The sequence below is a fragment of the Theropithecus gelada genome, chromosome 2 (assembly GCF_003255815.1).
Source record: "Theropithecus gelada isolate Dixy chromosome 2, Tgel_1.0, whole genome shotgun sequence".
Lineage (NCBI taxonomy): Eukaryota > Metazoa > Chordata > Mammalia > Primates > Cercopithecidae > Theropithecus > Theropithecus gelada.
The window spans coordinates 42,000,423-42,139,673 of record NC_037669.1 but is presented as its reverse complement, the minus strand read 5'-3'; the positions used below and the strand labels follow the sequence as shown (position 1 = coordinate 42,139,673).

At 40.5% G+C, this 139,251-nt stretch overlaps 1 protein-coding gene across 2 annotated transcripts; it reads right to left on the bottom strand.

Annotated features, from left to right (window-relative positions):
- Positions 1-19,263: 19,263 nt before the first annotated feature.
- CASR (calcium sensing receptor) lies at positions 19,264-118,641 on the bottom strand. Of its 2 annotated transcripts, none has more exons than XM_025376251.1 (7): positions 118,526-118,641; positions 53,048-53,475; positions 49,692-49,998; positions 45,011-45,895; positions 31,360-31,590; positions 23,524-23,647; positions 19,264-22,067 (listed from the first exon to the last, which is right to left on the bottom strand). In XM_025376251.1, exons 2-7 carry the CDS (start codon positions 53,230-53,232, stop codon positions 20,563-20,565), a joined length of 3,237 nt encoding a protein of 1,078 aa, XP_025232036.1. In that variant the 5' UTR covers positions 53,233-53,475; positions 118,526-118,641; the 3' UTR covers positions 19,264-20,562. The 2 variants fall into 2 exon arrangements, with proteins under 2 accessions (XP_025232036.1, XP_025232035.1); XM_025376250.1 differs by lacking the exon at positions 118,526-118,641 and adding an exon at positions 117,797-117,993 and having other exon boundaries at positions 23,524-23,677.
- Positions 118,642-139,251: the final 20,610 nt, after the last annotated feature.

Genomic DNA, 139,251 nt, shown 5'->3' with positions numbered 1-139,251 from the left:
TCTTCTTCTTCTTCTTCTTCCTCCTCCTCCTCCTCCTCCTCTCCTCCTTCTTCTTCTTTTTCTTCTTCTTCTTCTTCCTCCTCCTCCTCCTCCTTCTTCTTCTTCCTCTTCCTCCTTCTTTTTTGAGATGGGGTCTCTCTCTGTTGTCCAGGCTGGAGTGCAGTGGAGCAATGTCAGCTCACTGCAACCTCCGTCTCCCAGGCTCAAGCAATCCTCCCACTTCAGCCTCCCGAATAACTGGGAGTACAAGGTGTGTGCTATCACACCTGAGTAATTTTTGTATTTTTGTAGAGAGCGGGGGTCTCACTATGTTGCCCAGGCTGGTCTGGAACTCCCGAGCTAAAGAGATCAGTCCACCTTGGCCTCCCAAAGTGCTGGGATTACAGGCGTGAGCGACCAAGCCCAGCAGAATTTATTCTTATGTATAGTTTGAGGTGTGGATTCAATTTTATCTTTCTCAAAATGGCTGTCACGTTGTCTTCCCACCATGCATTAAATAGTCATATTTGCCCCAGTGATTTTTTTAGATGCCATGTGATTTTTTTCTACCATATTTTAAATTTCTATTTATACTTAGGTTTAATTCTGGACTTTGAATTCATTTACACAGATCTGTCTATGTGTGTGCCAATATCAAACTTTCATTATGGAGCTTTTCATTTTATTTTTAATTTAATTTAATTAATTAATTTATTTTTGAGACAGTCTTGCTCTGTTGCCCAGACTGGAGTGCAATGGCACTCACTGCAACCTCCACCTCCTAGGTTCAAGCAATTCTCCTGCTTCAGCCTCCTGAGTAGCTGGGACTACAGGTGCCCCCCACTATGCCCAGCTAGTTTTTTGTATTTTTAGTGGAGACAGGGTTTCACCATATTGGCTAGGCTGGTCTCGAACTCCTGACCTCAGGTGATCCACCCGCCTCGGCCTCCCAAAGTGCTGGGATTATAGGTGTGAGCCCTCGCACCTGGCTGTAGATTTTAAAATGTGTTTTAATGTCTGGTAGTGCTACCTTTCCTTTATAGTTCTTCTTCTTCTTCTTTTTTTTTTCCTACCCACCCGAACACTGTCCTTCTAGTTCTTTTTCAGTTTTTCTTTTTTTAAAGCTGTTCTTGCACTTATTTTTTCACATGAACTTTAGTATCAACTTATCTAGTTTCAAAAAATCTTCTGGGTATATTTAGTTGTGAATTGACTTGGGAAGAACAGACATCTTTTGGATGTGATCCTATTCAAGAACATCTTTCCATTCATTCAAGTCTAGTTTTTGGTATTTTAGGAGTGTTTCAAAATTTTCTTCATACTGATTTTGCACATTTCTTGTTAAATTTATCCCTTAGAGTTCATTTTTGTTGTTGTTATTGTCAATAGGACTTTCTCCTCTATTTTATTTTCTGACTGGTTACTGTTAGTGTATCTAAAGGCTGTTGATTTCTGTTATGTTAGTTTTATATCTTGCTAACTTTAGAATTTTTTAATTGCTTGGTTAGTTTTACTTTGTTTCTGTAAGATTTTACAGATACATTATTATGTCATCTGTAAATTTCTAGCTTTAGGACTGAGGTGTATATATTTTATTACATTAATACAAAAATACATTAATTCCTACATTCCTGAGTGCTTTTTTGACAGCAGAAATAGGCTTTGAGTTGTGTCAAAATTTTTTCAGCATTTATGGTGATCATCATATGGGTTTTCTACTTAGATCTATTAATATGGCGAATTACAGTAACTGATTTTCTAATAATGGACCATTTTTGTGTTCCTGGACTACGTCCCATTGGACATGGTGTATTATTTTCTGAATGTGGCATTGGATCCTGTTTATTAATATTTTACTTTAGGATTTTTACCTAAGGTACATACGTGATATTGTTCTGTCATTTTCTTTGTGTCACATTTGTCAGATTTAGGAATCAGTGTTATGAATTTGGATGTTTTCTCTTCTCTAGAACAATTTATATTGGATTGAGATGATCTGGTCTTGGAAGATATGATAGAATTTTCCTTTGCAACTGATTGTGGTGCTTTTTTGTGAGTAGCTCATTGATTATTTCTTACATGGATATTGCTCTGTTTAAGATCTTTAAGTAAATTTTGATAAACTGTATTTTAGTAGGAATTTGTCCATTTAATCTAACTTTTCAAATATATTTGCATAAACATGTATGAAGTAGTCAGTTAAGATTTTAAAAAATATCTTCTCTGTTTCAACGGTTATTTTCCTTTTGTCATTTATTATTTTGTTTGATTTGTTGCTTTGTTGATTTTTCGGAGACCAAGGATTTTGATTAATTAGTTCTTTTTTGTTCTTTTTAAAAATGTTCTACCTCATTAATTTTGGCTTTTAGATTTATTAGTTCCTTTCTTATCTTTTCTTTTGGTTACTTTCATTCCCCCTAACTTTCTGAGTTGTGACTTCAATTCACCTATTTTCATTCTTTAACTTTTAGTTGCTATAAGTGTTTAAGACTATGAATTCTCCTTAGATCACTTTTAAATGGATCCCGTGTATTCAAATATTTAGGTTTATAGTCTCAACATTTTCTGCAAATTCTCTCAAAATTTTTTGCAAATTCAATAATCTCAGGGAAAATGATATATATTTTTCCTTTCATCCAAAAGTTGTTTAATAAAACGTTTCTTACTTTCAAGGTGGAATGGCCTTTTGGTTTTTTGATTTGGCCATTAATGACTAATTTTTATTGTTTTATGATTATCTTAAATCTCTTATAATACCTACACCCTCCTGCCTTTGTTTCCCATATTGATTTTTTGCAGAAACCAAGTTGCTTATTTTATATGATATTCCATATCCTGAATTTGGCAGGAATGAATGATGTCATTTAACTTTTTAAATAAAATAATCCATGTTTCTGTAAATTGCTATTTATACTTCCAGGCTTGATTAAATTTAGGTTTATTGTTTTAGGCAATAATACTTCATGGGCATGCTATATACTTCCCACTGCAATATATATTAAAACATGTAATGTTGCACTTGAGTGATGTAGATATTATTCAGGGCTTTAGGTGGGTTGGCCTGATCCTCCCTTATAAAGTTCACCTTCACCCTTTATGAAATGGTTTTGGCATCAGTGTTGTAACCTTAACCCATTGCTTTATTAGGTGTAGTGGAATGGTGATTTTTCTAGTCCTGTCATTACTTTTGCTATTTGTGTTTGTTGTTATATTTATTTTTTGACAGTTTTATTGTGGTATAATTGATGTACAATAAACATATTTAAAACATACAATTTAATTAGTTTTGACATACTTATATAGCCAGATAGGTTATTATGTAGTCTGTTACTAAATTCTGTATGTTAATAACTGAATTCTTATATAAAGAAGAATTTTCCATCATCAATGATTTGATTACCCTGAAATACAGTTCAAATAGCGAAAGGAAGGCTAAATGCTTACTTTTTTCTCTTAATTTATCAATGAACAAATAATAAGTTATTGTCCTGAAACTTCCAATGGTGAGAATTAAGGTTTTTTTAAATTTCTTTTTTTCGGAGGGTGGGGTTTAGGAGAGTTCATTAGTATTATGAACTAATGAATTTTTATATATTTAAAATGTTTCAGGCAACCTACAGAACGGGAGAAAATTTTTGCAAACTATACATCTGACAAAGGTCTTATATCTAGCATCTATAAGGAACTTAAACAAATCTATGAGAAAAAACAAATAACCTCATTAAGAAGTGGGCAAAGGACATGAACAGGCACTTTTCAAGAGACATACCTGTGGTCAACAAGCATATGAAAAAAAAAGCTCAACATCACTGATCATTAGAGAAACGCAAATCAAAACCACAATGAGATACCATCTCACACCAGTAAGAATGGCTATTACTAAAAAGTCAAACAATAACAGGTACAGTCATGGTTGTGGAGAAAAAGGAATGCTTATACACTGTTGATGGGAGTGTAAATTAGTTCAGCCGTTGTGGGAAACAGTGTGGTAATTCCTCAAAGACCTAAAAACAGAACTACCATTTGACCCAGAAATTCCATTTCTGGGAATATCCTGAAAGGAATAGAAATCATGCTGTCATAAAGACACTTGCATGTGTATGTTTGTTGCAGCACTCTTCACAACAGCAGACACATGGAATCAACCTAAATGCTCATCAATGGTAGACTGGATAAAGAAAATATGGCACATATACCCTATGGAATACTGTGCAGCCATAAAAAGAACAAGATCATGTCCTTTGCAGGAACATGGATGGAGCCGGAGGCCATTATCTTTAGCAAAGTCATGCAGGAACAGAAAACCAAATACCACATGTTCTTACTTATCAGTGGGAGCTAAATAATGAGAACACATGGATACATAGAGGGGAATAATAGAAACTGAGGCCTATTAAAGGGTGGAGGGTGGAAGGAGGAAGAGGATCAGGAAAAATAACTAATGGGTACTAGGCTTAGTACCTGGGCGATGAAATAAACGGAACAACAAACCCCTGTGACATGAGTTTACCTACATAACAAACCTGCACATGTACTCCTGAACTTAAAAGTTAGAAAAGTTTTCAATCAATTATAATCATGGTCTTTTACTGATGCTTATATTGTTCCATCTTAGGCTTATAGAAGCCCCTCAAGTTGGCTCTTATGTCTTTTTGATATAATTACAGTGGACTTTGATAGCTTCTTTGTTTGTTGGCACAATAACATATCATAGATTCAGCTTGTATATTTCCTACCACAGCCATGCAATCAATCATTTCTTGAGGAAGTCCTGGTTCCTTTTAATAGGGAATGGCATACAGAACTATGGGCTATTTTTATATTCTCAAAAAAAACTTTCTAAAATTTTGTTGGTTCAGTTACTAATGATGTACATTAATGACATACATTATTGGGATAATGCTTTTAAAATAAATTGTCTAAGTTAATAGTGTTTAGTTTTGTCTTTTTTATATCAGAGCCAAATAATTGATTTCAAGTAACATTATTCTATTTTGCCTATTATCTTTACTCATATGATCTATATTTACTTACCACAAAAACTGTTAAGAAAGGGAGCTGGAACCAACTAACAAGGAGGCCTGAGGACTCGGGCTCACTCTTTAGATGGCCAGAAACTTGAGCAAACAACCAGGTCTTTCTTTGTTTCTGACTCTTTGTGTACATAGGCAGGGGTAAAGCCAATGACCTGTCTTTGTGAACAGTTGGCTGCTGTGTATGTTACTTGGTCATTTGATGTTAGCAACCTGTCAGTCTTAGCCAGAGAAGCAAAGGCAGCCAAGAGAGGACTATAAAAGGGGCCAGACAAATTAGAGACACATCCATCTTTCAGACCCAGAAAAAGGAAGTGAGTATGAGTGAAAAAACAGACCCTGGCCATTTCTCACTTAAGTCTCTTAAGACAAAGTTTTCTTGATGGGGTGCTGGGGAGGATAAAATGTGAGCCTTAAATTGGATTAGAAACTCAAGTTTTGGTTGGGCATCGTGGCTCACACCTTGTAATCCCAGCACATTGGGAGGCCAAGGCAGACGGGGGGTGGGGAGGATTGCTTGAGTCCAGGAGTTTGAGACCAACCTAGGAAATATGGCAAAAACTCATCTCTACTAAAAAAAAAAAAAGAAAAAGAAAAAGAAAAATTAGCAGGTAGTGGGGTGTCGTGGCACACCCCTGTAATCCCAGCTATTTGGGAGGTTGAATTACTTGAACTCAGGAGGCAGAGGTTGCTGTGAGCCAAGATCATGCAACTGCACTGCAGCCTAGGTGACAGAGCGAGACTCAGTCTCAAAAGCTCAAGTTTTAAACTAGACAAGACTTTTTAATAAGTGAAAATTACTAGAAAGATGTAGAGTCTACCCAAAATTCTGGTAAGGGATGGGAAGAAAGATTTGGCAAAGCCTGGTCAAAGGCAGTAACTGGAGGAAAGTAAAACTATTTGAGTTTGTAGCCCACAGTGTTCAATAAACTGGATATATTTGGTAACCATAATGGAAGAAGTCAAATTTTGTGCATCAATATAAGAAATAGAGGTTCTGGAATGAAGACTTAGGTGGGATTTTTATTTATTTATTTTTGAGATGGAATCTCACTCTGTCGCCCAGGCTAGAGTGCAGTGGTGCAATCTCGGCTCACTGCAACCTCCGCCTCCCAGGTTCAAGCAATTCTCCTGCCTCAGCTTCCTGAGTAGTTGGGATTACAAGCACCTGTCACCACGTGCGGCTAATTATTTTGATTTTTTTTTTTTTTTTTTTTAGTAGAAACGGGGTTTCACCATGTTGGCCAGGTGGGTCTCGAACTCCTGGTGATCTGCCCAAGTCAGCCTCCCAAAGTGTTGAGATTGCAGGCATGAGCCACTGCACCTGGCCTAGGTGGGATTTATTTTATTTATTTATTTTTTGAGAGGGAGTCTCGCTTTGTAGTCCAGGCTGGAGTGCAGTGGCCGGATCTCAGCTCACTGCAAGCTCCGCCTACCGGGTTTAAACCATTCTCCTGCCTCAGCGTCCTGAGTAGCTGGAACTACAGGCAAGCTCCGCCTCCCGGATTTACGCCATTCTTCTGCCTCAGGCGCCTGAGTAGCTGGGACTGCAGGCGCCTGCCACCTCGCCCGGCCAGTTTTTTGTATTTTTTAGTAGCGACGGCGTAGCCAGGATGGTCTTGATGTCCTGACCTTGTGATCCGCTCGTCTCGGCCTCCCAAACTGGGATTACAGGCTTGAGCCACCGCGCCCGGCGCGCCCGGCCGGTGGGAGTTCTTTAAACTAGATGTTGACAATCTCTCCTACCCTCTCACCTCAGGCTTTTACTGCAATTCAGTTATATTCCACCAGGTGGTAGCAGATATCTTGGCTCTGTCATCCACAATATGATCAAATTATAATTTTCTGTATGAATTCCATTGTAGATTTAAACTATATATTTTCAAATAAAAATTAAAAACTAACTATTTTAATAAAAACTTTTAATTATTAAGTATTATTTTAATACTTAATATCTAATGTATTTATATTACTTATTTTAATACTTAATATCTAATATATTAATATTAAGTATTATTTTAATATAAATAGAAATCAGTATTGACTAGTCATATTTTCCAAAGTCAAAAAGGCAAAGTATATAAAAGTAGTTTTCATTCTATCTCTAGCTAATCCTGTTCTTTTCTCTGGGTTTACTAGAATGATACTGTTTAATTTTTTCTCTGATGTTCTCTTGTATGTCAGTAGGAAATGACTGGCACAGCTCTGGGACCTTAGTCAGACTTAGAAGCACAAATTTGTTGCAGTCTCCTTCTGCTACTGGTTGTAGGATGTTGGTGTTTAGGGAATAATTTTTGTGCCTGCCTTCTTTTACTTGGCAATAATTTTCTATTTATAATATTCAGAGTTTCACTTTTATCCCTTCTGTTGGCAAAATCAAGAAATGAAAATCTCTGACCTGCTCAGACTAAAAATCCCCATTCCACTAAGTGAGTCTTTCTTCAATGAGAGGGCAGTAATTTCCCACTGATTCATAGAAGAACATCACTTTTTTTCCCATGAGCTTTTTGACTGGAAACTTATCTAAACTATTTTACATAAGGTGGTAGTTATCTTGCCACAAATCTGAGTTGCTACAAATAGTTTTAGAAAGTTCTGTACAAAGGGAGCATCTTGAAGCCAAAATGTAAAGTTTCTGAGCAAAAGTTTAACAAACATTCGTAAACAGTTTTTAAAAACAAATCCCCCAACTTTTTATTACAAAATTTCTAAACATTCAGAAACAGTGTAGCAAACACCTCTGTATCACCACTCAGATTAAATAACTATGAGCATCTTGCCATATATTTTAACATATATCTGTGTCTATTTTTTTGTATAAAACATTTAAAATTGAGTTGCAGATATTGTGACCAGTTACCTCAAAACTGTTTGGCATTCATCCCCTAAATATAAGGACATTTTGTTACATAACCACATTATCACCCCTAGGAAAACTAACAATACTTCCTCAACTTTATCTAAAAATCTGTTCAAATTCACATTTCCCAAATTTGTCTTTAATTCAAATGTTATAATTACATTTGGTTGCTATATCTCTTTAGACTTGTATATTAGAAATGCCATATATATGTATATGTGTGTGTGTGTATATATATGTATAGACATAGATATAGATACTGACCTTTTGATGAGACCAGAACAGTTGCCCTATAGAATTTCAGTATTTTGGATTTGTCTGATTTTTCTCTGTAGTGTCATTTAATCCTAAAATCATATTGTCAAATTAATTTTATGACAACCAATTCCTATTACCATGTGAAAGTTTTCAGAAGTTGCAGTGGTTTGAACCCACAAAATCTTTGTGGTCTAAGAAAGAACTGATTCTTTCATGGTTCAGCAAGACTCGCAATCATAGAATGTCAGAGCGGAACCACCCCTGCCTCCCCCAGTGGACACATTAGAAAACTGAGGCCCAGAAAGGGCAAGTGTGATGGTGTTTATTCTGTTGCTGTTGTAACAGATTACTGCCAATTAGTGGCTTAAAACAACACAACTTTGTTACCTTATAGTTCTGGAGGTTGGAAGTCCAGAACAGATCTCACTGGGTTAAAGGTACTGGCTTTCTTTCTGGAAAGTCTAAGGGAAAATCTGCTCCTTGCTTTTTCTAGCTTTCAGAGGCCACCTGTGTTCCTTGGCTTCTCGTCACTTCCACCATCTTCAAATCTCTCTCTGACTCTGACCGTGACTCTCCTGCCTCCCTCTTCCACTTATAAGGACCCTTGTGATCCAGCCCACCTGAATACTTTTCCTATCTCAAGGTCATCTGATTAGTGATCATAATTCCATGTGCAACCTAATTCCCCTTTGCCACAGAACATATTTACAGATTCCAGGCATTAGGACATAGACATATTTGGGGGCCATTATTCTGCCTACCACAGTAAGCGACCTGAAAAAGATTTTACTGTGAGTTAATAGCAAGAATCCTTTAGTACACTGCCACCTGAGATGTTTGTTTGTTATGCACTGGAATTTGGTAAAAGGTGATCCTATATTGAATCCTGTTCAAGAGAGTTTAATAAAAGAGGCATTAACAGGATTTTATTATAAAATGGCATTCCTTTTTTTTTGAGATGGAGTCTTGCTCTGTCGCCCAGACTGGAGTGCAGTGGCGCAATCTCGGCTCACTGCAAGCTCCGCCTTCCAGGTTCACGCTATTCTCCTGCCTCAGCCTCTCAAGTAGCTGGGACTACGGGTACCCGCCACCACGCCCGGCTAACTTTTTTTTAAAGTGGAGATGGGGCTTCACATTGTTAGCCAGGATGGTCTTGATCTCCTGACCTCGTGATCTGCCCACCTCAGCCTCCCAAAGTGCTGGGATTTAGAATGAGATTCTTATAATCAGGTGGATGCACAGTTTGGTTCTGGAGGATGGTGCTAATTTGTGTATCTGATATATCAGAAGTCAGATCGTTTTACTTGCTACTTTTATTAAGGAAACTGAGTGTTTTCTTTGACTATAATTAGAGAATCCAAATCACTTGAATCTTACTATTAACTTCAGCTTGATATCCTAAATTCTACTTGCCTTCTTTTATCACTTCAAGGTACAGTGAAAGAATCCAAAAACTTAGGAGAGGCATACACACCTTTTGTGGATTATCTGCTCAAATCAAATCCAGGAGGATCATGCATCAATGTCCAAACTCATGTGGTGTCAAGACTTAATGCTTTACTAAAAGGTGAGTCTCTGCTGTGGTCTTAGATCCTTTCAAAGTCCACAAGGCTCTGTGGGGTTGACTCTTGTTATGATAATTTCTATAACTGCCAATGTTGCAAAGAAATTTTTGTTTCTGGCTCAAATAAATATTTTCTCCAGATCAAAATTTTTGTTTCTGGCTTAAATAAGTATTTTCTCCAGATCACACTCATTGATGTCTCATTAAATGCAATAGAATGTGTCTCATTAATGTTGGTGGGGTTTTTCTGAAGTGGCAGATGAAAATCATTGACTATTGTTGATCAAGCAGGAAAGTCTAGTTTATTGGGAAAGGTGAACTATGAGGTTTTAGTTAACAGAAGTGAAATGTTTTAAGTTAGTGGTTTTAGACGACTTACTGGGGGGAGTCAGATAAGATAGGAAGGAAGAAACTACAGAATCTTGAATATATAACAGAACAGGGAGTTGAGCCAAGAAAATAGCTAAAGTCAAAACCAAATGTGTCGAGGGATTCAGTTGAACTTTGAAATCTCTACTCTTGGGTGTCCTGATTACGTGGCCAACTCCTTAAGGATATTATAATGAAAAAAGCCACAGCTCCCACCTTAGGAGAATGTCTGGAAGGACTTTGGGAGGGGGCTTGGGAGCAAGGAAGTGATCTTGAGGGCATGATTTTGAATTTGAAATAACAGTTGTTAAAAAAAAATACTACCCAAGCACTAGTTAAGATGGTCAGGCAGGTTTTACTGGGGATCAGGCAATAGGTGTAGGGACCACTGCAACAGGTCTTGCCAATCAGACTTAACTCTGACCCCCACCAGGACAAGTGGGGGTTTGTAGCCGAGGAGCAGGGTGGTGACAGTGGGTGAAAAATGACTAAGAGGAAACATCAGGGATAAGGGGTGTCTGGCTAAACTAACTTGATAGGATTCTTGCTGCAGGCAGGCCAGGGTGGTAAGATATTGAGGGTGGTCAGATACCTAGAGTAGGGGATTTCCTAACCTGACTTAACAGGATTCTTGCTCACATTAGATTCAATAAGGACAGAAAGGGAAGCCCAAGGTTGGGCCTCATTAAGAGGAACACTCAGAGGAGCTTGACTAAAGTTTTAGTCAAAGGAAAGGGTCTTTGAACCTGTTATTATTCACACCTGTGAACTCAAGAACATTTTTGGGCATTTCAGCTGTGTTGAATCTTCCATGGAAGTGGCTGTTGGGGGAAGTAAATGGAGTATTTCTGTGTATCTGCATTGCGTCATTTATTCTATCTGGTGGCCCTTGCTTCCTGGAAAAGAACCCCAGGGCAATAGGATTTTAGAGTTTATTCTTCTACATGTTCTTAGGTCCCGGTCAAGAGGGATGCCTGGAGGGGCAAACAGAAACTAGACATATCAGAGGATGCTTCCGGGTGTGGAGAGTGTATCACCTCCATTAAGGAACCTGGAGGAGACAGGTCTCCAGCAATGGAAGAAGGCTCCGAAGAACACATGAGAGTACCCACAAGCAAAAAAGTCAGCTGTAACTTACTTTCCTTCCTCCCTGTGCCCCGGTTTCAGAGGGGTTAACCATGTGTGCACAGAGGAAAGGGCACGGCACAAATGGGGTGAAGGGGGAAATGGCTAACGACACCCTCTTCTCTGACTACAGGTTTGTTCATCTGCAGGAGGCCTGAGCTGAGGAAGGGGAGGAGGCCCAAATGAAACTGTGTTCGGAGTTTTGACTATCACATGAAATTGTACAAAAATGAAGTTACTTTAGGATTCTATCCCAAGAGCTTTGCTTGCTCAATAAGATTGTGACAGTTGTGATGGTCCAGGCTGGAGATGTCTGGGGCCTTCATTAGCATGGCAGGAGGTGGAGGAGGATGATGAGGCACAGAAAGAGGAGACACTGAGCAATGCTAATAATGTTTTGTCTGTTTTGTATTTGGTTGCAAAACAAAGTGATGTTAAAAAATTATTCTTTGAATGTTTTGTCTTCTACCTTATCACAGGTCACCTAATATTGACCATAGTGTAGGAAATGAATTAGCACTCTCCATAGCCTATCCAATCAAATAATTCTGGATTTACCTCAAGAGCCCAAAACTGACTTCCTCTAATCTCCTGTCTCCTAGAATCTTGGCTTTATTAGCCCTTAAATCACAGTTAAAATATATATCTCAGATCTCAGATAAGGCTTTCTTCCATCCTCCCTTCTTTTCTTCCCTCCTTCCCTCTCTCCTTCTTTTTTACAGTAAAGTTATGTAACTTTACAAAAGAAAAGCAAATGAACAATAAACTCAATTTCCTCCATCCTATTCCCTCATTTTGCTTTCCAGTGAAATTGTATTCATGTTATCCCATGTGGACATCCTATTCTGTGTCCTGTTCTTCCCTAAGCATTATTTCTAGAACTTGATTGTGTTTTGACATAGTCCACATGTTTGCATAGCTAATGTCTATGGGCTCCCTGACATGGAATTATAGCATAATTTCCTTAGCCTGGGTGTTGGGGGCTGGATCCTCTCCTATTTTTCTCACAGGACCTCAGCACTTGCCAGTGCTCCTCTCAAAGCAGGCCTCCCCTCAATACGGCCCAGACAGGTTCTCTTTTAGCCTGAACATGTTGGTAACTAATTAATTTTGCTACCTGTTGGATTATTTACTTGGGACTGTACATAAAAGAGAAATTTCTGGCACAAAGGCTAAGAAGGATCTGTTAAGAAATTTTTAACATTTTGCCAGAAGACAATAAAAAATGTGAACCAGTCAAGAGTTCGTTCATCTAAGGACAAGATCATAAATGGATGAAATGTTAGAAGATCCAGGGGACTTGTTTTTCATCAAGCTCCAGGAAGGCCTTTCTGATATAGTCCTAAAAATTACTTTTTAACCTTGTTGTGAAAGTCTTAATTTGATTTTAAATTTTTTGCTTTTCAATGACAATTTTAGCTGCCTGGCAGACTTTCAGGTTCTCTTTTTTGTGAGTGTTTGACAAACTTTTCTTGCAACTAATTGAACCAGTCAAATCAGTGAAATTCTTTTGTGTCATTTTTTTTTTTTGACTAATAGTATTTTTTATCCTTCCACTGCTTTTTAACATTTTTTATCATGGAAAAAAATTAAAACTAAAAAAAAAAAAAAAAAAAAAAAGAGCATTCCCTTACCTGTCACCCAGCTTCAATGACCATAATTTTCTGCTCTTCCTGTCTTATCTTTCTCCCTTATTCCTTTTTTCCTCCCCATTCCAGTATTTTAAGGTAAATCCCAGACATCATATGATTTCATCCATAAATACTTCATGTGCATCATATTTTATTAAATGACCATGGCACAAAGGACAAAGCAAATGGGTTAAAATGTAAACGGTAAGTGAATCTGGGTAGTGGGGATTCAAGTGTTCTTTGTACTACTTTTACTTTGGCAAATTTTCTGTAAATTTGAAATTATGTCCAAATAAAAACTTAAACAAATGAACAAACCAAAAACATATCCATAATATTGTCCTATCTGAGAACCCAAGTGACAGATTTTTCTTGTTTTATGATACATTATGCTAATGGAAGGAAATTAAGGAAAAAAAGCCCAGAAAAATATTACAAAGAAAATACAAATCACTAATAATTCTAACACCTGACATAATCACTTTTAAATGATTATGCATTTTCTCCAGGCTATTAAATAGACACTTCTTGTACTGGACCCGTATTAACTGCAGTAGGGATGGCACCAGGTTCAAGAGGCTGAAGAAGAGACTTGGAGTCAGCAAAGGAGGCATAGGGTTTACTGAAGGGGACTTAAATACAGGGCAGTCCAGTGGTGGTGGACTGGATGGGAGAACCTCAACCTCTTGTAAAAAGCATGCCGTTCACATAGCATTTTCACTTAGCACTCTGCCCCCAGCAACCTCCATCTGGGAACCCTCATTTCTTATTAACTTATTGCTATCAGGTGAGGTTACCATACAACACACACACAAAGACACACATACAAACATATGCATGTTATTTAAAAAGACAAGTAGTACTAATCCCCTGCAGTGCATGTTCCTGCTGTCTCTCCATCTCCTCTGCCAGCAGGTTCTCCCTCATGGTAAAATGCCAGGTGTAGTTCAGTCTCCAGCACAGCATCTTGTGGATCTACCACAGCTGTGGAGATGAAAATAAATCATATTTTGCTTATATTTTTCTTAAGAGAGTGTGTTTTTCATGTTGTGTTTGATCTTAAAAATCTTTGTTTTGGGGTGGTAGACACTGTGGACGGGCTTGTTCAGTAGCCACTCTGACCTTCTTCTAGCAGGTCTTCCTCCACTATAGAGGCTGGGAAGCAAATGCTACATTTCCAGACTCCCTGACAGCCAGGGCTCTGCATGTGGCTGATGTGAGACTTGGAAAGTTCTTATGAGTGGGGCCAAGCACAGGCAGAGGGATTTGGTTCCTCCAGCTGCAGTGAAGGTTCCAGTGTCTAGTTCTGTGTGTCTTGGTGCTAAGTGGAAGGCAGGGGAGGTTATGAAGCTTTTTCCAGAACACCCTCATAGAGGGATTAGGCATTTCTTCTAGGTGAATTGATCCTGATTGTATAGCAACTAAATTTGGATCACTGAGCCTCCCAAAATGTTATAAGCTTCCTAATACCATATAACAAGTACCTTTCTGCTTGAACTAGTTAGAGTGAATTCTATTGCCTCCAACTAAGAAAAGCTGACAGAAGAAATCATTACATTCCATGGTACTTCCCGAGATTTCAAAAGCAAACCGGCTAAACTTCAGTCACCCATGGTTTTAATAATTATTTATATTTTGCCTATATTCCTGAAGTCCCTTTCAAATCACTTGTTTTATTTGGCAAACAACCGTAGTTGGTAATTATGGCAGGTAATAGTCTATCTACTTTTCTTTTTTTGAGACAAGGTCTGACTCTGTTGCCCAGGCTGGAGTGCAGTGGCTCTATCTTGCTTCATTGCAGCCTCTGCCTCCTGGACTCAAGGAAGCCTTCCACCTCAGCCTCCCAAGTAGCTGGGATTACAGGTGCACGCCACCATGCCCAGCTAATTTTTTTGTATTTTTTGTAGAGATGAGGTTTCACCATGTTGCCCAGGCTTGTCTCAAACTCTTGACCTCAAATGATCCACCCGCCTTGGCCTCCTAAAGTGCTGGGATTAGAGGCGTGAGCTACCATGCCTGGCCTATGTACTTTTCATAGTGGAAACTGAGACAAAGAAAGCTTAACTGCCTCATCTAAAGACGTGTAACTTATCTGTCGTACTGCCTAGAATCCCACTCCTTTCCACTATTCTATGTCCTCAGCCTGTTCAGAAATTTAAAAGTCCCATGAAAGTCTTGGGAGCTAATTAGAGCTCTAGAAAAATTTGTAGGAGGGGTGACTAACCCAATATGGTGATTCCTATCTAATATGATATGCTTATTTGTTTAAAATTTGGTTACATGTTTATTTTAAATTCTTTTCTTTATTTTCCTTTTATAATTTTGTGCTTAATGTACAAAACTTGGGAAAAATTTAGAAAATCCTAAAGAAGCAGAAACAATAATCCATTAGTCCACTACCAAGCAATCTTCATCTATAATGAGTGTATGTTTATAATTCATACGTTTCTCATTTATAATGAGAGGTCAGATAGAAACAAAACATTTAAAGAAAATCAGGATATTTTGAACAATAACCACATCTTTGGGTTGATATCAAGGAAGACAATCACATTCTTCCAAAAACATTTCCTGACGCCTTTGTGAGGGATCAAATCCTGTAATGACTCCAGGGGTTATTCTTGGCCTTTGATCTCTTACCTATTTTCACTAAACTTGAAAATATTTGCCATCCATGTGCTGAAACTTCAGTCACAGGGTTTGCTGCTTTTATTTGCTCTAACTTCCTGTGCTATCTAGTTACCCAGGTGCCCACATTTTAGAGGCAGGGAGCTGGTGCTGTATCTCTATTATTCCCCCACCTCACCTCTCTCTTCCAATAAAGCTCTTTTTCTTTTCTTTTCTTTTTTTCCTTTTTTTTTTTTTTGACAGGGTCTTACTCTGTCACCCAGGCTGGAGTGCAGTGGTGCAATCACAGCTCTCTGCAGCCTTCACCTCCTGGGCTCAAGCAGATCCTCCCACCTCAGGCTCCTGAGTATCTGCCACTATAGGCGCATGCCACCATGTCCAGCTGTTTTTTTTTTTTTTTTAATTGTTTGTAGAGATGGGGTTTTGCTGTGTTGCCCAGGCTGGTCTTCAACTCTTGGGGCTCAAGTGATCCTCCCACCTCAGGCTCCCAAAATGCTGGGATTGCAGGCATGAGCCTCTGCATCTGGCCTCAGCTGTTGATTTAAACGGGTACCCTTGCTTGTGTCCACTCCAAGTGTCCTCCACTCTTGTCCGGGGGTCAGGGGAGGGGACGGATGTGGTGGTTATTCCCAACAGAGGAGAAGGTTCCCCTAGCCCCACTTGGTGCTAGAGTCACAGTTGTCCCTCCAGTTCCCAGATGCACCTTCGTGCTGGTTCTGCCCAGCTTCCTGCCCTGTTGGCCTTCACCTAGCGGTTCTCCATTTCTCATACCACTTGCTGAGTTTTTCCTCTCAAGGCTAAGACTCTTCTTTGGATCCTTGGAATGCACCTTTATTCCTGTGACAGGTTCTACTCTGTGCTTGTTGTTTCCCTGACCCCTGCCTCACTCTTTGCATAATAGCAAAGTGACTCAAAGTTGTCATCCAAGTCTCGATATTTTTTCCATGATCTTGGCCAGGAAAACCAGCATCTCCCAGAGGCTGTGATCTCACTATGGCAACTTCCTCCCACCTACCCCAATTCCACCCACCTTTGGGAGGGTTCTTGTCTCCAGTGGACTCCTAAAATGACCACTCGGCCTCAGACAAATGAGGACCACCTCCTCTGGTGATTAGCCAGCAACCCTTATTGATGTTCCATTGTTTTTCTAGCAATAATTATTTCAAATGCAGCAGATGAGCAAAGGGAAGCTCCGGCTGGGCAGAGGCAGCCCATAGCTATGCGATTTCAACCAGAGCAAAACGACAGACAACATTGCCTGGAAATGTGACTTCTGGAGACAGAGGTAGGGTAGCCCCAACTTCCCCCAAATCAAAATTAATGCAATTAGACAATGTGTGACGATCATAGGGACTTTCAGGGTATTGAAGTTATATGTTGATCGTCACCTCTAAAGTTCCAACCTTGATTCTTAAAATCTTCTAGGACACTTTCATTTGAGTGAAAATCTTTTTATAATTCATTTTAATTTTCAAAAGAAATGTAATCAGTTTCCCACTGTTAACAAAAGCTAAGAAATATTTTTAAAAGTAATTAAAAGGTGAGCATATATTTACCTCCTGACTTTCCTTATTCAAGAGAAAAGCAAACACTAGTTTGTTGAAGCTACCATTTTCAGGTTTCTGCTACTTACAGATAATACAATGAGACAACATGGCTATGTATTTTCTATAGCCAAAGCCAGGAAAGACTTAGAATATGAGGTTTATACTTTCCCAAGCAGATGTGGAGGAATAGAATATTAGAGGAGAACGAGTGAGCTAGGTGGAGGGAAGAGGACCACAGTGAAAACAGGAATAGATCCTTGGCTGCTAAAACTCAGGGAAGGAGAAGACGATACAAATGTATTTGTTTTCTGTTGCTGCTGAAACAAATTACTGCAAACTTCATGGCTTAAAACAACACAAATGTATTATCTTACAGATCTGGAGGTCAAAAGTCCTACAAGGGTGTCACTGGGCTAAAATCAAGGTGTTGGCAGGGCTGCATTCCTTTCTGGACGTTTTAGGGGAGAATCGGTTTTCTGGCATTTGCCAGCTTCTAGAAGCAGCCTGCTTTCCTCAGCTCATGCCCACTTCCCTACGCAAAGGCAGCACTGGCCGGTGGTGTTTTTCTCATACTGTGTCGCTCGCACACTGACTCTTCTGCTTCATCCACATTTAAGAGCCCCTGGGATTCCACTGGGCCCACCTGGATAATTTGGGACCCTCTTCCTATCTCAAGGTCAGCTGACTAGCAATCTTAATTCCACTGTACTTTAATTCACCCTTGCTATGTAACAACACAGGCATCGGTTCTAGAGATTAGGACGTGGGCATCTTCAGGTGACCATTATTCTGCCCACTACGAAATCTATTCAGGTTTGGAGACATGTACCCTGTTTCTTCTCTGGTACCCTAGCCTCCATAATCTCTGTCTACTGTCATGGGGAGACAGCAGTCAAGTAGATGTGGAAGTGAGGCTGCCAGTGATTTCTGGACCCCAGGGATGAGCATGGAGGTAGCTGCAAGAGCTGGCAGGCCCCACAAGGACCGACTGGTTAGGACAGTGAGGCATGCGTGAAAACCACCACGAATCCCGTGATGGGACCAGATGAGGATACGATGCCTCAGAGCACGCCAGCGAAGGCCACATAAGATTACTCTCAGCAATGTCATGAGGGAGCTGCCGATGACTGAGGAGGCCCACCCAACATTACAAAAACCCTCCTGGAAGGGAGAAGGAACAACCTCCGAATTGATCCCCAAACATCTAAATTGACTCAGAAAACACTGAAGTTACTGTGAAAACCCCGATTTGACTAAGATGAAGTTTCTGTCACTAGGCTGGATGGGAATTTGAGATAGAAATTAAGTTGTTTTAGAAAAATAATGAAAGTTCGTATTTCACACCTCACACCCCTGATTTTGGCTGAGTTGCACCTGCTGCGTATAAATGGGCACAGTGTTGCTGTATCTGCCTTTCTGACAATACTATTGGGAGAGACTCCTTTATTTACAAGCACTTGGTGAAATGAAAGCTCACTGTAAACCTATGTTTTCCTCCTTAAGCTCCTTAAGTGAGGTGGACATTGAAGTCAAACCCCGGAGGGAGAAGTATGTGACATTCTGTTGAGGCTGTTCCTTCATAGCTATTCTGAAACCATCATATTTTCAGCATTTTTTTTAAGACCAAGTAAAATGTTAAATATAAAACCCCACTCAGCTCTGTGAGAGGCATGACTGCAGGGGGGGCGCAGGCTGGATGGGGGGCGGTGCCTTTCCTGGGTAGGGAGCAGGTATCTCACTCGGGTCGTCCTGAGTCACCACCTTCTGCTCACAGTTGTGCTCCCACATGGTGCCCTCTAATGGTTTCTCATCATAATCTTAACAAATATCAAGTCAACTAATTTGCCCTACAAATCACTAAAAGGAGCCCCTTTGGAAGGAAGTGGTTAGGGGAAGAAGTCACCAAGAGCTGTACAATTTGAGGCTTCAGGTGATTTAATTGCAATGGTTTGACTTCAGCTTAAGAGTAGCATTGAGAGTGATCTGAGAACTTCCTCCTAGACAGGTGATGGTCTTCCCTGGATGCTGGATGTCCAGGCCCTGACACTCAGAGACAGGGCATCAGGCCGCCTGAGGGGCTGACCAGCTTTCTGGCTTCCTCACCATGAGCCAGTGTTACTAGGGCTGACCCCATGTGTTGGGCCCCAGAGCTCTTGGGCTTATTGTAGAGAGAGTGATTGTGATCAGTGGGCTAGCTGGTACAATCTGAATGGTTAATATGTATGTTTCGTTTTGTATTTGAAGGGAAAATAATTATTATAGTATCTAATAATAATATTAACTAATATTTATTGAATGCTTATTGTGTGCTAGGCACCAGGCTAAAGTACTTTACATACATTATCTCATTTAATCCACATCAGAGCTCTGAGGGGAAAGAATGATTACTGTCCTCATTTTAGAGACAAAGAAGCTGGGGCTTAGAGACGTTAAGGTTCCCTGCCTACAGTCACCCAGCTTGCAAATAACCAAGACAGAGCTTTAACCCTGGTCTGTCTCTCTGGCTCCAGAGCCTGGGTGACCAGCAGTATTAACACCACTGCTGGAGGGAACATAGCTCTGACATTTGAGGGTGGATCTTTCTTGGAACCATGCTTTCCTACCCTTGCAGCTATTAGCAGGCCAATAGTTGGGAGCTTACTCTGCACAGGGACAGGGTGAATCTGGCTTCATGAATTCTTTGGGGTAGGGATGGGAGGGACTTCTGGACCCTTGAGTCCCTGAAGGGGCTCACATAAGGCTCAGCTTATGGGAGTAAGGATGGTGGGGTGGGGAAATAGAGCTCAATAATACTGCCTTATAGAAACCAGACTGACATTTTCCAGTTTATATTGTCCATGGACTATTACAACAGAAGCATTTTCCTAAGGATAAAACTACATACAGGAATATTAATTACAGATACAGCTCATTGGTTTATGCAGTCCCTTCCTAACAATTTGAGGTGATTCTTGTGATCCTGGAATCTAAACATGGCATCACTGTCATGGCCTGGACAGAACCAGACATATGGTATAGGAGGGGTGCAAACCTTCCGGATGTTACACAATAGCAGCAGCAGGTAGGAGAGCAAATATCATATGGTTTTCATAAATAGGAGGAGATACATTCTCCTTATGTTGTGAACATTTAAAGTTCAGTCGGTTGTCAAGGCATTGGGCAGGATGTGTCATGCTGTCTTTCAGACTCTCAGCTCTGGTGGTGGCAGAAATTTGATGTCCCATCAGTCTGCACACTCTGGAGGGTAGTTTAAAGCCGTAGTTTCATCTCTGAGCTGTTGGGTAGGACAGAACGGAGGAAGAGACATTAGATGTGGGCGAACAGCAAATCTGACCGTGGAGATCTCAATGATTTGAAATGCAACCACAGAAACACAAGGTTCTTCTTTCTTTAATTTTAAAGGGAACATTGGTCAATTCACTGTCATTTAAAATGGTGTGACTAAATTTGGGGCATCTGATGTGTCTATTATCCCTTCTTCCTCAGAGGAAAGGGGTCTGGGGCAATTCCTCATCCCTGGGACCCCAGGAAACCTCTCTGCATTCTCCCTAGACCAGTCTTCTCCATTTTATGAATGCAGTACGTTTTCTGTAACAGTGCTTCCTCCACCACTGATGACAAAGCTCTGTGAACTGGACACTACAAGTGCTGGGGACAACTCTTCAGGGACCTCCACCTCTGGCCGGTGGTCTCCACCCACTGGTCCTTGCAGACCTGTTTCCTGGACGCTCAGATCTGAGTCCGCTTCCCCGCACTGCAGCGGGAGTAATGCCTGGTGTCGGGCCAGCGTATCACTGCTTTTCTGGGCCTCCAGGGAGTTCTGGTGTGTAGAATTCCTGTGGGCCATGGCGTTCTTCTGAGGCTCATCGAAGCTCAGTGAGAAGGTGACCGTGCCGCTGCCGAAGATGACCTTCTGCTTGCATCTTGGCTGCTGCTGCGATTGTTGCTGCTGTGGGAGGGTCAGGGGCTGCTGCTGCTGCTCTTGTTGGGTTAGGGCCAGCGGCTGCTGCTGCTTCTGCCTCTCGGGCTGTGGGAATGGGTCTTCGCTGTTGCTCTTGCTGCTGATGGAGGAGGAGGGGGTGGATCCAGTGGAGCCCCCAAGGCTGCTGGACCGCTTGCGGGAGACGTTGCTGCGGCGCAGCGTGGCCCGGGCAGCCACCTTGAAAGCGTGAGCTGCCGTGCTGCAACGCACCTCCTCGATGGTGTTGCGGGATGGCTTGAAGAGAATGATGTAGATCTTGTTGAAGAAGATGCACGCCAGCAAGCCAAAGCTGGCTGCCAGGATGGCAATCACCTCCACGGCAGAGACAAACTTGCCGTAGGTGCTGGCATAGGCTGGAATGAAGGAGATCCAGACAATGAAGAAGATGAGCATGCTGAAGGTGATGAACTTGGCTTCATTGAAGTTCTCTGGCAGCTTCCGGGACTTGAAGGCAAAGAAGAAGCAGATGGCAGCCAGCAGGCAGGTGTAGCCGATCAGGAAGCCCAGGGCCATGAGTGAGCCCTCGTGGCACGTGATGAAGATGATCTCATCCTCCAGCTCGTGGTTGCGGTAGCTTGAGGGGGGCGCGGTGTAGAGCCAGATCACACAGATGACAATCTGCATGAAGGTGCAGAGGAAAACCAGCAGAAACTGCAGGTTGAGCCCCCACCACTTGCGGTGGAAGCTGGTGGGGATCTTGGCCTCAAACACCAGGAGGACACGGTTGGTTTTCACCAGGATGCACGAGATGCAGAGCACGAAGCTGATGCCAAAGGCCGGTTGGCGCAGGCGGCAAGTCCAGTCCTGGGGCTCCCCAATGAAGAACAGGGAGCTGGAGAAGCAGCAGAGCAGGGAGAAGAGGAGAAGGTAGGAGAGCTCTCGGTTGGTGGCCTTGACGATGGGCGTGTTGCGGAACTTGATAAACACACCCAGCACAAAGGCTGTCAGGAAAATGCCCAGCACGGCAAAGAGGGTGAGTGCAATCCCAAAGGGCTCCGTCCACGACAGAAACTCGATCTCCTTGGCAATGCAGGAGGTGTGGTTCTCATTGGACCAGAAGTCATCTGGGCACTTGTTACAGGCACTGGCATCTGTAAAATGTCCCAGTGAAGAGTGAGTTATTGTGTGGCACAGACTAAAACGTGTGAGTGTACATGTGGTGGTGGGAATACATAGTTTTTTGAATGTGGTCACTACATATTTTCTTCATTTTGATGAAAACATTCTGATTTTTACATTATCAAAAATATGCTGAACCCCAACATGTTTAATAACATGGTTAATTTCATGTAACTCTGATGGTTCTATTGTTAGTTTGTTTTCCCTTTGCACATGACATGGGTGGGGCCCTTGCTTCATTTAACACTACCTGCTGATGGTTTATAGCAGGGAATGATCAACCTTGCTGGACAGGTGGCTGCCCTGCACACCAGAGGTCTAGCATGGTCCATCAATGCTTCACAGAATGATTCAAGCTTAACCTGATTTATTTATTTAAATATTATTGGATAATATTTGAGGTTTACAACATGATGTTGTGGGATACATATGGGCAGTAAACTGGCTATTCTAGTGAAGTAAATGAACATATCTGACATCTCATATGGAGACTGATTTATTTTGGATATATGGATGGGCTTTGTAGACACACCAGAGCAGACTTCCTTTAGATCAAGGCAGAGTATCCCACGCACATAACCTATGCTTTCCTCACTCCATATCCACAGCTTGTCGATGAGGGAGGCTGCAGACTCATTCAATTGACAACTGTTTACTAAGTCTCTGCTAACTCCCAGGCAGTGTACAGTTTTGGGCAGTGAAAGGAGCAGGGTGTTTGGAGTTAGAGATCTGGATGGAATCCTGGCCGTACTACTTACTGGTGATGTGACTTTGGTCAAGTTTCTTAACCTCTCAGAGCCTTAGTTTCCTAATTTGTAAAATGGGAGCAGCAATAATGCCATTATTGGGGTGAGGATAACATGAGATAATATCAACTATAGTTAATATTTATAGAGTACTTCTAAAATGCCAAAGTTTTGTTTAACAAATATTTATCTAGAGCTTACCATGTGCATTACCAATATTAATCGTTTAATTCTCAAAACTCTATAGGATAGGTTTAATTATTATTCCCACCTAAAAGTAACCTGAGAAACAGGAAAAGCACAAGTAAGATAGCAAATTCAGTGCCAGGCACCCAGCAGGCAATTCTATCATGGCCTATTAACTCTGGAGTCTGGAGCAGACAGAACTTTGTCCATTCAGGGCCACTAAACTCTAACAAAAAGGAAATATATTGGCCAGCAGTATAAAGTAAGAGAAAGATGTGTAATAGGTGTTGTTAGCTTTCATGGTATTAAAATAACATTTAACTTTCTTTTTCTGTTCCACCTCCATGACCAACATTTTGTGATGCTCAGACATACCCTTGTTAAATGAGAAACTGTGCAAAGCACCATCTCAACCCAGCCCTTCCATGGGCTTCACTGACCCCAGGCCTCCGAAGTGGACCAAGCCCTGCACAGTGCCCAAGAGGGGTTCCCTTACCTGTCTCATCGCTGTACTCCCCATCAGGACACTCTACACACTCAAAACAGCAGGTGGGCTCCCCCTCAATGATCCCTTTCCTGGTCCCTGCCAGACAGTCTCGGCTGCAGTTGGAGAAGGGCACCTGGAGGACGGACAGCACAAAGGTGAGTGTCTGTAGCTGTAGGATCCGGGGCCAACCCTACAGTCTCTTCAAAACATGTAAGAGGGAGGAGTTTGGGCACAAGAATCAGGGTGACAGATGCTGGGCCCATTCCAGGCAAAAGGAGGTCCAGAGGTCCTTGGTTCTGATATCTGTGAAAGGGACAGATGCCTGTGGGCAAGTGGGTATGCATGCACACACACACATGTGCATGCACACATACACACACACACACGCATGGGATTCTATGATGATCTGGGAAAAGCGCCACTACTTTCTACTACTTGAAAACAGATGAAAAATACGAAAACACTAGACAACATACTCAAAGGACCTAAGAAAGAAAATGTATCATGACCATGTTGGGTTTATGCTCAGGAGTGCAAAAAAGTCTAATGTTAGACAAATCTATAAGTATTATTCACTGTATTAACAAATTAATGGAGAAAAAATCATATGATCACCAACAGATAAATAAAAAGCATTTGATGAAATTCAACACAAACCATTGATAAAAGCTTAGTAAAAAAGGAGTGGGAAGAAATATCTTTAGCTTGGAAAAGGGTACCAAAAAACCTCTCTTAGAGTAAACATCATTCATATAGAGAAAATATTAAAAGTATTTCCATTTAAAACAAGGATGTCCACTATCACCACTACTCTTTAACTTTGCACTGGAGGTCCTAGCTAATGGATCAGACAAGAAAAATAAGTGCATACATTTTGAAAAGGATGGGGAGGGGAGGGAGGGGAGGGGAGGGAATAGGACAACTCACATAATCATCTTCAACTATGGTGACAAGGTATCCTCAGAGATGTGCTCTCAGTCCTTAAGTTGCCAACCCATTCGATCACTGAATGAAAGCTAAAGGCCCTGTTTTCCAAACCCACACTAGGAATGCTTCTAAATTTTCCCCATTAAAGAATGATGGTTGCGTCGTCTCTTCCTATTTGAATATGATTTGCTTCTTTTTCTTGCCTGATTGCCCTGGCCAGAACTTCCAATACTACGTTGAATAAGAGTGGTGAGAGAGGGCATCCTTGCCTTGTGCCAGTTTTCAAGGGGAATGCTTTCAGCTTTTGCCTATTCCATATAATATTGTCTGTAGGTTTGTCATAAATGGCTCTTATTATTTTGAGATATGTTCCTTCAACACCTAGTTTATTTAGTTCTTAACATGAAGGGAGGTTGAATTTTATCGAAGGCCTTTTCTGTGTCTATTGAGATAATCATGTGCTTTTTGTCTTTAGTTCTGTTTATGTGATGAATTACGTTTTGCAGGAACAGAAAACCAAACACCCCATGTTCCCACTTATAAGTGTGAGCTGAAAAACGGGAACACTGGACACAGGGTGGAGAACAACACTGGGGCCTGTCCGGAAAGGGTGGGGGGAGTGGAGAGCATTAGGGAAAAGAGCTCGTGCATGCTAGGCTTAATACCCAGGCGATAGGTTGACAGGTACAGCAAACCACCATGGCACACATTTGCCTATGTAATAAACCTGCACATCCTGCACATGTACTCTAGAACTTAAAAGAAATAAAATGAAAAAAGAATGATGGTTGCTGTATCTTTTACCAAGGTAAAGTGAGGTTCTCTTCTATTCCTAGATTAGTGAAATTTTTGTTTTTAACCTGAGAGGGTATTGAATGTTAATGGATACTTTTTCTGTGTCTACTGACATTGTAGAACTTTTATCTTTTATTCTGCTAATGTAATAAGCTACATTTATGAACTTTGTAAGTTTGGCTATCATTACATTCCCGTACATTCACTGCTAACTCTACTAGGAGATGATGTTTATTTTATACATTGCTGGTCTATGTTTGGTGATATTTTATTTAGGATTTGAGCATCTACATATATAAAGAATATTGTCCTATAATTGTCTTTGCTTGTATTGTTCTATCTGTTTTTGGTATCAAGATTATATTATCATCACAAAATAAATTTAGTAGCTTTCCTTCTTGGTTTCTGCTAGGCTGTGAGTGCCAACAATTTCAAAATAATAACTCCAACAAGACTGAACTGTATTTCTGTCTCATATAAATGTCTAGGGATGTGGTCTAGAGTGATATAGCACTCCACAATGTTGGACACCTAGACTCTTTCTACCTGGTGGTTCTGACATGTTTGTCTTTGCCTCATAGTCCTTGATAGTGGCATTTGGTTTCCAGGAGGCAAGATAGAGGAAGGGATGAAGAAGAGAGCAAAGGATACCTGCAAGCACTTTCTTAAAGAAGGTTCCTAGAATCATCCCACAACACTGCCACTTACATCCCATTCTCCAGGATTTAGTCACGTGGCCACACTTAGTAGAAATGAAGGCTGAAAAATGTCATCTTGAATCTGGGTAGTCATATGTCCAGCTAAAATAGAGTTCTATTTTTAAAGAAAAAGAGGAGTATAAATAATGAGGGCTGATAGCAATGTCTGCCATGCCTCTTTTTCTCTTCTTGTTAATGGTTAAGGAACAAGCTGAAGGTCACACAATGGCTTGAGACTGGAGAGCTGAGATTCGCGATGAGGTCGGTCTTCAAAGTCTACACTTTTCACTACACCAGACTCTGCTTTGTACCAGTCAAGGCTTAGAAGAATGTCTCCATCTGGGTCCTCTTACTGCATCCTTCAGCAACCATCAGCTAAAGAGAAATCCTATCACCACAGGAGTGGGCTGAGGTAGCCATCAGAAAGATCCATTTTTCCAAAAAGCAGTCAAGTATCTCCAAGGCTCCTCAACAGTCTTGTTAAAGATGCCTGTCCAATTCTGGCCAAGGAAGCTCATCTGAATTCCAAGCCCCTAATTAAGGTGTCTCTTTTACTTCTTATTTGTTGCAGCAAAACAAGGAAATAATTATTGGTAGTGTAGTGTAGGGAATGGAGCACTGAGGTCTAAGTTAGGGTCCTTGGAGTCTAGTCTCAGCTTTTTTTTTTTTTTTCATTTATTTTTTATTTTTTATTTTTTTATTATTATTATACTTTAAGTTCTAGGGTACATGTGCATAATGTGCAGGTTTGTTACATATGTATACTTGTGCCATGTTGGTGTGCTGCACCTGTCAACTCATCAGCACCCATCAACTCGTCATTTACATCAGGTATAACTCCCAATGCAATCCCTTCCCCCTCCCCCCTCCCCATGATAGGCCCCAGTGTGTGATGTTCCCCTTCCCGAGTCCAAGTGATCTCATTGGCTCTCATTGTTCAGTTCCCACCTATGAGTGAGAACATGCGGTGTTTGGTTTTCTGTTCTTGCGATAGTTTGCTGAGAATGATGGTTTCCAGCTGCATCCATGTCCCTACAAAGGACACAAACTCATCCTTTTTTATGGCTGCATATATATTCCATGGTGTATATGTGCCACATTTTCTTAATCCAGTCTGTCACTGATGGACATTTGGGTTGATTCCAAGTCTTTGCTATTGTGAATAGTGCCGCAATAAATATACGTGTGCATGTGTCTTTATAGCAGCATGATTTATAATCCTTTGGGTATATCCCCAGTAATGGGATGGCTGGGTCATATGGTACTTCTAGTTCTAGATCCTTGAGGAATCGCCATACTGTTTTCCATAATGGTTGAACTAGTTTACAATCCCACCAACAGTGTAAAAGTTCGTATTTCTCCACATCCTCTCCAGCACCTGTTGTTTCCTGACTTTTTAATGATTGCCATTCTAACTGGTGTGAGATGGTATCTCATTGTGGTTTTGATTTGCATTTCTCTGATGGCCAGTGATGATGAGCATTTTTTCATGTGTCTGTTGGCTGTATGAATGTCTTCTTTTGAGAAATGTCTGTTCATATCCTTTGTTCACTTTTTGATGGGGTTGTTTTTTTCTTGTAAATTTGTTTGAGTTCTTTGTAGGTTCTGGATATTAGCCCTTTGTCAGATGAGTAGATTGCAAAAATTTTCTCCCATTCTGTAGGTTGCCTGTTCACTCTGATGGTAGTTTCTTTTGCTGTGCAGAAGCTCTTTAGTTTAATTAGATCCCATTTGTCAATTTTGGCTTTTGTTGCCGTTACTTTTGGTGTTTTAGACATGAAGTCCTTGGCCATGCCTATGTCCTGAATGGTATTACCTAGGTTTTCTTCCAGGGTTTTTATGGTATTAGGTCTAACATTTAAGTCTCTAATCCATCTTGAATTAATTTTCATATAAGGAGTAAGGAAAGGATCCAGTTTCAGCTTTCTACCTATGGCTATCCAATTTTCCCAGCACCATTTATTAAATAGGGAATCCTTTCCCCATTTCTTGTTTTTCTCAGGTTTGTCAAAGATCAGATGGCTGTAGATGTGTGGTATTATTTCTGAGGACTCTGTTCTGTTCCATTGGTCTGTATCTCTGTTTCGGTACCAGTACCATGCTGTTTTGGTTACTGTAGCCTTGTAGTATAGTTTGAAGTCAGGTAGCGTGATGCCTCCAGCTTTGTTCTTTTGACTTAGGATTGTCTTGGCAATGCGGCTCTTTTTTGGTTCCATATGGACTTTAAAGCAGTTTTTTCCAATTCTGTGAAGAAACTCATTGGTAGCTTGATGGGGATGGCATTGAATCTATAAATTACCTTGGGCAGTATGGCCATTTTCATGATACTGATTCTTCCTATCCATGAGCATGGGCTTCATCCCTGGGATGCAAATCTGGTTCAACATATGCAAATCAATAAACGTAATCCAGCATATAAACAGAACCAAAGACAAAAACCACATGATTATCTCAATAGATGCAGAAAAGGCCTTTGACAAAATTCAACAGCCCTTCATGCTAAAAACGCTCAATACATTTGGTATTGATGGAACATATCTCAAAATAATAAGAGCTATTTATGACAAACCCACAGCCAATATCATACTGAATGGGGAAAAACTGGAAAAATTCCCTTTGGAAACTGGCACAAGACAGGGATGCCCTCTCTCACCACTCCTATTCAACATAGTGTTGGAAGTTCTGGCTAGGGCAATCAGGCAAGAGAAGGAAATAAAGGGTATTCAGTTAGGAAAAGAAGAAGTCAAATTGTCCCTGTTTGCAGATGACATGATTGTATATTTAGAAAACCCCATTGTCTCAGCCCAAAATCTCCTTAAGCTGATAAGAAACTTCAGCAAAGTCTCAGGATACAAAATAAATGTGCAAAAATCACAAGCATTCTTATACACCAGTAACAGACAAACAGAGAGCCAAATCATGAATGAACTTCCATTCACAATTGCTTCAAAAAGAATAAAATACCTAGGAATCCAACTTACAAGGCATGTAAAGGACCTCTTCAAGGAGAACTACAAACCACTGCTCAGTGAAATCAAAGAGGACACAAACAAATGGAAGAACATAGTCTCAGCTTTTATATTGACCATCTGTTTGGCCTGACAAGTCACCTTTGCATCCCAAAACCTCAGTGGCATCAACTTCAAATTGGGAGCTTGAATATAAGGATCTTTAAAGATCTATCTAGCTCTAAATTTAGTGCTACATTTGTAAGAAAATTGAGAACATCAGTTAAGTATAATGCCATATTAATAATACTTTGTATTTATATATTAATAGTATGATTCAGTTTATCATATGCTTTTCATCCTTGATCTCATTTGATCTCAATAACAACTTTGTGAAACATGTAGGGAAGTCATTAATATATAATTTATAGTTAAATATAGATGATATTTTTGTGGTCATTTCCACAAAAAGTACAGAAAATAATAGAGTAGATCCTAAGATTTGTTGAGTATCCACTGTGTGCTAGGTTTGAGGTAATGTTTCTATGGAAAAATTAGATTTAACTTGTAACTGTGTCAACTATTCCAAGAACATAAGTGACTGAATTTATGAGAGTTCCCTGTTATTCATTTATCAATGTTTAAGCCAATGATGTACATAGCCTGGGAGAGGACATTAGGGCTATGGAGAACTGTACAGGAGATAGTTCCCTGCTGCAGTGGAGAGGAGACATGTGCCATTAGATAATTCAATTCTATGCATTAATGGGGGTGAAAGATAACCTGGATGATCCAACAGGGATAAACAGGTGGCAGTATAGCTGATCAATTTAGACTCCAGTCAGTGAAAATGCGTGATAAATTAGACAATGGTACAATTAGTGGACAGAGGAATACAACATCTGGAACCCCCAAATCTCCATCTGGAAAAGGTCATGACATGCTTATAATTGAGAACCCACCCTCTGAGGTGGAAGCTATTAAAAATGGCACACTATGGATGAGATTCACTGTCTATAGGAGACCTTCCCAGGGGTAACCCATCTACATACTGGGTAACAGTGAAATTGTAGCATCTCATCAGGAACCTGTCCAACCTAAGAAGCATTTGATAAGAAGATGAAGTGAGTCTTTGGTTATGTTATAAAAAGTGGTCCAAGATGGTTAGGCGTGGTGGCTCACATCTGTCACCAGAGCACTTTGGGAGGCTAAAGAGAGTGGATCACCTGAGGTCAGGAGTTCGAGACCAGCCTGGCCAACATGGTGAAACCCCGTCTCTACTAAAAATACAAAAATTAGCTGGGCGTGGTGGTGTGCCTGTAATCCCAGCTACTCAGGAGGATGAGGTGGGAAAATTGCTTGAACCTTGGAGGCAGAGGCTGCAGTGAGCCGAGATTGTGCCACTGCACTCCAGCCTAGGCAAGAGAGCCTGACCTCATCTTAAAAAAAATAAATAAATAAAAAAGAAGTGGTCAAGATGCTCAAAGGTGATAATAAAAAGTCAAATGCAAATAGAAATGTGGTGGGTCTTATCCAGGCTTCCTGGGAGAGTTAAGAGGATGCCCTGTCTAGGATCTGTGTTCTTACAGAGGACCTGGGTTCTCAGCAGCCTGCTATATTCTAGGACACAAACATCACAGAATGGTCATCATTCCAGTGTATCACGTTTCTCTCCCTTAAGTGCAAATTGACTAAGGGGTGGGCTTCTGGTTATTAACAGGCTTCCAGATGCAGTGATACTCAGGAACACAAGCATCCTCCTCTTTGTTACAGGTCTCCTGGAGAAGGAGAATAAATTGTCCTTTTGATTTACAGTTCAGCAGCCCCAGGCTGTCTGGATGACAGTGAACTACCTCTGTGTGAACTGTCCAGGCTGTGAGGGTGATGACAACACCGAATGACTCAGTTGAAAACATCCAGCTCCATTTTGGACTCCAGTGTCTTTCAATGGCTGTTACTGGTCATTGAGGTGGGGACAATTCTTTGTCATGTAAGATTGTCCAACGCAGGCTGGACACTTAGTATCCCTGGACCCCAAGCGCTGAAGGCCATTAATACTTCCTGGTCATTGTGACAACCCCAAAGCAGTCCCCTCCACTCTAAAACTTGTCTCCCCTGCCCTCGGCCCAGCTGAGAGCCACTGACTTGACCGATGTTTACATTTGCTTAAATAGTTTGCTCTGGTTAGGGAAAGTTTTAGCCAAGGAAACTTTATGACTAGCTAGGGAGTCATATTTGTGAAAAATGAAACTGTTTCAATACAGTAGGAAGGCACTGGGCTCAGGTTCTGGAGATTCTTCTCTTTACACTAAACACTACGGATTTCACAGGGAGCCCCAAGATTGCAGTGGCCAGAGAGTTCAGGGAAGTGGACTCTTTATTTTGGAAGTCCAGTGGTGAAACCAAAGGCCCTCCCAAAGCCCAGCACAGTTTCCTGCCCCTGGTGGAGACATGGTTTTCTGATGGACAGCACCTACCTCCCTGGAGAACCCACTCCACAGGATTTTCTCCTCGTTGATGAAGAGTCTTTCTCCCTTCTTGGCATAGACATTGTAATACCCGACTTCCTTAAACACGATGGAGCCATCCTCTGGGGAGAGGTGCCAGTTGATGATGGAATAGTTCCCCACCAGATCACCACACTCATCAAAGGTCACCTGCTCCCCCATATTGTTGGTAAAGTTTAGGTGCCGTAGGTGCTTCAGGACCTAAAGAGGAGCAGAGAATGAGTACAAGCCACATGGCTGCCACATAGAACCAATTAGGTAGGCTGTGCCCTGTACAACGACGGTAAACTATCTTGTTCCAACAAAGTGGGAGGAATGTGACTTAAGGAAGAGGCAGCTTTTTCTAATTCACACCAAAGTACTTGCCTGTGTTAGCAGCAGCCCTGGTAAGCCATGGGCTTTAGTTATTATTCAAATTATAATTAGGGTAGGAAACACTTTTTTGAAGATGGGGAAAGGAAAGGGAGACATCTCACCTGGCAACTGGCCAGGTCAAAGGTCCTGCAGGTGTGCCATCACCTGGCGGTGCCCCAGGAGGGGCAGGATTTATAAGCCAGAGCCCATCCCTGGCATCTTCTGAGCTGGGCATTGGGGAAGGAGAGGAGAAATTGCTGAGTGCACTTATTCTCCGCACTTTCTTTCCCTGTGATCCTGCTGCTGTGGAAGTGCTTTGCTGCCAAAATTCACAGAGTAGGGTAGAAGGAAGAAATAGATGAGGCTGTGGGTGAAGCCCTGGCCATTATTGCTGTCAGTCATGGCAAATCCTTGAATTTTTATAAGGTTTTCTATGTCACAAAGTCTTTGCACAAAAAAGTCATCATAATAATTACTAACACATATACATGTTAGTCATGTGAACATTTTAAATATCAGTCATTTTTACTACCCTTGAGGCACGACCCTAAGTACTTTATATTCATTATCTAATCGAATCCTCACAACAAATAGTATTAAACTGATCTTATTGCTGGGGAAACTGAGGCACTGAAAACTTTAAGTATCTCATCCAGGGTCACAAGCCTGCACTCTTAATTGCTATACTCTACTGCAGCATCGCTGGACTCCTGGCTCTGCTTCCTCACATGTTCCTGACATCAGTCAAGAGGAGGCAGTGGGCACTCAGCCTCTTATCTTTCACGTGAGGCCAGCCTTGTGTCACTGTGACACCACATGAGAGTAAGGCAGGGTCCAGCCTGTGAGTGTAGGGCACAGCTTCCAGTGCACCTCCTGAGTCTCCAGCAGTCTTCCATTCTGAGCTGGTTTTTTTTTTTGGTTTTGTAGAGACAGGGTCTCACTATGTTGCCTGCACTGGTCTCGAACTCTTGGGCTCAAGTGACCATCCTGCCTCAGCCTCCCAAAGTGCTGGAGTTACAGGCATGAGCCACTGCGCCCGGCCATTTATCATTGTTTTTAAGGTACCTAAAATCCGATGTCTAATCTCACGCTGAGACAACGTTTGGGCTGGGCCCATCTAGTGAATGGCCTTAATAGGCCTTTCTGAGGCGTACATTATTCTGATATGCGTGACAAACACGCGGAATGAGCCAGCACTTCTGTCCCACTCCACTCCAGAGATGGCACTGCTTCTTAACAATTGATATCTGTATTGACTTTATTTATAAACAAACATTGATTTATAGTAAGGAAGATTAAATACAGAAGAGGAGTCACTTGGATTTATCCATAAGTAGCTCCAAGATATGCCTGGGGAAAGAGTCCATGATAGACTGTGTGTGCTCACAGGCATAGCACCCTGGGCACCTCCCCTAACCTGCAGTCTGTGACCACTGCTCCACTGGCAGGCCCTGGCTGCCCTGACTTTCCACTCAGGTCTATGAAGGAGAGGGACCCCTCACTCCCTGCTAGCTGGCTCTGCAACCAACTGCTGAGCCATCCTCAAAAAAGATGGAGAATGCCTCTTACTAAGGGTTTGTGTCTTCTCCTGTGACTTCTCACCTTCTCTGATGGTTGACAACCTTGTTTGCCTTCATTTTTACTGAGGCCTTAAGGCAGTCAGTGGAGAGGAGGTGTTCTAGACATGCTCCTTTCTTTTACCTCCACCTCCACTTCCTATCCCTCCTCACTGTTGGGGTGACCTGACTTCCTCCTACCCAGAGTGGTGTACATCCTTTTGTCTCTACCCCAACACATCCCTGTCCTGACACATCCTTCTTGCCTTCAGAGGAACATGCAGTTCTTCTGCTCTTTAATACTGCCCCTCCTCCTGCATTGCTCGAAACCTTGCTCTTAGCAGCTCGGGGGCCTTTCTGACATGGCCAGCTCATCCTTCTCCATGCCGTAATCATGCCCCTCCCACTTCCTGCTGGGGACCTACCATGACTCAGATAAAATGTGCTTCAAACTTCTCCAGGTAGCTTCCAAAGCCCTCTATACTTTGAGCCCATGTACCTACCATGACTTGTCAGTGCAAATGTTTCATCCTAATCATAGAGTTTCCACTATCTTGTCCACATGCCATGTGTCTGTACATGTGGAAAAGGAGATGAGAAAAGTGAAGACGTAGGAAACTACCTCTTATTTGTACTTCCTATGTGCCAGTCACTCTTCTAATACTTAATACGCACTATGTCATTTAATCCTCACAACACCTCTATGGATTAGAATTATTAGTATCTTCATTTTCTAGATGATGAAACGGAGGCAGAGAAAGGTCAAGACACTTGCAAAAGTCATACAGCCACTAAGTGCTGGAGCTGGGGGTTGAATATGGCTTATCTACAACACCATCCTACACCTCTAATATAAATTGCTTACAGTGTCCGTGGCAAATATTTGTCAGAGGTCAGTAACACATCCTTATTGAAATGCATATATAGTGGTAAAGCTGTAGTAGTTAGCATACATTTCTTCCTCCTATTTAGGTTTCAGTTCCTTGGTTCTTAACATGCCAGGCAACAAGCTGCTTCTCTCCTTTGTCCACTAGTTCTCTGCAGTGGAACTCTCCTGGTATCAAGGTAGAAGTGGGGAGGGGAACTGAACAAGATCCTTTCATAATTAGCTGGTCATCTTTCACACTGGTCAGACTGGACAGACAAGTGACTTAAAGCTCATCCCTGGCTACAAGTCTTCTGCATTATTGGTGGCATGGGCTGGAGATTTCCACCATAATCCTAACTTCAAAGGAGAAACAATCAAAAATCACTTTCTTAAAGTTTCTAAGTATTCATTAAAAAACTCACAATACAAGACTGGATTTTTATACTATTGGAATGAATCAACTAGGAAATATTTACAAAATATTCACTGTGTGTTCTGAACTGGGCTGCAGAACTACAAGACATGGTTATCCCATCCTCATAGAGTTTTCATATGGATTAGGGGATAAAATACAAGACATAAATATTCAATGAAGCAGTAAACAGTACAAGATAAAATACAGGTAACTGCTAACTGATGGGGTATCATCTCTAAGTACAGAGAAACTCAGAGGAGATAGAAATTAAAAAGGGCTGAAATGATCAATGCAGGCTTGAGGCATAGTAAATATTTTGGCTGGGAAAGGACAGAGGGAGGGAAGGTGTTAAAAACCGTGGAACAGCATGGGCAAAGATACCACATTAGGAATAAACATGATGTGTTATGGGGCCAGTAAAGAGATCAATTTCTCAAGAATCATGTATGTCTAGAGAACAAGGGGAAATGCAGAAGATAAGTAAAGAGGAGCCAAGGCAAAAAAAGAGGCTAGATTGCATATCAAAAAGGTATGGGATTAGATAAGAAACAGGGCTGATCAAAATGTAGAGAACTTGGGATCCTCCATAGACTGCTGGTGGGGATGTAAACTGGTGCAGCCACACTGGAAAAAATGTTTGGCAGTTCCTTAAAAAGTTAAACATAGAGTTATCATTTGACCCAACAAATCTACTTGTGTGTGTATGTGTGTGTGTGTGTGTGTGTGTGTGTGTGTACATACCTAGGAGAAATAAAAATATATGTCCACACAAACATTTGTACATAAATGTTCATAGCAACATTACTCATAACAACCAAAGGTGAGAACAACCCAAATGTTCATCAGTTGGGTAAATGTATAAATAAAATGTGGTATATCCACACAGTGGGATACTATTTTGCTGTAAAAAGGAATGAAGTACTGATACATGTTATAATATGGAAGAAGCAGCCAGTCACAAAAGATCATATGTTTTATGATTTTATTTATGTGAAACATCCAGGAAAGTCCAAATGTACAGAAGCAGAAAGTAGATCAGTGTTTGTCTAAGACTGGGGCTTTGGGGGCCTAGGGAGTGACAGTTAAAGGGTATGCAGTTGCTTTTTGATGTGGTGAAAATGTTCTAAAATTGATTGTGGTTATGGTTGCATAACTGTGAATATATTAAAAACCACTTAATTGTATACTTTAAATGACTGAATTGTGTGACATGTGAATTACATCTTATAAAGCTGTTACAAAAAGGAAGGCATGGAAAAAGACTTTAAAAATCCAAATATGACTTAATTATTGAAACTGACATTTGTAATTGGCAGGAACCTTGATAACAAGGTAGCCTCTAGGATACTTGGTGTAGCGAGTTGAGTAATGAGACATGGCAAGTCCAACTTTGGATGTGGCAGGGAGATAAAGGGTAGGCAGGAGGGAAGACATGGCAATGTAAACATCTTATCTGGAGAAGGAAGCACCCCAGAATCTTTGTGGCTAGGAATTTTGTACCTACACTTCATTAGACCAAACTTCTCTAAAGCAGGAACTGTGTTATTTCTTTCTGTATCTCCAGTGGTTTGTAGAGGGCCTAGATTTTAGTGGATACTCAAACTATGTCTTTTGAGTGCATGATTAATAGAATAGATATTAAACCTGTAGGTATCTAGCATGACTATGTGGACAAGTGGTGCCCATGAGGAGGTTTTTATCAGTCTGAGGATAAGTGAGAAAAATAAGGTCAATAAGGCATCTGTATTAGCTGAAAGAAGTAGGCAGAAAATCAATAAAAATATGAGACTTAAAAGACTTGGACAGTACTATCAACCAACTTGATCTAATTGATAATTACAGAACAGTCATCCCAACAACAGAATATACATTCTTTTCAAGAACACAAAATATTTATCAAGATAAATCATATTCGGGATTATAAAGCGAGTTTTAATAAATTTAAAAATATTAATATTAAACAGAGTATGTTGACTCCAATGGAATTAAATTAAAAACAAATCACAGAAAAATGTTTGGAAAAATCACCGGAAACTTGGAAACCAAATAACACACTTCTAAACCTGAGGGCCAAAGAAGAAATCAAAAGGAAAGTTGGAAGGTATTTTAAACTGAATTAAAATGAAAACACAGCATATCAAAATTTGAGGGATGCAGCTAATACAATATTTACCGTGAAATTTATAGCACTAAATGTCTATATTATAAGAAAGGTTTTTAAATCAATGACTTCAGTTTCCAAATGAGTAACTAGAAAAAGGAGAGCAAATTAAACTAGAATAAATCAGAAGAAAGGAAATGACAGAGATCAGAGTAGAAATAAATGAAATAGACAACAAAAATATAGAGAAAAATCACTAAAGTCAAAAGCTGATTCTTTGAGAAGATTAATAAAGTTGATGAATCTCTAGTCAGACTGATCTGAAAAAAGAGAGAAGATGCATATTTACAGTATGATAAATTAGAGAAGTGACATCACTATAGATGCTGCAGGCATTATAATGATAGTCTGAGAATATCATAAACAATATTACAAATAAAGTTACGCCAATAAATTTGACGATGTGGACAAAGTCTTTGAAAGACAAACTATCAAAGCTGACTCATATATACATAAATAGCATTCTATCCATTAAATAAATTGAATTTGCAGTTCAAAATTTTCCCACAGGCCATGCACAGTGGCTCATGCCTGTAATCCCAGCACTTTGGGAGGCCGAGGTGTGTGGATCACTTGAGGCCAGGAGTTAGAGACCAGCCTGGTCAACATGGTGAAACGTCATCTCTACTAAACATGCAAAAATTAGCTGGTGGTGGTGGCTCATGCCTGTAATCCCAGCTACTCGGGAGGCTGAGGCAGAAGCATCTCTTGAACCTGGGAGGCAGAGGTTGCAGTGAGCCAAGATCACGCCACTTTACTCCATCCTGGGTGACAGAGCGAGACTCCATCTCAAAACAAAACAAAACAAAAAAATCCCACAAAGAAAACCAACTAAAGGTGGCTTCACTGATGAGTTCTGCCAAAGATTTAAGGAAGAATTCATACAAATTCTACAAAAGTCTTATAGAATATCAAAAAAGGAGTCAATATTGCCAAACTCATTCTGAGGTCATCATTACTCAGACACCAAAACCAGGCAAAGATATTACAAGAAAATAAAACTATAGACCAATAGTCCTCATGAATACAGAAGCAAAATTTCTTAACCAAATTTTAGTAAATTAAACACACAAATACATGTACAAAAAGGAATATACATTATGACCAAGTAGGATTAATCCCAGGAACGAAAGATTGGTTTGACATTCAACTACATTAATATACTACAAAAGAAAAACCACATGTTTTTCTGAATAGATACAGAAAAAGTACTGATAACATCCAACCTCCATTCCTGATAAAAGCTCTCGGCAATATAGGAATAAAAGGGAACTTCCTCAACTCTGTAAAGGGCATCTATGAATGTTAGCATCATACTTAGTGGTGAAAGACTGAACGCTTTCCCCCTGAGATCAGATGCAGACGGCAATGTCTGTTTTCACTGTATCTATACAAGATTATACTGGAAGTTCTAGCCAGTTCAGTTGGACTGAATCAGGCTAAGTAAGACTGAAAATATGATCTAAATTCTAAACCCAAACAAACAAAAACAAGCAACCAAATAAAAAGGCCAAAATAATTTTTTTGAAGTTGCTTCTTTTCTTCTTTTAGGCATATTTATTAGTACAAATTAGGCTAATAAATTGTTCCTGATAAAGATTCTTAGGGGGCCTACATCAGTTAAAAATATAAGAATAATTTAAAATTTAATGGTTTCTGGATCTTTGTACCTCAAAAACCCTGTTTATAGTCTTAAAATCCTTACCAAAACATGTTTTCTTTCATATAATTTACTTTGTTGATAATGCAGAGCTAAGTTTCAGCCCCAGTTTATGAAGTCAGCATTACTGTGGTTTGTTGTGTAAGAGTTTTCTGACCACTTCTCTGAGATCACTGATCTCCCTTATCTATGCCTATATGTAGGTACTGTGTCACTGTCCTCTCAGGAGTTATTTTTGTCCCATTTTCTTTCTTTATTCATTTGTTTATTCAACAAGTATTTATTGAGGAACCACTACTGGCCAAGCAGGCACTGTTTTAGAAAGAAGAAATGCAATAATATTCAAGATGGACAAAGAGATGTTTAATAGACTCCAACCTGATTGGTTGTATCCACTCTCAATTATTTGCACACTATACTTTCTCTTTGTGTAAGGACCGAGGTGTCAGGACAATTGGTGAACACCCAGGGTTCAAGGTAGTGGACCAGTGTCTTCACTTGGAGACCACTGGCTGATCTGGCAGCCTCTCAGGAGCTAGAAGGCATGTGGTGCTCAGAAGGCAAAACTGGTTCTTTTAGCAACTCCTGTGGCCTCTTTGGGGAACAGATCACCTGGAGCAGATGTGGCTTTCTTACTAGCTAGATATATTACTTTAGGAAAATCATTCCGACTTCTCTGGGTCTTACCTTCCTCACCTATGAAAGAATAATACTCAAGAATATTTACTGAACATAGTATATAGGCACTACCCTAAGCACTCTGTGCATATTAACTAACATTATCCTCATAATAAACTTATAAGTTTCATGATCTCTATTTCTCAGGTGAGAGAGAAAAGTGAGGCACAAGGACACTAAGTGACTGCCTGAGGTCATAAAGCAATTAGGTGGCCATTAAAATTTAAACCAACTCAGTCTGGCTTGAGATTCCAAACAGTTAACCATTACACTATGCTACCTACTCACATGCAGGAGTGAAATTAGACATTTATTAAGTTGTCTATCTCTAGTTACAACAGGTTAACTGGTACAAATGTAGGTTGAGAAAACGGACATATTTTAAAAATGAAATGGTAGAGATGTGTAACGCTTATGGCAACATGAGCGGCCATAATTGGGAAAATGGTCTAACCTGAATGACATCCTGATCTCCATGCATAGCCAGGATTTCCCTATCCGGGGACTTTCCATTATTTTTTCATCAACTTTTTTGAGGTATAATTTATATACACTCATTTTAAGTGTATAGTTCTGAGTTTGGGCAAATGTATATGCTTGGTAACTACCACTGCCACCATCCCAAAAGGTTCTGTGGTGTCCCTTAAAGTCAGCCTCTACCCACTTGCAGCCTTAGGCCACCAATGATCTGCTTTCTTTCTGTCAGTAGAGACAGAATGTCGCATAAATGAAATCATACACTATGTACTATTTTTTTAAGTCTGTATTCTTTTGCTTAGCAGGACATTTTGTGACTCTTCCTCCAAGGAGTACAGTAGATCCTTCTCCATATCCACAAATCCTATCTACTCTTCAAGACTCATCTCCAATGATTTTTTTTTTCCTTACTTCAAATCCTAACCTGAATTGTACTGTAGTATGTCCTCACAGCAGGTATATAAATAAAATCACATAAGTGTGGAATATTTTCTACTCAAAATTTGTATGTTATCCACTTATAATCAATCAATTATTATGCTTACCAAGTCATATCTCTAAGTCACCTCTTTAAACATCTTTAATATTTCTTTTGGCAGGTTGACTTGCAATTTTTGCATTTGGGCATTTTATTTTCTGCATAGTATCTTGCCTTTAATTCACATAACAGGGAAGATGGAGATGAAAACCATTTCACTCTTAAGAGCAATGACAGGGAATCTTTAAATTGATAATCATTGATCCACAAAAAAGCAACATAAGTTAAAAGATAATTTAGATATCTGCCCGAGAGAGAACACTCTTTTTCTTATTTAATTAATTAATTAATTAATATATTTATTTTGAGACGGAGTCTTGCTCTGTTGCTCAGGCTGGAGTGCAGTGGTGTGATCTTGGCTCACTGCAACCTCTGCCTCCTAGGTTCAAGTGATTCTCCTGCTTCAGCTTCCCAAGCAGCTGGGACTACAGGTGCATGCCACCACACTCAGCTAATTTTTTGTAGTTTTAGTAGAGACGGGGTTTTACCATGTTACCCAGGCTGGTCTTGAACTCCTGACCTTGTGATCCAACCACCTTGGCCTCCCAAAGTGTTGAGACTGTAGGTGTGAGCCACCGCGCCTGGCCTCTTTTGCTTTTAAAAATGTTTTAAAAAGGAACTGACAGTTCCTTTTAAAATGAAATATAAAATTTTACTTGAGATTATTATCCAATATAATATGTTTCCAAATTATTTATTTTATTTGGGGAGTAATATGAGGGAAAAGAATAAATGAAGGGGAAGAGAAATTAAAAAAGCTAGTAGAAAGATCTGAACTAGTAGAAAGAACTGCTAGTAGAAAGAACTGCTTGTAGAAAGAACTGCTTGAACCTGGGAGATAGAGGTTGCAGTGAGCCGAGATCTTGCCACTTCACTCCAGCCTGGGCGACAGAGCAAGACTCTGCCTCAAAAAAGCAAACAACCAAAGAAAAAGATCTGAACATAGAACATAGCATACAGACACAAAGAGACTTACAGGTTCACAAAGAAAACACCACCAAGAAAGACACATAGATCTCACAGAGGGGCAAATACAGTACACGCATGCACTTCGAAGCTAACATATTTTTTATGCCATAATATTCCCATCTTGTGGTATTTTAGGGTATTTCCCCTAAAAGATTTTAAAGTCAAATGGTTGCTCATTATCAGCATAAATGGGAATCACCTCTTGGCACACATTCTTAGTTGCGTCAATTGAATTAAGCTGAACGCTAGAGATTAGAAACCCCCCGCCGGTTTAGGACTTCCAGCTCTTACACAGATAATGAGGGCCAGGTCACACAGATAATGAACTTGATGCTTCTTGCCCAATTCCTGTGGTAAGAGTATGGGGGAAGATGCAGGCCCAATTCCCTTCTCTAATCCCAGCCATGTTTTTTTATCTCCCTTCCATCTTCTCTGGCTGTCCCCACAATTTATCCCCCATTCCCCAACTTCCAGCAGTACCAGCAGTTCCTAGAAAGATCAGCTCCATCTGACTTCCATCCTCACCATGGCTGCATGCCTGCTTTTTGACTAGTGAGTATTGGTGTGAGGTGTAGGAGAGTATGAAGCACACCTTGTGCACGATCATCCTGAGAGAAGAAAGAAGGTGATTTCATACTTACATGATGTTCCATTCAAACTCGATGGCGGGGATGTGACCAAAGCTTGTCCAAACAGAGCCTAGAATACCTTGGCCACAGTGATTGATTCAAGAACGGGTTGTTGGCTCAAACAGTTCCCTTCAAAGGCCTCTAGGTAGTGCTGACAGGTCAAATCAACTAGACTGCTATTCACTCCCTCATTCATTCTATGAATATTCCAGCATCAGGCATTCTGCACATACAGATGAACAATACAGGCATGGTTCCTGATCTTATGAAGCTTAGAGTACAGCAAAGGAGTAGTGAAGAGAGAGCTGAGAAGGGATGTGAGGAGGGCTTGAGGGTCTCCAAGAAGAGGTCAGAAGGCAAGTGTGGGTTGTATGCTCATAAATCACCTACTAGTGCTACTTTGGAGGCATATGAGTTGATTGATATTATATTTTTTGAGGAGAGAGAAAGGAAAAAAAATTGTGATTGACCCTTATAACCAGAATTTTAACTAATAAGTGTCTACTTCAGTCAACTGAAGAGATGTGGAAGCTTAAGCTGGGTATATAAACATCAAAAATGAGGAAGCAAGAATGATCAGAAAGTGTGTTGTGGGAATATGATTTGAAAAGACTTCCAGGGGAAAGTAGATTTGGAAAACAATTTAAATGTTCATGGTGGAAAATGACAGGAGAGATAAAAATTGATGGCCCTTCTGGTGTGGGCTATGACCTATGCAAAGATGCTGTGCCAAAAACTAATGAGTGATTTGTGAAGAGGTGTCACACAGGTTGGCTTACAGGGGAAGAACTGAGAGAAGCCAGACATGGAGTTCTAGCTGGAGACTTGGATTAGATTATAGGTGATAAATTTCCATATAGGCCTTAATATTGAGAATGAATAATTGCTAGTTGATTTCCTGATGAAGATATAGGTCTTAATAATGAGAATTAATAATTGCTAGTTCATCCCCTGGCCAAGATCTCAAATTCTGGAATGCCCGCCCAACAACCTAGGTTCCTGAGGCTCAAAGGAGATCCACACCAAGCACTCAGGACATTTTGGCCAATATCCCATGTTATTTCTCCCTAGAGTTCTGATCCCATTTTCCCATCTGTGCTCTCTCCTGGGGGGATTTTGCCAGACCATGTAAGAGTCAGGAGAACATATCTTTACCTGGGCCATGGTTGGGTGAAGTGTCTGTGTAGCGGACATTTTGAATGTTGGCTGCTTTGCTTCTATTTCTTCCTCCTTTTGATAATGGCATCCTGACTTCTCACTGGGGATTCACTCCCCCCTTACTCTAAGTCTATGTAGTCTGGAGGACTGCTAGCATTAGGGATGGATCCATTACCTAGGAATGCTCAATAAATGTGGTTTCTGGAACTTTTACAGGATATCTTGGGAAGTAAGGAGATCCTAGCTTCAAGCTGCTACAGAGGCTGAAAATTGCTAACCCTGGGGAATGAAGAACAGAAAGATGAGATGAAAATACCTAGCTGTACCTGGAACACTTCTGAGATTTTTAGTAACATGACCCACTACATTTCCTCTTTTTTTGTTTATGCCAATTTGGTTAGGGCTTTCTATTACACAACTAAAAGTCCCAGTTGTGACTGTTGCCTGTCATGGCTTTTTTTTTCCTCTCACAGGTCCAAGCTCTGGTCTTGACCATCTGGATTTTATTTCCTTATCTGGAAGAGGAGCCATTGAAGGGTAGAACTGCCAAGTTTCCCCCTTGAAACCTGTTTTTCCTTCAACCCTACCCTTGTCTTGAAGTTTTTTCGAGTTGGGGTCCTCCTTGCACTGGACATGAAAGGTAAGAAAGAAAAGACGATAGTATCAACCACCTAAAAGATTGTCCCCTTACTCCTCCTACTTAAAACCCTACACCTTAGCATCATCACTCCTGAAGACTTTAGAGTTTCTGACCTTTATTACAGCACCTCTATCTTGACAGGGTAGGGGTTCCATGTGAAGAAGGAAGCTCTGAGTACCCCACAGAAGTTAGAAATTTTAGCCAACAGTGATGGTTGGGTGAGAGGTTCCCATAAAAGAAGGGCTGAGAACTTGTAGATTCTGACTCATTCGACCAACTTAAGACAGTCACTCCTTGTCTTTCATGAGAATCTCTACAGTGACTGATACAAGTTGTATGCTTTTTGCTTCTTGGTATCCTTCCCAAAGGGTTTGTGGTGGTTGGGTTCTGTATACAAAGCTGTTCTAGTTATTATTTTTATCTAAATGATGGATAAATTAGAAGTGTACTGAAATTCTACTATAATAATCATACATCTGTTTAGAGTTTGAAAGTTTACAAATTGCTTTTACATATATCATGTCATTTAATGTCACAAACCTAAGTCAAAAGAACCTTGAGTGGAAAGTAAGCTAGACATTAAGTCTGTGTCACAGATGGAGACACTGTGACTTACAGCCGTGGTTTGCCTAAGATCACACAGCTAGGAAATGGGGGCACTGGAGGCTGGGACATTCCATTCAAATTCAGGAGTCCCTGCCCTCTCCACTGTCATGCAGTCTCTCTGATAGGTCAGTTTGGAACTAAGGAAAATACAAAAAGAGTGTAAAACATGGTCTGATTGAAAAAATAAGGCACATATGCAAGACCCAAACAGCTATTTAGGATATAAGCTCTTGAAATGAAAAAGATTATGATGTCTGTCCTGTGTGTAATTCAAAAATACAAAACAAGGCTAAACAAGTGTGGGAACTCCTCTGAAGTTCTGATTTTTCCTACGATAACGACTTCAGTACTTCTTTTTGAAACATTCAATATCAAATCTTTTTACAAAGAGTTTTTGTTTTCTGTGCCTTTGATTTGCTTTTGTCCTAAGTCGCACTTAGCTGACCTGCTGGGTGGCTTGGTATAGCCTGTCGTAATGTAATGGCAAAAGTGGTGACTGAACACAATAATACTAGCTTTATGCCACTTAGTATATGGAACGTAATAGGTACTCAAAAGATACTTTACTCACAAGGGAACAATATTGATAATTTAGACATTAGAAAAATACCCCACTCATTACTAAATCTGTTCTGGGATATTTGAAAACTTTTGGGGACCATACTTTAGTTATTCTGAACCACTGGACTAAAGAACAGTTGACTCAAGGCTTTAAATAGATAATCAAATTACTATCAATTTTGCTCAAATCAGTTGCTCAAGATTTAAAAAGAGTACTTTGAATCCAACACTCCATTTAGTGGCCTCATTTAAATATTGCCCTTTTCAAGTAACCACTATTTTTCTTGCCTGGAGTAGAAGCCCAACTCTGCTTTATTATACAGCAAATTGCTATGTAAGTGAAGGACGCACCTGCCACGCCTCAACTTTCTTGATATCTGCACAGGAGCCGTTGGTGAAGAGCCCTCTCCCAGGTAAGCAGGTATATATATCTTGCAAGGCATGGGCAATGGAGTAGACTGCTAAGTACACATTGTAGGATATCCGTAAATGCGTGTAATCTATGTAAGGGGTCTCAACACTGCTGATGTTCTCATCCCCTGTACAGAGGGGTCGGAAGGCTGTCGAACTGTTGCTAAACCTGCCTCCACTTTCTTCGTGACCTCTCAGAAAGGTGTCCACAGGTAAAGGTCCTTTGGCACCTTCTTGGAGGTGGCAGTTAAACGTTTCTTCCCAAAACTCCTTGGCAAAACCATTGTGGACAGACTTCCTGGGATGGACCTTCTTCAGGAATTCCCGAAAGCCTGGGATCTGCCCAGCCTTCAGAGCAAATCCAATGGTGCCTCCAACCACGTGGAAGTACTCGGGCATGGCGATCAGGGAGGAGCTGGCCCAGGCCTCACTGGCCAGCCAGATCTTGCCTGTGATATTGCGCCGGACAATCTCCTTGATGAGGGGCTCAAGGTCTGGGCCACTGGAGAAAACCACGATTACTTTGGCCGTGGAATTTTGAATCACCTCCACCACATGCTGGATCTCTTCCTCATCAGAGTACTGGGAGATGAGTTCACTGAAGTCAATGCAGATGTCCCTTTCCTCAGCTTCCTCTCGGAACTTCTCAATCCCCGGCCGCCCATAGTCATCATCAGCTGCAATTGTGCCCACCCAGTTCCAGCGGAAATACTCAATGATGTCTGCCATGGCAGTGGCCTGGTGCTCATCATTGGGGATGGTTCGGAGGAAGGACTTGAATTGATTCTTGTTGCTAAGGAGTCTGCTGGAGGAGGCGTAACTGACCTGGAGAGAACCAAGAACATGGTGAATGAGTGAGTGAGTGAGTGAGGAGGTGCTGAGTGAGCCTCCAGGCTGTTGTGGAGGTGGCTTTCTGAGCATGCCTTGGTCTCATTTATCAACTATGCTGTTCACTGTGTACAGGATGAAAGAAAGCGTAAGGAAAAGCAGCATCTGTTCCACTCCAGCGTGAGCACTTAAGCACCTTTCAGTCTATGAGGGAGCATCCCAGTTCCCAATGGATGGTTCTTCACAATGCTACCTTCAAAACTGGATCTGGCCATAAAATCAACCCAACAATAGTGGGATGTGCTTAGCCTTTCAAGAAGAGTCTTTATGTACCATTTCATGTTTCCTCTAACCTCCTCTGTGCTGCCTCATTGGTTATAGTATATCCACGTACACAACTTTGGCCTGTTGCGCTCAGCTTCTGATCTGAACAGTTTAACTTCCCTTTACTGCAATAAACACTTTGTCCATAATCTGCCTCTGGAAGGAATCAGGTTCCCCATGGATTATAAACTTAAGGCTCTTCAGAGGAGTCCCCGGGAATTCCCTTTTCTTATTCTACCTAATTTCTCTCTTCCCATCCTCTGGTTATTCCTCCTCCTCCCTCTCCTCCCTGCACCCCAGTACTTTAGAAAAAAGTAACCTTAATTGCAGTCATTTCTGAGAACTGTTTCTTTTAGGCTCAATTAGACCATTAGGCTCAATCCCCCTGCATCACAATAACAATGACGTGTGTAATTAAATATCATCAGAAAAACTTCCCTTCCTCTCCATCCCTCTATTGTTGGATTGATTTTATGACCAGACCCACTTTTGAAGGTAGCATTGTGAAGAATCTTCCATTGGGAAGCACCTTCCAGAGCCCTTTCCTTTATTCATTTATAGGTGATGGCCGAGCCTGCTTGACAGGCTTTTGATGTGGGTCTTGAAAATCTTAGAGGCTAAACAGGAACCCTGGAGAAGCTGTCTTGACATGTTTGCACTCTCTAAGACATAGCCACTTCTGCATCTGAGCAAGGGTGTGGACTACCAGGGGAAGAAAGTCTTGCCCTTGACGTTAAGAGATCGTTGCTTGAAGAAGTAGCCAAATACCATGTAAAGCATTAGTTAGTGCAGAGCTTTCCCACTCCTTTTCACATTATGGCAACACAAGGAGCAAATGGAAGAAGCTGATCAACCCTGGTGGGAGTGCTCTGACCACTCAGGCCCCACCTGGCCACCCCAAAGCTTGAGGGGATCCACATCTTTGATGAGGCTGGCTTCAGCTCATTTGCAGCACTCTGTGTCATCAAGGCTCACCACTTAGGAAGTTCCAAGTTATGGGAACATTTTTTCTGAAGAACGAAACATTTTAACACAAATAGAATTTCTTCTAGGAAATGAAGTAGCTTAATACCTTGTGTTCTCTAGTTTTTCCAGAGAGATTTTGAACTTCTTAAGAAAACAAGTCAAAGGTATTTGGGTGAATGCCTTTTTAATATCTCTCACCAATTAAAACAATTAATTTTCCATGTCCAATATTTTTAAATAAAATTTTCCAAAGCGTTTCTTCTTATCAATGGATAGTTTCTACATTAGAAACATAAAAGGTGTTGGTCTGTGAAAAAATGAGGCCAACTTGACTAAAAAGCAAGTATGATTGTTTTCTGACAAGTGCTTTTATTTTAGAAGGTATAGTATAAAATTGATTATTTTTTCCTTTATCAGAATAAGGTATTCTCAAAATACAACAGAACTTCATGAGGCAGGTGGTTAAATTAAATAATTTGTTTAGATGTTACTGTTTTCAGAGAATTCTGTTAGCAGACCCAAACGATAGGCCTCTGAATCAGATTTTTGCAAACACAAAACCTACCGTTTAAAAAAATCCATCCATTATTGCTTGCTTCTTGAGTTTTTGAAAAACAGGTCAAAAGGGCTTTAATGGAATAAAAAAATTAAAAACAGTAATATTCCTCATGGATATGTTCTCTTAAGGGATATATTTATAATGTTTCCCAAGTTTTTAAAAGCAACTCTAAAGTGGGGTAAATACCATTTTGTGTCCCAACCCCCCAAAAAAACCCTCAGAAACACACAAAACTTTTTTTTATTGTAAGAGGGGAGAATTTCATGAATGATTCAGAAAACTGTTCCAACCGCAATTTGTCTAGCTGGTCTGCCTGTTCCATCCACTTGGTGGCGTGGCTGGCATACAAAATACCCCTGGGTTCATGACCCCACCCGGCAGGGCAGTGGCTCCCAGCCCAGCTGCACATTAGAATCACTTCTGGAGTGTTAAAACCTCCTGACACCCAGGCTGCATCTCAGCTCAATTAAAGCTTGTTCTTTGGGGACTGGGACTTAGGCACCAGTATCTTTAAAGCTCCCTAAGTAATTCCAATAGGTAGCCATGGCAGACATGGCAGAGAACCCCTACTGTAGATAGACTTATGTTGGTTTGATTGATAATCAAAGCACTTTTATAATTCAAATTCAACTTAACCTTATCTTTCATCCAAACCACAAAGAATTAACATCCCCCCGCCCCCTGCCACCTTTCATGTTCTTTCTTTATCTTAGCCTGTTGGCTATGGGGTAACAATAACTTACTTTAACTGTGTATCTAAATTTGAATATACGCAGCACGTTTACTGATACAGGCTTTGTCAGATCACTTTGGCACAAAAGTTACAAAGCCAGGGCTTCCCCATGGGAAATACCTTTAATTCCCTGAAGTAAGGATTCCGTAAATAATGACAAAACTATCTCTTGTCTCATGTATATAAAGAGATAATGGCAATCACCAAAAAAACACCAAAAAACAAAAAAAACCATGGAGCCCTCCCAACATAGAAATGTAAATTTATCAAAGGTACTCTTACAAATTTTAAATATTAAGCATTCAAAAAAATAAATTTAAGGTGTAGTTTGTAATTTAATTTCAAACTTAATGTAAGGATGCATCACAATTGAGCTAATTCTCCCACCCACAGACATTTAGGTTGTTTCCATTTTTTCACTATTATAAAATGATGTCATAGATTCATAAATGTTAAACTGAAAAATGCTTTGCTCTATAGTGTTAAGAAGGAAAATGCCAGGTTATAAAATGGCATTTCACATTCGTTATCTTTTTTTGGTGAAAAAATATACCATTGAATGTTTATTAAAGCACTTGCTTCAATAAACTGTTAGTATATGAAAATGCAACCATCTCTTCACCTAGGCTGAGTTCCTGCTAAGTGGAGACTGCTTATATATATATATACTGAATAAATATTTGTTGAATGAAATAGAATTTTCTCCATTTCTGGAATATGCAACACAATGATTAAGTTCCTGTATTGTGAGAAAATATGCTCTGCTTCCCTCTGAGCTAAAGTTTCAACCAGACAGTAGAGAAGCAGAGACTTTTCAGGAAATGGAATTAGGGACAGATATTTTGAATTTGAGAGGTGGGATTTACCTCATACGCTCTGATTCCTTTTAGTAAAAGCAGAAGGAAAAAAAGCATTTACTAAAGGAATAGAGTGGGAAATAAATAATTGAATGCCTCTTTTTTAAAAAAGACACAGTTTTATGCAAGATACATTTAAAAGAATTTTGGAAGAGTAGTGAAGGAATCATTGACACTGTGGACACTGGAGTTTCAGAAATCCCAAATGGTCATGATACAGCATATCAACTAAATCATAGGTCTTTTGTGCCAGAGATAAGAAAATAGCAAACTGTATGGATATTGGGCATGGCACCCCCAAGCCTGCTTCTTCTGATCCTGCTCCCAGTGCCCCATCTGAGAAGGCGTGAGTACCTGGGGAATGTAGAAGAGCCCCAGCAGATTTGCCACTGCTGTGGAGACGCCTGAGCCAGTTGCTCCCACCACAGCAATCGTAGAGGGAATGTGCTCTGAGCAGTTGCAGAACTCATCAAGGTTCAAAGAATCAATTTTGTTTTGAGCAACAAAACTCAGGGTGGCTTCCAAGGCCTTAGAAACGGTGTTGCAAGTGTCAAATATCCTGTATCCCAGCGTCAAGTTGGGAAGAAGGGCTGGGCTGCTGTTTATCTCCTCTATGGCAAATATCATAGCCTGTAACCAGCGAAACCCACGGAAATTATACCTGGAAGAAAGAAGAAGTGGAAGAAAATGGGAAGCTTTCTAGTCAACGACTTAAAGACCGGGCAAAGCTGGGTTTGAATCATGGAACTGTTACTACTCTCTGGCTTCATGGCATGCTCTGTACAGAGCCCTCTCTGTTAAAATGGGGATGACATGGCCGGGCGTGGTGGCTCACGCCTGTAATTCCGGCACTTCGGGAGGCCGAGGCAGGTGGATCACTTGAGGTCAGGAGTTCAAAACCAGCCTGGCCAACATGGCAAAACCCTGTCTCCATTAAAAATACAAAAATTAGCCAGGCGTGGTGGTGGGTGCCTGTAATTCCAGCTACATGGGAGGCTGAGGCAGGAGAATCACTTGAATCTGGGAGATGGAGGTTGCAGTGAGCTGAGACTATGCCACTGCACTCCAGCCTGGGTGACAGCATGAGACTCCACCTCAAAAATAAATAAATAAATAAATAAATAAATAGATAAATAAATAAAAATAAAAGGAGGATGACACTTGCCTCACAGGGTGACTGTGAAGATGATGACATAAGATAATTATGCAAAATCTTCAGCACGGTGCCTCACACAGAGACAGAGAGCAATAATGACAATAATAAAAAGAAAAAGAAAAATAAAAGATTGCTATTTGTAGTTCATTGAATAATTTATATCTGTCTTCTCCAGTAATGAATTTGAAGTAGCTAATGTGAGACACTTAAATAAAAGCAGTATGTAGATGTACAAGAAAAAGACGAGGGTAAACATGAATAGATTAGGATATTAATATGTGGGTGCCTAAAAATAACCTCAGATCAGATTTGCAGAGTCGTAAGTTTAGACTGTGACATTCCTGAAGGTCAAGGGGAAAGGGACATGAATGATCTCATTTTTGTAAACAAATAACCTATGAAAGCCATACACAGACAGTGGTTACTCTGGGGTGTACAACAGTGGTCATGTCTGGGTGGTGGAATGCTTAGCTTTAAAATTATGTGCTTTTGGCTTATTTATACTTTATGTCTAAAAAAATGAACATGCATTGCTTTTCAAAGAAGAACATTTTAAACAAAAATCAAATAAGTTAACAAGAGAAATAGGGTCAGAGACATAGTTTTCACTTCCCCAGCACTTTGCTCAGCGTGAGGGCTCAGTAAATGTGCTGAATCAGTGTATTTGTGTCTAGAGGAAAAAACTCGCCAGGTTCTTTCTTTATATTGTGAGTTTCACTACTTGAACTCAGTGACAGTGACAGGAGGTGAGATATACGATCTTTTGTACTCCATTGTATTGTTAGGTTCCCTAAGCTCTTGGTCTAACTTTTAATGTGATGTTTTCTGTTTACCATTTTCTTTATGTTTCCTTCATGTATTTCTTTTTTTTTTTTTTTTTTTGAGACGGAGTCTCGCTCTGTCACCCAAGCTGGAGTGCAGTGGCCGGATCTCAGCTCACTGGAAGCTCCGCCTCCTGGGTTTGCGCCATTCTCCTGCCTCAGCCTCCCGAGTAGCTGGGACTACAGGCGCCCACCACCTCGCCCGGCTAGTTTTTTGTATTTTTTTTAGTAGAGACGGGGTTTCACTGGTTAGCCAGGATGGTCTCGATCTCCTGACCTCGTGATCCACCCGTCTTGGCCTCCCAAAGTGCTGGGATTACAGGCTTGAGCCACTGCGCCCAGCCCATGTATTTCTTTAACTATTTGTTTTAAACCTACAAAGTTATTATGAAATATTACAGATTTTTTTACATTAAACAACTATGCTGCTAAGCTAATTTTATTATCTTTAACATAATTTGAAAATATATATTATTTTAGGGCAAGCCTTTTGCTTGATCTTAGGTCTGTATACACACAGCACATGTACAGCTCTGTGCAGCGGGGTGCAACAGAATATTTGTCCACATGGGTTATGTGAAGGATGCCATCAGCATCAGTGCAATTCTGCACTTAGATTTCCTGCATTCATAAGAAAAATATGAAAATATTATCAATGTACTAGCTCTCATTAGAACATGAACAGAAATCTAGTTTTCTTGGAACAATTCTAGTTTTCATTTTCATTTTCCAGCTATTGGGAAGAGCAAGGAAAAGTGTTGGATCCCTTCGGGAAGTTGCAAGTCTCTCTAGAAGGTGGGTCCAGATTTGGAGCACAGTCATAGTCTCCAGTGTAGATCAGGGGAGGTGATATACAGTCCACTGTATTCTGCAGAAGTCAGATCCTATTTTAAAGAGATGTGCTTCACCCTGGAGACTATATTCTAAAAGGGTCACAGTAAATTAGGGGGCATCAGATGGAGGACAAGCAGGATGATGATGGATCTGGAAAGCATATCATGGAGAAAATGACCATAAAACAGACTGTGGCTTGGAGAAGAAAATATTTGATGAGACATTAGCTCTCTTCAAGCAGCTGCAGAGAGAATCCATTGAGAGAGTTAGATGCATTCTGTCTTGGTGCGGTGGGATGAGGGGTGGGGAGGGTGGCAACCTTCCTATGCAAAAGACTTTCTAATGGCCGTAGTTCCAAAATGCTATGGACTACATTTTACAGTTTGAAGATGCCTGGGTCATGCTGACTACTGTGGTTTCTTTCCATTTAAATGCCTAAAAAAAAAAAAAAAAAAAGAAAGAAAAAGAAAGAAAGGAAAAGAGTGAGGCAGCCAGCACTCAGGTATTATTATCCACTGGAGCATGTAAGGTCAATGGGGGATTTTACTACTCAGGTTTGCAAGACCTGCAATAAATTTCCTTCTAGGTACTTAGTCTTCCATTAAGCAACACTGCTGTCAGGTGAATGATGATAATTTGGTCACCAAATGACCACCAGGTGCTTTAACAGGCCATGCATGGATTTTCTACTTAACATAATTAACATTTTATTTAAAAAGAAGTCTTCAAGAAAAAAAAAAAGGCAGGTTGTGGGGGCAATAAGCTTCAGCATGATTACCAATCAATCACTATCCTTGAAAAGATAGGACAAAGTTTGAAAAAATTATTTTGGGTTTGGTGCAGCTTTTCTCCAACCACTCAGAAGAGAAGAGACTGGCAGATTAGGCCCCTCTTCTTACCTGATGCATTCCACAGACTCCGGCCTTGATTTGAGATCTTGATCTTTAGCTGCTACTCCAAAATGAATAGGAAAGAGCCCGCCAAGTATAATGTCCCCTTTCTTTTGGGCTCGCTGGTCGGGCCCATAGGCAGAGGTGTGCCAGGTGAGTGCCAAGAGGACCCAGAAGCAGCAATAAAATGCCATGGTTCTGCCTTCTCTCCAGGGCGAGGGACAAGACAGCTAGGAGTTTGGAGGCTCCCAGAAGTTTTCTCCCTTGGAGCAGTTCACTCCCTGCAGTGGGGACACATGTCTACAGAGTGATTACTAAAAGAATAGAAGAAGTGGTGTTTGAATCTCCATTTCTGCCTTCTTCATTGCAGACTTGTAAGGTGGGTGGTCCTTGAGTCTTTGGAAGCCACATCATGTAGAGGCCTCCTGTGATGCCTTCTAAAAGAAAAGAAAGACAAAATGGATTCAGCTAAACCTAAATCCCATCTTGTTACGACTACTGCAACCGAGGTGGCTCAGAATTTCCATTTAGAGGGGTCTAGGGGTGGCAGATTGAAAAGGCCTGGCTTGGAGTCACATTTTTATAGCACTTATGTAAAATACAGGAAACTTCAATTGCCCATATTGGGGAAGAACTGTGTTCGGTTATGAAAGGTCAAATTTTAAAGAGGCCGTTGATAACCTAAGACCTCCGCTGGTGCTGATGCTGGATTTTAATCCATTCATTTTCCTGTGTGAATGAGGCATACATTTGGCCTATTAGTAGCAGCAGCCCCTTTTGTTATAATAACATTAGCGATATTTTATTCAGCATGTAAGTTCTTTTAGAAAATATAGGATGAAGTCGAGTGCAATGGCTCATGCTTATAATCCCAGCACTTTGGGAAGCTGAGGCAGGTGGATAACCTGAGGTCAGGAGTTCAAGACCAGCTTAACCAACACCCTATCTCACTCACCCTGTGAGTCAATTACCAATTACACGTTGATGGGGCTAAATATCCAGCCTGCCTTGAGGTTCAGGGCCAAGCACTGGACTGCCAACTGGACACTGCCACATGAATGTTCCACAGATTCTTTGAATTTAACAGGTCCTAAACTCACCTCCCTACCGAACTTGTTTCTCCTTCACTGTTTTCTATTTTAGAAGATTACACGCCATCCACAGAGACACAAAATAAGGAGCCATCTTTTCTTCTTTCTGTTCTCATAATTGTCCTTCATATTTAAACAACCCCCAAGCCCTATAGATTCTACTTCCTAAACCTCTCTGGAATCCATTTACTCCTCACCATTTCCAAGACTATTTTCAGTCTACCATCATTTTTTTTTTCTTTTTCTTTTTCCCGCTCCTCTCCTCTCCTCTCCTCCCTTCCCTCCTTCCCTCCCTTCCTCCCTCCCTCGCTTGCTCCCTTCCTTCCTCCCTCCCTCCTTCCTTCCTTCCTTCCTTCCTTCCTTCCTTCCTTCCTTCCTTCCTTCCTTCCTTCCTTCCTTCCCTCCCCTTCTGTCTTTCAGAATCTGGCTCTGTCACCCATGCTGGAATGCAGTGGCGCCATCACAGCTCACTACAACCTCAACCTCCCTGACTCAAGCAGTCCTCTCACCTCTGCCTCTTAAGTGGCTGGGACTACAAACACATGCTACCCACACCTGGCTGATTTTTAATTTTTTCTTTTGTAGAGATGGGGTCTCACTCTGTTGCCCACAGCTGGCCTTGAACTCTTGGGCTCAAGTGATCCTCCCACCTTGGCCTCTCAAAATGCTAGGGTTGCAGGTGTGAACCACCATGCCTAGCCCTACTATCATTTTTAACCAGATTTCTGCAACTCTTTCTTAACTGGCATTCCCATCTCCAGTTTTGCTCTTTTGCAATTTGCAAATCTTTGGATGCCACAGGACAAGTGCTTTGGAGCACAGGCTCTGGAGTTAAACCTGGCTTTGAATCATAGTTCCACTACTTTCTAATATGACTTTGGGCAAGTCACTTAATGTCTGTGATCTAAACAAAATAATGCATGGAGAGCCAGCCATTAGCACAATGTAACTAGTAAACTCATAGAAAATACTGGCTTTAATGAATACCCTTCCACTCTTGTCAGTTTTCTCTTTGAATGTCACACTTCAACCTTGCTGAACTTCTTTCAGTTCCTCAAGGACATCAGGCTTTTAAAATGCTCAGACCTCACACTTGCTGTTCCCCTCCTTGGTCCCTCTGGCCTAAACTTGGCCTGGAAAACATCTACTTATCTTTCAGCTTTCAGATGTCCATAATTGTGGGGTGTGTCTGGGTGAACTGTAGGCCTTCAGGTGAATGAGGAAAAGAGCTCCTTCTGGGGCGCACACAGCTTTGAGTCAAGGTGCACAGCTTTAGTGGAACACAGGTTGGATTTCAGCCCACATTAACCCCTCAGTTGTGCAGTGAGCAATTTGCAAGGCTCTTGAAGGAGGCCTTCCCTGAACCCTTAGGTGAGGGAGGTCCACCTATAAGAACATAGTCTCTTATATAAATCTTGGATCTTGAGCTTCCCTCTTGGAAGGTTCATCACACTTTATTATAGTTATGTTCATAAATGTCTGATTCCAGAGCCCAATCTCTTAATCGTTGTCATATGGTGCCTCTTGGTCCTTAGGAATTCCACCTTCTCCTCCAACAGCATTCCTAGCAGAGTGTGCTGGGCCTCAGGTGGAAGGACCACCCCAGCAGACACTCAGTTTTCATGGAATCTCCTCCTGTAATGTCTGAACATCCATGACCACCCCAGTTTTCTGACCCTAGTCCTGCTTTTAGATTTTTGGCTTCATTACTTGGACCCTGGACATATGTTCACTCATACATTTAATAAGTACCTGTACTGGGAATATAAAGGTGACAAACACATGCATGTTTACATTGTTAGGAGCTCCCAGTCCAGGGGGTAGGCATGCTGGTCTAAATGATCAGAATTTACCTTAACACTCAGAAGTGAAAAAAAGTAACTTTTTTTCTAAATTTAACTTTGCCCTCCAGCACTTAGTACAATGTCTAAAATAGGAAATGCTGAATGAATGTTTGTCAAATAAAAGCATTAAAAAAGAAAGTACTTTGGAAAGAGAAACTAGCATTTATTGATCCAGGCATTGTACCAGGTCCCTTAAACATTCTAGGTATTTTAAACTTCACAACAATTTTGTAATGAGGGTAATACCAAGTCCACCTTCTAGATGGGGAAATAGATTCTTTGTATATTCAGCTTACTCAAGTGAGCAGTTTTGGCACTTGACTTAAGAATGCCTTAAGAACTCAGAATTTTAAGGAGTCCCGTGGACTGAATTAGGTAGGAGAGGGAACATTATAACTGGCTAGGGTTAGTCACTGAGACCTGTTAAATTTTTCCTGTGAAATATTAACTACTTGGAGAAGTTTATTAACTTAATTAGTTCATTCAACAGAAAATTCATTGCAAGAAGGAATAAAGGAAGGAGAGATTTGGGGTCAATTTGCAGCAGTTAACTCTCTCAGTCTAATGTATTCTTCAAACCACCCTTTTGAGTCCAGTTGCCAGGGTTGAATTTACTTTCAAAGCTAAGGGTCGTTCTAGATCCACCATCTCCCTCTCCTCCAACATCCAGTCTCCTGGTCCTGTGATTCTGCCATTGCTTCCCTCTCTGCCTTCTCCTACACACTCCTGTGGCCAGTGCCTTTGTTCAGGCTCCCACCACCTTCCACCTTCCATGTTGTAAAAGCTTTATCTTCTTTGTACTTGACTCCTGGTTGCCCCTCATCCCTTCTCCCCACTTCCTCTGTTCTGCTGCACGGAGGTGGATATGACAGCTGGAGACCATCTTGAACAAGGAGCTACCACCTAGGGAATGATGGTGCCATGAACTAAGCATTTCATAGCGCAGAACCTTAGTATTGAACTATTCCTGGACTTTTGCCTGACAGAGAAAAAAGGCTTCTGACTGGTTTAAACCACTGTTATTATATACATATTTTTTCTTACTGTAGTTATCTCCAACAGTATCTAGCAAAGAATCACAAATAAACTCATTTGTTCTCCTTACTATACATTTATTCCATTTAAATCATATATAATCATGCTTGCTTTCCTGCAAATGAGTATTGCAAAGCTGAAGCTAATATTTGTTCTTTCTCTCAATGGCAGATACATCTTGGAAGAAGAAATGACCCGTGCACCAGGTGGTTTTATGTTTAAAAGGTTCTTGACATCAGGAGGAGTGTTTCAGTACGGACAGATAATGGCTTACTAGGCTCTTCAGCCAAGGATCGGAGATGGAAGATGAGGGCAGACTGGTCAATGTGTTCCATGGGTTCATGAAGTTACAAATTCATGCAATGATTTACTCATTCAAAAACCATTTATTGAGCTCTCCATGTGCTAGATACTAGGGAGTGCAAGACACTAGGGAAAGAAAGTTGAAATTTTTGCCTTCAAGGTGCTCATGGTTTAAAAAGAGACAGAAAGGTGCATTATAAGGACAGTGATCTAAATGCTATAAAGAGGCATGGATTAAGTATTGAGGGAGCACAGAGCAAAGAGTGATATTCTTTGTCTGGTGATTGCTGGGAAAGAGAATTAAGTCAAGACAGGGACCAGAAACTTCATGAGGCCAAGGCCTGTCTCTTTTCTTCACCATTGCTGCCTAGCACCCAGCACAGCACCTGGCACAAATGATTCACAAATATTTGTTGAATAAATGTATGAAGTGTGCCCAGTAAAGAAGAGAGGCTGGTTGGGCAATTCCTGGACAGGACAGGGAAGGGGTCACCCCACAAGACTGACGGTTCCTGTAGGCAGAGGCTTCTCCATGATCACAGCTGCATCCTCAGCATCAAACAAAGAACCTGGTACTAAATGGATGCTCTAAAAATGTCTGTTGAACTTGCTGTTCCAAGAGTAGGTATGTGGCTAATCCAAGTTCCGCAGTCAAGACAAGTTAACAGAGGATAGCAAAACAACGTTAGGAGTGAACACTACCACATTTCAATTTTCTTCCAAATAAAAACCACCCCTACTCTCACCTCTTGGCCTCAACATTTCTGGAAATTGTGAATCTCTAGAGCAGAATGATTTTGCTCACATTTCAAATAGAGAAAATGCAGGTGCAGACCTTCTGAACATAAAATCACTCAGTAAATTAAAGGCACAGTAAGCTCAAAGGCTACTACTTCTGAATTCCTAGATTGCAGGAAAAAAATTCTAGGTTGCCTAGGAAAAAGATAGTTATAAGACCAAATTTGATTTCCAAAAGAATTTATCTTCGTAAGGTGAGTACACTGCTGTCTCTGGTTTATTGTACTGTAATCTTTGCCATCTTTCATCACAATGATCATAAAGATACTAACAGTAAGGTTTGAAGTCACTATTGCAGAAAGGTGAAATGTATATGTTTTAATGAGGGTGAACAGGAAAAATAAACCTGAAAAAGTTTAATCAATAATCACCAAACTCATGTGCCTGGCTGTGGTTGCAGCTTCCTTTACCTCTTGCCGAAGAGACATCCACAAGATGGGTTTCTATACATAGCTGGTGCACATTTGCCAAAGAATTAGGGACATCTTACCTGCCATCACTAATACGGCCATCCCTAGTTCTATATCAGACTTCACTCCTTCTGTACCAAAGCAAGGCACATCTTGTTTTAAAATGAGGGCCCTCTTTTGGCGCTGGGGGAAACACAAATTGCCCGGTCACCCTTGGCTGCCTCCCGCAAGCCCAAGCCCGGCTTCTGCTGTCTGCCTGCCAGCTGTACACAGTCTTGCCCTCCATCTCCCTGACAACAGGTGTGACTTTTGGGGAGTCCATGCCTCATTTAGTTCTGGTAATGGCTTAATTGAGTTGGAAAAATGCAAAGACAGGAGCATAATGAACAGCAGCTGAGCTGGGTTCTTGTGAGTCATTGGAAAAAGCTATCAGGGAAGGGAGGGAAAAGGATGAACAAGAGTGGTGAGGAGCAGCACAGGGCACAGAGCAAAGTGGGGAGGCAGAAGCCTAGACAAAGCAAAGAAAGGCTGTAAATAGAGGAAGCTGACATTCATTAATGCTGCATCCTGAGCTCCTTGAAGACAGGGCCAGGTCTGTCCCATCCACGGCCTGGAACATGAAGGGGCTCCATGATAATGGTTGAGTGGATGTATACTTGTGTGTACTGCGTGCAACATAACAAACTCTGTGTCCGTCATAGGACTGAGTGAGTTGCTGAGGACACAGCCCACAGGAAATTAAGAAACTTCTTGTCCTGAATTGTTTCCTTCATGCCTTCAGTCAGCTCTGCTGATGGATGTATGAACACCAACAGAGTTAATGAAGTGGTTCATTTGAAAAGCGAAGATATGCAACTCATGTTTTTATAAACAAAAATGCCAGAGCCTCAAGTCCTACATAAAAGAAACATTTCTGTGGAATAACGTCCTGGGATTGCCTCTCCAAATCATAAGGAACCCTGACTACCCAGTCTGATGTCCCAAGATGTGTCACTAGGAAGTGTTCTGGGGTAAAACAAGTTTGGGAACTAACGTACACTCTGCCACAGGGGCACATATGCTTCCTTAAAGGCTCTGAGAAGTCCCACAATAAAGATTATTGCTTATTTTGGTATGGGACATTTTTTTTCTTCCCTGAAGGATACTTTTCATGATGCTGTGAAACACGGGCTTGGAAGTGCTGACTGAGTGGAAAGCATAAAGTTTGTAACCTGAGATTCTCCCATTTGTTTAGGTGTATCTTTGAATGGGGAGATATGTCTGCCCCTCAATGGGCATAGCAATTTTTGTAATCCCAGGTATGAAATTCCAAAGGGTATTATTGGAAAGAAGGACTCAGGTGGGGTGGGTGACTGCTGATGTAACTTTGAAATCATTCTCTGGTCTCGGGCATATGTTTCTGTTCTCTTCTACTCCGGAGGGATGGGTTTCTATCGTACATAGAAAGTTGTACACTGAGCCTTTCCCCAACCACTTGCAACTCTCCTGACCTCATACAGTGTCTCTGTCTGAGGACCACCGGGGACATGTGGTGGTGTGCTGGCAAACTGGCTTCTAAAAGAAAAACAAGTCCTGACTTGCAGTGTTTGCTAAATATTCCCGCTATGGTCAATTTCAAGCTATCAATGGTTTAACAATATATTTGTAAAAATTCTGGATATTTAACCATTGACTCTCAAGAGCTGATAGAAGCCTGTTCTAACACATCATGGGGACATCTTTCTAAGCACACAGAAATTCTCGTTATCTTTGGAAAACCTGACCAAAATTATTTTATAGGCATTACAAATCTTCTCTCTTCTCCTGTTTTCCTCTTTGTCTTGAGTGTTAGGAAGCTGTAAGCCAAATCTGTGGCTCCGCTGTAGCTAAAACAGAAACCAAAAGCATGCATTTTAGTGTTCTAACATTATGTGTGCATTATTTTATATTCTTGCACATATTTTACCATGATTTACTCACCACATTAAACCTTTCATTTTTATTAAGAGCAACAGGGATATAAACACAAAAACAAACCAATAAATCTGAATTTTTGCTGTGAGCAATAAGAACTGTCCCCAGTTGAAACTCTCTGTGTAATTAACAGGAAAGGGTCTGGAAAAGTCATTCTTGCTTTATTAATTGAGTGGGTAGACACACCAGGTCATTAATCTAAAATACAGAATTTTAGAGGTAGAAGGGACCTGGGAAGTTTATCTGGTTTACACTGAAACCTTCTGACGCATGAATGTTTGAATCATTATGGCCAACTTTATCATGAACAGGAGCTGGAATTCACAACTCATTGTAAAACTATGTGAGGTTTAGTAATCAAAGGGCAAGCTTCTTCTTACTGAAAAGGGAAGTAATTTTTCCCCCTTGATTTGTCAGTGCACAGTTTGTCTTTAAAATGTCAGTTTAGGACTTCAGAGGACTAAACTTACTTTCAATTACAGCACAGAATCTATTTATTATGAGAATTCTTTTAGTTTTAATTGGACCACAGGCACACAAAATTGGATTGATCATAATCCCTGGTTGGTGACACATCCTCATTCTTGGTCCAGACCTGCCCCACTTTTATTTCCTAAGTTATTTTTAATAATTAATCTACCACCTACAACAAAAAACATCCATAGTAACCTACCAGTGGGTTCCTGTATTACATCCTGTTCTTGTGACTCTTTTTTTTTTAAATTATTATACTTTAAGTTCTAGGGTACATGTGCACAATGTGCAGGTTTATTACATACGTATACATGTGACATGTTGGCACCAAAGAAGCCATTATCCTCAACCACATGCTGATTATTCCCTGCTTCCCTTCCCACCCCATCCTTTTAAAAACTTCACAAATCATAAGACAGAAAGACTGGTAGGATACACACCAAAATGTTAAGGATGATTAGATCTCAGTGATGGAATTCTGGTTTCTTCCCTGTTTTATTTTTTGTTTTTGAAATTTAATAAAATAAACATGTACACTTGGTCCTCCACATATGTGGGTTCTGCAGCCATGGATTCAGTCAACTGCAGATTGAAAATATTTGGAAAAAATGAATGGCTGTATCCGTACTGAACATGTACAGACTTTTTTTCTTGTCATTAGTCCTTAGATAATAGAGTATAACAACTATTTATGGAGCATTCACATTGTATTAGATATTGTAAGTAATCTAGAGATAATTTAAAATATACAGGATGTAGATAGGTTTTAGGCAAATACTATGCCATTTTATGTAAGAGACTTGAGCATCTGCAGATTTTGGTATCTGAGGGGGTCCCGAACCAATCTTCCATGGATACAGACAGACAACTACATTACTTTTAACTGGAAAATATATGGTAGAATGTTATTAAAACAATGGCTATATGAATAGACATAAACGTTAAACATGAAAAACACTGCAAAAAAGATTTTACTTAGATTTTACTACCTATTCATACTGTATATCCTTTGAAATATATTTTGAAAACTATGCTTATTGATACGTCGTATCTTCCATCCTTTTTGTTATTTTTATCTATTTTTACTCCCTTCTCTTTATCTCTCTTCTTTCTCTCACTCTTAAAATAAATTTTTACTTGAAGTATAATAAACATCAGATATGCACAAATCATACATGAATTTCCACAGTGGAAACATTCACGTAACCAGCATCCACATCAAAAAACAGAACCAGAACTCCGAAGCCCCCACTCATGCCTCCTTAGAGTCATTACCTTCCCCAAGGATGACCAGTACTCTGACTTCTACCATCAGAGATGGGATTTTCCTGTTTTTGAACTTTATATAAGTGGAATTATGTAGTATCTGGCTTCTTTTGTCCAATGTATTTGCAAGATTATCTATATTGTATGTAACTATAGTTTGTTTTTTCTCATTATTGTATAGTATTTTCCTATGATTCTACCACACATTACCTATCCAGTCTCCTGTTAATGAATGCTTTGGGGTTTTAATGAACAGTGCTGCTATGAACTTTCTTTTTCTAATTTTTAATTTTTGTGGGTACACAGCAGGTATATATATTTCTGGGGTACCAGAGATATTTTGATACATCATAGTAAATGGGGTATCCATCCCCCTCAAGCATTTATCTTTTGTGTCACAAACAATCCAATTATATTCTTTTAGTTATTTAAAAATGTATAATTAAATTATTATTGACTATAGTCATCCCATTGTACTATCAAATACTAGGTCTTATTCATTCTTTCTAACTACAGTTTGTACCCATTAACCACCCCTGCTTCCTCCCCACTCCCCGACTACCCTCTCCAGCCTCTAGTAACCATCTTCCTACTTTCTATGTTCATGAGTTCAATTGTTTTAATTTTTAGCTCTCACAATTAAATTAGAGCATGCAAAGTCTTTCTTTCTGTGCCTGGCTTATTTCACTTAACATAATGACCTCCAGTTCCATTCATGTTGCTGCAAATGACAGGATCTCATTCTTTTTTATGGATGAATAGTACTCCATTGTGTTTACGTAACACATTTTTTGTATCCGTTCATCTTCCGATGGACACTTAGGTTGCTTCCAAATCTTGACTTTTGTGAACACTACTGCAACAAACATGGAAGTGCAGATATCCCTGTGATATACTGATTTCCTTTCTTTTGGATATATATACCTAGCAGTGGGATTACTGGATTGTATGGTAGTTCTATTTTTAGTTTTTTGAGGGACCTCCAAAATGTTCTCCATAGTGGTTGTAGTGATTTTCATTCCCACCAACAGTGTATGAGAGTTCCCTTTTCTTCACATCCTTGCCAGCATTCATTATTGCCTGTCTTTTGGATAAAAGCCATTTTAACTGGGGTGAGGTGATATCTCATTGTAGTTTTGATTTGCATTTCTTTGATGATATTGAGCACCTTTTCATATACCTGTTTGCCATTTGTATGTCTTCTTTTGAGAAAGGTCTATTCAGATCTTTTGCTCATTTTAAATTGGATTATTAGATTTTTTTCCTATAGAGTTGTTAGAGCTCCTAATATTCTGGTTATTAATCCCTTGTCAGATGGCTAGTTTGCAAATATTTTCTCCAGTTCTGTGGGTTGTCTCTTCACTTTGTTGATTGTTTCTTTTGATGTGCAGAAGGTTTTTAACTGGATGTGATCCCATTTATCCAGTTTTGCTTTGGCTGCCTGTGCTTCTGGAGTGTTACTCAAGAATTTTTTTGCCCACTCCAATGTTCTGGAGAGTTTCTCCAATGTTTTTGCTTAGTAATTTCATAGTTCAAGGTCTTATATTTGAGTCTTTAGTCCATTTTGACTTGATTTTTATATATGGTGAGAGACAGAGGTCTAGTTTCATTCTTCTGCATTTGGATATCCAATTTTCTCAGCACCATTTATTGAAGAGACACTCTTTTCTCCAATGCATGTTCTTGGCACTTTTGTCAAAAATGAGTTCACTGTAGGTGTATGGATTTGTTTCTGGGTTCTCCATTCTGTTCCACTGAGCTGTTGTTATTCCAGCACCATGCTGTTTTGGTTACCATACTTCTGCAGCATAATTTGAAGGTCGGTAATGTGATTCCTCTGGTTTATTCTTTTTGCTCAGCATAGCTTTAGTTATTCTGGGTCTTTTGTGGTTCCATATAAATTTTAGGATTGTTTTTTCTATTTCTGTGAAGAATGCTGTTAGTATTTTGATAGGGGTTGCCTTAAATCTTTTATTGCTTTGGGCAGTATGAACATTTTAACAATACTGATTCTTCCAATCCATGAACATGGAATATATTTCCTTTTTTTGTGTCCTCTGCAATTTCTTTCATCAGTGTTTTATAGTTTTCATTGTAGAGATCATTCACTTCTTTGATTAATTCCTAGGTATTTAATTTTACTTGTGACTATTGTAAGTGGGATTACTTTTTTAAATTTATTTTTTAAGTTGTTCAATTTTTTGAATGCCTTAAGACTTGTTTTGTGACCCAACATACGGTTTATACTTGAGAATGATCCATGTGCTGAGGAGAAGAATGTGTATTCTGCAGCTGTTAGATGAAATGTTCTGTAAGTATCTATTAGGCCCATTTGTTTCATACTGCAGATTAAGTCTGATGTTTCTTTGCTGACTTTCTGTCTGGAAGATCAGTCCCATGCTGAAAGTGGGGTGTCGAAGTCTCTAGCTATTATTGTATTGTGGTCTCTTTATTTAGCTCTAATGATATTTGATTTGTATATCTGGGTGCTCCAGTGTTGGCTGCATATATATTTAAAATTGTTATACCCTCTTTCTGAATTGATCCCTTTATCATTATATAATGACCTTCTTCATCTCTTCTTACAATTTTTGTCTTGAAATCTATTTTGTGTGATATAAGTATAGCTAGTCCTGCTCTTTTTTGGTTTCCATTGGCATGGAATATCTTTTTCATCCCTTTGTTTTCAGCCTGTGTGTATCTTTATAGGTGAAGTGTGTTTCTTATAGGCAACAGATCACTGGGTCTTGTTTCTTCAGCACTTTAAACATGTCATGGCACTCTCTCCTGGCTTATAAGGTTTCCACTGAAAAGTCTGCTGCCAGACATATTGGAACTCTGTTGTATGTTAGGTGTTTCTTTCCTGTTGCTCTTTTAGTATCTTTTTTTATCCTTGACTTTTGGGAGTTTGATTATTAAATGCCTTGAGGTAGTCTTCTTTGGGTTAAATTTGCTTGATTTAACCACTACCTGGCTACCATCTATGTTCTACCTCAATGTCCTAGGGCTCTGCCATCAGCAGGTGAAGAAGCCAACTAGGCTTGTGTTCTTCCCTTAAAGGCAGTGAGTTCCCCCAGGCCTTGGGTGGGTCCAGAGACACAACTGGGAGCCAGGATTTGAGCCAACAACCTTAGAAATCTACCTGGCATTCTATTCTACTGCATCTAAGCTGGCCCTTAAACCACAAGACGAAGTCCTTCTCACTGTTCCCTCACCTTTCCACAGGCAGAGGAGCCCCTCCTGGTGGCCACGACCACTACTGGCTCAGGGGGAGTTCTGCCTGGCTACCGCATATGTTCACTTAAAGCCCAGGGGCACCTCAGTTAGCTTGTGGTGAGCGCTGCCAGGCTTGGGACTCACCCTTCAAGGCAATGGGCTCCCCTCTGGCCCATGGCAGGTCCAGAAATGCTGTCTAGGAGACTACACCTGGACTCGGGGACCCAAGAGCCCACTTGGTGCTCCATAACCTTGTGGCTGAACTGGTACCTAAGGTACCAGCAAGAAAACATCCCCTTTACTTTTCTCAAGCAGAAGGAATCTTTTGCCATAGCCACCATAGCTGGGAAGGTCACACCTGAAACCAGCACGTCTCAGAGTCTCACCCAAAGCCCATGGCACACTACTTGGGTATTACTGTTGGTTATTCAGGGCCCAAGGACTCTTTAGTCAGCAGGCGATAAATTCTGTCAGGACTAACTCATTCCTTTCAAGGCAGTGAGTTCCCTTCCGGCCCAGGGCATGTCTAGAAATGTTGTCAAGGAACTAGGGCCTGGAATGGAGGCCTTATGACTCTGCCTGGTGCCCTATCCTACATTGGCTGAGCTTGTATCCAAGGTGCAAGATCAAGTCTTCTTTACTCTTTGCTCTTCTCTCCTCAAGCAGAAGGAAGGAGTCACTTTAGTTGCTGTGAGCTGTGTTACCCGGGGTTGGGAGACGGGTAGAACAAGCACTTCCTTAGCCACACTGGATGATGTCTCTCTAGGTCACCTGCTGCCCTAGTTCACTGCTCTAGTGTTAAGCCTAGCCCAGCACTAGGACTTGCTTAGAAATTGCAGTCCTTTTGTCCTAGACTGCCTGTTGAGCTTACATAAGACCCCAGAACACTTTAACACATGGTGGTGAGGCTTGCAGAAACTCAAGTTCCGACTGCTTAAGTGGGTGATTCCCCTCTGGCTAGGGCTGGTCCAAATGTTCCCTCCACCTCAGCGAATGCCAGCTGAGCCCAGCACAGTTTTTCTCTCTGCTGGGACAGCTCAGCACTGAGTTCAATGCCAAGTGGCCCAGTCGCTATGCTCTCCCTCCCCCAAGTGCACAGATTTTCTCTTGCACCACACAGCCACTGCTGGGGGAATAGGGGAGGGGTGGTGTCAGCAACTCAAGGCTGTTTTTCCTACTCTCCTCAGTGCCTCTTTGAGCAATAAGAAATTAACACCAGGTGCTGTGATTGTTCACCTGAGTTTTGCTTCTTTTGATGGTGCTTTTTTGTGTGTAGTTAGTTGTTAAAATATGGTGTTCCTGCAAGGGGGAACCATCAATGGAGGCTTCTACTCTGATATCTTGCTCCACCCTCAGCTATGAGCTTTCTTGAACATGTCTTTTTGTGAACATATGTTGAATATATACCTAGAAGTGGAGTTGCTAGATCATAGAGTTTTTGTATCTTTAGTTTTAGTAGATACTATCAAAACGTTTTCTGAAGTGTTGTACCAATTTATCTTTCCACTGCACTCTATGAGAGTTTCTATCACTCCATGTCCTTGTCCACCCTTGGTACTGTCAGTCTTTTTCATTGTGGTCATTGCTTGTCTTCCCTTTTATATGATTATATTGTATCTACCTATATTCCTAAAATGTATTTAAAATTTTTAGTTGTTTTAAGCATTATAAAAGGGTATCATACTGTATGTAATCTTCTGAGCTTCTTTCACTTAATATTATATTAATAAAATTCACCTATATTGTTGTATTTTACGATAATCCATGATTTTAACTGCTGTATAATATTCTACTGTGTGAATACATCACAGTTTATTCATTCATTTTCCTGTTGGTGGGCATTTGGACTTTTTCAATAGTATGGAAATTCCTTTCTTCAATTGGCTTTGAGATTGTGCAGGAACCAAGGAAGAGCTCTATGGAACTTTAAAGACACTTAAACTGCGTAAGTACAGCAAGGTGTGGGGGGGCTCATGTCTGTAATCCCAAGGTGGGAGGCTGAGGTGGGCGGATCACGAGGTCAGGAGATTGAGACCATCCTGGCCAACAGGGTGAAACTCTGTCTCTACTAAAAATACAAAAATTAGCTGGGCGTGGTGGTGCACTCCTGTAATCCCAGCTACTCCGGAGGCTGAGGCAGAAGAATTGCTTGAACCTGGGAGGTGGAGGTTGCAGTGAGCCGAGATCACACCACTGCACTCCAGTTTGGTGACAGAGCAAGACTCTGCCAAAAAAAAAAAAAAACAAAACCGCGTAAGTACTGTTAGCTACAATTAGCATCTCTACAAATTTCCAGGCTCAAAATAACAAGCCTCCAGTGTTTCATTACTCCATTTTAAAGAAGATTTTACTTCACAGCTAACTAAAATTACATCTATTTTAAAATTAAGGCCATTTATTCTTGCCTAATTTATCACTGCAATGAAAGGCCAGAGACAAAAATTTTCATTAATTTAAAGGTAGAATCATCTTCACTTTTTTTCAGGCTTAACTATCCAAATTTCTTTCAAACTTTTCTGCTTAGGACTACTTCATATTTTTCTAGAGATATTTGTTAATATGCCAAGAAACTATTCTAAGTTCTTCATGTCATTTTTTAGAGCATGTTAACAGAAATTGGTACCATGCTTTGGGGCTGACCTGAGGTTAAAAGAATTTGTGTCCCAGCCCTTATGTGACAGGTTTCAGGACGTGTTTGTTAGCTTTTGTCCATAACTCCACAATTTGGCTGACTCATGTCCACATTCTGGCCTTCTTGGGCTTCCTTGATTTCCTAATATACATTTGCTTGAGTAGTCCCCTCAGAACCGATATCTGTATTTTTTTATCCCCAAATATCTCAGATTGAAATTGTTCAAACTGAATTTTATCTCCCCTCTAAATTCATTTTGAATTTTCTTCCCATTGTTTGAAGGAACATGTCTCCCTGTCAGGAAATGTCAGGAAATATGTGTTGATTTATTAGCAGGCCTCTTCAGCTTTGCTAAGAAGAATCATGAACCCCCATTTAAAGAATGAATTTTAGAGCATACCACATTCAGTTGCCTCTGTGAGAAAATTATCCATTGCTAAGGACACCTGAAGCTGTTCTAGAGGAAGACTGTCTGGAATAAACTTTCCCCAAATAAGCCCATGTATGTTTCTAACCCTGACTTTGATGCTGGGTCAGCCAATATATCCTGACACATGGTGGAAACCCATCCAATTGATTTCTTGTAATGTGGTAACCCTCAGACAGAAACTTCTTGTTACTGTAAAAAGAGCCTCCTATCTGTTGGGCATAGAGCCAGGTGCAGGACAGTGAGTCTTAAAGTGTGGTCCTTGGACCAGCATCAGCACCATCACTTGGGAACTTGTTAGAAACACAAATCCCATCCCAACCTACTGAATCAGAAACTCTGGGTGTGGGGCCCAGCAACCTGTGTTTTAACAAGTTTGAAAGCCATTGCTAGACCATCTTTTATATGCATCTGTCCAGGTTCATATTCTGTTCTGAGCTCTAAAAAATGTGTTTCCTAAGAATGATTGTTTAAATTTAATTTTATTTATGTATTATTATTTTTAGAGACATGGTGTCACTATGTTGCCCAGGTTGGAGTGCAGTGCCATGATCATAGCTCATCGCAGTCTCGAACTCCTGGGTTCGTGATCCTCCTGCCTCAGATTCCTAGGATAACACAGCTAAACAAAAATGTATTTTGAATGGATACACAACAGTTTCCTGTCAATGTCAATTCATTCTTCAGTTTCCCTGAAACCTTGCTCCTGCAAAATAACTGCTAACATCTTTTGAAACCAGTATTCCAGGAAAGCACAGTTCAGAAGTCATTGCTGTAAAGCTAGGGTAACTTTCTGAATCTATAATCAATATGCATGGTCTGTGAACTAGAGAAAATGGCCATTAACTGTAGATAGACTACTTCTCACCCTCTCTTCCCAGCCACAAGCAGGGGATTTACCTATGTGGTTATCATTTGTGTCTACCTTTCCGAGCAGAGTCTTGGGTGCTCTACTTTACACTTAAGTCTTCCATTATTAATTCCCTTTTTAGATTTGTGGAATGAGTATACATTCTTCACAACCAGTCCATCAGTCCCAGATGGGAAGGTCTGGGACCCTGTTTACCTGCAACTGTTAGAAGTCACAATACCTGTGACTGTTAGAAGTGTGCAGCACTCCCTGGTCCTTCTCTACTCCCCTGGGAGCCCTTTCTATGAGCTCTTCAGGGGCTCTTTCTTCAGGAACTGAAATGGTCCTAAACATTCCACAATCTGTGCTGATGCAGTGCACTCTCAGTGTCTCTCTGCCTTCTTCAGCTTTGCCCAGAAGAATCAGGAACTAGCATTTAAAAAATAAATCCTGGAACATGCTACATTCAGTTGTCTCTATGAGAAGATTCTCCATTGCTAATGACACCCGAAGCTGGTCCAGAGGAAGACTGTCTCAAATAAACTTTCCCCAAAGAAGCCCACATACGTTTCTATAAACCTGACCTTGAAGTCAGATTAGTCCACGTAGCTTGAGCCTCAGTGAGTCACTGAGCCTCAGTGAGTGACTCCTGACCAGCTGGTCAGGGTAAGAGATGACTAGGGTCGGCCTGCTATGCAGAGGCCTTACAAAGAACCCTTTCCACTCTGATTCTTCCATTACTCATTTGAAATAAACACAATTCCATCCTCTCATGTTTGCTTTCTTCTCTCTTCTCTCCCTCTTTTTCTTCATCCTCCAGCAGTTTCCAAACTGATTTTAAATCTCTCAATCATCTGTCTAATGAGAAGTAAGCCCTTTAGAGAGTAATGGGCAAAGGTTATTATTCCTCTTCTTATTCAGCTGTGCTCACATGTTGGTTACATTACACCAGGGGCCAGCCAGCTACAGTCCATGGGCCAAATCTGACCTGCTTGTTTTTATAAATAAAGTTTTGTTGAAATGCAGTCATGCCTAATCACTTGCACTATATCTATGGTTGCTTTTGTGCTGCAAGGGTAGATTTGTGTAGTTATGGCAAAAATTGGCCCACAAAGCCTAAAATAGTTACTATTTGGCCTTTTACTGAAAAAGTTGATTGACCTCTTCATGAAACTGAACACAAATAAAACCCTACTTTTGCCATGAACTGGACATGTCTATGGCTTTGGAAACAGTTATGTGCCTGATGTGAGCAACAGCTTCTCCAAGCTGAAAGGAGCTGACTTCACCAGCTTTCTCAATCAGAGGAGTAAGGGTCCTGTAGTTGGTTTTGTGTCCAGAGAAAGGGGTCACTTCTTTCCCTCGGTTATTATCTGACTCAGGAAGCACCAGGAGTCTGGTTTGTTTACCACTGGCTCACATGAACAGAATAGAGTAGGCTGTGTGGTGGGGACTCCCCCTAGTGAAAAACTTTTAGCTAAGGGTGGGAAGTCCAAGCTGTGAATCTGAATCAGCAGCAGCAGCAATTTTCGTTCCCCTTAGATACTGTCAAATGGGTCAGTTCCACTGGGAGCTGGTTACCTTCCTGTGAAGATGACTTTAAGGGGAGGTGGTGGTGTGTGGTTGGGAAACAGGAATACCACAACCTCCCAAGTAGCCCATGCGTAATCTGGGTGGGGCATAGACATAAAAGGAGGAAGCCCAGACTTCAAGTGAGAGAAGAAACATTCTCTCTGGAGACAGTTTTAATTCTGTTCCCACATCATCAGGTGGACAAAATTCCCCTGAGAAGTTGCCCTCTTGCATTTCTCTTCCTCATTTTCTCCTCCTCTACTTCCCAGCTTTACTCCCCAACGCCCTGAGGCCCAGAGCAGGGTACGTGTGGTGAGATTAGGGAAGAGCAGGGGAGGGGACTGATATCAACTTCCTCCAGCCAAAGACCCCCAGGACTGGGCTGGAACTGGTGAGACAAGAGAGGTACCCGGAGAGCAAAGTGTAGGGTGGCATTACTTCTCACGGCCAGCCCTGCACTTGCATGAGGAATGCCCCGTGCTTGGACAAGTTGGGTTTATTACCCATAGCAGAGAAGGAGAACTGTGGGCTGCCTCACCGACAAGGTGCTAGAAAGGACTTACAGGCCTGGGGTTTGTGGTAGGCGATTTCAGGGAGGGTTTAAGGAAGCGGGGCTTTGCATGCTGTCAGAAGCAGAGGTAAATTCTATGATTCCATATCTTAATAAATCTTGTCTAGAAGGGAGGAAGACTAAGTGAGAGTGAAGCTGTAAGGGTAAAGGAGCAGCAGTCACCCCTCCGAGCCAGAATAGGGAAATGTTTGGTCAGTTCCACGGTTTGGACAATGTTAATGTTTTTTGTCTGTGTTCAGACATGATTGTGGAGTGGTCTTATATTTGTCTTTATCATGGTCACAGAGACACCTTGCTTGCTGGTGATGTTCTGTGAAGTTGTTTATGTTTAACAGGAGAATGCCAAGGCCCAGCTTGTAGAACCACCCAGATCCAGGTTGTCAGGGGCCACTTTTCTCTTTCTCAGCAATCATTTCACTTTCTTTGAAGTCACAATATCACAGGATAGTAGAGTCAGAAAGAGATTTTGAGATCATCTAATTCAAGACTCTCACCTTTAAGATAAGGAAATGGAACATGTGAGCTCTTACCTGCCTTGCCAACAGCCCACAGCCAGTTAGCATCCCAGCTGGCGATTCCTGGGCCCTGCATGCACTGGCCCTGCCTCCTCTCCGGCTGTATCTCCCACACCACTCTCCCTCTCTCAGCACTTAGCCTGCCCTCCTTTCAGTTCCTCCAGTGGACCAAGTTCTTTATTGCCTTGGGCCCTTCCCATTCCTCTCAGAATGCTCTTCCACCCCTCTGATCTGCGCCTCTTGCTTAATTCATTTCTCTTCATCCATCAGGGATGAGTCATTCTTCAGGGATCCTTCTGTGGCTCAAACACCACTTCTCAAGGAAGCCCCTCCTGGTTCTCCAGGCCTCACTCTCGTGCTCTGTGCATCTGCCTGGCACTTCCCTGCCACAGTCCCTCTTGTTCTTTATGCAGCCAGGGACCTGGTCTGTCTTGTTCATTGCTGGCATACTCAGGACACAGCAGATGCTTAATGAATGGCTGCTTTACTTCAAGCCCTATGGAGGTTCTATCACTATAATTCTTTTTATAGCACAATAAAAAAAAGGGATTGTGAATCTTTTCTTGAGGTTGCAATATAAACTTGGAGTCCAGTTGCAAGTAAATAATACAACAAGCTGAATTTAAAATGCTGAGGTGTTGCAAGCAGGTGGAGGGTGAATCTGATGATCCCATCTCCATGTCATCCTTCCTGCGATGGCTATCTGGACATGCGGGTGTGCTGGAAAAGCCAGCGCGCAGCCTGGAGCCCTTCACACCCCTGAATCACAGAGTTCTTTGGCTCAGCGGTGACTGTAATCTGAATCTGCCTATCAGTACTGCTCAAGCCCATCGGTACTTACAATGTTAGAAGACAATGTAAGGTAGATTGTTTAGTGTGAAAAAGGCTATAAGATGAGATAGTCCCAAGAGTTCTTTGGTTTGTGTATATGTGTGTGTGTGTGTGTGTGTGTGTGTGTGTGTGAGTGGGAGGGGGGGTAATGGGTGTCTTTGAGATGCTGATGAAAATTGTGGCTGCTTTTTCCAGAAAAATGCACATATGCATATAATTTCATCCAATTCAGATGTTTCATGTACCAGAAAGCAAGGTTAAGTGACTTGCCTGAGATTACAGAGAGATAGAACAAGAATGGAAGCTGAGTTTCCTTATTCCCCATTTAGTAACCTTTTTCTTATGTGCCTCCGTCTCCTCATTGTCCACACAGGAATAACAATAGTATGGTTGCTGTAAGGATTATATTAAAACAATACTTGTAAGAATTTAGCATAAAGCCTACCACATAGTAAATGCTCAAAAAACATTAGCTCTTCATATGATGATGATAGTGACCCCTCTCTCTTCCCAAACAGTACCTTTACTAATTGAACTGATCAACATGGTGACTTGCCACCTCCTGACCAGTCCTAGAATGCCTAGTTTAGCCCACTCATGGGATGGCCACCTTCAAACAGCAAGTGTATGATGCTGAGACAGGACTGGGGCAGAAACCCAGGCAAGCCACCCAACAGCTGGGCCAGAGGAAAGGTGTCCTCTGAGACTGGTTAGCATGCTGTCTGCATGGTGGATGGGATTAGCTGCAGGACACACTTCTCACCTCTACAAGGGGATCATGATCAGGACACTTTCTGATGTCTCTAAGGTGATTGCAGATGGATGATGACCCTCAAAAAGCTGCAAAAATTCTGAGTGGATGGTAAGCAGAACACACAAGAAGGTCCTTGGGGGTAGAGATGAGTTTCAGGTGTCAAATGCACAAATCCTTGATTCTTTTTTTTTTTTTTGAGACGGAGTCTGGCTCTGTCGCCCAGGCTGGAGTGCAGTGGCCGGATCTCAACTCACTACAAGCTCCGCCTCCCGAGTTTACGCCATTCTCCTGCCTCAGCCTCCCAAGTAGCTGGGACTACAGGCGCCAGCCACCTCACCGGGCTAGTTTTTTGTATTTTTTAGTAGAGACGGGATTTCACCGTATTAGCCAGGATGGTCTTGATCTCCTGACCTCGTGATCCGCCCATCTCGGCCTCCCAAAGTGCTGGGATTACAGGCTGGAGCCACCGCGCCCGGCCAAATCCTTGATTCTTTAAGTATCAATCTGATAGGTCAATGCAAATATTTGGAAGTAGATTTGCAAAGAAACTAAAAGGAGAGAAACCTCCTTTGGCTGAAGAAGTCTAGTGGAGGGGACAGAGAACTAGAAGGGGCCAGGAGATGGTGGTTCAAGTTCCCACCTGGCTGCTCCTCCTTGGGACAGCTGCTTCCTTCTCTGGACTTTGGTGTCTTCTCTTGTAAGATGACCAAGTGGCATCAAGGGCTTGGTGGGTCCCAGGAAGCCCCTTCTATGCAGGTGGAACCTCAGTGGAAGAGGCCGAGTTTGGAAATGGGCTCTCTTCCTGTCTCCTTTCCAAGTCCTGCTCAAGCGAGAGGGTCTTCCTCCTCCCTCCCATCCCACCTCCCACCTACAGAGATGGGCTCAGCCACTGCCCTGTTGCAGGGGGTGGGGGATGGTGGCGCAGAGAGGGGAAGCCCCTCAGGGAAGGAGGTTGCTTTCTCCACGGTCAGCAGCACCCCCGCCCCCAGCCGCTCCTGCGTCCCCCTCACGCCCGCATCCACTGCACGGCAGGCTGTGCTGGAGCAGAAAGATCTAGGCTCGATTTGCAGCCCTGATGCGGCGGCAGCGTCAGCAAGGAGGAGAGGTTGTTTTGTAACGCGTGGCGCTAAAGGAGCGTTTTCCCTGGACTTGGGCTCTGGCCCTCACCGCGAGGCGTCGCAGCCTTTGCTTTACTGGTCCATGCGAGTGACTCCTTCAAACAGCCGCGGGTGAGCCTGGGCTGGGCCTGCAGGATCTAGTCCCAATGTCCCGGACTCTACCAGGGGTTATTGATAACTTAAGACCAGAAACATTTCTGAGCAGAATGAATACATGATCAGAATCCAATACTGTAATGCCGGGGCCAAGAAGGCATCTCAGAATATGTTTAGTATAAATCTTCCATTTTACAAATAGGTAAACTGTGGCTCAGAAACAGGAAGCAGTTTGCCAAGTCACAGCGCCAGACACCAGCAGTGTTAGGAGTAGAACGGAAATGTACAATCTCTCATCATTTCATAGTTCACTTGGTTAGGAATGAGAGGCTTCCTTATTTATTTATTTATTTATTTTAAACAGAGACTCACTCTTTTGCCCAGGCTGGAATGCAGTGGCACAATCTTGGCTCACTGTGGCTTCTACCTCCCAGGTTCAAGCAATTCTCCTGCCTCACCCTCCGGAATAGCTGAGATTACAGGTATGTGCCACCTGTAATTTTTGTATTTTTAGTAGAGGCGGTGTTTCACCATGTTGGCCAGGCTCGTCTCAAACTTCTGGCCTCATGTGATCCACCTGCCTCGGCCTCTCAAAGTGCTGGGATTGCAGGTGTGAGCCACCATGCTCAGCTGAGGCTTCTAACTTCTAATTTTTAGTGTGCAAACTTTTAACACAGTAAAGTAAACCACAATGGAAAGATGCATTTTATTGGAACATTAAGATATGGCCAAATTATGCAGATTTTTAAATTTGGAAAGGATATTAGAAGTCGTCTAACTCCCTTCATTTGTTTGTGACTGCTTAGAGGCAGGGAAGGGTATAGACTCCTGTGGGCTCTGCCCACTGCCATGGCTGTTATGAAATAAGCTCACCTAAATAGAAATGCAAATGAATGCTACACACTCTGGTAGGAAAGCAGAGAATTTTGCTACAAGGGTGGCCTGATTTTGAGGGTGGGTGAAGGTGGGTGGGAAGAGTACAGAGGTTGGTAAACAGTGTTTAGCAGATTTAAACAATGTATATGTTTTATTTAAGATGTTTATAATAACATATATACTTAGTCCAGAGTATTCATGTTGTCAGATTACCACATTTTAAGTTTAATCAGGGAGTTTTCCATCTTGAAGTGACTTAACTGCACATAGGCAAGGCTATGTAAATCAACTGTTGTAACCCTAAGAATCTGAGCATTAGATCATTTATAATAAGATGGTAAATACATGATTGAGAAGTCCTGAAAGGATAAATCAGTGAATATCTGAGGGATGCGTTTGAGAAGAGTGGGGCAGTGAGGTGGTAGGTGTGGCCAGGCAAAGGAGAGGGTCAGGTGTCATAGTGTGGAGGAGAGGATGGTGGAGTCTCAGGGGTGGTGGCACAGCAGTGGTTCTGGGCCCTTCTCAGTTTCCCCTTTCAACATGGTAGCTGTGAGCATGGATTCAGTTCAGCTCTTATAGCAAATGTAATGGGGTATAAGCCTTACCTCACAGGGTTGTTGTACTAACACATGTAAGTATGTGGCATGTCAGTACTCAATAAACAAATGCACCTCCTGTCCTGTTCAGCCCCTTCTACTCTTAAGTGATCAGTCCTTCAGCCCCTTCTCTTTTTAGGCTCCTAATTCCAGCCAGAGACAGACGGGTCTATGTAGCTGAAACACATGAGGTGTAATCTCAGTTGAAGAAGTCCAGATTAATTCCTTTTGTCTGCACCTGGTTAACACTATTTTTAATAGGAAATAAAGGCATTTCCATGTTCCACAAGTGAGGCTTGGTGTGCAAAGATGGTATAGTCTCATAAGAGAAAACAATGCAATCTTTAAGAACATGTCATAAAACTACCTAAAGACATAGGAAAATGCTCATGATATGCTGATAATTTAAATACATTAAAAAACAAACTTATGAAATAGCACGTACAGTGAAACCAATTTGTTTTCAAAATATGACTAGACCTAGGAAGAAAAGATGGAGCACTATTAGACCAAGACGAGATTACTAGTGTTAGCCCCATGATGCTTAAACAACAACAGCAATAAAACCACCTGAGAGTCAGGGGATTATGTGACTTGTCCAATACTAAACAACTGGTAACTGGCAAAGCTTCAGCTGGAACTAGTTCTCAGATTCCCAATTCAATGTTCTTCCACTGGACCATTCGAATCTGCTCTTCCCTCAGACTGCTGGTGTTCTTCACAGGCATATACATCTCAGGAAGGACATATTATTTTGAAGTAGCCATACTGACATGACCACAGTCATTAGAAAATAGGGATTTATTTATTTATTTATTTTTAAATAGTTTTTATTATCTTGGCTTTCATTTTAGGTTCAGGGAGTACACATACAGGTTTGTTACACGGGTAAATTGCCTGATGCTGAGGTTTGGTGTACGAATGATGTTGTCACCCAGGTAGTGAGCATAGTATACTATAGGCAGCTTTCAACCCGTGCTCCTACCCCACATCTTCCCCCTTAATGTAGGCCCAAGTGGCTTTTGTTCCCATCTTTGTGTCCATGTGAATTCATTGTTTAGCTCCTGCTTATAAGTGAGAACATGAAGTATTTGGTTTCCTGTTTCTGCATTAGTTTGCTTAGGATAAAGGCCTCTAGCTGTATCCATGTTGCTGCAAAGGGTATGATTTTGTTCCTTTTTATGGCTGCATAGTGTTCCGTAGCATATATGTACCACATTTTCTTTATCCAGTCCACCACTGATGGGCATCGTCGTTGACTCCATGTCTTTGTTCCTGTGAATACTGCTGCAAAGAACACATAAGAACATATGTCCTTTCGGTAGAATGATTTGTTTTCCTTTGGGTGTATACCCAGTAGTGGGTTTGCTGGGTCAAATGATAGTTCCATTTTAAGTTGTTTGAGGAAACTCCACACCACTTTCCACGGTGGCTAAATTAATTTACATTCCCACCAATGGTGCGTAAGTCTTCCCTTTTCTCTGCAGGCTCCCCAACATCTGTTTCTTTATCTTTTTCTTTTTCTTTTTTTTTTTTTTTGGACTTTTTAGTAATAGCCATTCTGATTGGTGTGAGATGGTATCTTATTGTGGTTTTGATTTGCATTTCCCTAATGATTAGTGGTGATGAACATTTTTCCATATATTTGGCCACATGTATGTCTTCTTTAGAGAAGCGTCTGTTCATGTCCTTTCTAAATGTTTTTTTTTTTTTTTTTTGCCTTTTCAATTGTTTAAGTTCCTTACAAATTCTGGATATTAGACCTTTGTTGGATGGGTAGTTTGTGAATATTTTGTCCTATTCTGTAGGTTGTCTGTTTACTTTGTTGATAGTTTTGTTTGTTTGCTGTGCAGAAAGCAGCTCTTTCCCTTAATTAGATCTCTCTCTCATCAATTTTTGTTTTTGTTGCAATTGCTTTTGGGGACTTAGTCATAAATTCTTTCCCAAGGCTGATGTCCAGAATGGTATTTTCTAGGTTTTCTACTAACATTTTTATGGTTTTAGGTCTTATATTTAAGTCTTTAATCCAACTTGGGATAATTTTTGTATATGGTGAAAGGAAGGGATCCAGTTCCAATCTTCTGCCTATGCTAGCCAGTTAACCCAGCACCATTTACTGAAGAGTAAATGATTCTGAGATGATTACATGGGGTGTCCTTTCCCCACTGCTTGGTATTGTTGATTTTGTCAAAGATCAGGTGATTGGAGGTGTGTGGCTCTATCCTGTTCCATTGGTCTATGTGTCTGTTTTTGTACCAGCTCAATGATGTTTTGGTTACTGTAGCCTTTAATATAGTTTGAAGTCAGGGAGTGTGTTGCCTCCAGCTTTGTTCTTTTTGCTTAGGATTATTTTGGCTATTCAGGGTCTTTTTTGGTTCTACATGAATTTTAGAATAGTCTTCTGATTCTGTGAAAAATGATGTTGGTGGTTTGATAGGAATAGCATTACCTCTGTAAATTGCTTTGAGCAGTGTGGACATTTTAATGATACTGATGCTTCCTATCCATGAGCGTGGAATGTTTTTCCATTTGTGTCTTCTCTGATTTCTTTCAGCAGTGTTTTGTAATTTTTGTTGTTGAGAACTTTTACCTACTTGGTTAGCTGTATTCCTAGGCATTTTCTTCTTTTTGTGGCTATTGTATGTGGACTTATATTCTTCATTTGGCTCTCAGTTTAAATGTTATTGGTTTATAGTAATGCAACTGAATTTTGTACATTGATTTTGTATCCTAAAACTTTACTGAAGTTGTTTATTAGTTCTCTGAGCCTTTTCGCAGAGTCTATGGGGGTTTCCAGGTATAGAATCATATTGTTTGTGAAGAGAGAAACCTTGACTTCCTTTCTTTCTATTTAGATGCCTTTTATTTCTTTCTCTTGCCTGATTGCACTGGCTGGGATTTCCAGTACTATGCTGAATAGGAGTGGTGAGAGTGGACATCCTTGTCTTGTTCCAGCTCTCAAGAGAAAATGCTTCCAGCTTTTGCCCATTCTGTATGATGTTGGCTGTGGGTTTGTCACAGATGGCTCTTATTTTGAAGTATGTTCCTTTGATGTCTAATTTGATGAGGGTTTTTAATATGAAGAAATGTTGAATTTTATCAAAAGTCTTTTCTGTATTTATTGAGATAATTATGCAGTTTTCATTTTTAATTCTGTTTATGTGGGAAATTGCATTTATTGATTTGCATAAGTTGAACCAACTTTGCATTCCAGGAATAAAGCCTACTTGATTGTGGTGGATTAACTTTAATGTGCTACTGGATTAGGTTTGTTAGTATTTTGTTGAAGATTTTTGCATCGATGTTCATCAGGAATATTGTCTGAAGTTTTCTTTTTTGGTTGTGTCTTTGCCAGGTTGTGGTGTCAGAATGATGTTGGGTTCATAGAATGAGTTAGAGTGGAGTCTCCTCCTCCTCAATTTTTTGGAATAATTTCAGTAGGATTGGAATAATTTTACATCTGGTAGAATTTGGCTGTGAATCCATCTGGCTCTGGGCTTTTATTGGTTGGTTGGCTTTTTATTACTGATTCAGTTTTGGAGCTCATTATTGGTCTGTTCAAGGTTTCAAGTTTTCCTGTTTCAATGTTGGGGGACTTGGATTTCCAGGATTTTATCCATTTCTTCTAGGTTTTCTAGTTTGTGTATATAGAGGTGTTGATAATATTCACTGAGGATTTTTTGTATGTCTGTGGGGTTGGTTGTAATGTCACTTTTGTCATTTCTGATTGTGTTTATTTGGATCTTCTCTCTCTTTTCTTTATTAATCTGGCTAGTGGCCTATCCATCTTGCTTAATTTTTTGAAGAACTAGCTTTTGTCTGGATTTTCACATCTCAGTTTCATCAAGTTCAGCTATGACTTTGGTTACTTCTTTCTTCTGCTAGCTTTGGGGTTGGTTTCCTATTGTTTTTCTAGTTCTTCTTGGTGCGATGTTAGGTTGTTAATTTAAGATATTTCTAACTTCTTGATGTAGGCATTCAGCACTCTAAACTTTCCTCTTAACACTGCTTTAGTTGTGTCCCAAAGATTCTGGTATGCTGTATATCTGGTCTTATTAGTTTCAAAGAATTTTTTGATGTCTGCCTTAATTTCATTGTTTACCCAAAAGTCATTCAGGAGCAGTTTTTTGTTTACCATGTAATTGTATGGTTTTGACAGATCTTCTTGGTTTTGATTTCTATTTTTATTGCTCTGTGGTCCGATAGTGCGGTTAGCATGATTTCTATTTTTTTTTTTAAATTTGTTGAGACTTGCTTTATGGCCAAGCATGTGGTTGATTTAGAGTATGTGTCATGTGCAGATGAGAAGAATGTATATTCTGTTGTTTTTGGGTGTAGCGTTCTGTAGATATCTATTAGGTCCAATTGGTCAAGTGTTGAGTTTAAGTCCAGAATATCTTTGTTAGATGCTGCCTTGATGATCTGTCTAATCCTGTCAGTGGGGTGTTGGAGTCTCCCACTATTATTGTGTGGTTATCCAAATCTCTTCATAGATCTCTAAGAACTCGTTTTATGAATCTGGGTGCTCCATTATGACTTCTTGTTGAATTGAATCCTTTACTATTACTACTACTAATAAAGGATAATTATTATTATTGACCTTTTTGATTGTTGTTAGTTTAAAGTCTGTTGTATGTGATATAAGACTAGTAACCCCCAAATAGGATTTTTTTTTTCTCTAAGAAATGATGCAGTAGTATGCCCAACGGATATCCTCCATCTTCCTGAATCTTTCATGAATGAGGTATAGGCAAGCTGCTAGGCACTCTATGTGTACACCCAGAGTACACAGGCTATTAAAACTGGCAGATATCTCCAGACTTATTTAGAAGATGAGAAGACCAAAAGTCAGAGATAATTACCTTTACCCCCAGCTAGGAATGGACCCTCCCAAGGGCAAAGGGTCTCTTCCAGTCCCCTTTATCTTGCTTTGTAGAATCTATGAAAAAATAATGCTATTGTCTTTTAGAGGCTATTCCAGAAAAAGATCAACCTACTCCAATATTGGCAGAAAGCTGTCAGCCAGTTCTCTCTTTTGGGTAGAATTATAGTCAGTATGCTAGGGCAGGGAGGAAGGCTTTGAATAGATGTAGATTCAGGTGTTTTAAGGGAGACTGTGCTGGCTTAATGGATAGAAAAAGAAATGGGAGAGTATGGGAGTTAAATGGAGAAATAAGAGGGAGGTGAGCAATGGGTAAAAGGTATTATATATTTGCCATAGTTGTTCATTAAATCTTCCCAGTAATCTCCACAGATACTATCGCTACTCACAAGATGAACTTTGTGAGACTCAGAGAGGTGAAGCAACTTGTCCAAGTCATCCATAATAAATGATGGGAGAATTATTTAAACCTAGATTGCATTATTCCCAGGTGTACTGGGATTTCATTGTTCACTGGTGTCCTAGAGATTTGTGTTGTTGTTGTTACTATCTTTCTAGTGGCAACAGATCAGTAAAGATTCTATACCTTTAGGAACCAAAGATTCACTGAGTTTGGGGTTCAATTCTCAAGGTGGCTTAATAAAAATCGCAAAAGTAGAGCCTCTTCCATTCCATCAGTTTTCATTTTTTCATATTTGTTGAGTGAAGAATTAATTAATTCAGAACTTCCTCTGAACCTCTGTAAATTCCCACTGTGCTACACCATGAGCCATCTAGGTGAAGGTGTGCTATGGGCAGGGGTATCCTAGAGCTGGGGTAGACGGGCTTGGGCTGAGACAAGAGAGACTTTAGCACTAAGATGGCAGCTGGAACAGTGAGCATTGATGGTTCTTCAAGGAGGGGGGTGAGGGGAAAAGAAAATGAATGGTAATCTTAAAGTAGCATTTCTCAAAGTGTTCTTGGTCAAAAATATATGGAAAAATTCAGTTAAATAAAACTCAATGTCTCTTTCTACACTCTGTGTCACACTAGATTCCCAATATTTGGAAATAATTAGTACTATCAGACATATCACTGGTTCCTGGCTTATCGTTGGGATAAACTGCCAACTTTTAGGTGTTGTTGGGTAGAAATTAGCACTGGCTGGGAATTGAGAGAGGAGGAAGGGCAGGATGAAGTGGTCAGACACAAACAAACATTTATCAAAGTCGTTTTTCTTTGAGGTGGAGTTTTCTCTGTCGCCCATGCTGGAGTGCAGTGGCATGATCTTGGCTCACTGCAACCTCTGCTTCCTGGGTTCAAGTGATTCTCCTGCCTCAGCCTCTCGAGTAGCTGGGATTACAGGTGCCTGCCACCACATCCAGCTAATTTTTGTATTTTTAGTAGAGACGGGATTTCACCATGTTGGCCAGGCTGGTCTTGAACTCCTGACCTCATGTGATCCATCCGGCTCGGCCTCACAAAGTGTTGGAATTACAGGTATGAGCCACCACACCCACCACAAAGTCTTTAATACCTTAATGTGCATTGTTGAATCACCAAGAAGAGGACCCAGTAACCAAAGCAGAGAGTTTAGAAGACAAAAATAATATCGTTCTTACTTTTCTTAATCTGTCTTCTCTTCATCTGGATATCAAGCTCAAAAAGCTGTAAATCCTTGATCTTCTATGATTTATTTAATGCATTGTGGTTAACTGTTATCCAGGATGCTGGTAAATGACATACAGCAACAGAGATGTTGCTCTGTATTTCTTCAGAAATTTTCAGTCTATGTAACGCTGGATTCCCAATATTTGGAAATAATTAGTACTATCAGACGTATCACTGGCTCTTTGCTTATTGTTGGGATAAACTGCTAAATTCTTCCAGGTGTTGTTGGGTAGAAATTAGTATTGGCTGGGGATTGAGACTGGAGGAAGGGCAGGATGAAGTGGTCAGACACAAACAAGTTTCAGGAAAAGGCATGCTGCTATTTTTTGTATCTGACACCAGAATGGATCATCCTTCTTTGTTGTCTCTATCTTGGGATCAGGTGTCTCTTCTCTTTCTCTCTCTTTTTAAAAAATGGAGATGCTTGTGGCCCTGCAAGTTAACATGTCCTGATGTACCATTTCTCACACTCCAGCTGTCACACATGCTCATCACGGTAGGCACAACATGTGCTTACACATACGTGCGTGCAGGCATACCCACACAGCAGCAACTGAGCTGAAACTTGTCACAGAATCCTGAATATTTTACCTCATGTGGAAAAAATGTTGAAATAGCAGAGAAATAGACAACACGATCAAGAAGGCAAGTATTTTACTGGCAAGGCTACCAAAAAGCCTCACGCTCTAGATCAAACTAAGTCTGCAAGGCAGGGATCCCTTTTGTCTAAATCACAAGGAGCTAGAGAACACTGAGATTGCACTGCTTGCTATTCCACAAATAAATCTCCAATGTCTGACTCATCCACCAAATGTCTCATCCAACTGGTGTCATAGGTGGCATATCTCCATCCCTGTAACCTTGAACTGACAGCTTTGCCACTTTAACTTCCACTGTTGACCCAGCCCTACCCTCACCCAGGTTCTGAATTGCTTACCACTTCTGGCCCCAGACAGGCAGCACTGATAGAAACCCAGCTCAACAGATTCCTTCCTTTACTGTGAGCTGCTACAGACCCTGATGTGACTTTGGTGACCTCAGTCTTGATGACCCCTGGCTCTGAGCCCAGCTACTCTGGTGCTGGATTTGAGTCCCTGAATCCTGATCTGGGCTGGGTCTGATGAGATGAATCATAGGTAGGCTACACCAGGCTGTCAACTTCTGCAACAGAATCATGCCACCACCTCTTTAGGGGTCATTTGGATCTTCAGTGAGGCCAGTTGGTTAAAATCCCTCTGGTATCTGTTTCCCTCTCCCTGATCCACCACCACAGCCCTAGTGCAAGTTATCATCTTCTATCACTTGAATGACTGGCTTCTAACTGGTCTCCCTGCTTTTACTCTTGGTGTGAAATAATTAATTTTTCCCCATTTTTCAAACAGCAGAGTAATCTTTTAAACATCAATCAGGTTATTCTAGCTGCTATATTAAAAAAAATCCAAAATCTTCAGTATGAGCTACAAATGACCTACCACCCCATTTTGTACGATTCCTTTTTGCTCACTATTTCCGGCCACCCTAATTTCCCACCTGTTCCAGGAATACATCAAGCTCTTTGAACTTACTGTTTCCTCTACCTGGAATGCTCTTTCACTGGCTCTTTTGGCTGTCTCTTTCGCATCCTTCAGGTCTTACCTGAAGTGTCACCTCCTCCTGAGTTACTCTCTCTGACATGCCCCTTAGTTTTCTGTTGTAGCACTTACCTGTAATCACCCACACTGTAATATGTAATTATAATTTGCAATGCAAACACATCATTATTTGTTTACTTACATATTGTCAACTCTTCAGTTCCAGTCCCCTCCAAACTGTAACCTATTGAGGGCAGAGACTTGTCTGTTTTGTTCAGAGTTGAATTCTTAGTACCTAGCAGAGCATCTGGAATTTAGTAGGGGCTCAGTAAATACTTGCTGAATGAATAAACGGATTCTCCTCACCTTCTCTTACCTTCTTCATCCAGTTCACCACCAGATCTTGTAGATTTTACCTTGTAAATAACTTTCTTTTTTTTTTTTGAAATGGAGTCTCGCTCTGTCGCCAGGCTGGAGTGCAGTGGCACGATCTCGGCTCACTGCAACCTCTGCCTCCGGGTTCAAGCGATTCTCCTGCCTCAGCCTTCCGAGTAGCTGGGACTACAGGCACCCATCACAACGCCTGGCTAATATTTTGTATTTTAGTAGAGACGGTGTTTCACCATGTTGGCCAGGCTGGTCTTGATCTCCTGACCTCATGATCCACTCGCCTCGACCTCCCAAAGTGCTGGGATTACAGGTTTGAGCTACCGTGCCTGGCCTGTAAATAATTTTTAGTTCTTTTCAGCTCTACCACTATGGCTCTGTGTTAAGCTACCGTCAACCCTTCCACGGCCTGCTGTGACAGCCTCCTACACTTAACTACCTGCATCCACTGGGGCCCCCTTCCAATCCATTATTCTCCTTGCAGTGGCATGATCTTTGAATACAGAAATCTGTTCACTTCAATGGACTCCCTTTGCTGTTAGAGTCAAGAGCACAATTCTTAACAGGGTATGCGATGAGACCATGCCTGCCTTGTTTAGTCTCCTACAACCCATAACCTCATTTTCTGCTCCACACCCTCTCACTCTGCTTAGATGTGACTATGCCTATGCCAATATCTTTCTTTCTTTCTTTCTTTTTTTGAGACGGAGTCTTGCTCTGTCGCCCAGGCTGGAGTGCAGTGGTGCCATCTCGGCTCACTGCAAGCTCTGCCTCCCGGGTTCATGACATTCTCCTGCCCCAGCCTCCCAAGTAACTGGGACTACAGGCGCCTGCCACCACACCCGGCTGATTTTTTGTATTTTTAGCAGAGACAAGGTTTCACCGTGTTAGCCAGGATGGTCTCGATCTCCTGACCTCATGATCCGCCTGGCTTGGTCTCCCAAAGTGCTAGGATTACAGGTGTGAGCCACTGCACCCAGCTGCCAATATCTTTCTAACTTACAGAGCCTAGAAGTTCTAGTCCTTGTATTAATCATAATAACATCAAAAATAATAGCTAACATTTATTGAATTTTTTATGTGCCAGGTTATGCTAAGTACCTGAAACTTTGTCCTTTCAACCACTATTGAAATGGTATAGTTATTACTTTCATTTGTGCAGATAACTGTTGTTTTTAGTCCTTCTTCCCTTTTTATGCAGCATGAGAACTTCTGAGAAACCTTCCAGATCTCAGATTTCTCTGTTCGGTGTAAGATGAGTTAAGTTGAATGTCAAAATCCAGCCTCAAGGCCTTTGCACATATTCCTTCTCTCAGGAATCTGCTTCTTCTCACTCACTGTTACTTTAGTCCCACTCGTTCTTTGGATTTCAACTCACATGTCAATTACTTTAGGGAACCTTCCTGAATCTTCCTTGCCCCTTTGCCATCCATCGCACAAGACTGGGTACCATCAACTACATGAACTCATAGAATTGTATTTTCCTGGCCAGGCGTGGTGGATCACACCTGTAATCCCAGCACCTTGGGAGTCCGAGGTAGGCAGATTGCTTGAACTCAAGAGTTTGAACCAGCCTGGGCAACAAAGCAAGACCCTGTCCTACAAAAAACTACAAAAAATTAACTGGACATGGTGTGGCATGTGCCTGTAGTCCCAGCTACTCAGTAGTGGGAAGATGGCTTGAGCCCGGGAGGTGGAGGTTGCAGTGAGCCAGGATCATGTTGCTGCACTCCTGCATGGGTGACAGAGCCAGACCCTGTCTCAAAAAGAAAAAAAAAAAAAAAAATTGTACTCTCCCTTCACTGCACCCAAAACAAGTTCTAGTCAGATATTCATTCCTATAATTATTTGTTTACTGTTTGTCTCCTTTGTTAGACAATCAGCTCCATGTGGATAAGGTCTGCATAGCTCACCATTGTATGTTCAATGCACAGCACAATGCCTGGCATATAGTAAGCACTCAATAAGTATATGTTGAATGAATGGATACAAATCAAAAAGTAGACATTCCAAAAGGTAAAATTTCTTTTGTAAATTATGCATGAGTAACAGTATCTCATTGTTGATGAGACACTCTTTCATGTGTCAAAAGTCACTGATGACATATAAGCTAATATCTTTCTAATTTACAGAGCCTAGAAGTCCTTGTATTAGTAACACCCAAAATAATAGCTAACATTTAATGAGCATTTTTTATGTGCCAGGCTATACTAAGTACCTGAAATTTAGTCCTTTCAACCACTATTAGAATCATATAGTTATTACTCTCGTTTGTACAGATAACTATAGTTTTCAGTTCTTATTCCCTATTTATGCAGCATGAGAACTTCTGAGAAAACTTCCAGGTCTCAGATTCCTCTGTTTGGTGAAAGATGAGTTCATAAGTTAAATATCAAAAGAACTTCCAGGTAACTAAGGAAACTGACCAGATCCTTCTAAAATTCCATAGACACCGCAGACTGAAGTCATTTGCCACACAGGTTGCAGGAAGTTAGAAACAATGGTGGTAGTGATTCAAACTGTTTCCTGCCTGCCTTCTATGATTTCCCTTGCCCATGCTCAAGTACTGGAAAAGTCAGGTAAAATGGACATCACATCAAGGACAAGGTAGCCCTGAAGGGACAAACCTGCAGCCCAAGGAGAGTACAAGGGGAAAGAACAGCCCCACCCCGGTAGGATTTGATGATGTGGCTGTCTGTGAACTGACTGTCTGTAGGAGGTGCACCCATCAAGAAACAAGATTAATTTGACAAATATACTTAAGCAATAATGCCTAACACTTGTATAGGGCTTAATCATTTGCAAAAGAGCTTTCATGTCCCTGACCTAATTTGAGTCTCATAACAGCTTGTGAAAAGTGGACGTTATGAACACCCTATTAAAGATGAGCAAACACAGGCTCCATGAGGGTAAGGACCTAACTGAGGTCCACAGATCTCAAGAGACACAGCCTTGGCTCAGTTTCAGTGGTTATGATCCCCAACACTTCTGGAACCTCATGTACCTGTCCTTCAGATACAGCCTCTCTGAGGGCAGGTCTCGTTGGTCACTTCTGATATAGTTGCCTCTCATGGCAATACCTGAGCTGTCCAAGAAAACCAATTATACCTGACTTGGCACCAAAATCTTGATACATGGCTTAATCATTACCTTACTCACTGGACTTCAATGGCTCCTGGCAACTCTGACCTATTTTGAAAAATCAGATCCTTTTTCCAAGGTGGAAACGTTGACAAAACTGATGATACTCCATAAAATGGGATATATAGAAAAATATCCTGAAAAATGTTCACCAAATATTAATGATGAACTTTCAGGTGTTTTTTAAAAAAACCTTTAAATTTGTGTTCTTTTCTGCACTATTTGAGATCTCTGTAATAATCTGTGCTTCACTTTAATAAGAAACAATAGAAAGAGATTTCTTAAATAAAGAAAAATGTTGGAAGCAAATAGGCCAAAATATTTACAGTAGCTAATTATGAGTTGTGGATATAGATAGATGGCTCTCATCTTTTTTTTGTGCATTCCTTTACTCCCTAAGAATCTCTTGAGCAACGTGGAAGCATCATGGGATAAGCAGAAAGCTTTTCAAGGGGCTTTACTTAAAAGGGGACCACATTCATTTGGTCGTGCACATACCAGCATGATGGTTTAAAATAAATCAGCAGATTGTTTGCCTCATACATAGCCCAGCTGTCCAGCTGTGCCCTTAGTTCACCCACGGAGGCAGAGGGCCGTAATCACGGTATGGTCCAACTTTCTCAAGTGCATAGGCAAAGACTTTCTCCATCTTTCATTCAAGGTGCTAGAGGCAGTAATGTTTGAAATGGCAGTAATGTTTGAAATGGCAGCAAAAGCAAGGATAGACCTACCTCTTTCCTTCTTTCACCTGCTTCCTTAGCAGTCTAGAAAACTCCGCTTTATGTCCCTTGAATGTGTGGCATGGATTAGTCTCTCAGTGATGCATTCCACACTTCTGTGGTTAATGACTGAAGAAAAGCAAGTCATTTATCATGGGCTTTCGTGTGACCCTTCATCCAGTCAATGAAAAAATACTGTGCTATGGATGCTTTCAAACAAGGAATTTGCCTTACTACCCTGCTGCCACGTGTCCAGTTAGGGGACATGGTCTTTTTTTAGTCACTTTCATTCCAAGGACTCCTTAGCAGCCAGGAGAGATTTTATTTGGCTAAATTCTAGCCATTAGAGTCTAGGTTGTAAAGTGTACCTATACAGTTTATGTACAAAATGAACGACAATTGAGTTTACCTAATAGTAGTACATCTTTCCGAGTTGGATCAGAGTTGAGACTTAGATATGTTCAGAATGTGGAATTAAATGATCTCAGTTATCTGCCCACTTCTGTATCCATCCCACCTCCTCACTGAGGTTTATGCCTTCTAAACTAAGAGAACAGCAATGTCATCCCTTCATTATCCTGTCTGAGCCGTAGAAGTGATAGTCTGCACAGAGTTAGTTCAATGGCTCTGGACTGTGGATTAGGAGGACTGGGTCCTCTTCAGCTCTGCAATTGTTTGTCTATGCTGCCCCCCCTGCCACCTTGAGATACTATAAAGCCACTATGGTATGTTTTAAAAGAAGTTCTGAAGAATGCCTTTTGTTTTTCCTTTAGAAGACAGCACAAATTAAAGTCTCTAATGAGAAAAATGGATATACTCCATTAAAGAATCTTCAAACGGATATGTATGCAGAAAAAAAGAAATCAGGGCCATAAAGTAGAATCAACAAACCTAAAAGAGCCAATGACAAGATCTGGCACAGAGATTAGCAGGACAAGAGACAAAGAGATAGTAAGCACCAACAACAAAAACTAGGCACTTTCAGCAGTCACCTCAGAGTTTTCAAGAAGAGGACATGACACAGGGTCAAGTGTTGAAGAGCTAAACATGGGCAGACAAGACGCTGATATGGGTCCAGAACAACGGCAGCTCCTGGTTAGAAGAGACAATCATGTGGAAGAAATGAGAAACCTATTCTCAGGTGGAGGGCTGTCCCTCTCAGCAACCACAGCTGCAATAGTCAGGATCCTGTATGAGCAAGTCATCTCAGATCATCCTTGCCTTCTCTTTGCCGTGGTCACTGAAACGAGTGTTGATTTCAGTAATTCAGCTAGGTTTTTTGACACTGGCTTAGTAATTGTACCCAAATAGTAAGCAAAACTATAGAAGAGTCTGGATTATACATAGGCAATATATGAGCCACAGGGTCCAGGTAACTACTAAAGGGCGTTATTAACAAGGACCAGGAGGACCAAGAGACATATACTTAGCCTTGGCCCAGAATTCATATGGCGTATGGTGCCAAGTATGCATATTTCAGTCTTAGAGACAGGACCCAAACGAGCTGGTGTTTATCCAAGCTGGACAATGAAAGCTTGGTAATGAAGCCATAAAGAGGAAACAATTATGGGAACGAACGCTGAGAGTTTGCCTGGAGAACTCTAGTCAGGACATGATTGGGGTCTGCAGGATGCTGAAAGAGGTCTCAGTGTTTTCCTAGGTGGGTATGGACAATAGGGCTGCAGGCGCAAGTTGAAGGGAGACAGATTTTGATGCGATGTAAGGAACAATTTTCTAACCATGAGACCTGTAGAGTAAAGCACTACGTTTTCAAAAGAGCATGAGAAAAATGTCCTTATTCCAACAATGGGGACTAGGCAACAATGGAAATACATGTGATGGTGTAAAAGCATTCTAAAAGAGGCTGAATGATCATATCTGAGGGAGGCCGAGAGAGCATCTGGTCCTGGGTATGTGTGCACATGAGATCTGCATGTCCCACTAGAAGAATCTGCAGTTCTAAGAACTATCTTGAACTATATTGTACATTTCTTTCTGGGTGCTTAGGTAATTTTACCTTGAGTCTCACAGAGTAAATGCATCCAAGAACAATGAAGCAACTTGCTTAAAAATTGTAGAAAATCGGCCAGGCATGGTGGCTCATGCCTGTAATCCCAGTACTTTGGGAGGCCGAGGCAAGCAGATCACCTGAGGTCAGGAGTTCGAGACCAGCCTGACCAACATGGAGAAACCGCTTCTCTACTAAAAGTACAAAAATTAGTTGGGCATGGTGATGCATGCCTGTAATCCCAACTACTTAGGAAGCTGAGACAGGAGAATTGCTTGAACTTGGGAGGCAGAGGTTGTGGTGAGCCAAGATTGCACCATTACACTCCAGCCTGGGCAACAAGAAGGAAACTCTGTCTTGGAAAAAAAAAAATTGTAGAAAATCTGGAATCAAAACTCCTCCTAGGGATATAATTCTCATTGATTTCTTTTTTTGAAAAATTATTTTATTTTAAGTTCCAGGATACATGTGCAGGACATGCAGGTTTGTTACACAGGTAAATATGTGCCATGGTGGCTTGCGGCATCTATCAACCCATCACCTAGGTATTAAGCCCAGCATGCATTAGTTATTTGTCCTGATGTGCTCCTTGACCCCAACTTCCACAGGCCCCAGTATGTGTTGTTCCCCTCCCTGTGTCCATGTGTTCTCATCGTTCAGCTCCCATTTCTAAGTGAGAACACATGGTATTTTGGTTTCTGTTCCTACGTTAGTTTGCTCAGGATAATGGCTTCCAGCTCCATCCATGTCCCTGCAAAGGACATGATCTGTTTTTTTTTATGGGCGCATAATATTCCATGGTGTATATGTACCACATTTTCTTTATCCAGTCTATCATTGATGGGCATTTGGGTTGATTCTATGTCTTTGTTATTGTGCATAGTGCTGCAATGAACATATGTGTGCACGTATCTTTGTAACAGAATGATTTATATTCCTTTGGGTATATACTTAGTAATGGGATTGCTGGGTCAAATGGTATTTATTGTTCTAGATCTTTGAGGGATTGCCACACTGTTTTCCACAATGGTTGAACTAATTTGCATTATCACCAACAATGTAAAAGCGTTCCTATTTCTCCACAGCCTCATCAGCATCTGTTGTTTCTTTACTTTTTAATAATCACAGTTCTTACTGGCATGAGACAATATCTCATTGTGGTTTTGATTCACAGTTCTCTAATGATCAGTGACATTGACCTTTTTTTCATGTTTATTGGCCGCATAAATGTTTTCTTTTGAGAAGTGTCTGTTCATGCCTTTTGCCCACTTTTTTTTTTTTTTTTTTTTTTTTTTGTGACAGGGGACAAAGTCTCACTCTGTTACCTAGGCTGGAGTAAAGTGGCGTGATCTAGGCTCACTGCAACCTCCACCTCCCAGGCTCAAGCGATTCTTGTGTCTCAGCCTCCAGAGCAGCTGGGACTACAGAGGTGTGCCACCATGCCCAGCTAGTTTTTGTAGTTTTAGTAGAGACAAGGTTTTGCCATTCTGGCCAGACTGGTACTGAACTCTTGGCCTCAAGTGATCCACCTGCCTTGGCCTCCCAACATGCTGGGATTACAGGTGTGAGCCACTGTGCCTGGCCCCTTTGGCCACTTTTTAATGATTTGTTTTTTTCTTGTAAATTTGTTTAAGTTTCTTGTAGATTCTGGATATCAGACCTTTGTGAGATGGATAGATTGCAAAAGTTTTCTCCCATTCTGTAGGTTGTCTGTTCACTCTGATGATAGTTTCTTTTGCTGTGCAGAAGCTCTTTAGTTTGATTAGATTCCATTTGTCAGTTTTTGCTTTTGCTACAATTGCTTTTGACATTTTTGTCATGAAATCTTTGCCGTGCCTATGTCCTGAATGGTATTGCCTAGATTGTCTTCTAGGGCTTTGATAGTTTTAGGTTTTAAATTTAAGTATTTAATCCATCTTGAGTTAATTTTTGTATAAGGTGTAAGGAAAGGATCCAGTTTGAACTTTCTGCATATAGCTAGCCCATTCTCCCAACACCATTTATTAAACACAGAATCCTTTCTCCATTGCTTGTTCTTGTCACATTTGTCAAAGATCAGATGGGCATAGATGTGCAGTCTTATTTCTGAGTTCTCTGTTCTGTTCCATTGGTCTATGTGTCTGTTTTTGTACCAATACCCTGCTGTTCTGGTTACTGTAGCATTGTACTATATATAGTTTGAAGCTCAGTAGCATGATGCCTCCACCTTTGTTCTTTTTGCTTAGGATTATCTTGGCTATACGGGCTCTTTTTTGACTCCATATAAATTTTAAAGTAATTTTTTCTAATTCTGTGAAGGATGTCAATAGCTTAATGGGAATAGCATTGAATCTACAAATTACTTTGGGCAGTAAGGCCATTTTAATGATATTGATTCTTCCTATTCATAAGCATGGAATGTTTTTACATTTGTTTGTGTCCTCTCTGATTTCCTTGAGCAGTGGTTTGTAGTTCTCCTTGAAGAGGTCCTTCACTTCCCTTGTTAGCTATATTCCTAGGTATTTTATTCTGTTTGTAGCAATTGTTAATGGGAATTTGTTTATGATTTGGTTCTCTGCTTGTCTATTGCTGGTGTATAGGAATGCCTGTGATTTTTACACATTGATTTTTGTATTTGAGGCTTTGCTGAAGTTGCTTATCAGTTTAAGAAGCTTTTGGGCTGAGACAATGGGGTTTTCTAGATATAGGATCATGTCATCTGCAGACAGAGACAGTATGACTTCCTCTCTTCCTATTTGGATGATTTTATTTCTTTCTCTTGCCTGATTGCCCTGGCCAGAACTTCCAATGCTATGTTAAATAGGAGTGATGAGAAACGGCATCCTTGTCTTGTGCCAGTTTTCAAGGGGAATGTTTCCAAATTCTGCCCATTCAGTATGATATTGGCTGTGGGTTTGTCATAAACAGCTCTTATTCTTTTGATGTATGTCCCATCAATACCTAGTTCATTGAGAGTTTTTAACATGAAGGGATATTTAATTTTATCAAAGGCCTTTTCTGTGTCTATTGAGATAATCATGTGGTTTTTGTCTTTAGTTCTGTTTATGTGATGAATTACATTGATTGATTTGCATAATTTGAACCAGCCTTGCATCCTGGGGATGAAGCCAACTTGATCGTGATGGATAAGCTTTTTGATGTGCTGCTGGATTTGGTTTGCCAGTATTTTATTGGGGATTTTTGTATTGATGTTCATCAGTGATATTGGACTGAAGTTTTCTTTTTTTATTGTATCTTTGCCAGGTTTTGGTATCAGGATGATGTTGGCCTCATAAAATGAGTTAGGGAGAAGTCCCTTGATATGGTTTGGCTCTGTGTCCCCACCCAAATCTTATCTTGAATTGTACTTCCATAGTTCCCACGTGTTGTGGGAGGGACTTTGTGGGAGATAATTGAATCACTGGGGCAGGTCTTTCCCGTGCTGTTCTTGTGACAGTGAATAAGTCTCATGAGATCTTATGGGTTCATAAGGCGGAATTTTCCTGCACAAGCTCTCTTTGTCTGATACCATTCATATAAGATGTGACCTGCTCCTCCTTGCCTTCTGCCATGGTTGTGAGGCTTCCTTAGCCACAGGGAACTGTAAGTCCAGTTAAACCTCTTTCTTTTGTAAATTGCCCAGTCCCGGGTATGTCTTTATCAGCAATGTGAAAACGGACTAATATATCCCTCCTTTTCAATTGTCTGGAATAGTTTCAGAAAAAATGGTACCAGCTCTTCTTTGGACGTCTGGTAGAATTCAGCTGTAAATCCATCTGGTCCTGGGTTTTTTTTTTTGGTGTGAGGATGTTTCAGGGAGACTGCTTTAGGGCAGTGTTCTTCAAATTGTGGACTCCAGGACCAGCAGTATCAGCATCAACTAGAAACTTCTTAGAAATGCAAATTTTCAGACCTACTGAGCCACATAAACTCTGGGGTAGAACCCAACAATGTGTGACTTTGATACACACTTGAGTTTGAGAACTACTGCATTAGGAGTTGGTTTTTGGCTGGGGACTTAGAAATCCTACCCTCAAGGTTTCAGGGGAAATGGCATATACTGAGAATATTAGCTGAGACCCTCAAACCCCAATGTCAAACTCCAGTGACTGAGAGAGAACTACACAAAAGATCTTTTTCCTCCACTATGTTAGCCTAAATAATCTACATCTAAGGCATGCACTCTTTCCTTTTTCTCCAAGGCTAAACTTCAGGTTCACTCTTTGTAATCAATATGAAGAAGGCATGTTCCAAAATACGTAATCATTCAGTGCTGGAGGGAAAGAAGCCTAACATGCTCTCCACAAATTCCAGGTCTCCACAGGCCGACTCAGTAGTCTCAGATGTCTGCTCCCATGGGGAGAAAGATAAAATTGATAAAATTCAACATCCTTTCATGGGAAGACCTTAGCAAGCTGGGAGTTGAAGGAAGTATCATTAATGTAATAAACAGTGATTATTAAAAAAATCTATGCCCAATACCACATTTACTCACAAAAGGCTTAAAAGTCTTCCCTTTAAAAATCAAGAACAAGACAAGGATGCCCCATCATCACTTCTCTTTATCATTTTCCCAGAGATTTCACCCAGCTTAGTAATATAACAAAAATATATCAAGTATGTAAGATTTAGAAAAAAAAGATCATTAATTACAGAAAACATGACAATCTTAACATCTACATACAAATAATTAGAATTAATAAGAAAATTTAGGCTGGGTGTAGTGACTGTATTCCTAGCTGCTCAAGAGGCTAAGGTGGGAGAATCACTTGAGCCCAGCTTGAGTAGCATGGTGAGACTCATCTAAAGAAAAAACAAAGAGAGAATTTAGCAAAGTTGCTTGATATGAAGTACAAAAGAATCATTTGTATTTCCATTAATAACTGATAAGTGAAATACACACTTTGTAAGTAGATACTACTTAAAAAGTTTCTAAAAAATAAAACGAACTATTAAAGTTTTTCCACTTTTTTGAGATATTCATTTATTGCTATGAACTCCCTTCCTAGTACTACTTTTGCTATAATAATAACACATTTTGTTATTATTAGACCTAAAGGGAGAGAGAGACTGCAATACAGCAATAGTAGGGGACTTTCACACCCACTCTCAGTAATAGACCGATCATTCACACAGAAAATCAACAGGGAAACATCAGAGTTAATGCTATGAACTTCCTTTTCAGGAGGGAGTTTATTTATTTCCTTCTCAAGAAAGAAGTTTATTCTTAGGAAGGAAGTTTATCATAAGTAGTTGCTACTTATAACAATAACGAAAAGTAATTTTCTCAAAAATAAAATGAACCGTTGAAGTGTTTCTACTTTTTTGACATAAGCATATTTATTGCTATGAACCTCCTTCTTAGTACTGCTTTTGTTGTATCCCATAAATTTTAGTACGTTGTATTTCCATTTTCATTCACTTCAAGACATTTTATATGTCCTTCTTAATTTCTTCATTGACTCATTGGTTGTTCAGAAACATAGTGTTTAATTTCCACGTGTTTGTGAAGTTTCTGAAGTTCCTCTTGTTACTGACTTCTAGTTTTATTTCATAGTAGTCAGAAAAGATATTTGATATAACTTCTATTTTTTAAAAAATGTGTTTGGACTTGTTTTGTGGCCTAAGATATGGTCTATTTGGAGAATGTTTCATGTGCTGATGAAAATAATGTGTATTCTACAGCAGTTGGGTGAAATGTTATATAAATGTTAGTTAGGCCTATTAGATGTGTTGTGTAGTTTAACTCTGATGTTTCCTTGTTGATTTTCTGTCTGATCTGTCCATTACTGAGCGTGAGGTGTTAAAGTCCTCTACTTGTTGTAAGGGACTTTGCAATACAATACTATTGTACTGCAGTCTATCTCTCCATTTAGATCTATTAATATTTGCTAATATGCACCTCAGGGAACTACAAAAGCAAGAACAAACCAAACCCCAAATTAATGGAAATAAATAATAAAATCAGAGCAGACATAAATGAAATTGAGACTAAAAAAAAATGGGTCGACAAAATGAAAAGTTGGTTTTTTGAATAGATAAACAAAATTCACAAACTTTTGCCTAGAGTAAATAAGAAAAAAAGAGAAGACCCAACTAAATACTATCAGAAGCAAAAAAAAGAAACATAACAATTGAGACTGAAGAATTACAAAGAATCATTACAGACTATTATGACTATTATGCCAACAAACTGGAAAACCTAGAAGACATGGATAAATTCCTGGACACGTACAACCTACGAAGGTTGAAACATGAGGAAATCCAAAACCTCAATAAACCAATATTGAGTAATGAAACAGAAGCCATAAAAAAGTCTCCCATCAAAGAAAAGCCCAGGACCTGATGGCTTCACTGCTGAATTCCATCAAACATTTAAAGAAGAATTAATACCAACTTTACCCAAACATTTCAAAAAAAGTAAAGAAAAGAGAATACTTACAAACTCATTATTTGAGGCCAGCATTATCCTGATACCAAAACCAGATGAGGACACAGCAAAAAAAGAAAACTTACAGGCCAGTATTCCTGATGGACATAGATGTAAAAATTCTCAACAAAATACTAGCACAATAAATTTAACAACATATTAAAAAAATCATTCACCACGATTAAGTAGGATTCATCCCAAGGATGCAAGGATAGTTCCCCTTACTCAAATCAATAACCGTGATACATCACATTAACAGAACCAAGAACAAAAACTATATTACTTTAATAGATATTTAAAGGGCATTTGATAAAATTCAACATTCCTTTATGATTAAAAAAACCCTCATCAAACTGGGCATAGAAGGAACATACCTCTAAAACAATAAAGACCATATATGACAAAGCCACAGCTAATGTCATACTGAATGGGGAAAAATTAAAGGACTTTCCTTTACAATGTGAAAGAAAACAAGGATGACTATTTATACCACCTTTATTCAGTGCAGTACTGAAAGTCCTTGGTCAGAGCAATTAGGCAAAAGAAAGAAATAAAAACATCCAAATAGGAAAAGAAGAAGTCAAATTAGCCTTGTCTGCAGACTACATGATCTTATAATGAGAAAAACCTAAATACTCTACCAAAAAACTGTCAGCACTGACAAATGAATTCAGTAAAGCTGCAGGATACAAAAATCAACACTCAAAAATCAGTAACATTTATATACACCACCAGTGAACAATCTGAAAAAGAAATCATAAAAACAATCCTATTTATAACAGCTACAAAGAATATAAAATATGTAGGAATAAATTTAATCAAAGAAGTGAAAAGTCTATATAAGGAAAGCTATAAAACACTGATAAAAGAAATTGAAGAGGACACACACAAAAAATGAAAAGCTATTCCATGCTCATGGATTAGAAGAATTGTTATTATTAAGGTGACAATAGTACCCAAAGCAATTTATAGATTCAGTGCAATCCCTATTAGAGGACCAATGACATTCTTCACAGAAATAGAAAATAAAATCCTAAAATTTACAAGGAACTACTAAAGACCCTGAATAGCCAAAGAGCAAAGAACAAAGCTGGAGGCATCACACTCCCTGACTTTAAAATTTACTACAAAGCTATAGTAACAAAATCAGCATAATGACATAAAAAAGAACAGACATGTAGAACAATGGAACAGAAGAGAGAACGCAGATATAAATCCATGCATTTACAGCCAACTGAGCTTAGATAAAGGTGCCACGAACATACAATGGGGAAATCATAGTCTCTTCAATAAGTGGTGCTGGGAAAACTGGTGACTTCCCATATGCAGAAGTATGAAACTAGACTCTGTCTCTCACCATACACCAAAATCAAATCAAAATTGATTAAAAAATATAAGACCCAAAACTATGAAACTAATAGAAGAAAGCACTCGGGACATTGGTCTGGGCAAGGATTTTTTTGGGTAAGACTTCATAAGCACAAATAACAAAAAGGAAAAATAGAAAAATGGGATTATATCAAGCTAAAAAAATTCTTTACAGCAAAATAAACAATCAACAAAGTGGAGAGATAACCCACAGAATGGGAGAAAATATATACAAACTATCCATCTGACAAGGGATTAATAACCAGAATACATAAGGAACTCAAAAAACTCAATAGCAAAAAAACAAATAATGTAATTAAAAAATGGGCAAAAGATCTGAATAGACATTTCTCAAAAGAAGACATACAAATGATTGACAAATATATGACAAAATGCTCAACATCATGTATCATCAGAGACATGCAAATCAGGACTACAACGTGATATTATCTCACCCTAGTTAAATCGGCTTTTATAAAAAAGACAGGCAATAACAAATGCTGGTGAGAATGTGGAGAAAGGGGAACCTTCATACACTGTTGGTGAGGATGTAAATTAGTGCAGCCACTATGGAGGATGGCTTGGAGGTTCTTCAAAAAATGAAAAATAGAACTACCATATGATATAACAGTTCCACTACTGGATAGATATCTAAAAAAGTCAATATATCAAGAAGATATCTGCACTCTTATGTTCACTCCTATGTTTATTGCAGCACTGTTCACTTAGCTAAAATATGGAATCAACCTGAAGTGCCCATCAATGGGTGAATAAATTAAGAAAATATGGTACCTGTACACAATGGAATATTATTCAACCATAATAAAGAATGAAGTCCTGTCATTTACTGTAACATGGATGGAAGTAGAGGTCATTATAGTAAGTGAAATAAGCCAAGCATAGGAAGACAAATATCGCATGTTCTCATTTATATGTGGGAGCTAAAAGGTGGATTTCATGAAAATAGAGAGGAGACTACTGGCTACCAGAGGCTTAAGGGATGAAGAGAAGTTGATTAATGGGTTCGAATAAAAGATTTGATAAAATAAATAAGACAGTGTTAGATAGATCAGCAGGGTGACTTTAGTTTACAATAATCTATTGTATATTTCAACATAGCTAGAAGAGAAGAATTGGAATGGTAATGGCATAAAGAAAAGACAAGTATTTAAGGTGATGGATATCCCAAGTACACTGATTTGATCTTTACAAAATACATGAATGTATTAAATTATCACAGGTATCCACAAACTATGTATGTCTATTATTCATCTATTAAAAATGAAAAGATGGAAAATAACAAAAAATGTACAAGAACTTTATGGAGAAAAATTCAAATACTGAAACACATTAAAGAAAATCTAAATACAGTCATATACTACAAACTGCATATACCGTGGTGGTCCCGTAAGATTATCATGGAGCTGAAAATTTCCTATCACATAGTGACATCTTAGCTATCCCAACATCATAGTACAGTTACTCTATTTTTAAAGATAAATTTAGTGTAGCCTAAGTGTACAGTGTTTATAAAGCCTACAGTAGTGCACAGTGAGTTCTAGGCCTTCATATTCACTCATCACTCGCTCACTGATTCGCCCAGAGCAATTTCCAGTCCTGCAGGTTCCATTCATGGTAAGTACCTTATTATACAGGTGTACCATTTTTTTTGTCTTTTATACTGTGTTTTACTGTACCTTTTCTATGTTTATATATGTTTAGATACACAAATAGTTACTACTGTGTTACAATTGCCAACAAGAATTCAGTACAGTCACATGCTGTACAAATTTGTAGCCTAGGAGCAACTGGCTATACCATACAGCTAGGTGCAAGTAGGCTATACCATCTAGGTTTGTGTAAGTGTACTCTATGATGTTCGAACAAAAATGAAATCACCTAACAATGCATTTTTCAGAACATATTCCCATTGTAAAGCAACCCATGACTGCCTCTTCTGTGTTCATACAGACAGGAAGGCTCAATATTGTTGGAATGTCAGCTCTGTCCAAATTCACTGCAGTTCTAATAAAAAATCTCAACAGGTGTATGTGTGCGTCGCAAATGCACAACTTGGCTAGTTGATTCTTACAAGTTATGTGGACAAGCAAAGAGCTGAAAACAGTCAATACTTCAGAAGAAAAAGAACACAGAAGGGAGGCTCACCCTACCTGCTACCAAAGTTTAATATTTGGCTGGAATAATTGAGATAGTTGATAATGGCAGGAAAGACAAACAGTACAGAACAGAACTCAGAAGCAGACTCATGCATACATGGGAACTTGATAATTGACAGATAGTACTGTGTATTGGGGGGAGAAAGGGCAGACAATTTTGTAACACTATTGAGGCAATTGGTTATCCATGTTGAAAAAATTAATTTGGATCTATACTCAGATCATACACAAAAATCAATTGCAAATGCCTTGAAGATTTAAATGTGATAGGAAAAACTTTTAAGAATTTAGAAGAAATTATAAGAGAATGTCTTTATAACTGTTTCTTAAGAAGATTTCTTAAACAACAAAAAAAGCCATAAAAGGTGAAAGAAAAAATGATAAATTCAATTACATTAAATTAAGAACTACTGTTCATAAAAAGAACCTAAAGTGAAAAGATAAGCCACAAATTGGAAGATGATAGTTACAGCAATGTAAATGGAAAAGACTAGTATCCAGAATATACAGCATTCCTATTGAAAGAAAAATAGAAACCTCCCACTTGAAAAACAATGGGCAAAAGATATTCACAAGCATTACATGGAGAAAAAAATATGAATGGACAAAGAGAAGAAGCACATATTCATTGGTAATCAAATTGAAAACACAACAATTTGGCAATGGTTCAACTGTTGGCAAGGATGTGCTCTCTCTTACACCAATGAACAAGTGTAAATGGGTAAAATCACTTTGGAAATCCATTTAGGATTGTCTAATAAACATAAGTGTTTTTTACTCCTAAGTATAATTCCCTAAAGACTTTTGTACAGGTGCCAAACATTTTTACAACAGCAGGAAACTGCAAATACCAACTGCTCCACTGACAGAAGAACAGATAAATAAATTTTGGCACACTCATACATTGACATTCTATACAGCAGTAAAAAGGAATAAACTACAGTGATAGTCATTAGCATGCATTACACTCACAAATATAATACATTTTTTTAAAAAACTGAAAAAATGTAAAGAACATGACTCCATTTGTACAAAACTCAAAACAATGCAACATTAAACAATATATTGTTTAGGGATACAGCTGTTTCTGGTATAATGTAATATATGTATGTGTGTATTTATTTTGCTTTTATTATGATTTTTGACACACAATTATACATTCTATGGGGTACTGTGTGATATTTCAATACACGTATAAAATGTGTAATGATCAAATCAGGGTAATTAGCATATCCATCACCTCAATACTTTATCATTTCTTTGTGGTGGGAGCTTTCAAAATCTGCTCTTCAGCCAGGTGCGGTGGCTCATGCCTGTAATCCCAGCACTTTGGGAGGCCAAGGTGGGTGGATCACCTGAGGTCAGGAGTTTCAGACCAGCCTGACCAACATGATGAAACCCCATCTCTACTAAATACAAAAAATTCGCCAGGTGTGTTGGTTCATGCCTGTAATCACAGCTACTTTGGAGGCTGAAGCAGGAGAATTGCTTGAACTCGGGAGGCAGAGGTTGCAGTGAGCCAAGATTGCGCCATTGCACTCCAGCCTGGGCAACGAGAGCAAAACTCTGTCTCAAAAAAACAAACAAACAAAAAACAAAAAACTGCTCTTCTAGCTATTTGAAAATATACAATAAATTGTTGTTAGTTATAGTCATGGATAGTCCTGTAGAGCACTTGAACTTGCTCTTCCTATCTAGTAATTTTGTATACCTTAACCACTTGACCAACTTCTGGTTATCACCTCCCACCCCCGCATGCTTCCTACCCTCTAGTAACCACTATTCTACTTTTTACTTCTATGAAATCAGCCTTTTCTTCCTGATAATATATGTACTTTTTTAAACCCTCATATTCTGCAAACCTAAGGATTAAAAGTAACAGTTTATGGACTATTTTTATACAGAAAAACAGAAAAAAAATTTCTCTATAATTTTGTGACCAGAATTTAATAAAACAATAAAAATCCTAATAAAACATTGGGAAAATTGTAAGACAAATTACATTCTTAATCAATAAATACTACTTTCTCCATTTACATTAAATAAATACCACTGTGAATACAATAATTCAGCTTATAGAAAAAAGGAAGATAATTTGTTAGGAGAAGGTTTAAGGAAGGGTTGAAGAAGCTACCTTAGGATAAAATGCCCAAAGATCAGGAAGAACTATGTGATAAGCACTTCTCAGATTGAATAGGAAGCCAAAGCGACCCAAGAGGAAGAACTTGCAGTGGATGAGTTCCATGTCAGAAATTCACAGCTTGCTGCATTCAGCTGTGTTAGTGTACTCTGCAGGCAGCTGCAGTTCCTTGGTGGTCACAGATCATTTATGTATCGGGAAAGATGTTGTATAAGCAATGTGACTTTCATACATATTGACACAATTCCCTTATTTACTTATTGTTTATGAACTAATGTGCATTACAGCAACACAAGTAGTAGCATAATGAACTGAATATGTAAATGTCATAAAACTATAAAAAGAGGGAATGTGAAATACAAATTTGGGAATGATTACTTCTTTGGAGGAAAGAGCGCGAAAGATTTGATTAGGAATACAAAGAGGTTTCAAAGAACTAATTTTCTTAAGCTGAATTTGGGAATAGAGGTGTCCATTTTATATTATTCTTTATTCCCCATATATATATATCCTCTCATATATATATAACATATTACCTCTAGTATGAATGACAATTTTATAATAAAAAGTCAGACAAAATTTTTTTGAGTAATTTCATAGTAAAATGTTAGGAAAATATAAAATGAACAATCAAAAAATGAAGTTAGCTATGTAATTCACTCAGAAACTAGTAGTTGTTTTATCTGTCTGAAAAACAACATTTCTTAACTGTAAAATATATGAACGATGTAGAAAAGTAGAAAGAAGAAACAAAAAGAAACAAAAAATAAAAAATCCCTCAAAAAGTTCATCACCAGGAGACCTTATTTCAGTGATTATATATGCACATACATATATAATTTTTACAGAAATGGGATCATATTATACATTCTGGTCTGCAACTTTTTATTCAAAAATATACATTTATTATCATAAATACATAATAATATTTAATGACTCCTAGTGATTCACAGTACGCATGAGTCAAAATTTACATAGCCAATCATCTACTCTTGGGTGTTTAGGATATTTCTGAAGTTTTTACTACTACAAATAACATTGCAATTACTTATTTTCAAGTACTTATTTAATATTTGTCTGATTATCTCCTCAGCATTTCTTCTGAGAGGTAGGAATTCTGTGTCATAAATCCTGTTCTCTGAGTTGGCTACAGATAATTTGCTCTTTATTATGACTTGCTTTTTTTTCTAATCTTTTTTTAATAGAAGGAATGCTAATTGATGTCTTGTTTCAGTATTTTATCTTCTGAGGCTAATTATTCCTTCTATGATAGATTATGCCCTAAAGAAAAAGGCATGAGTCAGAAAGCTTTGCAGAGCTCTGAGGAGTCCGAGTGATGAGACATTTTTTAAAAGATCTGAAAAAACGCTTCAGGGAAGGCCCAAATCAAAGGCTTAAATGATTAGACTGAGGACTAGCAGTTGAAACAGTCAGTGAAGAATAAAAATAGATGAGGGACCGATAGGTGGACTTTATAGGTGAGGAATGAAAGGGGATCAATGAAGGAAGCTAAAGCTGGCAGACAGATGATCAAAGTGATGACAGCAGAAAGAAAAGCTGAAGAAGGAATGGGGCACTCTGCAAAGACATCTTGAAGCCTGAAAGAAGGGGAGGCGATGTGATAAGTTTAGGAGATCGATCTGAATCAACAGCATAAGGCAGTTGGGAAGTGGCCTGCTCCTGACACTGGATCAAATGAAACACCTTGGGTCAAAAGAGAAGAAAAACAAATGAAAACCCAAATTAAGAAAAAAAGAGTTATTAAAGAAACTGAGGAGACAGAACTTCGTGTCTACAGAAATGCTTATTTGGTTATGGGGGAAATTATAAATATAAAATGGGAACACTGGTAAATATGAACATTGGTCAAAGGTCTTGTAATGTTTTAAAAAGCATAGAATTTTCTTCACAATGTGAGTGAGGGTTAAGAAAGATAGCTACTAAACTCTAGAGGAAAAAATAAGGGCTGCTGGGGTTCACAAAACTAGCAGAGGGAAGCGGAAAGGACATTTAGTTAGTTAGCTTGTTTTGATCAAACAAGTTATGAATTTCCCACTGAAGCCACACAAGGATACACAGCACCAGACAAAAGCTCAGTTTTGTGCCAATATTTCCAGGCCAAATGGTTAGCTCCCAAGTTCAACCCACCAGGTTAGTGGGCAAAAAATTGACCAAGGAGTTAGCATAAAAACACCAACAGAGGAAATGCCCAAGATGGAAGTCCAAAGAGATGTTGGTCAAAGGGTACGCACTTTCAGCTATAAGATGAATAAATTCTGGAGCTGTAATGTACAGCATCTTGGTTGTAGTTAATAATACTGTATTGTACACTTGAAATTGGCAAAGAGAGTAGATCTTTAATGTTGTGACCACATATACAAAAAAAGGTAACTGAGGTGAAGTGATAGATATGTTAACTAACTTGATTGTAGTAATCATTTCACAATATTTACATATGTCAAATCATCACATTATACACCTTAAACATATACAATTTTATCTGTCAATTATACCTCAGTAAAACTGGGGGTAGCAAAGGGGACAACATGCAGACATTTTTTCAATTAAAAAAATAACCACCATCCTGGGCAACCTGGTGAAATCCCATCACTACAAAACATACAAAAATTAGCTGGGCTTGGTGGGGCATGCCTGTAGTCCCAGCTACTTGGGAGGCTGAGGTGGGAGGATCACCTGAGCCTGGGGAGGTCAAGGCTGCAGTGAGCTGTGATTTCACCACTGCACTCCAGCCTGGATGACAGAGTGAGACCCTGCCTCAAAAACAAAACAAAAGAAAAACAAACCCCAAAAACCAAAACCAAAAAGTTAAAAAAAGGTAAATGTCAACTAAAAATTAATTATTACATAGTAAAAAAGATAAAAGAAGAAATGAAAATTAGTCTTAATTTCAGCACCTTACTTCAACTCACAGCTTTTCACATTTTTAAATATATGCTACATATTCATGTCCTAGTTTGATATCATTTCCCTTTGAGTTTATTTTGTAGTACCTATTTGTTAAAAAATGATTTAATCTGAAATCCTATGGTATGTTATTTAGCATACCATATGTTGTATATGTTATTTACCATACTATATGTTTATGTTATTTATCATACCATACCATGTGTTTATATCATAAACACACTTCTATGTCACTACATAGTCTTTTCCCACATGATTTATAATTACTACTTGGTATTTAATTGATTATGTATCATGTTTTATTTAGCCAATTATCTTCTATTGGACATAGAACCTGTTTCAAATTTTTCATATTATGAATATGGCCGTCCTGAATTTCCTTAGGGTAAAATCTTTGAACATATTAACGATTATTTCCTTAGCATAAAGTCAGGCATGGGAATTGTTAGATTAAAGGATAAGAATATTTTAAAAAGCTTTTTATATGTAGTGCTAAATTGCCCTCCAGAAAGAGTGTATTCATTTATACTCCCACAGCAGGGTATGAGACAGCTATTGAAAAACTCATTACATTTTTAAAAGGTGAGTTAAAAGATCCCATAAACTACATTTTTGACTATGGGCTTTGGAATGATATGAACTGATTTTGAATCTAGTGTGTTCCACTTACTGGCCATGAGACCTCAGACAAATTAATCTGACTAAACTTCAGTCTCCCCATGTAAACTGGGATAATAACTACCTAAAATTTTTGATAGGTAAACTAAGCAATGTATAAAATCTTTAGCATAATGCCTAACGCATTGTCAACACTAAATAAATAGTAAATGATATTCCTCAGGATAATTTTTTCCCCTAGTATTCCAGTATGACAACTACCAAGAATAGCACGTGGAATGAGGCACAAAGAGAAGAAATTCAGATTACAGAGCACACCAAAGGAAAGCAACAAGAACACCACAAAGCTGGTTCATAAATATGGGTCAGAAAAAACCCGTTTGAACAAAAAATTAATTCAATCTGAAATTATGCAATAGTGGTGGTGTCAGTGTAGCAGTGTAGCTACATGAGCCTGTAACACAAACACAACCAGCACTTTTGTACTAAACGGATGGGGAGGAAATGAAAGCACCACAGGAAATCTCACCCTTTTGCTGGGAGGCCCAGCTGCTCTGTAGCCCTGTTACAAGGAAATAATGACAAGTTGTGGGAAAATTACAAAATGGAGATTACAAGCTCTGGGATGTGTAAGCTGAGTGTTGAGTGCTGTCATAGTGGGTTGATAACACTGCCCAACTAATAATAGAAGTAATAACCTCAGGAAGACGGAGAAGGGAGGGATGGAGGGAAGTGAAGAAAGAGATGGAGGAGGAAAAAGGAGAAGGAGGAGGAGCAGGAAGTAGGGGGAGGAGGAGGAGGAAAGAGTAAGAAGAAGAAAGGAGGAGGAAGAGGAAGGGAGGGGGCAGGGAAGAATATAATCAAAGTGTACGGACCAAATGAATGTGTTGGCCATGCTGGCCCCAGCAGATCTCACTGCAGAAAGTAGCTCCATAGATGTATAAGCTGCCAATGGGTAGGCAAGGACTCTTGAAATATACTTGGATGATAACATGGGTGTTGGGTGAAACTGGGAAGTACAATAATGAAAATGGAATTTGAATAAACATGGAAGGAGGGAAGGGAGTTCTGGAAACCCTCAAGAGAGCCAAGAGAGCCAAGGGTTATAAGACATGGCTAGTACCTCTCTGCCAAGTAGAGGAAAAGTTCCTTCTCATAACATTCATGAGAAAAGTTCCTTCTCATAAAAAAACTTCCCTCTCATGACATTGTGGAACCACAAGGCAAACACTAACAAACCACACACAGGGAAGGAGATTAGGAAGGGTGAAACCTGGCCTATTTTTTTGCCTTCTTGTTAGTGTGGTTTGATTTCACCAAGATAGGAAGGGACAAGTGGTGAGTGGGGGGACAGGAAAGAAGAAGAGTAGAAAGTGGGAGGGGAGGTGAAGGAGGCAATCAGTTCTCACCATGGTTGTTCCAAGGGGAACACAGAGATGCATGAGACGGGCCCTGTTTTCAAGGAGCTCTAAATCTAGTTAGGAAGACAAAAATCCCTTGGTGTAAAAAAACAAATGCATATATGATAAATGGCCAACTAGGAACAACAGATGCAGCTAAGTGTGGGCTGTGCAAGTAAATTTGGGGACACTTCATGTTATAGAAGGCCTAGATTGGTACCTGAATAGGTGATAAGGAGATAGGGGTTTCCAAGCTGGGGACTCTGCAGGAATTAAGTAGTGGAGGCAGGAATGAGAAGGCAGGTAGACTGGAGAGCAGGGGATGTGTACCACCATGTGAAATGGGCAGGACAGTGAAATGAAAAGAGCTTAGGTTTTGGGGCCAAGATGACTAGTTTCTACCACCTACAAACCCTCAGGCCTAGGACTTCAGTCTTCTCATCACTTAAATGAGGGTTATCGGGAGGGTTTTTATCCCTTCCCGGATAAAAAGGATAAAGTATAAAAACCCTTCCAATAACCCTCCTTTCAGGGTTGTCGGAAGGATAAAAAAATAAAGGAACTGTAGTAACTGTGTTACTTTACTGTGACTAGATTTGGCAGATATAATCAATGTTAATCCTTTCCATAGTTTTACCTTTCTTGCAGAATCTCCAAGATTCTCTTTATGAATTAATAACAATCTTACACATTTGAAAAGACTAATTTTGAAGTCAGAGCTGACTAGAGAGCAGGTATATGTATTTTGAACTAATCTCTTGGCCAAGAAACTTTCCACTTTTAACTGTGTTACTGGCACATGGTAAGTACTCAGAAACTGATAAATAATTGTATTACATTACTATTCCTAGAAATAAAAGCACACCATAGACATGAGAGGATAGGGCCGGGGCACGGTGGCTCATGCCTGTAATCCCAGCACTTTGGGAGGCCAAGACAGGTGCATCACTTGAGGTCAGGTGTTTGAGACCAGCCTGGCCAACACAGTGAAATCCTGTCTCTATCAAAAGTACAAAAATCAGCTGGGCATGGTGGTGCATGCCTGTAATCTCAGCTACTTGGGAGGCTGAGGCAGGAGAATTGCTTGAACCCAGGAGGTGGAGGTTGCAGTGAGCTGAGATTGCCCCACTGCACTATAGACTGGGTGACAGAGTGAGTGAGACTCTGTAAAAAACAAACAAATAAGCAAACAGAAATGAGAGAATAGGAGAATGATAATATGAAAAAAAAAATCAAAGATTTTCAGAAATGAAAAGGTTCAAACAAAAAGGTACAATGTGAGGGGTGATGAAAATTAAAGGAGTGGATTAGAGTGGGGCTACCTGCTCCCCTCTCCAAAAGTTAAAAACTTTCCAAACTTCAAGTTGTAACTTTAAATTTTAACTTGACTGAGCATATTGATAGTAAGAAGTTCACTTCTTCAGAAAGCTAAATAAGCTATGTGTGTTCATTTTTGCTGGTGGACAGGAGTTCCATGAAATCTCTGTAAGCTGGAGAGGCAGCTGGATCGTGAGAAGAGCAGAGAGAAGAGATGTCCATGGATTAGCCTCACCATCATTGCTTGGGAGCTTGCAGGAACTACATACGTTTGGCCCCCACTCCAGACCCACTTAATCAGATTTTCTAGGGGATGGACATCCTGCAATCTATGTGTTAAGAATATTCCCCACCTTAAAGTTTGAGAGCCCTGGGATGGAGGATTTGGGAAAGTTTCTTGGCCAAGAGATTAGTTCAAAATACATATACCTGCCCTCTAGTTAGCTTTGACTTCAAAATTAGTCTTTTCAAATGTGTAAGATTGTTATTAATTCATAAAGAAAATCGTGGAGATTCTGCAAGAAAGGTAAAACTATGGAAAAGGATTAACATTGATTATATCTGCCAAATCCAGTCACAGTAAATGGAATAAAGTAGATTTGTGTCAGTTCATTGATGTTTTGCTGCTAACTAAGTTACATAAAACCTTTAGGTGTTTAGAGCTTTGAGGATTTTGGAAGTGTAGACCTGTATGAACCCATTTAAGCCACATAACAGCCTTATATGTTAGATACTCTTATCGTCCCCATTGTACAGATGAAAAAAGTAGGGCCTGGAGAGGTTCCAAAGTTACAGGGCTAACACATGACAGAGCCAGAATTTGAATCCAGGTGGTAAGACTCAAAATCCCTGCTTTCAGCTGCTAGCCTATGCTGCTTCCTATCCATCACACTATATTTAACTATTCCCTTATTATTGGACTCAGGCTTTTTCTTGTGTTTCAGTTTCAAATACTCATTGTGAAGAACATAATTGGGCATAAATCTTTAACCATATTTCTGATAATTTCTTAATGATACAGTTCTCAAAGTGGAAATTCTTTGGTCAAAGGCTGTGAACAGTTTTAAGGTAATTGTTTTCCAGGTAATTTGTTATGACAGTTTCCGTTGTGCCCCACTCCGCTAGCATTATCTTCAGCATCTTAATGTTCCTGATAAGGAAATTGGTATATCATTGTAAAAATGCTTCCCTTATTCAAGAAGAGTTAAAATATTTGTATGTTTCGCCATCCATGTGATTGTCTTCATTTGAAAACCATTACATCCTTTGACTACGTTTTTGAAACCACGGTCTTAATATTCTTCTTGTTAAATTCTATGAACTCTTTATATTTACAAATTTGAACCTTTTGGCATATTTGTTGCAAAATTTTTTGAGTTTATTTTCATTTTAATGTAATTATAACTTTTTATACACAAGTATTTTAAATGTTGGCCAGGCATGGTGGCTCATGCCTGTAATCCCAGCACTTCGGGAGGCTGAGGCAGGTGGATCACCTGAGGTCAGGAGTTCATGACCAGCCTGGGCAACATGGTAAAACTCCATCTCTACTAAAAATACAAAAATTAACCAGACACGGTGGTGTGTGCCTGTAATCCCATCTACTTGGGAGGCTGATGCAGGAGAATTGCTTGAACCCAGGAGGCGGAGGTTGCAGTGAGCTAAGATCACACCGTCGCACTCCAGCCAGGGTGACAGAGTGAGGCTCCATCTCAAAAAAACGAAACAAAACAAAACAAAAAAACCAAAAAAACTCCAAGTGTTTTAAATGTTTATGTAATGAAATCTACCAATATTTTCCTTCATGATTCTCTGCTACTTTCATACTTAGAAAGAACTTCCTCATTCTTACAAAATATCCACTGCTCCCCTCTCCAAAAAATAAAAACATTGCAAACTTCAAGTTGTAACTTTAAGTTTTAACTTGACCGAGTGTATTTACAGTAAGAAGCTAATTTCTTCAGAAAGCTAAATAAGCTATGTGTGTTCATTTTTGCTGGTGGACATCCTTTGAGTTCTGTGAAATCTGTAGAGGGTGGAGAGGCAGCCGAATCTTGAGAAGAGCAGACAGCTAGGAGTAAGTAGAATCAGCAACGTTAACCAGGTCTTTTATTTATAGTTGTGCTTTCTTTGGCAAGCCAACCTTTCAGTACCCTGTTTTCCTAATTTGTGAAATGGAGATAATACCTTCCCTGCCCAGCTGCCTTATTTATCTCCTGACATGTTCTGGGAATCAAACGAATTAACATTAAGAGGGTGCTTTGTCAATTGCTGACTGTTATAGCAGTCTACATATTGAGATTTGTTCATTCACTAAGTCACTCATTCATTTGTTCATTCATTCATTCATTCAGCTCCTCCAATGTACCAGGCACTATGATGGATTGTGGAGTTTCAGTGTTGAATAAGACACGCTGTCTACGCTTGAAGAGCTTGAACAAAGAGGCAAGTAGTGTTAATAACTCCAGTTTACAGATAAGGAAAATGGGGCATAGAGAGGTTGAACAACCTGCCCAAGGTCACAAAGCTAGTGAGCTATCAAACTGGGATACAAGCTCAGGTAGTCTAATTCCTGGCCCCAGGCTATTACCACTGTAGTGTACTGCCTCTCAAAAGATGAGGATGAATGGAAATTGGTTGATAATTGCAGGGAGTATAAATTATACTTGTACTATTTTCATTTTTAAGAGTGTGGGGCAGGCGTGGTGATTCACGCCTGTAATCCCAGCACTTTGGGAAGCTGAGGCGGGTGGATCACGAGGTCAGGAGATCAAGACCATCCTGGCGAACATGGTGAAACCCCGTCTCTACTGAAAATACAAAAAAAAAATTAGCCGGGTGTGGTGGCGGGCGCCTGTAGTCCAAGCTTCTGGGGAGGTTGAGGAAGGAGAATGGCATTAACCTCGGAGGCGGCAGAGCTTGCAGTGAGTGGAGATTGCGCCACTGCACTCCAGCCTGGGTGACAGAGCGAGACTCCGTCTCACAAAAAAAAAAAAAAAAAAAAAAAAAAAAGTGTGAAAAGAGGTCACCTAACCTCCTCACTACCTTTCCCCGAATCTCTTGATCGACAAGCACTTAGCACATAAAGGCTCTAATGGGCAGGGGCTTGGGGCATAGGGATGAGTAGACCCAGATCTTGACCCAAAGGAGCGCATGATTGGATGGACTGGAAGCCTGAAGCTGTGGTAGAGAGCCTCAGCCTCAGTGTCCCCCTCCAAGCTCCCCATCAGCTGTTTAAGATCAGCTTGCACTCTCCACCCCACTTCTCTTCCTACCCAGTCTCTCCCACAAGGGCTACCAGACTGGAGATCTGGGCACCACAGCTGCTGTCTCTGAGTACACAGTGCCAGCTCAACATCTGACATGCATTTGGGGCCCAACTGGTGAACAAAACTAAACTAAAAGCTTATGTCAAATTATAGACTATTTAGAAAAAGTATATGAAAGATATAGTTCTTTCAACCGTCAACTTCTGTTAAGAGGAGAAAAGTAAAGCTTCATTCCTAAGGACAAACAATTATCGAGGGGTACAACTACAATTTCTTTGAACCTGCTTCTTTGTACCTACATGAAAAACAAAAGATAAACAAAAAATATGCTTAATAGGAACTCTACCAACAGAAAATATGGGAGGAAGAAGTCAAATTACTCAATTTCTCTATTTGTTAGTAATTTTACTTGCATGTGTGTGACAGATTTGTTGAAGGAAGAATGGCTAAAATTAGTTTCCTCTCTGCAGGTATCATATTACCTTTGCCCCCATCATCACTGATAAGCATTCACCGAGGGTGGAGGAAAACAGGTTTCCACCCTGGTTTCCAGGAGAAAAAAATCAATCATAGATGAAAAACTCATTAAAACAAATTAATTCAGGTTACTTAACCCAAGAAATCTGCACGCTTCCTGTTTTTTCAACGTGAGGAAAGACCCTGGGGATTAACTGAGCCAAAGGATATGAGCTAGTTAAGCACCCACCATACGCCACACATTGTATTTAGCACATTTAACTCATTTAAATGTCACAAGACAGATCTCAAAGGAATGTCCACCACTAAAAACTGAGGCTCAGCTGGGTTAATGTCATGCTGAAGGTCAGAGATAGAAAGCCCACTTTCCACCAAACTAGACTGTCCATGGCAGAGGCAGACCTTGTTTTCCTCATTTCATACTGGACCATCTCACTCATTTGGCTCTGCCTAATTATAATGTTCATTTCTGTGGCTTCGAGTAATAATACAGTTGTTTGAGCAACTGAATCCAAAAGCACACCCTTAATCAGCACTTCCACCTTTGGTGGAAACAGTAATAAAGCTCTCAAAAGCTTTTCAACAAACACTATCACACATGTCTGTATTGTTTCCTGCCTTATGAATGGATACTGTGGTTACCAAGACTGCATTGCATTATGAAATAGGAACTACCTGAATCCTCTAATTCTCATGGACTTTAATAAAGTCCATGTGGGCACCTCAATTAGTGCTTATTGTATATGAGAAGACATGAGAAAAAGGAGAAAAAAGTGAATCAGGCTGGTGTCAGGCAAAAATTGAACCAACAGTACCAGGCATGAGTGAGGGTTACATGTGTCACTTCAAGGCAGTGACAAATAGGTGAAGTCTAATGTCTATCCCCTTTGAACTGAAAGTCTCCCAGAAATAGAGAGAGAGAAAGAGAGAGAGAGAAGATGGATATTATATTTGGTATGGATTAACTGATCCTATTTTATGTTCAGACACAGAAATGGTCAAGGGCTCTTCTGAATCAGAGAGAGCATTTTTTGGTACCAATCATGAAGTTCTCTGTATACAAGCACTTCCCAGATTCCTGATCCCCAGTCCTGGTTGATACTCACTTCTTTTTTTCTATCCCAAGATCACTTGATTGACAGAATCAAAGGATAACAGACCAGAATCTCAGGCTTCACCTCCTCAAATCCTCTCCCTCACTGACCACATCTAATGAATAACTTAGTTCTGTACTGGAGTCTACTTTGGCGATATCTCAAGCATTTAGCTCGTTTTCTTCTTGGTTACTGCCATGACCACGGTGGTTCAGGCCATCATTACCATTATCTAAATGGTTATAATGTCTTTAAGTGGTTACTTTGTTCCAAATGACCCCCCTTCAACCCAGCATCCATATGCAGCCAGAGTGATTGCAAAAATGCTCAGGACTCATTCCTCTATGTAAAACCCTCCAGCAGCTTCCTTTGCCCTAGAATAAATAATGAATAGCCAACAATTCCTGAGTACATAATCTGTGCATATCTTATCTGAATCTTTGCAGCAATCCTATGAGGGAAGTACTACCTTCATTATCATTAATTACTGTGGCTAAATTACTTAAATACGGTGGCTAAATTACTTAACTGAGATCCCACAGATAGAAAGTGGCAGAACCACGACTCAAACCTTTGTTTCTGTGACCCCATTGTGCATACTTTAGCCACCTTGCTAGCCTCCCTACCTCTTGGCTCCGTATGCTTCAGCTCCTTTGAACCACTTGCAGGTCCTAGAACTTGACATGATGTTTCATGCCTCTGGTTCAGTTGTTGTTGGTTGCTTGTTTTTGCACATGAATCTCTCTCCCATTATACTTTCTTCTTTTGTCTACCTGGTGTAACTCCTCATCTTTCAAGATTCAACTCAAGCATTACCTCCTCCAAGAACCTTTCCCTGACCCTTCCTCTTTTGGTAGAATTGACCACTCCCTTCCCTTATACATCAACATACCCTGATTATGCTTTCATTGTAATGAACACAATACTACCTGCACATGGATGAGCATGACTCCTTCTCTTAGACTTCTATGAACTCCTTAAATGTTGGGACTCTGTCCTAGTAATCAATTTTAATTATAGTATCTAGCACAGTTCTGGGCACATAAAAGGTTTACTGTAAACACTGTTGAATGAATAAAAATATTTGTTTGAATGTTAAATATGTTGCTTGGTTACAGCACCCCAGGAATTACCTTGTGAGATTTACATTTACAGCATCAGTGCAATTGGTGATTTTTTTTCTTTACTGAAGAGCTGTATGTGAATCTTTGAAAAGGATCACGAAGCTTTAGAATAATCGAAAAATTCTGGCATCCTCCCAATTAGAACAGTGGCTAGGGATGGAGGGAAGATATTTCAGTCCACCTGCCACACCTATTTTCACCTGTTAAAAAATCTATTTAGTGATAACATTGAACAGTCAGTGTATAAACCATATTTGGTATCAGGGTTATATATATTTACCTTATTAATGGGAATATGGATGATTCACAATTGAACTGCAATACATACATTTTGTTGTACACAGTATAATAAACGGATAAGAATAATGTTAATCGAAACATTTAATTATAAAGCAAGAATACAGCAATGATAAACCATGACCAACTAAAGACAATGCAACTGATACTCTGATACTGTGATAAAGAAGCATTCTTTCCCAAAGTGCCAAAAATGCCAAGTTGGCATATGTGCTCATGTAGTACAGCAAATGTCACATGGCAGTCAGTCTTCTTAATGACTAGCAGCCAAACACTATTCTTAATGGATACATCCTGGTCCTATGTCAACAACAAATATATCCTCAATCTTCCTCTCCATCTTTGAATCTTGGCTCAAGGGAGATCTCCTTGAGAAAGCCTTCCCTGGTCTCACAGTTCAGTTTGTATAAACCCTCAAAGAACTTTGTTTCTTTCCTTTAGACAGTTTATCTTAGTTTGTAATAACATATAGTCAATATTTTTCTAACAGCTGCCACCTCAAAGCATCTGTAAGCTCCAGGAGAGCAGGGACCTCACCTGGTTTTATATACCTTTTAGTTCCCAGTGACTGGTACATAGCCAGGCACTCTATAAACATTTTGAATGATGAATGATGAACAATTTTGTTTACTTCTTACTCATTGCCCTGTTACCTTAAGAATTATATGCGACTCTTCACCAGTCTCAAACTTGTAGTCAACTTCTTCCTCTTCATTATGCACCTACCCTATCACAAGGATCAGTCATTATTTTCTCATCCTCTCCTCCCCACTATCTCCCACCAAAAAGTCTTAGAAGCGGCAGCTTCTAATCAGCCTGAACTTTCTGACATGGTTGGGATCCAGTTCAAGGTTATGCAATATGAAAAGATAAACAAAATAAAGGAAAAATGTGGAGACTGGAGTACCTATTAGGTGATTTTAAACAATGGACACAGCTCCTAAAGAACCCGCTAATTCAGTAAAAAAATTTTTTTAATTAATTTAGTTTCAACCACTCTGTTTTATCATAGAGACAAAAACTGGTTGATTTGCTGATTGTTTTCACTTACTATGTTTTGGCCTAACATAGAAGTCTTGAAACAGAGCTGACTGTACTGATTGTTGGCAGGAAGTAACCCGCATGTGTGGTCTCTTAGCAAATTATATGGGGACTGTTCCTAAATGACAGGGCTCTGTGCTTGAGGAGTCTTCTGTACTCAAGGGTTTTGGCCTGCTTCTTCCTTCCTACTTCCCCTCCAACTTCCCCTACATCTTCCCCTCCCACCTTGTCCACCACAAAGCTTTGTCCCTCAACCCCTTCATGGAACACCTCCCAGGCAGGTATAAAGCACCCGGTGTCCCAGGTTCCTACAGAGGAAAAAATCCTAGGCATGCCAGTTAGGGGATCCTGGAATGGAGACGGGAAAAGCAACAGCAAGGTGTGACTGATGAAGTTCTGTTTTAAGGAATAGGAACTACTGTGGTGTTAAGTTCTGGAAATCCAGAGCATTTCAGAAAACAGCCTGCATTATTTCCTCTCAATAACAGACTACCTAAACTGCACTTGGAAGATCCAGTTTAAGGGGAAAGATAGGTGTGTTTAGAACTTGTCATGGACTGTTCCCCAATGTGCCTTTTCTTCAGATCTCTGGGATAGTTGAAGCAAGTAAATGAAATGTCTTCTCGTTAGTGGGCTCCCTACCCTGAGGAACACCTTGTGAAAAACATTTGAGGACAAGATAGGCGTTGCGAGAAGGAACACTGGAGATTAAAGGATGTGGGCAGTGGTGGTGACATCATTTTCTGGATAAAGAATCAAAAGACGGCGACAGAACATGTAGAGTGTGAAAGGCTATGAGTATAGAAAAGAGATAGCAATAGACACATGCTAGTGCAGGCAGTGCCTCTAGAAGATAAATGTTTGTATTATTTGACTTAAAAAATAAATATATGCATGTTATCTATTGAAAGCTATAATGTTAAAATAATGATAAGACTCCATCAGTCTGGTATGCTTTTTCTCCCCAGGAAATACATACGGAGGCTGGTGATCAGGCCCCGGGAACTGACAGTCTAATTTGATGCCACTGAAGCAAAGTCCCCAAGGAATTCTGGCGGCTTGGACCAGGAATTCTGCAGGGACACTGACGGCCCCTGGGGCCAGAGCTGACGCTGTGGCCCTCCCCTCCATATTCATACACTCTGTGAAGCTACCTGTCCCCTTGTTAACACATGGAAAGCCAGTCCTTTCTGACTACATCACAGGCAGAAGCAAGGCTGAGGCACAAGAAACTACCGACAGCAGGCGTTTTGGTGTGAACTCCCGTTCATTGGCGTAGGTGACCCGCTGCCCCTTCTAGGGGACACTGAACAGTCCAGTTCTGAGCCGGGGAAAGCCTTGATCCTATAATGTGGTCCCTACTTTCCCCCACGTTCACGCCCAATGCTCCCAGGCTGGAGCTGCTCCGGCGTGTGCCCCTCGTTCGGCCCCGAGCCCTTGGCCCCCAGACCCCGCCACGGCCCCTCCCCCACTGGGGGCGCTTTCCGCCCGCCCTCCTCGGGTTCCCTGGTCCTACCAGCGCCTTGGCCAGGGCTCCCTCGCACAGAGGCAGCTCCAGCCCCTCGGCCGTGGGTCTTCACGAGGCTGGGCTTGTGTCTGATCTCAGGACGGCGCGCGGACCCTGCTCCCTATGCCAAGGTCACGGTCTCGGAGAGGCGCGCATGGCTCACTGCACTCCCTGCGCCCGCCTTCGGGACCGGCCGCAGCAGCCCCCGCAGACCCTCTGGGCAGCCGCGGCGGCCCCGGCCCCGGAGCTCCGCCCCTCTCGTGCTCCCCGCCCGCTTGCCCCCTCGGGGTCCCGGACTGCTGAGCCCAGCTCCCCTTGGAGCCCACTCGCGAGCTGCCCTCTAACCCCCACCCCAGTTAGTCCCCGTTCCCTCACCGTCTCCTTAGCCCGCAGATAGCTTAGCTGACTCTTCAGGGTCGCTGAGGGCGCGTCTTCCGTTCCCCGAGGGCCACACGCCGGCTCGGGTCCCCAGCAGATGGTGAGCCCCGCGCTCAGGTCCTCTCCTGCCCTCTTCCGTGCCGAGCCAGGGGTTCCCGGCTCTCAAATCCTGTTCCTGCTGCCTGCTGTCGGGGAGGTCCTCTTCCCGGACCCCTACTCCTTGGCGATGGAAAGAGACTTAGAGGGCTTACGACGCCACCGACGTTCTCTGTGCCGAGGGTGGCACAATTTTTTTTTTTTCTGATATAAGGCCAGAGATTCACAATAAAATAAATACAAATCGCGTGCCCAGACTCTTACTTATTGTGCAAGACTCAGGTCAAGCGTTACCTCGGCGCTGACAAACAGCTCCCTGCTTCCACTCTCCTGCGCGAAAGGGCGCGCGATCCTCCCTGGCTGCAGCCAGGCGCCTGTTGCTCTTGGTCTACTCTACCCGACTCCACAGCTCGCTGCTTGGAGGCCCCGACCTGGCCTTGCTTATCCTTGTCCCTAGCCCCTGGCAAGGTGCCTGCCACCCATCACAGCACTAGAATATTTTATGAATAAGTGGAAAATTAATTTCTTTTGTAGAAAACCATTTGCGTGTGTGTGTGTGTGTGTTTGGCTTTTTACCCTCAAATAAAGCATACTCCTTTGGGTGGGCAATTTGCTAGTCTCTATAAAGAAACACCAAAAATATCCCCTTTAATGCAGTATTCCATGCTTGGGGAAATTTCCAGAACAAAATAACATTCATGCGGAGATGTTTTTTAGCAGGATCATTTACTACAGAAAAAAAATTTAAAAACCACAAAAAGTAAACAGAGCCAAACTGTCAACAGTAGGAAACTGGTTGAGTAAATTAGGGTGACTTAATGGGATATTATACAACCGTTAAAATGATAAACATCAAGACAGAAGTGCTTCAAATTCTTTTTAGAATAAGGAGGGAGTATGTATTTATTTATAAAGAAAAAAAGGGAAACATGAAGTAACATGATAAAATGTTTGCAAATTATTGTTAAGCAAAAAGCAGAAAATTGGGTCATTTACCCATGTTTAATAACTTCAAATAAAAAAGCAGATTTCTTCTCTGCAAAACGGCCATAACATCTACCTCAAGGGGTCCTTGGAGTGTTCAATGAAATAGTCAAGGAAAGTGCCTAGTATAGAATGGATACTCAACAAAGTTTCCATTTCTTTTCTTCAATGGAACACAGACTCAAATCCAGCATGTCAAACACATCCTCATTATGGCCCAATTCTACCCATTTGGCTTCCTTTCCCTCAAATACAGCGTAGGAGAAGGAGCTGAGCAAATGCCAAAGAACCAGGGAAGGAGGAAAATCTAGTAAATAGGAATAAACGTGAAGTCCTCCCTCAGGCCGAAACACCTAGCAATACAAGTTGGTAATGGGGGATGTGGCTCAGTAGTGCTGTACATCAAAATACCTTAGATTTTATTTTAGTTGGCTACAAGCACAACCTTGTGAACACCCAAAGGCTGAATGAGTTCAGTTCAAAACCTGAATGAGGCTGCAATCTTAGGCTGAACTCATCCTCTTCAATGGTCAGGTTACACCTGGGCATAATGTCCAAATCTGGGCACTATCTTTAAGAAAGCATTACTCTGAAGATCTATTATTGCTTCCATTGTAAAGATGAAGAAACTATGCATACAGTTTCCAGTATTTAGGGTTGGGCTGCTAGGAGTTGGCAGAGCCAAGAGCTGAACCAAATCAGCTTGACTTACAGTCCTGGTGCTTGATCACTTTACCAGTGTGTCCCAGTGTGTACATCTTCCAGTAGAGATTGGAAGCATGGTATTGGGTGGTACACAGACAATAAAATTAGATAACAGTGGATCACAAGGTGAAAAAAGATATGCCCTTCTCACTTCTTTTGTTCCTATGGATTATGTCAAGGAAGGAGTATCATTTTTGTGGTATTTGTCTTTGCACCCCTGTATAATACTTGGTAATGTCCTGTTTTAACAAAGAGAGAGCTTGCCTCTCGCTCAGAACCTTTGCTAGGCAACAACTCCTAAGTAGAATTTAATATCATCACTTTCTCTTCCATCCCCTTATGCAGTTAGGTTCCAATTGACATAGTTTTCCACTTACAAAGTGATGTGGTTTCCATTTAAGGTAAATTTTCTTATGTGAGAAAAATGAGCAACTTGAATGAAAGATATAAAAGAACTAATAGGACCAGTGATATTTAAATTTCATACTCTATTATGACCAGTGGATAGAAGGAATGACAGGCAGGTTTCTGTCCACAGTGAATTAGGGCTGCCTGGGAAGATGCTGAAGGACTGCCTTGGGAGCTCAAACACTATGGCTAGAAGCTTTAAAGTTCCTGCCAACCAGGAGAATCTGGGATTCTTGACAGCAGGGCTTCCCAGGAATCTGACCTCTAGAAACACAGATTTTAGTGTAAGTTACATTCACTGCTTTTGGACAGCTCCCAAAGAAGAGTTCCAAGTAAGCTGAGAACAATAGCAGCACCTCTGTGATCATGTATAATTAACAGAGCACTAGTGAGAGGTGACAACGTGCTAGCAGCCCTCACTCTCAGCGCCTCCTCGGCTTCCGCGTCCACTCTGGCGGCGCTTGAGGAGCCCTTCAGCCCGCCACGGCACCATGGGAGCCCCTCTCTGGGTTGCCTGAGGCCAGAGCCGCCTCCCTCTGCTTGAGGGGAGGTGTGGAGGGAAAGGCGCAGGCAGGCGGGAACCCGGGCTGGGCGCTGCGCTTGAGGCCCAGTGCGAGTTCCGGCGGGCGCGGGCTCGGCGGGACCCGCACACAGAGCTGCCGGCCGGCCCGGCCGGCCCAGGGCAGTAAGGGGCTTAGCACCCGGGCCAGCAGCTGCGGAGGTTGCGCCGGGTCCCCCAGCAGTGCCGGCCCGCCGGCGTTGCACTCAAATTCTCGCCCGGCCTCGCGAGGCAGGGCTCGAGACCTGCAGCCCACCGTGTCTGAGCTCCCCCACCTGCGGTAGGCTCCCGCCGAGCCTCCCCGACGGGCGCTGCCCCCTGCTCCGTGGCGCTCGGTCCCATCGACAGCCCAAGGGCTGAGGAGTGCAGGCGTGGCTCGGGACTGGCGGGCATCTCTGCCTGTAGTCCTGGTGCAGGATCCACTAGGTGAAGCCCGCTGGGGTCCTGAGCCGGATGGGGACTTGGAGAACTATTATGTCTAGCTCAGGATTTGTAAATACACCAATCAGCACTCTGTGTCTAGCTCAAGGTTTGTAAATACACCAATTGGTACTCTGTATCTAGCTAACTCTGTGTCTAGCTAACCTAGTGGGGACTTGGAGAACTTTTCTGTCTAGCACTCTGTGTCTAGCTCAAGGATTGTAAACGCACCAATCAGCACTCTGTGTCTAGCTCAGGGTTTGTAAATATACCAATTGGTACTCTGTATCTAGCTAACTTAGTGGGGACTTGGAGAACTTTTATGTCTAGCTAGAGGATTGTAAATACACCAATCAGCACCCTGTCAAAACGGTCCAGTCAGCTCTCTGTAAAGTGGACCAATCAGCTCTCAGTAAAATGGACCAATCAGCAGGATGTGGGTGGGGCCAAATAAGGCAATAAAAGCAGGCTACCTAAACCAGCCAGCTGCAAGCTCGTCGGGAGTTCTTCCGCAGCATGGAAGGTTTGTTCTTTCGCTGTTTGTAATAACTTGCTGCTGCTTGCTCTTTGGGTTCACATTGCCGGTATGAGCTCTAACAGTCACCACGCGAAGGTCTGCAGCTTCACTCCTGAAGCCAATGAGCCCACAAACCCACCGGGAAAAACGAACAACTCCAGATGCGCTGCCTTTAACAGCTGTAACACCACGAAGGTCTGCAGCTTCACTCCTGACAGAGAGACCACGAACCCACCAGAAGGAAGAAGCTCCAAACACATATGAAAGTCTGAAGGAAAAAATTCCGTACGCACCATCTTTAAGAACTGTAACACTCACCGCGAGGGACTGCGGCTTCATTCTTGAAGTAAGTGAGATCAAGAACCCACCAATTCCAGACACACTAGTAGATTCTCTCTAAAGTAACTTTTGAAAGAGACAACATTTGGGATGTTTGTTTACACGTCAATCATTTACTCCCTTACACCTTCTTCTGGTGTTCCCTCTATTCGTAACATCCCGAGGGCCAAGATGATGGGGCTGTTCTTCCTTCCTTTCGTGTTCCGGCATTTCTTATCCCCAAATTCCATATCTTGTGGCCTCTGTTTCCGCTAAGTCAGCTCCCCTTGCTGTTTATTTTTAACCCTTTGGACCAGTATTAAAATGGATGTGCGGGGAAAAATGGGTACATAGGGTCACCAGCAGTTAAGAAGTATTTTTGGTATAGGAAATTTATTTTGAAACCATGAAGTCTGAAAATTCATAATGTACAAAACCGTAATCTGATTGCCTTATGGTTCAAGAATATTTGGTGTGTAGACATCACCTGAGCCCGTGATTGCTAAGAACAGAAAGCCACTTGGGAACCTATTTGGAAGATAAGCTGGAGGGAAAAGATCATTCAGACAGTCTAGTGGAAGGACTAAATGCTTCCACTGGAGGAGCTGCATCAGGGGAAGCTTGTTCGACAGGATTAGAAAGCTTTTTCCTGAGACACCTCTGATGCCTTTTCTTTCGTCACGCACCATCTCCAACCAGCCACAAGTGCTGAGGGCCTGACTTTCAAAATACATCAAGACTCAACCTCTGTTTCCTACCTCCACCACTACCAGCCCTATCCAAGCTGGCCTCATCTCTCTCTTAGAAGACCTCCTATCTGGTGGTTCTTCCCAAAGCAACTGCAATGATACATTTAAAAATAAACTTGGATTCGATAATTTCTCTGCTGAAAACCATATCTGTAATGGATTCCTGTCTCAGAGTGAAATTCAGTAAAATTCATGGTCCATTAAGGCCAGCATCATGTGGGTCCTGGCTATGTCTCTGATCTTCTCCCTACCATCTTCCTTGGCTTCATACACACTGGTTTCCTTGCTGGTCTTTGGATGTGCCCAGCATACCCTGTGTTGGACCTTTGCATTTCGTTCTCTCTCAGTCTGGGGCATTCTTCTCCCTCCTTTATTTTTGTTTTTTTTTTTGAAACTGAGTTTTGTTCTGTCACCCACGCTGGAGTGCAGTGGCACCATCTCGGCTCACTGCAACCTGCACCCCCCCGGGTTCAAGTGATTCTCCTGCGTCAGCCTCGTGAGTAGCTGGGATTACAGGCACGCACCACCATGCCTGGCTAGTTTTTGTGTTTTTAGTAGAGATGGTGTTTCACCATGTTGACCAGGCTGGTCTTGAAGTCCTGACCTCAAGTGATCCACCCACCTTGGCCTCCCACAAAGCTGGGATTACAGTCATAATAGAACACAATTTTAAAGTGAACATTAAATACTCTGTTCTTTAAAAACATTTAGGCAATCCTAATACTGTGAATTTCTCATTGACTGTCTTTCCTTCTGGATTCCCAGTCTCCTGTCTCATTAGTGTAGCATTTTCTCAATCTCTCACCCACAGCCCTAACTTCTCTTGGATTACTCTAAGAAACTCAGTTGCCAGCCTATTTTTTGTTTTGTTTTAATTTACTTATTTTATTGAAATGTAGCACACATGTATAAATCTGTACAACTTGAATAGCACTATAGAAACCCTCCATACCCTTTTTCATTCTGTAAAACCCACAGAGTAACCACTAACCTGATACATAACACTATATGTCATTTATATTTGTATTAATATAACTATTTAGTAAATACTCCTTTGGTCTAGCTTCTTTCAACAACATTTGTGAGATTCAACCATATTTTTCAGTAGCTTTTTTTCCCTTTTCATTGCTATATAATATTCTGTTGTATGACTGTATCACAATTTATCGAACGATTTTACTCTTGATGGACATTCAAGTTTGCTTCCAGTTTTAAGCTATTATGAATAATGCTGCTATCAACATTCATGTAGCTACTTCTTGGTGTGCCTGTGCTTGCATTTCTGTTGAGCAATATATGGCAGTAGAATTACAGGGTCAAAAGGTATGTATGTTTAGCTTTAGAAGATATTACCAAAGAATTTTTCAGAGTGGTCATACTCATTTACATTTCCACCAGTGGCAAATGAGAGTTCTTATGTATCCTTTTCCTTACCAACACTTGGTATAATCTTTTAAAAAATGATTATTTGTGGCTGGGCGTGGTGGCTCCCGCCTGTAATCCCAGCAGTTTGGGAGGCCGAGGCGGGCAGATCACTTGAGGTCAGGAGTTCAAGGCTAGTCTGACCAACATGGAGAAACCCCGTCTCTACTAAAAATACAGAAAAATCAGCCGAGTGTAGTGGTGCATGCCTGTAATCACAGCTACTCGGGGGGCTGAGGCGGGAGAATCACTTGAACCCAGGAGATGGAGGTTGTGGTGAGCCAAGATCGTGCCATTGCAATCCAGCCTGGGCAACACGAGTGAAACTGCGTCTCAGGAAAAAAAAAAAAAAAAAAAGAAAGATTATTTATTACTCTGGCTGGTGTAAAGTGGTATCTCATTGCAGTTTTAATTTGTGTTTCCCTGATGACTAGTGAAGCTAAATACCTTTTTAAATGTTTATTGACTATTTGGATAGTCTCTTCAATGAAAAGCCTGTCTTTCCTTCTCTCCTTCCTTTAAAAAAATTGGGTTATTTCTCTTTTAAAAAACTAATATGTAAGTGTTCCTTTTATATTTTAGGTGTAGGTTATTTGTCAAATATAGATTTTTAATTGTAAATTGCCAATTTATAATTATGTAAATTTACGGGGTACAAAGTGATTTTATAATTTGCTAACACAATGTGTATAATTAAGTCAAGCTAGTTAACATATTCATCATCTCAGATACTTAACATTTTTTGTGGTGAAAACATTTAAAATTTACTCTTTAATTATTAAGACTATAGATACTGCAAATATCATTTCCATTTCTGTGATTTGCCTTTTTTCTCTCTTAATAGTGCCTTTTTATGAATAGAAGTTCTTATTTTTAGTGTAGTCCAATTTATTAATCTTTTTCTTGATGGTTAGTGTGTTTTGGTCCTGCTTCAGAAAACTTTGCCTACATCAAGTCACGAATATATTCTCCAATGTTATCTTTTAAAAGCCTTATTATTTTGCCTTTTACGTTAAGATCTAAAACCCACCTGGAATTGATTTTTGTATGGGTGAAATTTCATTTATTTTCCAGTGAATATCCAATTGACTCGGCACCATTTATTGAAAATATCCACCTTCCTCTAGTGCTCTGTGTCATCGTTGTCATAAATAAAGTATCAGTATACGTGTGGGTCTGTTTCTTTACTCTTTATTGTATCGCATCAGCCTGTCTGTCTGTTCTTTTGCTAAAATATCAGACTGTCTTATTTATTGTGGCTGTATAATGAGTCTTGAAATCTGGTACAATAAGTTCTTTAACTTTAGTTTTCTTTAAGTTCACCTTGCCTCTCTGTGAGCATTTACTTTCATATACATTTTTAGAATCATCTGATCAACACACACACACACACCCCCCCCTTAATTTTGAGGGAATTACATTGAATCTATAGGTCGATTTTGGAAAAGATGGACATCCTGATAATATTTAGAGTTCCAATCTGCAAACACAGTATAGCCTTCTATTTATTTAAGTATTCTTTAATTTCTCTTACTAATGCTTCCTACAGTTTTCTGTGTAGAAGTCTTGTACATATTTTGCTGGATTTATTCTTAGATGTTTGATGCTTTTTGATGCAATTTGCTTTGGCATCTGTAAAAAATTTTATTCTCAATTGACTGTTGCTGGTACTTTGCTGTATTTTTCTTCTTAGGGTATATCACCTCAACATTTGACATATTACATATTTATGTATTGTTATTTATCTCTCTTGCATTAATGTAAACTCGATGAGAGGAGAACTTTTGTCCATTTTGGTCACTGCTTTATCTCCAGTGCCAGAAAATATTTCTGGCAAATACTAGACACCAAAAATATTTATTGAATTGAATTGACTTACATTGGGTTGAAATCGGCTGCTTGCAACTCTCACTCTTTCTTTCTCTAGAACAGTAAGAGTAAGTCTTCTTTTTTTTTTCCTTCAACTTTTATTTTAAGTTCAGGGGTACATGTGAAGGATGTGCACGTTTGTTACATAGGTAAACGTGTGCCATGGTGGTTTGCTGCACAGATCATCCTATCACCTTAGGTATAAAGCCCAGCATCCATTAGCTGTTCTTCTCGATGCTCCCCCTCCTCCCACCCAACCCTGTTGTTCCTGCTGCCGCATGTGTCCATGTGCTTTCATCATTCAGCTCCCACTTACAAGTGAGAACATTCGGTGTTTGGGTTTCTGTTCCTGCATTAGTTTGCTGAGGATACTGGCTTCCAACTCCATCCAGGTTCCTGCGAAGGAGATGATCCTTTTTATGGCTGCATAACATTCCATGGTGTATATGTGCCATATTTTCTCTATCCAGTCTATCGTTGATGGGCATTTAGGTTGATGACATGTCTTTGCTATTGTAAATAATGCTGCAGTGAACATACATGTGCATGTATCTTTATGACAGAATAATTTATATTTCTTTGGGTATATACCCAGTAATTGGATTGCTGGGTGGTCAGATGGTATTTCTGCCTATTGATCTTTGAGGAATCGCCACGTGGTCTTCCACAGTGGTTGAAGGAATGGGTACACTCCCACCAGCAGTGTAAAAGTGTTCCTTTTTCTCTGCAACCTCTCCAGCATCTGTTGTCTTTTGACTTTTAACAAGCGCCATTCTTGCTGGTGTGAGATGGTATCTCGTTGTGGTTTTGATTTGCATTTCTCTAATGATCAGTGATGCTGAGCTTTTTTTACATGTATTTTTTTGGCAGCATGTATGTCTTCTTTTGTGAAGTGTCTGTTCACATCCTTTGCCCACTTTTTAATGTTTTTTTTCTTGTAAATTTGTTTAAGTTCCTTGTAGATTCTGTATATCAGACCTTTGTCAGATGGATAGATTGCAAAAGTTTTCTCCCATTTTGTAGGTTGTCTGTTCACTCTGATGATAATTTCTTTCGCTGTGCAGAAGCTTTTTAGTTTAATTAGATCTCATTTGTCAATTTTTGCTTTGTCACAATTTCTTTTGGTGTTTTCGTCATGAAATCTTTGCCTGTGCCTATGTCCTGAATGGTACTGCCTAAATTTTCTTCTAGGGTTTTGATACTTTGGGGTTTTACATTTAAGTGTTTAATACATCTTGAGTTAATTTTTGTATAAGGCATAAGGAAGGGGCCCAGTTTCAGTTTTCTGCATTTGTCTAGCCAGTTCTCCCAGCACCATTTATTAAATAGGGAATCCTTTCCCCATTGTTTTTGTCAGATTTGTCAAAGTTCAGATGGTTGTAGGTATGTGGTCTTATTTCTGAGTTCTCTATTCTGTTCCATTGGTCTATGTGTCTGTTTTGTACCAGTATCATACAGTGTGGTTACTGTAACCTTGTAATATAGTTTGAAGTGGCACACAACTGCTCATCAGCAATCTCCCAGCAGTGTTTACTTCTCAAAACCAAACACTTCAGTTCTTTCAGTAGTCCTTTCCTCATATGGCAAGAATCTCTCTTTCGTCACATTGTCTGCTTCCCTTAGTATGGCTCTGCTTTGCCGATGTTTCTTTTTCAATTTGAACTCCCAGAAGTGATTTGACTAGTGCATGTGGTACAGTTAGAATACCCCTTGCCTAAGCTGGCCCATTTTTATTTACTGTCATAATATTAATGCACAGGAAGATTGTGAATGAAGAAAATTCCCCTGATTTTTTTTTAACACAAGTGTCTCAAAGTCAGGCTCTCTTCATCGTGTATTTTAAAAATAAAATTTAATTATTTTAACATAAATGTAGAACTTTCACCAGAGGTAGTTATACTCTGAAGCTAATAAAGGGCTAAATAAATCTTAAGCTTTGGGGTCTTTCATTTGTATGGCCTCTGTGAATGCTGAGAGATTATGGGACTTGTAGAGTGTTCTAGGTGGGGAATAAAAACTAGATTATAATCAAGAAATATTTTAAAGTAAGCTTCTCTGAATAATGGGACATAACTCCAAGACTGGTGATTTCTTTCCCATGCTAATAAATATTCACTTTTGTACTTGATTTTTGTTTCGTTATTCATAATGTTGTATTTTTTTGTTGTTGTTAAAGAGGGGATTTCAAATTCTATAGACTTCAGGCCCTATACAATTTGAATCAGTTCCTGCTAAATTTTGTGGGATTTTTGTTTGTTTGTTTTAGAGATACGGTCTTGCTAAGTTGTCCTGGCTGGAGTGCAGTGTCTTTTCGTAGGTGTGATTGTTGTGCAAACTCCTTGGCTCCAGCGGTCATCCTGCCTCAACCTCCGCAGTAGCTGCAACTACAGGCAGGCATCACTGTACCCAGCTTGAATCTGCTGGTATCTTAGCTGGATATCCTGGCATTCCAGTTCACTGAAATGTTTTGAGTCCTGACCACTGTGATTCACTTTATTGAGCATGTGCTTGCTTCATGTCTTTATATCACATTTTGGCAATTCTCACAGTATTTCAAACTTTTTCATTATTATTATATCTGTTACACTAATCTGTGATCAGTGGTCTTTGATGTTATGATTGTAAATTTTGGGAGGTACCATAAATCTTGCCCATATAAGATGGCAAACTTAACTGATAAATGTTTTGTGTGTTCTGACTGCTCCTCCAACCGGTTCTTTCCCTGTCTCTCTACCTGTCCTTCTTATTCCCTGAGAAACAAAAATTTTGAAATTAAACCAAATAATAAATCTGCTATGGCCTCCAAGTGCTCAAGTGAAGGGAAAAGCCACACATCTCTCACTTGAAATCAAAAGCTAGAAATGATGAAGCTTAGTGAAGGAGGCATGTCAAAAGCCAAGACAGTCTGGAAGCTAGGGCTCTTGCACCCATTAGCTAAACTGGGAATGCAAAGGAAAAGTTCTTAAAGGAAATTAAAAGTGCTACTCCGGTAAACACATGAATGGTAAGAAAGTGAAACAGTCTTATTGCTGATATGGAGAAAGTTTTACTAGTCTGGATAAATCAAACCAACCACAACATTACCTCAAGCCAAAACCTAATCCAGAGCAAGGCCCTAACTCTCTTTAATTCTATGAAGGCTGAGAAAGGTAAGTAAGCTGCAGGAGAAAAATTTGAAGCTCGGAGCTTGGTTCATGAGTTTTAAGTAAAGAAGCCATCTTCATAATAGAAAAGTGCAACCAGGAAGTGGTGATATAGAAGCTGCAACAAATTATCCAGCTAAGATAATTGATAAGGTGGCCACACTAAATAGATTTTCATTGCAGATGAAATAGTCATATGTTGGAAGAATATTTCATCTGGGACTCTCATAACTAGATAGAAGTCAGTGTCTAGCTTCAAAGCTGTGAAGGACAAGACTGACTCTCTTTTTAGGGGCTAATGCAACTGGTAACTTTAAGTGGAAACTCAAGCTCATTTACCATTCAAAAATCCTAGGGCCCTTAAGAATTATGTTATATCTATGCTACCTGTGCCCTATAAATGGAACAAGAAAGCCTGGATGATAGTACATTTTTTCACAGCATGGATCACTAAATATTTTAAGTCCACTGTTGAGATTTACTGCTCAGAAAAAAGGATTCCTTTCAAAATATTACTGCTCATTGACAATGCACCTAGTCACCCAAGAGCTCTGATGGAGATGTTCAAGGACATGAATATTGTTTTCATGCCCACTAACACAACATCCATTCTGCATTTCAAGGATCAAGAGTAATTTTAACTTCCAAGTTTTATTATTTAAAAAACGCATTTTGTAAGGCTATAACTGCTATTGATAGTGGTTTCTCTGACGGATGTGGGCAAAGTAAATTGAAAACTTTCTGGAAAAGATTCACCATTCTAGGTGTCATGGGAGGAGGTCAAAATATCAATAATAATAGGAGTTTGGTAGAAGTTGATCCAACCCTCATAGATGACTTTGAGGCCTTCAAGACCTCAATAGAGGGAGTATCTGCAGATGTGGTAGATATAACAAGAAAGCTAGAATTAGAAGTGGAGCCTGAACATGTGATGGAATTGCTGAAATCTCATAATAAAACTTGAACAGATGAGATGTTGCTTTTTATGGATGAGCAAAGAAAGTGGTTTCTTGAGATGAAATCTACTTCTAGCAAAGATACTGTGAAGATTGTTGAAATGACAGCAAATGACAGAATATTATATGAATTTAGTTGAAAAAGCAGCAGCTGGGTTTCAGAGTATTGATTCCAGTTCTGACGTAAGTTCTACTGTGGGTAAAATGCTATCAAATAGCATCACATGTTACAGAGAAGTCTTTTGTGAAAGATCCAATCTATATGATAAACTTCATTGCTGTCTTTAAGAAATTGTCGCAGCCACTTCAACCTTCAGCAACAACCTCATTGATCAGTCAGCAACCATTAACAGCAGGCAAGACTCTCCACCAGCAAAAAGAGAACGACTCACTGAAGGCTCAGGTGATCATCAGATTTTTTTAGCAATAAAGTATTTTAAAATTAAGGTATGTGTATGTTTTAGGTGTAATATATTGCACACAAAATATATTACTGTTTAATGCAAACATAACTTTTTTATGTGTTGGGAAACAAAAAAATTCATGTGACTCACTTTACTGAGATTCACTTTATTGGGGTGGTCTGGAACTAAACCTGCACTATCTCCAAAGTATACCTGCATTTAGTCTGAGATAGTAAAAACTAGCTATTAGAACATCATAATTCTTGCAAATATATTAATAGCTTAGGGACTGTAATACATCATAAGTTAGGTCTGTGAAATGCAGGCATGTAGCACTCAAAAGCATTCAACTCTAATATTGAATTTTATTTTCTTCTGTTTTCTTTTCTATAGCAGTTTTCCTCCCTTGAGGCATGAAAGGTCCAAGGTCTGGTTTGAATGGGAGGAAGAAAAACTGGGAAAGAAGACATTACCAAGAGCAAAAAGCACATAGATAATATACCAAAAATTATCTTGAAACATAGAAAATTTATTGGAAGAACAAAGATAATTATCAGATTAACATTCATAAAAGGGGAATTAAGACATCTTTTTAAAGAAATTAAAAGACTGGGTAGATAAAAAATGAATAAGACATAGAGTACACAAACAACACAATTAAGACTGATTAAACATACACACATATGTACAACACTGTATTCAACATAGAATAGTTCTGTCAGGCCTCTGAGCCCAAGCTAAGCCATCGTATCCCCTGTGACCTGCATATATACATCCAGATGACCTGAAGCAACTGAAGAATCACAAAAGAAGTGAAAATGGCGTTTTCTGCCTTAACTGATGACATTACTTTGTGAAATTCCTTCTCCTGGCTCAGAAACTCCCCCGCTGAACACCTTGTGACCCCCGCCCTTGCCTGCAAGAGAACAACCCCTTTGACTGTAATTTTCCATTACCTACCCAAATCCTATAAGACTGCCCCACCTCATCTCCCTTCGCTGACTTTCTTTTTGGACTCGGCCTACCTGCACCCAGGTGATTAAAAAGCTTTATTGCCACACAAAGCCTGTTTGGTGGTCTCTTCACACGGATGTGCGTGGCAAGTTCTTTTTTGATCACCTCTAGAATGTATTTTTTAAATTGTCCATGTATTAGACTACATAGAAAACAACATTCTCCAAAGTAGACCTCATAAAAGCCACATTTTAAAAATTATTTAATTATTCTAATTATAATAACTAATTATAAGTGTGTGCACACCACAATTTAAAATCTCTACACTTGAATGTTAACAAAAAGTATTCTAAATAATTCCTATGTTAAAGAAGAAGAAATCAAATTGACATTATAAATGATCTAGCAATAAGCACGTATAAAAACCTGTTGAATTTAAAGTATTATTCAAATAAAAATTTGTAGTCTTAAATTTACTCCTTGGAAAAAAATAAGTACTACATAAAGTAAATATTTAAGTCAAAAAAGGAACAATACATGAGCCTAAAAACATAGAAGACAGAAATCAATAGAAGTTAAAGACTGAAATTAATAAAATAAAAACACACAAAAAATCCAGTGCTTCAATAAACAACTAGTATTCTTCCAAGAAAACAATAAAATGGAAAAATTTTGCCAAGTCAAAAAACACAAAAAGAGATGTCACAAATGTCATTAGAAACAAAAAAGTACACATAATTATAATAATAGAAGAAACAAAATTCATTTTGTTAATATATTTGGCAATGTAAAGTGGAAAAATCAGTAGAAAAACATAAATAATCAAAATTTAACCAAGAACTTGACTTCTGGGGAGGAGGAGCAAAATGGCAAAATGGAAGCCCCCACTGATCATCCTCCCTGCAAGAACACTCAATTTAACTGTTGCAGGCTGAAGGAGTGAGGTTCGTGATCAACTCAGTATAGCACTGGAGGCTATATGAGTAAACAGCAAACTGTTCTCATGAAAGCAGGATGTTGGAAAACTGACAAACTGCGTCTGCCACCTGGAAGAAATGCTGAGGGCAGTCATGACCCAGGCACAAGTGTTTCTTGAGATTAGGCACATCTGAAGCCTGTTAGCAATAGTGTGAACCTGTGATCAATTAAGCACCTGATCAATCATTATCTCCTCTGCTCTTTCTATCCAGTAAATATGAAGGGCTGTAGAAGTTCTGGGCTGCTGCTGCCTTTGCTACTAGAAGCAGGGAGCCCTCTTCTTCTTCCCTGGTTATGCTTCCTTTACAATAGCTACTTGTGTCTTAAGTTTTCATTTTTGTTTGTCCCCCTCCTTCATTCAGTCTCGTAATGATGATCTCAAGTAGTAACAGTAGTAACTGTCATAATGATGGTCCCAAGTAGTAACTGTGGCAGTCAGACACAAGTGGCACCCGAACAGGGACTATCAGGGACAAACAGAGACCTGAAGGGACCTGAGGAGGCCTGCAGGGACAAATAGAGATAAGTAAGGATAAATAGAAATAAATAGAGACAAATAGAGATAGGTAGGGAACGACAGGGACTTGCAGGAACTAACAGGGACCATAGGGACAGATAGGGATAGATAAAGATGTACAAAGAATGGGAAGTTTTTGAATCAGGGTAACATGGGGAAGGATTAGGTTATTTTCTCTTTTTTATTTGGAGTTGGAGTTTGGTACATACCATCTTTCCATCTTTTTATTATTTCAGGGTTTGAGAGAGGTTTTTTTTTTTTTTTTTTTTTGCCCCACCTACAGCACCTATCAAAAGCGGTGAACAGGAGACGGAGGATGAAAATTGGCTTGTACCGTCTTCTTTTGTGGCTGCAGAAATGCTAAATGTTATAAGTGTAGAAAAACAAGATACATGGAATTGGTTTTGGGTAAAAGTCATCTTAACTTACAGGGCATTACTGTAGTCGCAGGAGTTGTTGACTCAGATTATGAAGGAGAAATTTAAGTGGTGGTAATGTCACAAGATCTTTAGGTTTTTGAACCAGGGAGAATATATTGCTCAACTGTTCCTTATTCCCTGTAAATTGCACCCTTCTCCACCAAAGGAGAAATGAGGAAATCAGGGATTTGGAAGTGCAACTACATGGGAAATTTATCTTTCACAACCCATAGCATCTAATAGAACCACCTATACAGTGCAAATTGAAGGCTAAAGGATTGCTTTTTTGCTATACTGTTGCACATTTTGCAATTGCCTTTCTCAATTCAAAAACAGAGAGATGTTGCAGGCCAAAAGAGTAAGGGTTGTGATCATCTCAGTATGCCACTGGAGGCTATACGAGTAAACAGCAAACTGTTCTCATGAACACAGGATGTTGGAAAACTGACAAACTGTCACCCAGAAGGAATGCTGAGGGCAGTCACAACCCAGGCACAAGTATTGCTTGTGATTAGGCACATCTGAAGCCTGTTAGCAATAATGTGAACCTCAGTTAAGCAGCTGATCAACCATTATCTCCTCCTCCCTACTCTTTGTACCCAATAAATACAAGGGGCTGTAGAGGCTCAGGTGGTTGCCTTTGCTCACTAGAAGCAGGGAGTCCTCTTCTCTCTTCTTCCACATGTTACCTTTCCTTTAAAATAGTTACTTTTGTCTTAAGTTTTCATTTCTGCATACCTCCCCCTTCGTTCAGTCTTCGAATGATGGTCTCACGTAGTAACAGTAGTAGCTCTTGTAATGACAGTCTTAAGTAGTAACAGTAGTAGCTGTCATAGTGATGGTCTCAAGTAGTAACCATGGCAGTCAGCCACATTCAACATCTACCTACACTAAAAAACCACCGTCATAAGAACTAAAATCATGTGAGCAATCACAGTACCCGGTTTTAACTTCATATCACTGAAAGAGGCACTGAGGAGAGTAGGATAGACAGTCTTGAATTGTGATGTCACCCTTGTGCTATCCTCACAGTGGCTGTGTGCCATGAAGACTCTGTGCACTTGGAGGAGGGAAAGTGCAGCAATCATGGGGCTTTGCATTGGAACTCAGTACCACCCTGCCACAGTGGAAAGCAACACAGGGCAGAACTCAGCTGATGTCCATGGAGGGAGCATTTAAACCAGTCCTAGCCAGATGGGAGCCACTCATCCAAGTGGTTGGAACTTGAGTTCCAGCAAGCCTCACCACTCTGGGCTAAAGTGCTCTGGGGTTCTAAATAAACTTGAAAGGCAGTTCAGGCCACAGGGACTGCAACTCCTAGGCAAGTCTTAATGCCGTGTTAGGCTCAGAGCCAGTGGACTTTGGGGACACAGGACCTAGTCAAACACCAGTCAGGGTGGCTAAGGAAGTGCTTGTGCTACCCCTCCCCAAACCCCAGGTAGTGCGGCTCACAGCACTGAAAGACTCCTTCCTTCCACATGAGGAGAGTGAAGAGTAAATAAAACTTTGTTTTGCATCTTGGTTACCAGCTCAGCCACAGCAGGCCAGGGCACTGGGCAGAGTTGTAAGTCTCCTATTCTTGGCCCTAACACCTGGACAACACTTCTGGACACACTCTTGGCCAAAGAGATCCTGCTGCCATGAAGAAAAGGACCCAGTCTTGCCAAGATTCATCATGTACTGACTAAAGAGCCCTTATGCCCTGAATAATCAGACAGTAGCCGGGTAGCACATGCCATGGTCCTTGGGTGAGTCGCTCAGATGTGCTGGCTTCAAGTATGACCTACTACATTCCAACATGGCTATGAGGAGAGACTCCTTCTGCTTGAGAAAAGCAGGGGTAAGAGTAAAGGGATTACTTTGCCTGTAATCCCAGCACTTTGGGAGGCCAAGGTGGGTGGATCACCTGAGGTCAGGCATTTGAGACCAGCCTGGCTAACATGGTGAAACCCCATCTCCACTAAAAATATGGAAATTAGCCAGACGTGGTGGTAGGTGCTTGTAGTCTTAGCTACTTGGGAGGCTGAGGCAGGAGAATTGCTGGAACCCGAGAGGCAGAGGTTGCAGTGAACTGAGATCATGCCATTGTGCTCCAGCCAAGTGGACAAAAGCAAGACTCCTATAAAAATTAAAAAAAAAAAAAGAATAAGGGGACTTTGTCTTGTGCTTCAGGTACCAGCTCAGCCACAGTGGGGTGGAGAACCAAGCAGGCTCTTGGGGGTCCCCAATTCCAGGCCTTGCCTCTTGGATGCCATTTCTGAGCCTGCCTTGGCAATCTACAAAAATAACACTTCACCTACATAGATACACATAGACTGAAAGTGAATCTACCCCAGGAGGAGACCAGTGCCTTGAAGGGTGAGTCCCAGATCGGGCAACATTCACCACAAGCTGACTAAGGAGCCTTGGGCTTTAAGCGAACATTGGCAGTGGCCTGGCAGAACTCCCACTGGACCAGTGGTGGTGGTAGCCACTGGGAGAGACTCCTCTGACTGTGGTAAGATGAGGGTGCAAGGGGAAGGACCTTGTCTTGTGGTTTGAGGGACAGCTTAGATGCAGTTAGAATAGAACACCAGATGGATTTCTAAAGTTTTTGATTCAAATCCTGGGCTCCCAACTGCATTTCTAGATCTGCCCAGGGCCTGGGGGAATTCGCTGCTCTTAAGGGAAGAACACAAGCCTCGTTGGCTTCTTCACCTGCTGATTGTAGAGCCCTAGGGCATTGAGTAAACATAGACAGTAACCAGGTAGTGGTTACATCAGGCCTTGGGCAAGACAAAGTGCTGTGCTGGCTTCAGGTCTGACCCAGCACAGTCCCAATGGTGGTGGGCACAAGGGTGCTTGTGTCATCCCTTCCTCAGCTCCAGGCAGCTCAGCCAAGAGAAAGATTGCATCTGTTTGGGAGGAAGAGACAAGAACAGGGTCTCTGCCTGGTAATTCAGATAATAATTCTGGATCTTAAGACTACCAAGACTGTACCTCTACAAGTCTCCAAGAGCACTACTGAGTTCTGGGTGCTCCCTAATGCGGATATGGCTGTAGGTGACACAAAAACATAGATCACAACACCCAGGTCCCTGCAAATACTTGGGAAACCTTCCCAAGAAGGATGGGTACAAACAAGCACAGACTACAGAGACTATAATAAATACCTAACTCTTCAATGCCCAGACACTGACAAACGTCCACAAGCATTAAGACCATCCAGTAAAATATGACCTTACTAAATGAACTAAATAAGGCACCAAGGACCAATCCTGGAGACACAGGAAAATGTGACCTTTCAGAGAGAGAATTCAAAATACTTGAGTTGAGGAAACTCAATGAAATTTAAGACACACAGAGAAGGAAATTAGAATTTTATCAGATAAATTCAGCAAAGAGATTGAAATTCAAAAGAATCAGGCAGAAATTCTGTAGTTGAAAAATGCAATTGACATACTGAAGAAAGCAACAGAGTTTCTTAACAGCAAAATTGATCAAGTGGAAGAAAGACTTAGTGAGCTTGAAGATAGACTATTTTAAAATACATGGTCAAAAGAGACACAAGAAAAAAGAATAAAAAGGAATGAAGTACATCTATAATATCTAGAAAATAGCCCCAAATGGGCAAATCTCAGAGTTATGGCCTTACAGAAGAGATAGAGAGAGAGACAGGAGTAGAAAGTTTATTCAAAGGGACAATAACAGAGAACATCCTAATCCTAGAGAAAGATATCAGTATCAAAGTATAAGAATGTGATAGAACACCAAGCAGATTTAATCCAAAGAAGACTACTTCAAGGCATTTGATAATCAAACTCCCAAAAGTCAAGGATAAAGAAAGAATCCTAAAAGCAGTAACAGAAAAGAAACAAATGATGGCTTACTTTGGGAGGCTGAGGCACATGGATCACTTGAGGTCAGGTGTTTGAGACCAGCCTGGCCAACATGGTGAAACCCCATCTCTAGTAAAAATACAAAAATTGACCAGAAGTGGTGGTGTACTCTTGTAGTCCCAGCTACTTGGGAGTCTGAGACAGGGGAATTGCTTGAACCCAGGAGGTGGAGGTTGCAGTGATCTGAGATTACACCACTGCACTCCAGCCTGGGTGACAAAGAAGACTCCGTCTCAAACAAAACGAAAACACACACACAAAAAATCATACAATGGAGCTTCAATATGTCTGGCAGCAGACTTATCAGTGGAAACCTTATGAGCCAGGGGAGAGTGGGATATTTAAAGTGCTAAAGGGGCCAGGTGCAGTGGCTCACGCTTGTAATACCAGCACTTTGGGGGCAGAAGTGGGTGGATCACTTGAGGCCAGGAGTTCAAGACCAGACTGGGCAACATGGGAAACCCCATCCCTACTAAAAGTACAAAAATTAGCCATGGGTGGTGGTGTGTGCCTGTGGTCCCACCTACTTGGGAGGTTGAGGCACAAGAATCACTGGAACCCAGGAGGTGGAGGTTGCAATGAGGCAAGATCATGCCACTGCACTCCAGCCTGGGCAACAGAGTAACACTCTGTCTCAAAAATAAATACATAAATAAATAAAATAAACAAATAAATAGTGCTAAAGGAAGATTTTTTTTATCCTAGAATAGAATACCTGATGAAAATATCCTTTAAGCATGAAGGATAAATACTTTCCAGACACACAAAAGCTGTGGGATTTCATCAACACCAGAACAAGAAATGCTAAAGGGAGGTTTAAGTCTGAAAGAAATTGATGTTAATGAGCAAAAAGAAATCATCTGAAAGTACAAAACTCACTGGTAATAGTAAGTACTCAGGGAAACACAGAATATTATAACACCATAATTGTGGTGCATAACCTACTCATATCTTGAGTAGAAAGACTGAAAGATGAACTGATTGAAAATAATTAGTCCAACAACTTTTCAAGACACGGATAGTACAGCAAGATATAAATAGAAACAATGAAAATTTAAAAAGCAGGGGGATAAAGTTAAAGTGTAGAGTTTTTTATTAGTTTTATCTTTGCTTGTTTGTTAGCTACTGTGTTTGTTTATGCGATTAGTGTTGTCATCAGTTTAAAATAATAGATTATAAGATATTATTTTAAGCCTCACAATAACCTGAAATCAAAAAGCATACAATGAATGCAGAAAACATAAAAAACAATAAATTAAAGCATACCACCAGAGAAAATTGCCTTTGTTTAAAGGAAGATAAGAACAAAAGGAAGAAGGAAGTGAAGACCACAACCAGAAAATAAATAAGAAAATGGCAGGAGTAAGTTTTTATTTTCAATAATAGCATTGAATGTAGTTGGACTAAACTCACCAATCAAAGATATAAAATGTCTGAATGGATAAAAAACAAGACTGAACAATCTACAAAAACAACTCGTTACCTATACAGACACAAATAGACTGAAAATAAAGCAATGGAAAAATATGCTAGTGGAAATCAAAAGAGAGTAGGAGTGGCTATGCTTATATAAGATAAAATAGATTTCAAGACAAAAACTATAAAAAGGGCAGAGGAAGTCATTATATAATGATTAATGGGTCAATTCAGAAAGAGGATATAACAATTTTAAATATCTACGCACTCAACTGCGGAGCACTCAGATGTATAAAGCAAATATTGTTAGAGCTAGAGAGAGAGATAGACCCCAATACAATAATAGCTGGAGACCGCAATATTCCACTTTCGGC

Excerpts from the sequence above, each read along its gene's own strand:
- CASR (XM_025376250.1), bottom strand. The coding sequence starts at position 53,232 with ATGGCATTTTATTGCTGCTTCTGGGTCCTCTTGGCACTCACCTGGCAC. Across the intron at positions 23,678-31,359 it reads GGAGTGGGTTCTCCAGGGAG|ACACTCACCTTTGTGCTGTC; the intron begins GTAGGTGCTGTC and ends CTACAGCTACAG. Across the intron at positions 22,068-23,523 it reads GGAGTACAGCGATGAGACAG|ATGCCAGTGCCTGTAACAAG; the intron begins GTAAGGGAACCC and ends GACATTTTACAG.